The 142,249-nt window shown below is 52.0% G+C and overlaps 1 pseudogene; it reads right to left on the bottom strand.

The window, feature by feature from the left end:
- LOC122910159 overlaps positions 1 to 559 on the bottom strand; it is a 976-nt pseudogene extending 417 nt beyond the window's left edge.
- Between the last annotated feature and the right edge of the window lie 141,690 nt (positions 560 to 142,249).

Raw genomic sequence — 142,249 nt, 5'->3', positions numbered from 1 at the left:
ATGGATGACATTAGGCAGACAGAAGGGCAGCAGGAATGTGTTGCCAGTGTGCACATCCTCATATATGAGACCACTGAGTATGGAAGCCAGAGTCATTTGGATGCAGATTTGAGGGTTCATGATCATAGGGTAGTGAAGTGGTTTGCAGATTGACACATGGCAGTCATGGACCATGATAATCAGAAACAGAAGCTCCACATACACAAAGAAAACCATTAGGAAGTCCTGAGCTACACACCCAGCCTTTGAAATGGTACTGCTGTCAAGCAGGGAATTGAAGCATGAGTTAGGAACTGTTACAGAAATGTAGCAGGCATCCAAGATGGACAGATTCCTGAGGAAGAAATACATGGGTGTGTGAAGACTCCTGTCAAGGTTGGTGACAGTAACAGTGATAATGTCCCCATCAGAGTGACTACATACATCAGAGACAAGGTTATGGCATGCAAAATCTATAATTCCCACACATCAGAAAACCCCATGAGGAGAAATCCCATCATGATGGTGGAATTTAACATTTGTGGGTAATGCACTTTTTACCTGGAAAGTAGGAAGTGAAATCCAGAGCTCATGAAGAATCAAATTATGAAAAAATCGTTCTTAAATAGTTTAGTCTTGACACCTACCTAATTCTAATCTATATTGAAACCCCTAATTAAAAAAATTTTTTTTTAAATTTTTTATAAACATATAATGTATTATTAGCCCCACGAGTGCTGGTCTGTGAATCGCCAAGTTTACACACTTCACAGCACTCACCATTACACATACCCTCCCCAATGTCCATAACCCCAGAAGCCCCTAATATTTTTGAAAGAAAATTAAGTGGTCCTCCTTTAGTCTATGGGGTATTATTATTTTTCCTTTATAGTATTTTATTTCAACAATAGTAATGAAGTGAAAATTATAACTTACAATAAACATATACAAGTTCAATCCATATTTCTATACACTTCCATTGGAGGATGTACTTTTCTCATGATCAGTTATGTATAAATATAGACATAGATTACATAAATAAAGTTGCATTTGAATGAAATTTTGGAGATAATGTTGTTGAACACTGGATAAATAGAATAAAATATTTTTGTTGTTTTTAGTCTTACATTTTTATTTGGGGGTATGGACAATATGGGATAAAATGATTTTTTTCTGGAACTAATGTTCTATGCAAAATAGTGAAAAATTATCTTCTGTTCCTATGACAAAATATTGATATCATTTGTAACCTTACTTACTCTAATATCTCAAATGGAGTATAAACCCATAAGCTGATACATTTACCTACACTGACTTTATTCCTAATTTTTGGTTACATTTTTATACTTCAAAATTTTTTTTCTGGTTCATTTATCTCTACTCTTAAAGAAAGAATGAAAGGGCCAAGCATTATTATTTCCTGAGTGCCTCTTGAACTTACCCCTAATGCTCTTTCTTTATCATCTTCAATTTTCCAACTTTTCAAAACTTCTTTGATTCTACTAGCTGAAAACAAAGCAACAGAATTATAGCACAATATCTTCCAATAGTAATTTAGCCTTTTTTTCTGTTAAATTACAGACTGTTTTTCTCACTTTAATCTTCAGCTTGTTCAACAACTTTTTTTAGAATTTCTTCCTGTGATTCTGCATAACTTAACAAGTTGTTGATCATTGCCACCGCATCTTTATTGTTTATGTCATTACCTCCTCTGGTTTATTCACTAGTGGTTGAATTCACCAACTTTCATGTTAACTTACCTGTGTTACATGTATTTTCCTGGATCTCCTCTATTATTCTTTTACAACTTTTTTTTTCTCATTTCCAATACTAATAATAATAACAACAACAACAACAATAATTAGACCATGAAAAACTACCTTGCTTATGGTTTATTTGAAAATAAATTCTTCTAAATTCTGTTCAAAATCTTCTAGTCCAGATTCTTTCACATTGATCTGTTACCTATAACACCATTTTGTTAGTATTTTGTCATAAACTTATTAAATATCTTGCGTGTGAAGTTTTTAGACAACCTATCCAATCTCATGACTTGTTTTTTACATCAGTTTATCAAGACATGTTTCACAAACTGTTTCACACTGAAAAGAAATCAAGCAGATGTCCTTCCTATTTTGTTGTTATTGTTATTGATAAATTCCTCAAGGATTGAACTGTATACAACTTTGTGTTCTTCAAGGGACAGGTGAAGTGGTTTTTGTTTTGCTTTGTTTTGTTTTACAAATATCTGATATTAAATGTAGGTTTTAAATATTTAATAAGCTCCCACATTATTAATGCATTCTTATCATTCTTTATGTATATGGCTTCTGATGAAAAGGAGAAAACCGTACCATTATTACCAAGATACTGCCTCTACATGTTTAACAACTAAACCAAAACAACTTATATTCGCAGTAGTTTTGAGGTTGTTCAAAGAGAGAAACAATAATTTGTAATGTTTACCAGTATGTCTTTAATTTCCAGTTATCTATATGAAAATATTGGTTTTCATCAATGTATGATATGACCATTTCAAAGTTGAAGCTCAGTCTATATTTTTTTATTATTATTCTTTATTATGTTATGCTAGTCACCATACAGTAGTACATAATTTGTTTTTCATATAGTGTTCTGAGATTCATTGTTTACGTAGAACACCCAATGCCCTATGCAATTCATGCCCTCCTGAATAGCCATCACCAGGTCTCTATATCTTCATCAAACCAGGATGATTGTACTTTATCTGATAGCATCTGGTCAAAACTAGTTATGACAATATGTTTCAAGACAATACATCTAAGAAATGTGCCCAAGAAATCACAAATGCACCTTAAATATCCCTTGATACAGTTTTCAGAAATACTATGATTATTATTTCAGTTCCATTATTTTCAAGGTGTATACTACTATTCAATATTTTCTAAGTAAAATTTATACATTAGTTTTAAATATCACAAAAACAGTATTACATTCCTATTTTAGAGACAGAAAAATCTTGCCCAAGTTTAATAGCTCCTGTTTCATCACAAAAAAAAAAAACCTGTTTCTCGCATGGTTCTCGAACACAAACACATTAAGCAGGTGGGAATTGTCCAGTTCAGTGCCTCTATAGGTTTCCAAAGAATGTCTGTACACTTTTTTGATAATGCAATAATTATAATTTCCCTACTTTAAGTTTACTATATGATTACCTTAGGCATATATAGCCTGTATCCAAAATTCTCTAATGGAAGAGTCACCAGGACCTTGACTCTAGAATCAATAGACAGTGGGATTGGGAAATGTCACCACCACTTACCAGGCTTTTGAAGTTGGAAATACACTTCACCCAAGATGAAATTCCATTATCTGTAAAAAATGGGATAATTATGTGAGCTGTCATAATCAACTTTTTAAATAATATGTGTCTTTATTCCTTGAATTGATGATTCAATAATATGTTTGTTTATTCCTTGAATAATGATTCAACAAACATGTATATGTATGTATGCATATATATAAAAATACATACATATATATATATATGGTCAAGAGTTTGTGAATAATAAGTGTGAATAAATATGTCAAGAGTTTGTGAATAAATAAATAAATAAAGCAAAATAATTCCCTACACCCATAAAATCTGCATTCTTTTAGAAGCTAAGAGAGAACAGGTAAAATTTGACGGAAAATCAAATATTTCAGTCAGTTTAATGAATTTCGGTCAGAATTTATGGGGTAATATGTAAGGAAGTATGTGACTGAGGGAAGTGATCTGGGATTGGTCAGGTAAATTAAATTGTTCGGAAGTCAGAAAATAGCTAGGGAAAGAGAGACACATATTTTTACTTTTCCCCACCAGACTAATGTTTTCCCATTTTTTTGTGCATAGAAAGACCTTGTATATATGTCTTGAAGAGATTTTAAAAGAAGATTAACTCTTGATTTTCCAGACTAGATAATACTTCACACATTTTCTAAATTGATGTTTTTCTACACATTGGTTTGAGTGAGAGACTTTAAATTCTAATCTCACAAAATAGTTAAAAACACTTTTATACATAATACCCTGATCCTGAGTGAAGAACTAAGATCAGGGTGCCTGGGTGGTGCAGTGGGTTAAGCCTCTGCCTTTGGCTCAGGTCATTATCTCAGGGTCCTGGGATCCAGCCCTGCCTTGGGCTCTCTGCTCAGCAGGAATCCTGCTTCTCTCCCCTCCCCCTGCCTGCCTCTCTGACTACTCTTGACCTCTGTATGTCAAATAAATAAATAAATAAAACCTTAAAAAAAAAAGAACTAAGACCATGGCAATAATTTCTTAATGTTTGATTTTTTTGACTAAATTTTATTCTTTTACATATTTTCTCATTGTTAGTAAAATTCTGAATTGGTTTATCTGAAATATTTGTATATAATTGTTTTCAGAAGTTACAAAAGAAATTCCTTTTGTCATAAAATTAGCATACCTTACACTGTTGACATTCTGAGAGCTTTGTGAGTTTTACCTGGAATATTTCCTAAAAAGCCACAATTGTATTGATGAGGGAGCATGAGGCTGGCTGAAGACAAAGCAAAAGCTGGTGCCTTGCACCCCTCCCCCACCCACTTCCCCTCAGTCATATGTGTAGCATTCCTCAGGCAGCCCTGACTGCCATGAACAACAAGCAAATAGTTAACTTGCAGAGCTCACAATCCTGCTAGACAGGAGTTCTCCCTTGGCTTACGAATGTCCTAAATCTCACTATCAAAGACGATTGATAGCAGGATTGTGACATCCCACCAAAAAGTCTCAAAATGTTAAAGGCTGGTCTAAAGACAACATTGATTAAGCCACAAGGAGGTAGGCCTCCGACATCCTGGCACCTTGTAGGCCCTCTTTAGCATATGAAAACTCCGTTGAAACCTCCCTTCCCCTCACCTTCCCCCAACCGCAGGGTACATAACCTGCCACCCCTCACAACCCAAGGCAGCAGCTCTTTCTGCCCACGGGTCCTGTCCCTGTGCTTTAATAAACCACCATTTTGCACCAAAGATGTCTCAAGAATTCTTTCTTGGTCATCGGCTCCGGACCTCAGCCCACAGAACCTCACCTAGGTTCTAAAACTTCATCGGTATCATTAAATAACATAATAATTTTCATTGTCCTGTTAATAGACTTCAAAACTTAGGGAACTTAAGCTTTTGTTTCATTTGCATAGGAGTTAAAAAATTTACTATAACTTTTCCTAATAGAAAGATTAGGTGTGAACTGGCCACATTTGAGTTTATGAAACTTTTCATTAGAAAAGAAAACCTGGACTATAAGGAATTCAACTCATTTTGTTAACATATACTTTGAGAACTTGCAAACATTTCTTTCTATTTTAGTAAATCTTTGATAAATTATAAATTTATTTTTTCCTAAGATTTTATTTATTTATTTATTTATTTATTTATTTATTTATTTATTTTGTTAGAGAGATATATAGGAGAGAAGGAACAAATGCAGGGAGAGTAGAAGAAGGAGAAAAGGCTTCCTGCAGAGCAGGGAGCCCAAGGCAGGGCTTGATCGCAGAACCTGCTCATCTCATGACCTGAGCAGAAGGTAGGCAGGTTTTTTTCTAATTTAAATTTATTTTTTCAGTGTTCCAAGATTCATTATTTATGCAACACACCCAGTGCTCCATGTAATATGTGCCCTTCTTAATACCCACCACCAGATTCACCCATTCCTCCACCCTCTCCCTTCCAAAACCCTCAGTTTGTTTCTAGAATCCAGTCCTTCATGATTTGTCTTCCCCTCTTATTTCCCCAACTCACTTTTCCTTTCCTTTTCCAATGTAGAAAGCAGACACTTAATAACTGAGCCACTATACCAACAATTCCCTTATAATAAATTTAAACAATCTTTGTTTTATTTTTTCTTCCAAGACTATACCTATTTAATTAGTCAAAATCTGGATATTGAAAGCATTTTTATATTCACAAGTAAAACACATAAAAGCTTTTCTCAGTTAAATAGTCATTCACCATTAGTAAAGAACTTCTTTTTTCATAGCTCACTTACAAGAATTATGTGATCAGTTATTTTTAACTTAGATCACTCAACCTATAAAGGTAAATACTGGGCATACTTCTCTTCTTTTATAATTAGATATTTTTAGGACTTCTAAAAATAGACATCAGGTTTCTGATGAGGGAGCAGGAGGCTGGCTGAGGAGGGAGCAAGGGCTGGCGCCTTGCACCCCCTCTCCACCCACTCCCCTTAGAAATATGTATGACATTCCTCAGGCACCCCTGACTGCCCTAAAAGAAGAACAAATGGTTATATTGCAGAGATCACAATCCTGTAAGGCAGGAGTCTCCCTTTGTTTGCAAATGTCCTTGAGATTTACAAACAAAGAAGCTACCTTATCAGTAGCCAATTTCCAAGGACACATAACTCAGTTCCTCAAGCCCTAATGCCACCCTCCCCTCCATAAGAAACCAAAGGAGGCGGAGGTAAAAAGAAATGTAAATAAAGTTAAATTTCTTCTAAACCCAAATCTCACTAACTAGGACACTTGATAGGAGAAATGTGAAGCTTTATCTCTAGATCTCCAAGATAATGTCGAGAATCATTCCCAAGCATATGGCCCATTGATACACATCTAAAAGGTCTCACAAGAAGATTTTTATTACTAGTAATAAATAACCTTTCTCCCAACAATAACTAGCCCCTCAAGGTCCTGCAGACCTTGCTTCCAAAATTCCTAAAAGACTAACATCACCCCCTTTGTCCTCACCTACCCAACTCCTGTGTATATAACCAGACACTCTTCACAGGCTCGGGGCAGCCGCATCTCTGCCTGCCCACGGGTCCTCTCCCCGTGCTCTAATAAACCACCTTTTTGCACCAGAGACGTCTTAAGAATTCTTTCTTTAGCCATCGGCTCTGAACCTCACCCCACCGAACCTCACCTAGGTTCGAGAACTTCATCAGTTTCAAAAGTAAAAACACCTGAAATCTTCATAAATGAATTAAAATTAGCAAAAAGCTCCAGACTGCCTCAAGTTGAAGTCATTAAATACCTGAAAAACCAATCAATTTCTTACTTATAAAATAACTTTTTTAAATTAATTATTTATTTATTTGGAAGAGAGCACAAGTAGGCGGAGTGGCAAGCAGAGAGAGAGAGAGGGAGAAACATGTTCTCTCTGCTGAGCAGGGAGCCTGATGCAACAAGCCTCAATCCCCAGGACCATAGGATCATGACCTGAGCCAAAGGTAGATGCTTAAATGACTGAGCAATCCAGGCACCCCCAACATCTTCTTTTAACTTGGATTTCTATGTGATAAAGTAACATACCTACAAGAGCAGACAATTTTGGATTAAAAAAATGGTTTACTGTATTTTATACATTCAAAGCAATGCTTATCAAAACACTACCAGCATTTTGCACAGAGCTGGAACAAGCAATCTTAAAATTTGTAGGAACCATAAAAACCCCAGAGAGTCAAAATAATGTTGAAAAGAAAACCAAAGCAGGAGGTGTCACAATTCTGGACTTCAAGCTGTATTACAAAGCTATAATCGTTAAGACAGTGTGATACTGACATATGTATGTAAGGACCCATTTTATTTTTTTATATTTTAGCCAGAGGCTTCCATTGAGGTTAAACAATAACCTTGTTGTTTAACCCTTCAACTGAACCTGCTCCCCTTCCCCCAGGGTACTTACTTAAAAACAAGTCCCAGAAACCAGCCTCAGGTAACAAAGCTCAAATACAAGGGTTAGTCAGGCCAGGTGGAGACATCTGATCAGTGGAGGGATGCACACTGTCTCCCCAGTTACCAAGGAGTATGGGCCCCGCCCTTTGGCAGCCTTTTAGGCGCCAATCCTAATCAAGGTAATAGGTTAGTTCAAATGTCTACTAGGGTAAATTGTAATTGCACGACTGTGCAGCTTTCTCTGTAGGCAGGTTTTTTTCTAATTTAAATTTAATTGTTTCATTGGCCACCTGTGCATGGCATGGCCTTTGCCCTTAAAAGCTTGTCTGTAAAACAGAGAAGGGTCGCCCTCTCTGTAAGAGGTATGGCCCTGGCTGGTCACTTTGATTCTTGATGCGTGGCATGAAATAAAGCTTTGCTTGACCTTCACTTTGTATCAGTCTCACTCCTTTCACCACGGATCCATTATTGGGGCATATCCTAGGGGGGCTTGTCCAGGATTAAATGACGAGAACTGGGACAGCATCAGAATTTCCAGGAAAAGCCTCTAGAGGTAGGAGGTAAGATCTGGGGATCCCATCTGTAGGGGGCCAGGAAACCCCCGCCAGCGGCAGGCTCTTGGTGAGGGCTGCTGGGTCTGGTTCTGTTCTGTGGCTCTTCCTGGCGAGCATCTGTAGCTTGTCCCAGCAAGCGTCTGTAGGGGGCCGGGAAACCCCCGCCAGCGGCAGGCTCTGGGTGAGGGCCGCTGGGTCTGGTTCTGTCTGTCTGGTTGCAGAGCTCCAGGTATAGCCCACCAAGGAGAATCTGGATGCAGCCATGCTCCCCAGGGCTGGAGAGGATGTGGGGGCACCCCTTCCCTCCACTGGTAGATTGCCAGGGGTTTTGAGTCCCCCTTGACTGTCGGGGGGTTTGAATCCCCCTAGGCGGTCACGGTCAGGGGGTTTGAGTCCCCCTAGAGAGTTGGGGGGGTTCAAGTCACCCTAGGTGGTCACTTCTGGTTCTGAACCATTGGGCCTGAGGTTGTCGTTGTTTTGTCTTTTTGTTGTCTGTTCTGTTGTTCATTCTGTTTGTAGGGGATGGAGAAAATTCCCACCAACAGCAGGTTCTGAGTAAGAACTGCTGGGCCTGTGGTTGTCTTTGTCTTGTCTTTTTGTTGTCTGCTGTGCTGTTTGTTGTGTGTGAAGGAATGGGGCAAGCAGAGAGTTAGGGGACTCAGACTTTCTTCTCTCCATTCCTCCTAATAGATGTGGGGCTTTTCCCTCACTCATTTCGTGTGTTAAGGGCTATAACTGGAGCCAGCTGGGATTAGTCTAACTCAAGACAAAGACTTTAAGGAATATTCCCAAGCAGCTGCCAAAACAAACTTTGTTTCATTCCTTGCCCTCACTGGCTGGACGTGGACTGCCTAGCCCCTCCCCCTTGCTGGCGGGGAAACCATGATGTATGCTCCTCTCTTGGAGCTGATGAGCCTTAGAACCGGGAACACTTTCTCTGTGTTCTGGTGGCACTTTGTTCTGTTCTTCACTGTTGGAAAACAAAAAGAGCACCCCCTGGACCTAACACCCCCACTCCGGATCTTCCAACCCAGGTCTCAGATAAACCTTCGAAACGGAGTGGGCCCAGGTGGAACATATATCAGTATTTGAACTAAGTTAAATTTGTTGGGTTAATTAGGATAAATATGTCTTTTGAGTTAACAGTAGTAAATGTGAAACTTCAGAATTTTTACTTCAGGTCAAATAAGCTTATGTTATTTGTTAAAACCTGTGTTAAATCTATTAACAAAGAGATGACTAAACTGATGGTTAACTGTCTGTCTCAAAGTTTTAATGGGTAATTGTTAAAGTAGCTTTCAAAGTCTTTGGTAACCTGAAACTTTAACCAAATGGGATAAAATGCTAGACGCTGGTTGCTGGAACTAGGTTTGTGCTTTTGAAATCTGTTGGTAAACATGTTTTGTGCTTAACTAATTGTTAAATTTGCCATCTAAAAAATTCTATTGTAACAGTCCACGATTGGTTTATATTTAGTCTTCAGTAGAGGTTAAGGTATTTCTAAGAGTACAAAATTCTGCTAAATGTAACTAAGACTGATAGAAATGAGGGAAGCAACTCTGTTTGTAAAAAAGTAGGAGATATGTAAAAGGAGAGGAAAAGACCTGATGCGTGAACCTGTTAGAAAAATAAAGAGAGAAAAACAGCCCCGAGCCCACTGTCGTAGCTACATCCATTCATAAAAAATGGAAGGGGAGTCTGATCTCCTCCCATTAGCCAGGGATACCCAGAGGGGGGTGTCCAACCTGTTCTAATGAAGAGTGACTGTGTGAATCTGTCTCTATGGCTCCACCGCTTCAGCTACGGAGTCTGAGTGAGCTGCACCCTGAGTCTCGAGGGGCATCATATGGCATAATGGTCATCTATTCCATGGAGTAGCCTGGTCCAGGACTTATACGGACAGACCTTAACTAAGACACTCCTAAGTTCCCGCGAGGGACGTGAGCAGGACAGCATCTGAAAGGTCCCCCTTCCCTTGTTTGTGATGTCATTCACGATGGGAGGGAAACCCAGAAAACTCTCAAGACTGCATCCTTAAGAAAAAAAAAAAAAAGGAAAGACTGGTATAGAAAAGCTGGTTTTCTCTCTGTTTAAAAGGGAATAAGCTCAAATACAAGGGTTAGTCAGGCCAGGTGGAGACATCCGATCAGTGGGGGGATGCATACTGTCTCCCTAGTTACCAAGGAGTATGGGCCCCGCATTTTGGGAGCCTTTTAGGTGCCAATCCTAACCAAGGTGATAGGCTGGCTCAAATGTCTACTAGGGTAAATTGTAATTCACTTGGTCACCTAGCATGACTGTGCAGCTTTCTCTGTGTGTTACAGTTTCATTGGCCACCTGTGCGTGGCATGGCCTTTGCCCTTAAAAGCTAGTCTGTAAAACAGAGAAGGGTCGCCCTCTCTGTAAGAGGCATGGACCTGGCCAGTCAGTTTGATTCTTGATGCTTGGCATGAAATAAAGCTTTGCTTGACCTTCACTTTGTATCAATCTCACTCCTTTAATCACGGACCCATTATTGGGGCATGTCAATACACACACACACACAGCTGACATATACCTGTGTGTATGTGTGTGTGTGTGTGTATACACACAACCAGTAAAGATTATTCATTGGAAAAAAGAGTCTCTTTAATAAATGATGTTCGGGAAAATGGACAGCAATATGCAGAAGAGTGAAACTGGACCACTTCGTTATACCATACACAAAAATAAATTTACAATGGATGAAAGACCTAAATGTGGGACAGTAATCCATCAAAATTCCAGAGGAGAACATAGGCAGCAACCTCTTTGACCTTGGCTGCAGCAACGTTTTGCTAGATATGTCTCCAGAGGCAAGGGAAACAGAAGTAAAAATGAACTATTAGGACTTCATCAAGGTGAAAACCTTCTGCACAGCAAAAGAAAGAGTGAACAAAACTAAAAATCAACCTACAGAGTGGGAGAATACATTTGCAAATTATATATAAGATAAAGGACTAATATCCAAAATTTATATATAGCTTATCAAACTCACCCCAAAACAAAAGAAAATAAATTAAGTCAAAAAATTGGCTCAATGTGGCACCTGGGTGGCTCAGTGGGTTAAGCCACTGCCTTCAGCTCGGGTCGTGATCTCAGGGTCCTGGGATCGAGTCCTGCATCAGGCTCTCTGTTCAGCGGGGAGCCTGCTTCCTCCTCTCTCTCTCTCTCTGTCTGCCTCTCTGCCTACTTGTGATCTCTCTCTGTCAAATATGTAAATAAAATCTTTTAAAAAAATGGGCTCAAGATAGGAACAGACATTTCTTCAAAGAAGATATACAGATGGCTAATAAACACATAAAAAATGCTGAACATCACATGGAATCAAGGAAATAAAAATCAAAACCACAATGGGATACTACCTCACACTGGTCAGAATCACTCATATTAATAGCAGATGACAGACAAGTGCATTCCTTAATCCCCATCACCTATTTAACCCATTCTCCTCACCCACCTCCCCTCTGGTGAGTATCATTTTGTTCTCTACAGCTAAGAGCATATTTTTTGGTTTGCCTCCCTTCTCTTTTTCTCCCCTCTGCTCATTTGTTTTGTTTCTTAAATTCCACATATAAGTCAAATCATATATTTGTATTTTTCTGACTTATTTGTGTCACTTAGCATAATACCCAGCAGCTCCATTCATGTCATTGCATTGTAAGACTTCATTCATGTTTTAGAATTAAATTGTATAGAAACATTTCCAAATTTAGCAAGACACTAAAAATGGTAGATGTTTTAAAATCAACACTTGTGACTTATTGATCATGCGATATGGGTCGGTGTTCCCTTAGAAATTATAATTGTTACCTCAAATTAACAAAAGAGTAATCTAATTTTCTACTTAAATAATCCAGTCCTGGGACACTTGCATGGCTCACTCAGTTAAGCATCTATCTTCAACACAAGTTATATCCCAGGGCCCTGTGTTCAAGCCCCACATAGGACTCCCTGCTCAGTGGGGAGCCTGCTTCTCCCCCTGGTGCTCCACCTGCTTGTGCTCTCTAGCTCTGTCAAATAAATAAATAAAATCTTTAAAAATAAAAGTTAAAAAACCCACTCCTTAAATTATCTAACTTAAAATATCTAGGTTGTTAAATTTATCCCCTAAAGTAATAATTTAATAAAAATAAACTGAACTAAAAACAAACAAAACCAGAGCTAATAATTTTGACTACTTCTTCCTCTTGTAATAATCTAATGAATGTTCTCCATAGTTTGCAAATATGAGTATCTTATTTATAAGAAGGTAAATAAATAATACAAAACCTTTTATGTAACAATATAAAGGATATATTTTTCTCTCTTGTAGAACTTAGAGATAATTCATTGATTATTGTTTTAATTAAGCTACTTATGAAATTACACACTGATTTATAGCTTTGCTTACTTATTTAGTTGTTCCAGAACTTACTGATTGAAATCCTAAAGTTTCCCAGTTCATGATCAGGAACAAGGAACTCAACAATGAATAAGAGATTATGGCATGGTATTTTAATAATGGAGATACACATGCAATGTAGCATATTTTAAATGTTCCTAGGAAAAACTCTTCTAATTTACATATTTTATTTTTTTAAGACTTTATTTATTCGACACAGAAAGACACAGCGAGAGAGAGAACAAATTTGTGGGAGTGACAGAGGCAGAAACAGGCTTCCCACCAGGTAGGGAGCCCGATGCAGGACTTGATTCCAGGATCCTGGGACCATGACCTGAGCTGAAGGCAGACCCTTAATGACTGAGCCACCCATACGCCCCTAATTTATATACTTTATGTTAGATATGTATTCTTTTATTTTCCTCTCACATAATAACTGCTTTCCAAGACAATCATAGGCATGTTCACTCCCCATGTTGCTTATTGATTTGGAAAGACTCAATAAATAATTGTTTGCTTTTTGCATTTCCAACAGATGGATATTGCAAAGCATACTACTATTTTTTTTGACACTTCAACACATCTGAACCCCTATAGTCTTTGAAATGATAGGAATGGTACTAACATTTAGCTCATTGGTTTCCTGACTTTTTCTTAATTTTTAAAAAGATTTTACTTTTCTTACTTGAAAGAGAGAGAATGAGAGAAAGAGCACGAGAGGGGGGAGGGTGAGAGGGAGAGGACTCTCCACTGAGCAGAAAGCCCAATGCAGGACTGGATCCAGGACTCTAGGATCATGACCTCAGCTGAATGAAGGCAGTTGCCTAACACCTGAGCCACCGAGGCCCCCCTGATTTTCTTCTTCATTGAGGCCACAAGGTAAACTTTTTCTTTACATTGAATAAAGTAGTCAATTTTATACTTTATTTTTTAAATTTCTTTTCAGTATTCTAGAATTAATTGTTTATGCACCACACCCAGTGCTCTATGTGATACATGCCCTCTATAACACCCACCACCAGGCTCACCCAACCTCCCACCCCCTGCCCCCCCAAAACCCTCAGTTTGTTTCTCAGATTCCAGAGTGGCTTATGGTTTCTCTCCCTCTGCAATTTCCCCCAACTCTCTTCTCACCATCTCCCCAGGTCCTCTGTGTTATTATTTCTTATGCTCCATGAATAAGCAAAACCATATGACAATTGAGTATCTCTGCTTGCCTTATTTCACTCAGCATAATCTCTTCCAGTCCCATCCATGTTGATACAAAAGTTGGGTATTCATCCTTTCTGATGGAGGCATAATATTCCATTGTATATATGGACCACATCTTCTTTACCCATTCATCCATTGAAGGGCATCTTGGTTCTTAAATGGTGCTTCCCTATGACCCTGCACTACTGGGTATTTACCCCAAAGATATAGATGTAGAGAAAAGAAGGATACAGATGGCCCTTCTTTTCTCTACATCTGTATGTTTGGGGTAAATACCCAGTAGTGCAGGGTCATAGGGAAGCTCTATTTTTAATTTCTTAAGGAATCTCCACAATGCTTTCAAAGTAGCTACACTAACGTGCATTCCCACCAACAGTGTAAGAGGGTTCCCGTTTCTCCACATCCTCTCCAACACACGTTGTTTCCTGTCTTGCTAATTTTGGCCATTCTAATTGGTGTAAGGTGTTAACTTAGTGTGGTTTTGATTTGAATCTCCCTGATGCCTTGTGATTATGAACATTTTTCACATATTAGCCATTTGTATATTTGTATATTAGCCATTTGTATATTTTCTTTGGAGAAGTGTCTGTTCATGTCTTCTGCCCATTTCTTCACATGATTGTCTGTTTTGTGTATGTTGAGTTTGAGAAGTTCTTTATGGATCTTGGATATCAGCTCTTTGTCTGTACTGTCATTTGTGAAGATCTTCTCCCACTCCGTGGGTTGCCTCTTTGTTTCGTTGACTGTTTCCTTTTCTGTGCAGAAGCTTTTGATCTTGATGAATTCCCCAAAGTTCATTTTCACTTTTCTTTCCTTTGTCTTTGGAGTCATATCTTGAAAGAAGCTGCTGTGGCCTAAGTCAAAGAGGTTACTGCCTATGTTCCCCTCTAGGATTCTGATAGATTCCTGCCTCACATTGAGGTCTTTTATACATTTCAAGTTTATCTTTATGTATGGTGTAAGAGAATGGTTCAGTTTTATTCTTCTACACATGGCTGCCCAATTGACCCTTCATCATTTATTGAGGAGACTGTCTTTTTTTTCCCACTGGATATTTTTTCCTGCTTTGTTGAAGATTATTTGACCATAAAATTGTGGGTCCATAGCTGGTCTCTCTACTCTGTTCCACTGGTCTAGGTGTCTGTTTTTGTGCCAGTACCATGCTGTCTTGGCGACCTCAGCTTTGTAGTAAAGCTTGAAATCAGGCAACATGAGGCCCCAAGTTTTGTTTTTCTTTTTCAACATTTCCTTAGCAATTCAGAGTTTCTTCTGGTTCCACTCAAATTTCAGGATTATTTGTTCCAGCTCTTTAAAAAATGCTGGTGGAATTTTGATCAGAATGGCATTGAAAGTGTACATTACTCTAGGCAATAAAGACATTTTAACTATGTTTTTTCTCCTGACACTTTGGTCCAAAACCTATGGGTTACAGCAAAGTCGGTCCTAAGGGGGAAATATATAACCACCCAAGCCTCCCTCAAAAAAAATTGAAAAATCCAGAATACATCAGCTGTCTCTACACCTTAAAGAACTGGAGAATAAACAGCAAATTAAGCTAACTCCATGCACAAGAAGGGAAATAATCAAGATTAGAGCAGAGATCAATGAGATAGAAACTAGAGATACAGTAGAATGCATCAATGAAACTAGAAGCTGGTTTTTTGAAAGAATCAATAAGGTCAATAAACAATTGGCCAAACTAACCCAAAAGAAAAGAGAGGACCCAAATTAATAGAATTATGAATAAAAAGGGAGAGATCTCAAATAACACCAAGGAAATAGAAACAATCATCAGAAATTATTGTCAACAGTTATATGCCAGTAAATTATGGAGCCTAGATGAAATGCATGAATTCCTGGAAACCTATAAACTTCCAAAACTTAATCAGGAATAAATGGACAACCTGAATAGACCAAGATCTAGTAACGATATTGAAGCAGTGATTAATACCTCCCCAAAAAACTAGAGCCCAGGACCTGATGGATTCCCGGGGGAATTCTACCAAACTTTCAAAGAAGAAATTAACACCTATTATCCTGAAACTGTTAAAAAATTGAAGCAGAAGGAAAACTTCTGAACTCTTTTCATGAGGCCAGTGTTATTCTGATCCCCAAATCAGGCAGAGACCCCACCAAAAAGGAGAATTTTAGACCAATATCACTGATAAATATGGATGCTAAGATTCTCAACAAGATCATAGCTAATAGGATCCAACAGTACATTAAAAATATAATCCACCAGGACCATATGGGATTTATCACAGGGTTTCAAGGGTGGTTCAACATTCAGAAATCAATCAATGTGAGAAAACAAATCAATAAGAGAAGAGAGGAGAACCACATGGTCCTCTCAATTGATGCAGAAAAAGCATTTGACAAGATATGGCATTTGTTCCAGGTTGAAATACCTCAAAGTACAGGAAAGAGGGAACATTCCTCAACTTCATAAAATCTATCTATGAAAAACCCACAGCAAATATCATTCTCAATGGCGAAAAGCTGACTGCCTTCCCTTTAAGATCAGGAAGACGACAAGGAGGCCCACTCTTACCCAAAGTTGAATTCCCCAAAGTTCATTTTCACTTTTCTTTCCTTTGTCTTTGGAGTCAACATAAAGGAGACATGTGCCTTTGTCTCCTTTGTCTTTGTCTTGTTCAACATAGTGTTAGATGTCCTAGCAACAGCAATCAAACAACAAAAAGAAATAAAATGTATTTGAATTGGCAATAAAGAAGTCAAAGAACTACAGAATACTCGTGAAAGAAATTGAAGAAGACACAAGAAGATGGAAGACATTTCCATGCTCATGGATTGGAAGAATAAACATTTTTTTAAAATTAAATATCAAATATATTTTCTTTGTGTTTAGCTTTATATGTATTCAGTTTTATAATCTGGTTGACTTTTCACTGAAAAGATAAACTAGATAGGTTATGTCAGCACCTATAGGCAATATTGTTTTCAGCTCTAATTCATTCAAACAAGAATAATAATAATAATAATAATAATAATATACTCACAATGTCTCTACTTGGAAGAGCAATTCCTTTTATGAAAGTTATTCTCAGAAAACTGATTGCTCATAAATGAAGCAATTTTTCAAAGTCCTGACAAAAACATGAGTGTTGCTTCATTTAAGAACTTCGATAAGAAACTGGGTGTGGTGAAAAAATAATGAATACTGTTTTTCTGAAAATAAATAAATTGGGAAAAAAAAAGAATTGTGTGGTCTAATTATGATTATCTGATTCATGTTTCTATAAGTATGAGGCAATTACTGTGACGTTCTTGGAAGTATTTTGGGATTGTGAACTTAAATATCTACAGATCACCAGAGTCCCAGGAGGAACTCAGGAGAACGTTGTATCTTGAAAGGAAATGAATATGTTCTGGTTAAATTACATTTATAGACACTGACATTGTACACCTGGAAATACTAATACACATTAATCTTAGGCACCCAGATTATTAGCTTTTCACTATTCACTGTAATAAGAAATTATGAAAGTCCTGGTTATCTCATTGTTCAGAAGGTTCGAAAATGAAGAACATAGATATTACTCAGGTTTTGGGGGTAGAAATCGCTCTGGGGCAAAAGTCAGAAAACAGCCTCAGCAGCAAATTGGACAAATAGCCAATGTCTCAACCTTCTCCTCTGGAAGCTCTTCTGTACAGAAATGAGACAGTAATATGTGCATTCAAACTATGAAGCACACATTTTTGTAGTTATGATAAAAGTGTCATATATTTGGCTATTGAAAAAACGACTCAGCCTGGGAAGGGAGTGGATATGACTCTTCTGACTTGACCATGGTTCTCATAGAGTCAGCTTGTGTAGGATAACACAATGTGGGTGGGCTATACATTAGGGGAACAGCGAATCTTTTCACTGTACATGTTTTATATATTACTTATATTGAGTGCCTAATATTTATTGTTTACTATTTTAAAAACTGTAAAGAAATAAAACAAAAAACATCTCTTCTGATATCATGAAACTTTAAATTCTATTGTAGGTGAGGACTTAAATTGAATAAGTAAATAAATAATATAACAGAGGTGATAATTGTGAATAAAAAAAGAAAGGAAGACAGGGGACATGTAAAGTGTATTTTAAGTTCAGTGGTGCTAAGTATATTCAAATTTTTTGTGAAATAGATTTCCAAAAATTTTTCTTATTGCAAAACTAAAACTCTATATCCATTAAACCATAACTATTTTTCCCCTTTCCCCAGAAGATGATAACCACAATTACACTTTTTCCTTTCTCTAAATTTTAACACCTTAGATATATCATGTAAATAGTATCATACAGTATTTGTTTTTTTTTTAAATAAGCATATAATATATATTTTATCCCCAGGGATACAGGTCTGTGAACCTCCAGGTTTACACACTTCACAGCACTCACCATAGCACATATCCTCCCCAATGTCCATAACTCTACCCCCTTTCTCCCAATCCCCTCCCCCCAGCAACCCTCAGTTTATTTTGTGAGATTAAGAGTCACTTATGGTTTGTCTCCCTCCCAATCCCATCTTGTTTCATTTATTCTTCTCCTACCCCATTATTTGTTGTTTGACTGGCTTAATTTAGTTAGCATAATAATGTCTTCAGGGTTCATCCATGTTACAACATATGATAGGATCACCTTCTTATGGTACTTTTGTTTATTAAGTTCAATTATCTAACATCATTAGTTTTTGATGTGGTGTTCAATTATTCATTAGTTGCATATAACCCCCAGATCTCATCACATCACATGCCCTCCTTAACACCTATCACTCGGTTATCCTATTATCCCCCCCCCCTTCTGCAATCTATATTTGTTTCCCAGAGTCAGGAATATCTCATGGTTTGTATCCCTGTCTATTTTCTTTTCATTCAGTTTTCCCTCCCTTCCCCTATGGTCCTCTGCACTTTTCCTTATATTGCACATATGAGTGAAACCATATGATGATTGTCTTCCTCTGCTTGACTTATTTCACTTAGCATAATCCCTTCCGGTTTCGTCCACGTCCATGTAAATTGTATATATTTATTCAGTCTGATGGCCAAGTAATATTCCATTGTATTTATGAACTGTTTCTTCTTTATCCATCTGTTGAAGGACAACTTGGCTCTTTCCACAGTTTGGCTATTGTGGACATTGCTGCTATAATACTGGGGCACATGCCCCTTTTTTTCACTACATCCATACCTTTGGGGGAAAACGCACAGTAGTGCAATTGCTGTGTCATAGGGTAGCTCTATTCTTAACATCCTGAAGAACCTCCATACTATTTTCCAGAATGGATGTACCAGCTTGCATTCTTACCAACAGTGTCAGAAGGTTCCCCTCTCTCCACATTCTCACCAACATTTGTTGTTCCTTGCTTTTTTGATTTTTGCCATTCTAACCGATATAAGGTGGTACCTCCTTGTGGTTTTGATTTCCATTTTCCTGATGGCTAGTGAAGTGGAGTTTTTGTAGGCTATTTGTATGCCTTTTTTGGAGAAAGGTATATTCATGTCTTATGACCATTTCATGACTGGATTATTTCTTTATTAAGTGTTGAGTTTCATATATCTTTGATACCAATCCATTACTGTTAGGTCATTTGCAAATACCTTTCCTATTAAGTGGGTTGCATCTTACTTTTGCTGACTCTTTCCTTTGTCTTGAAGAAGATTTTTCTCTTGATGATGTCCCAAATGTTCATTTTTTGCTTTCATTTCCCTTGCCTTTAGAGATGTCTCATGGAAGAATTTGCTGTAGCTGATGTCAAAGAGGTTTCTACCTATATTCTCCTCTAGAATTTTGAAGGATTCCTGTCTCACAATGAGGTCTTTCATCCATTTTGAAACTATCTTATGTATGGTGTAAGAGAATGGTCTAGTTTCATTCTTCAGTATGTGGCTGTCTAATTTTCCCAGCACCACTTATTGAAGAGACTGTCTTTTTTCCCCCCATTGGGTATCTTTTCCTGATTTGTCAAATATTTTTTTGACCATAGAGGTGAGAGTCCATATCTGGTCTCTTTATTCTGTTCTCTTCATGTATGATGTATGTATGTTCCACTGATGTGTCTGTTTTTGTGCCAACACAATGCTATCTTGATGATCACAGGTTTTTATATACCTTATTATTCTTAGGCAACGTGATGTCCTCAGCTTTGATTTTCTTTTTCAACATGCCTCTGGCTATTGGGGATCTTTTCTGACTCCATACAAATTTTATGATTGTTTGTGCCAACTGTGTGAAAAATGTCAATGGTATTTTCATAGGAATTTCGCTAAATGTGTAGATTGCTGTGGGCTGCATAGATATTTTAACAATGTCTATTCTTCCAATCCATAAGGGTGAATGTTTTTTCCATGTCTTTGCATTTTCCTCAATTTCTATCATAAGTGTTCCATACTTTCTAGAGTACAGATCCTTTATCTCTTTGGTTACATGTCCTCCTAAGAATCTTACCAGTTTGGGTGCAATTGTAAATAGGACGGATTCCTTAATTTCTCTTTCTTCACGTTATCAGTGTATAAAAATGCAACTGATTACTGTGCCTTGATTTTCTATCCTGCCATGATGCTAATTGCTATATGGATTCTAGCAATTTTGGGATAAAGTCTTTCGGGTTTTCCACATAAAGTTTTGTGTCATCTGTGAAGAGAGAGAGTTTGGCTTTTTTGCCAATTTGAATGCTTTTCATTTATTTTTGTTGTCTGATTGCTGAGGCTAGGACTTCTGGTATTATGTTGAACAAGAGTGGTGAGAGTAATGTGCCTGACCTTAAAGGAAAAGCTCTCAGTTTTTCTCCGTTGAGAATGATATTCACTGTGAGCTTTTCATATATGGCTTTTATACTGAGGTATGTTCCCTCTATCCCTACACTTTGAGGAGTTTTAATTAAGAAAGGATGCTGCTTTTGTCAAATGCTTTTTGCGCATCAGTTGAGAGGATGATATGGTTCTTGTCTTTTCTTTTATTAATGAGTCTTATCACATTTATCTGTGAATGTTGAAGCACCCTCGCATTCCAGGAGTAAATTCTATCTGGCCATGGTGAATAATCCTTTTAAGGTGCTGTTGAACCCTTTTGACTAAGATCTTGGTGAGTATTTAGACATCATGTTCATCAGGTATATTGGTCTATAATTCTCCTTTTGCCTCGTCTTTGTATGGTTGGGATCAAGGTAATGCTGATCTCATAGGATGAGATTGGAAGTTTTCCCTCCATTTATTTTTGAAACAACTTTGGTAGAAAATGCATTATTTCTTCTTTGAATGTATTTCAGAATTCCCCTGGATAACCATCTGGCCCTGGATGCCCACTCTTGCCACTATTGGGCCGGTTCCATTCCATTTTCTTTTGGATAAGTCTAGCCAGGGGTTTACTGACCTTATTAATTCTTTCAAAATCCAGCTTCTAATTTTGTTGATCTGTTTTACTGTTCTAATTTCTATTAAATTGATTTCTGCACTAATCTTTACTATCTCTCTTCTCTCCTCTTCTCTTCTTGTCTCTTCTCTTCTCTTCTTTTATTATTTCTTCTGGTTGATTAGGCTTTCTTTGCTTTTTTCTCCAGGTTCTTTAGGTGTAAGATTAGCTTGTGCGCTTGAGATTTTGTACTTTTTTTTTTTTTTTTTGTATACGTTATACCACTGAACTGTCACAATCCTGCAAATTCTTACATGTTTGGGTTTATATGTAGCAAGTTTAGTAAGCCACCCAAATTCACAGTGACAGGCCTGTGAGTCAAATCCAGCATGCTTGACTCCATGATTGTCAAGTCCACTAGACCCATATATCATGAGTCTGAGATTCATGAGTGTGTAGGTGCTATCAGGAAATGCCAAAAATGCCCATTTCAGGGACACATGGATGGCTCAGTGGGTTAATTGTCTACCTCCAGCTCAGGTCATAATCCCAGCATCCTGGGATCGAGTCCCCCATTAGGCTTCTTGCTTACCAGGAGCCTGCTTCCCAATCTACCTGCTGCTTGTGAAATCTCTCTGACAAATGAATAAAAATCTTGTTAAAAAGGCCCATTTTAAAGAATGTTTTAAAACATTGTTTGGACAGCAATAGAAGCGAAAGCAGAATGACATAATGTAACGACAGATAGTTTATATGGGAGCCCTTTGGGTACTCTGGTGGATGAATGTTTTTAAATTAGTTTTTCGTGGACATGGGGAGTTAGAGAGGAGAAGGGAGGTGGGGGAAATTGGAAGGGGAGGTGAACCATGAGAGACTATGGACTCTGAAAAACAATCTGAGGGTTTTGAAGGGGCGGGGGTTTGGGAGGTTGGGGTACCAGGTGGTGGGTATCATAGAGGGCACTGCTTGCATGGAGCACTGGGTGTGGTGCAAAAAGAATGAATACTGTTATGCTGAAAATAAATAAAAAATAAATTAAAAAAATTAGTTTTTTGTAAACTGCAAAAAAAGAAAAGCACTCCCATTTATAGCGTACACTTTATGGTTCACAAAGCACGTGGCAACAATAAAAATAATGATGGGTTACCATTACAATTCATAGAAAAGGAGGTACGAGGAAATTGAATGAAAGGGAATAACAAAGTAGGTTCATAAGTCAATCTTCCTTGTAAAAAAATTAACCTGAAAGTGCGTTTCTGCCACCTCTCTCCTGTTTCATATAATAAAGAATGACCACGATACATGAATTATAGTTCGGGGTTTTGAAAAGCATAATAGCTTTATACCAACACTTGAGCTTTTATTTATTTATTTATTTATTTATTTTGCTAACAAGATAGCTTGATTTGATATGTGGTTCCTGACAACCAACCTCAGAAATAATTCCATCTTCATGAGAAGTCAGAAAGAACCACAAACCAAACCTCAAAATAGATTCGAAGAGAAAATACTCTTAAAAAAATTTCCCTTCCTTGGGCACCCGAGTGGCTCAGTGAGTTAAAGCCTCTGCGTTTGGCTCAGGTCATGATCCTAGGGTCCTGGGATTGAGCCCCATGTTGGGCTCTCTGCTCAGCGGGGAGCCTGCTTCCACCTCTCTCTCTGCCTGCTCTCTGCCTACTTGTGATCTCTGTCTGTCAAATAAATAAATAAAATCTTTTAAAAAAAATTTCCCCTCCTATCAGAAGCAGACCAAAGAGAAGTGTATCCTCCAACTAACAAATTCCCCAGAAAGCTTCATCTAAAAGGTTGTACTTTCTTCAGACACCCAGTAGGACCTTCTTCTCTGGGCCTGGTATTTCTTCAATGGCCTATTCCAGAGAATAAGACACTAAACTACTGAGCGCCATGGGCCTCAGAACCACGAAAGAGATTATGAGGGGCACAAAGCACGCCTCTAGTCACCAAGAGGGTATGTAGATGTTTGCTGCTTTTCTGCATTTTTCAAAGCTGAGTTTTTAGCTGGAGGCCGCTCCTTTATGATAAATTGCTGATACCGTATAGTAAAAGCTATTATATGATCTTTTACAAATCATTTCCTATCTTTGCATTCTCATGTGCCAAGACAGACACGGATCCTTTAAAACCCTGAAGAGAGTGCTATTGCATTTAACTTGCCTGTAACCTTCGTGTAAAAGATTTGTGATTGATGATAAATTTAGTTAAAATATAACTATTTTAAATATTCGTTCTCGGTAAACGATTTCAACCTATGCTCACTTAAGTAACTTGGTGCATAATCCCTTTTTTTTCCAATTTATTTATTTTCAGAAGAACAGTATTCATTATTTTTTCACCACACCCAGTGCTCCATGCAAGCCGTGCCCTCTATAATACCCACCACCTGGTACCCCAACCTCCCACACCCCCGCCATTTCAAGCCCCTCACATTGGTTTTCAGAGTCCATAGTCTCCCATGGTTCACCTCCCCTTCCAATTTACCCAAATTCCCTTCTCCTCTCTAACGCCCCTTGTCCTCCATGCTATTTGTTATGCTCCACAATTAAGTGAAACCATAGGATAATTGACTCTCTCTGCTTGATTTATTTCACTCAGCATCATCTCTTCCAGTCCCATCCATGTTGCTACAAAAGTTGGGTATTCATCCTTTTTGATGGAGGCATAATACTCCATAGTGTATATGGACCACATCTTCCTTATCCATTCATCCGTTGAAGGGCATCTTGGTTCTTTCCATAGTTTGGCGACCGTGGCCATTGCTGCTATAAACATTGGGGTACAGATGGCCCTTCTTTTCACAACATCTGTGTCTTTGGGGTAAATACCCAGGAGTGCAATTGCAGGGTCGTAGGGAAGCTCTATTTTTAATTTCTTGGGGAATCTCCACACTGTTCTCCAAAGAGGCTGCACCAACTTGCATTCCCACCAACAGTGGAAGAGGGTTTCCCTTTCTCCACATCCTCTCCAACACATGTTGTTTCCTGTTTTGTTAATTTTGGCCATTCTCACTGGTGTAAGGTGATATCTCAAGGTGGTTTTAATTTGAATCTCCCTGAGGGCTAATGATGATAAACAGTTTTTCATGTGTCTGATAGCCATTTGTATGTCTTGATTGGAGAAGTGTCTGTTCATATCTTCTGCACATTTTTTGATGTGTTTGCATGTTTCGTGTGGGTTGAGTTTGAGGAGTTCATTATAGATCCTGGATATCAACCTTTTGTCTGTACTGTCATTTGCAAATATCTTCTCCCATTCCGTGGGTTTCCTTTGAGATCAGGAACAAGACAAGGATGCCCACTTTCACCACTCTTGTTCAACATAGTATTAGAAGTCCTAGCAACAGCAATCAGACAACAGAGAGAAATAAAAGGTATCCAAATTCGTAATGAAGAAGTCAAACTCACTCTCTTCGCAGATGACATGATTATTTATATGGAAAACCCAAAAGACTCCACCCCCAAACTACTAGAACTCATACAGCAATTCAGAAACGTGGCAGGATACAAAGTCAATGTGGAGAAATCGTGGCTTTCTTTTTTTTTTCCCCAATTTATTTATTTTCAGAAAAACAGTATTCATTATTTTTTCACCACACCCAGTGCTCCATGCAAGCTGTGCCCTCTATAATACCCACCACCTGGTACCCCAACCTCCCCCTCCCCGCCACTTCTAACCCTCAGACTGTTTTTCAGAGTCCATAGTCTCTCATGCTTCACCTCCCCTTCCAATTTACCCAAATTCCCTACTACTCTCTAACGCCCCTTGTCCTCCATGCTATTGGTTATGTTCCACAAATGAGTGAAACCATATGATAATTGACTCTCTCTGCTTGACTGGTTTCACTCAGCATAATCTCTTCCAGTCCCGTCCATGTTGCTACAAAAGTTGGATATTCGTCCTTTCTGATGGAGGCATAATACTCCATAGTGTATATGGACCACATCTTCCTAATCCATTCATCCGTTGAAGGGCATCTTGGTTCTTTCCATAGTTTGGCGACTGTGGCCATCACTGCTATAAACATTGGGGTACAGATGGCCCTTCTTTTCACGACATCTGTATCTTTGGGGTAAATACGCAGGAGTGCAATTGCAGGGTCATAGGGAAGCTCTATTTTTAATTTCTTGAGGAATCTCCACACTGTTCTCCAAAGAGGCTGCACCAACTTGCATTCCCACCAACAGTGTAAGAGGGTTCCCCTTTCTCCACATCCTCTCCAACACATGTTGTTTCCTGTTTTGTTAATTTTGGCCATTCTAACTGGTGTAAAGTGATATCTCAATGTGGTTTTAATTTGAATCTCCCTGAGGGTTAATGATGATGAGCATTTTTTCATGTGTCTGATAGCCATTTGTACGTCTTGATTGGAGAAGTGTCTGTTCATATCCTCTGCCCATTTTTTGATGTGTTTTTCTGTTTCCTGCGGGTTGAGTTTGAGGAGTTCATTCTAGATCCTGGATATCAACCCTTTGTCTGTACTGTCATTTGCAAATATCTTCTCCCATTCCATGGGTTGCCTATTTGTTTTTTTGACTGTTTCCTTTGCTGTGCAGAAGCTTTTGATTTTAATGAAGTCCCAGAAATTTATTTTCGCTTTTGTTTCCTTTGCCTTTGGAGACGTATCTTGAAAGAAGTTGCTGTGGTTGATATCAAAGAGATTACTGCCTATGTTCTCCTCTAAGATTCTGATAGATTCCTGTCTCACGTTGAGGTCTTTTATCCATTTTGAGTTGATCTTTGTGTACGGTGTAAGAGAATGGTCGAGTTTCATTCTTCTACATATAGCTGTCCAGTTTTCCCAGCACCATTTATTGAAGAGAGGGTCTTTTTTTCCACTGTATATTTTTTCCTGTTTTGTCGAAGATTAATTGACCATAGAGTTGAGGGTCCATATCAGGGCTCTCTACTCTGTTCCACTGGTCTATGTGTCTGTTTTTATGCCAGTAGCATGCTGTCTTGGTGATCACAGCTTTGTAATAAAGCTTGAAATCAGGTAAGGTGATGCCGCCAGCTTTCTTTTTGTTTTTCAACATTTCCTTAGCGATTCGGGGTCTCTTCTGATTCCATACAAATTTTAGGATTATTTGCTCCAGTTCTTTGAAGAATGCCGGTGGAATTTTGATCGGAATGGCATTAAAATATAGATTGCTCTAGGCAGTATAGACATTTTAACAATGTTTATTCTTCCGATCCAAGAGCATGGAATGGTCTTCCATCTTTTTGTGTCTTCTTCAATTTCTTTCACGAGTGTTCTATAGTTCCTCAAGTATAGATCCTTTACCTCTTTAGTTAGGTTTATTCCCAGGTATCTTATGGTTCTTGGTGCTATAGTAAATGGAATCGATTCTCTAATTTCCCTTTCTGTATTTTCATTGTTAGTGTATAAGAAAGCCACTGATTTCTGCACATTGACTTTGTATCCTGCCACGCTGCTGAATTGCTGTATGAGTTCTAGTAGTTTGGGGGTGGAGTCTTTTGGGTTTTCCATATAAAGAATCATGTCATCTGCGTAGAGAGAGAGTTTGACTTCTTCATTACCAATTTGGATACCTTTTATTTCTCTCTGTTGTCTGATTGCTGTTGCTAGGACTTCTAATACTATGTTGAACAAGAGTGGTGAAAGTGGGCATCCTTGTCTTGTTCCTGATCTCAATGGGAAGGCTGCAAGCTTTTTCCCATTGAGGATGATATTTGCTGTGGGTCTTTCATAGATAGATTTGATGAGGTTCAGGAATGTTCCCTCTATCCCTATACTTTGAAGCGTTTTCATCAGGAACGGATGTTGGATTTTGTCAAATGCTTTTTCTGAATCAATTGAGAGGACCATGTGGTTCTTCTCTCTTCTCATATTAATTTGTTGTATCACATTGATTGATTTACGAATGTTGAACCATCCTTGTAGCCCTGGGATGAATCCCACCTGATCATGGTGGATAATCTTTTTAATGTGTTGTTGGATCCTGTTCGCTAGGATCTTGTTGAGAATCTTAGCATCCATATTCATCAGTGATATTGGTCTGAAAATCTCCTTTTTGGTAGGGTCCTTGCCTGGTTTGGGGATCAGGGTAATGCTGGCTTCATAGAAAGAGTCTAGAAGTTTTCCTTCTGCTTCAATTTTTTGAAACAGCTTCAGGAGAATAGGTGTTATTTCTTCTTGGAAGGTTTGGTAGAATTCCCCAGGGAATCCGTCAGATCCTGGGCTCTTGTTTTTTGGGAGGTTTTTGATCACTGATTCAATCTCGTTATTAGATATCGGTCTATTCAGGTTGTCGATTTCTTCCTGGTTCAATTTTGGTAGTTTATATTTTTCCAGGAATGCATCTATTTCATCTAGGTTGCTAAGCTTATTGGCATATAACTGTTCGTAATAACTTCTGATGATTGTTTCTACTTCCTTGGCGTTAGTTGTGATCTCTCCCTTTTCATTCCTAATTTTATGAATTTGGGATTTCTCTCTTTTCTTTCGGATTAGTGTAGCCAGTGGCTTATCGATCTTATTGATTCTTTCAAAAAACCAGCTTCTAGTTTCATTGATACGTTCTACTGTATCTCTGGTTTCTCCCTCATTGATCTCAGCTCTAATCTTGATGATTTCCCTTCTTATGTGTGGAGTTGGTTTGATTTGTTGTTGATCCTCCAGTTCTTTAAGGTGTAGAGACAGCTGGTGTGTTCTGGATTTTTCAATTTTTTTGAGCAAGGCTTGGATGGCTATATATTTTCCCCTTAGGACCGCCTTTGCTGTATCCCATAGGTTTTGGACCGAAGTGTCTTCATTCTCATTGGTTTCCATGAATTGTTTCAGTTCTTCTTTGATCTCCTGGTTGATCCAAGCATTCTTAAGCAAGGTGGTCTTTAGCTTCCCGGTGTTTGAGTTCCTTCGGAACTTTTCCTTGTGATTGAGCTCCAGTTTCAAAGCATTGTGATCTGAGAATATGCAGGGAATCATCTCAGTCTTTTGGTATCGGCTGAGTCCTGATTTGTGACCCAGTATGTGGTCTATTCTGGAGAAGGTTCCGTGTGCACTTGAGAAGATTGAGTATCCTGCTGTTTTAGGGTGGAATGTTCTGTATATATCTATGAGGTCCATCTGGTCCAATGTGTCATTCAATGCTCTTGTTTCTTTATTGATTTTCTGCTTCGATGATCTGTCTAATTCTGAAAGAGGCGTGTTAAGATCTCCTACGATTAGTGTATTCATATCAATATGACTCTTTATCTTGATTAACAGTTTTCTTAAGTAATTGGCTGCTCCCATATTGGGAGCATAGATATTTACAATTGTTAGATCATCTTGGTGGATAGTCCCCTTAAGGATTATGTAGTGTCCTTCTGTATCTCTGACTACAGTCTTTAGTTTGAAGTCTAATTTATCTGATATGAGAATCGCTACCCCAGCCTTCTTTTGAGTCCCATTGGCATGAAAGATGCTTCTCCACCCCTTCACTTTCAGTCTGCGTGTATCTTTAGGTTCAAAATGGGTCTCTTGTAGACAACATATGGATGGGTCCTGTCGTTTTATCCAATCTGCAACCCTGTGCCGTTTTATGGGTGCATTTAGGCCATTCACATTGAGAGTGATTATTGATAGATACATTTTTATTGACATCGAGTTACCTTTGAAGTCTTTCTTTCTGTAGACTGTCTCTATATTTCTGTTCAATGCTATTCTTGGGATTTTTCCTCTTTTATAGAACCCCCCTTAATATTTCCTGCAGTGTTGGCTTGGTGGTTGCATAGTCTTTTAAGCCTTGCCTGTCTTGGAAACTCTTTATCTCTCCATCCATTTTGAATGTCAGTCTTGCTGGATAAAGTATTCTTGGCTGCATGTTCTTCTCATTTAGTGCCCTGAATATATCCTGCCAGCCTCTTCTGGCTTGCCAGGTCTCTGTGGACAGGTCTGACGTTATTCTGATGGGCTTCCCTCTGTAAGTAAGGAGCCTCTTTGCTCTGGCAGCTTTCAAGAGATTATACCTACAATTATAATTTCTCAATTTGACTGTCAGGTGTCGTGATGTTTTTTTGGAGTGTATAATCTTGGGTGGAGACCGTTCAGCCTCTAGTACATGAACGCTGGTTTCATTCGCGAGATTCGGAAAATTTTCATGAAGGTCTTGTTCCACGATATCTTCTAGACTTCTTTCTTTCTCCTCCCCTTCAGGAATTCCAGTAATTCTGACGTTGGAACGCTTCATGGCATCATTTATTTCCCTAATTCTGCTTTCGTGGGATCTAAGCTGTTTATTCCAGGCTTCCTCCTGATCCTTTCTCTCTATCTGTTTGTCTTCCAGATCACTAATTCTATCTTCTGTCTCAGTTACCCTAGGTTTAGAGAGTTTAGATTGGATTGGAACTCATTGAGAGCATTGTGGACCTCCTCCCTGGTAGCTTTAAGCTCCGCCCTAACATTGTGAACATCCTGTCTGGTCGCTTTCAGTTCGGCCCTAATCAATTCTGTTTGGTCATCCATGGCTTTCTCCAACCTAGCTATTGCCTGCATAATTGTTAGCCTGAATTCTCTTTCCGACATACTGTCTATGTTGATAGCCGTTAGCTCTATTGCAGAAGGTCCATCCTCTGTATTTTTCTTCTGTTGGGCATTCCTCCTCCTAGTCATTTTGGTGGGAGAAGACTGAACAGATGTAGCTGGATGTATCAACTCTGGTGCAGTCAAGGTGCACCCTGGAACACTTCCTGATCTCCGTCTCAGAGAGAAGCCTCAGTCTGGGTGCAGAAGCTGAATAAATTCCCCCTTGGACGCTGGCAGTGCAGGTTCCAAGTTAAAGACCCTGGGGGCGCAGGATCTTTTGCTCGTCCCCAAAGCCAAGGCAGTGTTGGCTGTCTGGGAGCTCCTGACCACCAGAGAGGCTCCAAGCAGGGATCGCACACTGAGATTTTGCCGCCGGCCCGGGCTGGGAGTGCCCGGCTTTTGCGCACCTCTTTTCAGAGGCGGCTGTGGGTCGGGCGCACGTCTGGGGCACTGAGAACGGGGCGCTGGTCCGTAAGCCGCAGGCTGGGCTTTTGCGCGCCTCTGTCCGGGGAAGAGTTTCGCGCGCACGCGCGGCTTAGACTTTGAAACAATGGCGCGGGTCAAGAAGCGCCCCCGGGCCTTAGAAACCCAGGAGAGCTGGAGGGACGTGCGCGCGCATCTCAAGCTTTGTGGTAGGGCTAGTGCGCGTTCTGCAGACTGGCGCAGCTCCCATCCCCTCACAGGAGCCGGAACCCCCGCGCTCTGGGGCGCGCTGGCGGCTTAGGGACCAGGAGCCGGTTTCTCCACCGCACTCTCTCTGCCTCCGCGCCGGGGCGGCCGTCTGGGACCGGGGACTTAAGCCCCTGTCCCTAGCCGCCCCGATTCCCACAATTTGCCCCCGCGATCCTTTGCTCTTTTGGAGTGCTTTCAACCAGTCTCCAAGTTAATGCTGGTCCCCAGACGCAGGGCACTCTCGCTCGTATCGGGGTATTACTTTTGCACCGGTCGCCTCTGGTGGCTCCCTCCCCCTTTTGTTTATCTTCCGATATCAGTCCGCTGTTCCCATTCCGCTTTACCTGCTCACTGGCGTCTTCTGCCCCTGTAGAGATCCAGACGTGTATAATTCTGATCTCAGGCTGATTTCATGGGTGATCAGAGTTCTTTGGTAGGTAATCAGCTCACTTTGGGGTACCAGCTGAAAAGATGCCTCTTCCTAGTACCTCGCCATCTTGTCCCCCAATCAGTGGCTTTCTTATACACTAACAATGAAAATACAGAAAGGGAAATTAGAGAATCGATTCCATTCACTATAGCACCAAGAACCATAAGATACCTGGGAATAAACCTAACCAAAGAGGTAAAGGATCTGTACTTGAAGAACTACAGAACACTCATGAAAGAAATTGAAGAAGACACAAGTAGATGGAAGACCATTCCATGCTCTTGGATCGGAAGAATAAACATTGTTAAAATGTCTATACTGCCTAGAGCAATCTATATTTTAATGCCATTCCGATCAAAATTCCACCGGCATTCTTCAAAGAACTGGAGCAAATAATCCTAAAATTTGTATGGAATCAGAAGAGACCCCGAATCGCTAAGGAAATGTCGAAAAACAAAAAGAAAGCTGGCGGCATCACGTTACCTGATTTCAAGCTTTATTACAAAGCTGTGATCACCAAGACAGCATGCTACTGGCATAAAAACAGACACATAGACCAGTGGAACAGAGTAGAGAGCCTAGATATGGACCCTCAACTCTATGGTCAATTAATCTTCTACAAAACAGGAAAAAATATACAGTGGAAAAAAGACAGTCTCTTCAATAAATGGTGCTGGGAAAACTGGACAGCTATATGTAGAAGAATGAAACTCGACCATTCTCTTACACCGTACATAAAGATAAACTCAAAATGGATAAAAGACCTCAACGTGAGACAGGAATCCATCAGAATCCTAGAGGAGAACATAGGCAGTAATCTCTTTGATATCAGCCACAGCAACTTCTTTCAAGATATGTCTCCAAAGGCAAAGGAAACAAAAGCGAAAATAAACTTTTGGGACTTCATCAAAATCAAAAGCTTCTGCACAGCAAAGGAAACAGTCAAAAAAACAAAAAGGCATAATCCCTCTTCAATTAAACTGTAGTGCAAGGACCAATGCCGCATTTCCAAGAGAACCTCAAGCTATTTTTCTAGAACGGCCGGATGCGTATATATCAGGCGTCCTCTTTTCACTCCCTTTGTGGAGCATGTACCCTGGAGGTCATGTAATAACCAATGACCAAAAAAACAAACAAAAAACCCAAACATCCAGGTCGAAGTTGTTCGTGCGTGCCATCATGCAATGGCGGACCCTGCCTGGAGACAAGGAGACTGCTCAAAGAGATCGCGGGCAGGCATCTCAGCCCAGGCCTGTGCTGGGGAAGCTGGTTCCCGGCTTCGGGCGCAATCAGGAAGCCAGCGAAGTGACCCGAGAGTGCAGCCGGGGTTTAGGGCTGATGATCTTTTCACAGCCAGGCCGCTCGCGGACACCCGCTCGGGGAGCCAGGCTAGGAGGCTGCCCAGCGTGGGCGCTGGCCACGCTCGCAGCCCACCGGGGCTTCGCCCAGCGTCCTGGCCCGCCCCGCACCTCAGGAGGGAGGGGGGCGGGGGCGGCGCGGAGAAGGGGCTTTGCTAATTGCCCAAGCGGGAAGTGAGCTCCCGGAGGCCGCTGTGGAGAGTCTGGGAGGAGGTGGGGCGGCTGACGGAGGAGGGGCGCACAGCCCGCGGTGCTGTGCTGCGGCCCAGTCGGGACTACAGGACCCGCCGGACTCGCAGCCCGGGCACTCCCGCGCTCCAGCCCAGCCCCCGAGGCCGCGCCCTCCCGCTCCCGCGGAAGGCTGCCCCTCTCTGCCCCATGGCTTCTCCGGAGGACCTCCGGCGTCCAGCCCTCACCTGGAGCGGGAAGCGCGGGCCGCGAGCTCGCGGGGCTGTCAGGGCCCAGCCTCCCGCGATCCCCGGGGCACCGGGACCACCCCGGACGCCGCGCCGCACCCGGGTCCGAACGGGTCGGGCGGGGGATGGCGCCCGCGAGGTGCCCCCCCGCCAGCGGGCGCGCTAGCCCCCATCGTTTGGCACCCCCACGCACGCGTGCCGAGGACCCCCTTCCCTGGTCCCGCGCCGTGGCCCCGCCGCTTTTGTTCTGGACTTGGGATCCCAGGTGGAAACTTATCCCTCAGACCTCCCTGGCAGCAAGGAGCACAGGGAGGGATTCTAGGTTTTTCAGCCCTGGCTCTTCCTCTCTCCCCACTCACATGCCTTCTCGCGACCCTTTCCTCTCGTCATTTTCACTTTTATTAAATGGTTTTGTTCTGCATGTTGACCCGCAGAGCTATTTCATGAACGAATATACACGAAACCGAGTCGGAGCCCACCTGTGAGAGCCCACCTGTAGAGGCCTTTCATTAGAATGGTCTCTGGTTCTAGCCTCAGTTCAGAATACTGCGTGTACCTGAGGACCGAGTCCAGATGTTTCTTTCATCTCTGACTTGAATTTGAAATCCTCCTCAGACTTCAGCTTCCAGGATTTCTCCCGTCCTTGCTCTCCCACTGTCTTGGTGGGGATCCGCCATGAGTGTTGAACACAGGAATGAATGAATGATATATACCCCAGATCGCTGGGGCTTTTTCTTGTTTTGCTGAGGTTGGAAAGGCTTGGGAGAGACCCCTCTGTATCTGCAGATACAGAGCTGCATGCAGTTGCTTAGATAAACGTGTTCCCCACTTAATTGCTTGGGCATTGAACATTTCACCCTTAACCTGTGGCTTGAGCAGTTAGGAGGAGACAATCTGGAGGTGAATCAGAAGATGGCTGAATCCACATGGTGGTGGGCTGGGTTTGGGAGATTTTCCTGGAGATTCAAAAGAAAGATCTAAATTCTTCCAGTGGGGAGTGGTAAACATTTTATCGATGGGAGATGGAAAATAAATTGTCTGGTTAACCTTTCCCTCCCCCTCAAAACCCATTATTTGAAAAAACAAAAAGGGAAGTGAAGGGAGAAATCCTCCCACTCCCATCCCCACTCACCTCCATAGCCACCTCCTCTTTCAAGAACCTAACAGACAAGGTGCCAAGAAGTGTTAGGTACCAGCAGTGGCCTCAGATCTCATTCAAGGATCATGGTGAAAGGCATTCAAAGAGATTGTGGGGGCACAGGGATCCAATTAAGGGGGACAAGTTTAAGGTTTGCCTGGTCCCCTAAAAATTAATGGCACTAGAGAAGATGAGCTTTGGGAACTATAGCTGAATGGATACAACGTGTAAAAAGCTTCAGTGAGTCATGGTGGGAAGAGGCCATGAGGGCAGCAAATACAGTCTTAGATGATGTTATTAATAGCACTACAGGCTCTAGATTTCCTGTGGTGGTGTTCTTGGCAAGACCAGCCCGGCCAAAGTGGATACTCACAACCTGGAACAGAGGGTCTTGGAGATCCCAGCACGTGAGGTATGATGAGAGGGTAAAATGATAGGAGGTGTCCTTTGGAAGGACTGTCTCCTTGACTTTAAAAGGGAGAACCCAAATCTGTAGGTGAAATCTTTTTGGCTACAAAGAGGGCCGAGGCCTCCTAAGGTCAAGGTCTCCTCGTCACTTGCAAAGATGTCGAAGAACATATTCAGACATTTCAAAGATGTCCTCATGTCCATCCGTTCCCACTCTGGAATTCTATCAATAAGGTGAGAGTTCCTCTAGTTGAAAAAAAGATCAAAAATGACTTCCCTTTCTCATGTAATTTCTGTAACCTCCAGGACACACCCACCTACCCCTTCCATCGCTGTAATGAAGCCACAGCTGGTGCCAATTTGTGGAACTCGTTATAGGCTATTTTCCCTTATACACCCCTGGACCAAGTTCCCATGCTCCCTCACCTGATTTCCTGCACTCACCTCCCACCTGGTGTGTTCACACCTGCCCGTGCCTTTTACCAACCCCTTTGCCAAAAGGCAGCCAGAGTGACCTTTCAAAGACCTATCAGTTCCTGGCATTTGTCTCCATAGAAATCTGCACTGATCTTCTAACAAATTCTCAGTCCTCCAAAGGCATCCATAATCCTCCCATCCATCTCTTCCTACCCCTCCAACTGACTGATGCCTGTTCTGCCCCGTCTCTCTGCCCTTCAACCACGCTGCCTCCCTCTTCCTTTGGAGACCCCTCATGGCGCCTGCCTCCAAGCACAGGTGATTCCCATTGATGGGAAGACCCTCTTCCTCTCCCCCGTCTCCCCACTCCAGTTACTCCCACTTATTCGTGAGCTCACAAGCCCCATGGTACACACTCTCCATGCAGCCTGCTCTCTCTTTTCTAGCACTGGCCTCCGTTTCTAGCTGTGGTTGTGTCAAGGATGTCCCTCCCCAGCCAGGCTCCAAGCTCTCCAGTCTGTTTAGCTCCAACACCTGACACAGTGCCTGGCACGTAGTAAGCCCTGGCTAGCTTCTAAGAGCCTCACTGAGGGACTGAAAGCATTTTTAAAATGTCACCACGTAGGCTTCAAACTGTAGGCAGAAAAAGCTTTGCCTGGATTGACATTTTAGAGACGTATTCGTCAAGTTAGATGTGTTCACTGACTTTACCTTGTAAAATTAAAAAAAAAAAAAAAAAGGACCTCAGTATCGCTTCGCATTTAACGAAGGCACATGTATACTATTAGACCACGTTATGAGCTTAATGGAAGGAGACAAGATTTTTTCGCTAAGAAAATGTATAAGACTGTTGAGGTCACGTGGGAGGAAATAGTCCGTTTGTTGGAGCATTGCTATCTTACTCTATCATAGTCACTAATAAAATTCTGACACGGGGTGAGTCAGAATTGTCTGTCGAAGATGAGTTAGATCTGGCTCATGTTCGTACAGACATGAAAGCCAGGAACGAAGAAAGAGGCTTTGAAAGCCTGGGTGGAGGGGGCGGTGTGGTTCACTGCGATGAGCGAAGTGCCCAGGGCCACCGGCAGACATGTGGCATGACTACCCATCGCAGGGCGTGGGCGGTGTGCTGTGATCCTGTCACGTCTCCTCTCGGCTCGTAAAGGCACTGGCCTAGTGCCCTGTCCACCTGAATGCCAGAGCTAAAAGGCAGGCCTTGCCCACGCCCGGAGATGGCATGGAACAGAGTGCCATGCTAGGCCATGCACGCTGCCGCAGGGTCGAGGCTGTGTCTGCTTCGTTCGTCTTGGCAGGGGGAACCCAGGGCACGAACATGAAGCCCGAGAAAGCAAGGCCCAAGAGGCACCAGCTCTCAGCAGCTATTCTTCCCTGACGCGACAGAGCAAACGCCCACAGCCTTGCTGAGGAAGCAGCAGCGAAGTGCGGTTCGCGCCATGCTGAAAACCTCTGTGAAAGCACAGCAGTCGCTGGGCAATCAGAGTCGGTTCTGTGGGCTGCTGGTGCTGCTTGTCTTTTAGGCTAGCTTTCGGAGCATGGTGGGAGAAATCCGCATAGAATGAAAACCTCGATGCCCAGGTATCCGATCTGGGAAAGCACTGCATTCTTTGGGAACTCAGAGTCGGGTCTGTGGGATGCTGCTGCTGCTTGCCTGAGCTAGTCTCCACAGCTCCTTGTATAGAACCCGCATAGAGTGAAATCATCTTTCCCGGGGCATCCCCACTGTGAAAGCCCAGCTTTCATGGAAACTCAGAGTCTCTTCTCTTGGATGCTGCAAATGCTTGCCTGAGCTAGTCTCCACAGCTCCATGTATAAATCCCGCATAGAGCGAAATCCTCTTTTCCGAGGCAACCCGTCTGGGAAAGCACAGCTTTCCTTGGAAACTCAGAGTCGGGTCTGTGGGATGCTGCTGCTGCTTGCCTGAGCTAGTCTCCACAGCTCCTTGTATAAAACCCCCATAGAGCGAAATCCTCTTTTCAGGGCATCCCCTCTGGGAAAGCACAGCTTTCCTTGGAGTCTCAGAGTCGGGTCTGTGGGATGCTGCTAATGCTTGCCTGTGCTACTCTCCACAGCTCCTTGTATAAAACCCGCATAGTGCGAAATCCCCTTTTCCGGGGCATCTCCTCTGGGAAAGCACAGCTTTCCTTGGAAACTCAGAGTCAGGTCTGTGGGATGCTCCTACAGCTTGGCTGTGCTAGTCTCCACAGTACGTTGTATGAAAACCCGCATAGAGCGAAATCCTCTTTTTCTGGGGCATCCCCTCTGGAAAGCACAGCATTCTTTGGGAACTCAAGCCAGGTCTGTGGGATGCTGCTGCTGCTTGCCTGAGCTATTCTCCACTGCACGTTGTAATATACCCTCATGGAGCGAAATGATCTTTGACCGGGCATCCCCTCTCTCTGAGGGAGAAACGTGCTTGCGCCTGTGGAAAGGGGCTTAAGGAAAGGGACACGTCTGTCACTGCGCTCCCGAGGACATGTCATGGGAAAGTGCAGCACACTGCTCGGGAATGAAGAGAAGGAGCCATTGGCCTTGCTGTCGGGATACGGTCGTGTAGCAGTAGAGCCTGCCCAAGCAGGAACAGCGGGCCTGTGGCAAGACAAGTGTGCCCCTCTCCCTGTGCGGAGAGAATGAATCCTGGCTGCTAAGGAGACAAGAGCGGACGACTAGGGCAGACGCGCCTGCTCCACTCTGAGCAAAGTGTCTGGGCAGAAGGCAGGCCTGTCCTGTGCCTCTGGACCGAAGGGGACAGCAGCTCCTTGGCCACCAGCCCATATGGCAGAAGTGGGCATACCAGCAGGGGCCCGGCCCTGTACTCGCAGAAACAGCTCCTGGAGGAACGGGCAGTCAGATGACATCTTGCTCCAGGATGTGGCAGCATTGGCGGAGGCAGGGTGTGACTCGGTGAAGCAGGACAGTTACCTATTACTCCCCATCACAGGGCGTGTATGGTGTGCTGTGAACATGTCATGTCACCTCTCGCTGGGGAAGGCACTGGCCTAGTGCCCTGTCCAACTGAACGCCAGAGCAAAAGGGCAGGCCTTGACCACGCCCGGAGATGGCATTGGAGCAGAGTGCCATCCTAGGCCACGCACTCTGCTGAAGGGTCGAGGCTATGTCTGCTTAGTTCAGCATGGCAGGGTGAACCCAGGGCGCGCACATGAAGCCCAGGAAACAAGGCCCAGAAGGCACCAGCTCTCCCGCAGCTATTCTCTCCTGACGCGACAGAGCGAACGCCCACAGCCTTGCTGAGGAAGGAGCAGCCATGTGCGGTTCGCGCCATGGTGAAAACCTCTGGGAAAAACACAGCAGTCTCTCGGAATCAGAGTCGGTTCTGTGGGCTGCTGGTGCTGCTTGCCTTATCCTAGTATTTGTAGAACGGTGGGAGAAACCCACATAAAGCAAAAGCCTCTTTGCCCAGGCTTTCCTTCTGGCAAAACACAGCATTCTTTGTGAACTCAGAGTCGGGTCTGTGGGATGCTGCTGCTGCTTGCCTGAGCTAGTCTCCACAGCTCCTTGTATAGAACCCGCATAGAGCGAAATCATCTTTCCCGGGGCATCCCCACTGTGAAAGCCCAGCTTTCATGGAAACTCAGAGTCTCTTCTCTTGGATGCTGCAAATGCTTGCCTGAGCTAGTCTCCACAGCTCCATGTATAAATCCCGCATAGAGCGAAATCCTCTTTTTCCGGGGCAAACCCGTCTGGGAAAGCACAGCTTTCTTTGGAAACTCAGAGTCGGGTCTGTGGGATGCTGCTAATGCTTTACTGAGCTAGTCTCACAGCACGTTGTAATAAACCCTCATGGAGCGAAATGATTATGACCCCTGTAAACCCGCTGTCTGAGGGAGAATCGTGCTTGCACCTGTCCAAAGAGGCTTAAGGAAAGGGACACGTCTGTCACTGGGCTCTCGAGGAGCATATCATGGGAAAGTGCAGCAAACTCTCTGGGATGAAGAGAAGGGGCCATTGGCCTTGTTGTCTGGAAACTGTCTTGAAGCAGGAGAGCCTGCCCTGGCAGGAACAGTGGGCTTGTGGCAAGACAAGTTTCTGCCTCTCCCTGTGCGGAGAGAATGAAGCCTGGCGGCTAAGGAGACACGAGCGGACGACTAGGGCAAACCCGCCTGCTCCACTCTGAGGAAAGAGTCTGGGCAGAAGGCAGGCCTGTCCTGTGTCTCTGGGCCCAAGAGGAGAGCAGCTCCTTGGCCACCTGTCCATAGGGCAGACGTGGGCATACCAGCAGGCTCCCGGCCCTGAACTCGCAGAAACAGCTCCTGGTGGAACGGGCAGTCAGATGTCATCTTGCTCCAGGATGTGGCAGCATTGGCGGAGGCAGGGGGTGTCCCGGAGAAGGAGGACAGTTATCCATGACTACCCATCGCAGGGCGTGGGCGGTGTGCTGTGATCCTGTCACGTCTCCTCTCGGCTCGTAAAGGCACTGGCCTAGTGCCCTGTCCACCTGAATGCCAGAGCTAAAAGGCAGGCCTTGCCCACGCCCGGAGATGGCATGGAACAGAGTGCCATGCTAGGGCCATGCACGCTGCCGCAGGGTCGAGGCTGTGTCTGCTTCGTTCGTCTTGGCAGGGTGAACCCAGGGCACGAACATGAAGCCCGGGAAAGCAAGGCCCAAGAGGCACCAGCTCCTCAGCAGCTATTCTTCCCTGACGCGACAGAGCAAACGCCCACAGCCTTGCTGAGGAAGCAGCAGCGAAGTGCGGTTCGCGCCATGCTGAAAACCTCTGTGAAAGCACAGCAGTCGCTGGGCAATCAGAGTCGGTTCTGTGGGCTGCTGGTGCTGCTTGTCTTTTAGGCTAGCTTTCGGAGCATGGTGGGAGAAATCCGCATAGAATGAAAACCTCGATGCCCAGGTATCCGATCTGGGAAAGCACTGCATTCTTTGGGAACTCAGAGTCGGGTCTGTGGGATGCTGCTGCTGCTTGCCTGAGCTAGTCTCCACAGCTCCTTGTATAGAACCCGCATAGAGTGAAATCATCTTTCCCGGGGCATCCCCACTGTGAAAGCCCAGCTTTCATGGAAACTCAGAGTCTCTTCTCTTGGATGCTGCAAATGCTTGCCTGAGCTAGTCTCCACAGCTCCATGTATAAATCCCGCATAGAGCGAAATCCTCTTTTCCGAGGCAACCCGTCTGGGAAAGCACAGCTTTCCTTGGAAACTCAGAGTCGGGTCTGTGGGATGCTGCTGCTGCTTGCCTGAGCTAGTCTCCACAGCTCCTTGTATAAAACCCCCATAGAGCGAAATCCTCTTTTCAGGGCATCCCCTCTGGGAAAGCACAGCTTTCCTTGGAGTCTCAGAGTCGGGTCTGTGGGATGCTGCTAATGCTTGCCTGTGCTACTCTCCCACAGCTCCTTGTATAAAACCCGCATAGTGCGAAATCCCCTTTTCCGGGGGCATCTCCTCTGGGAAAGCACAGCTTTCCTTGGAAACTCAGAGTCAGGTCTGTGGGATGCTCCTACAGCTTGGCTGTGCTAGTCTCCACAGTACGTTGTATGAAAACCCGCATAGAGCGAAATCCTCTTTTTCTGGGGCATCCCCTCTGGAAAGCACAGCATTCTTTGGGAACTCAAGCCAGGTCTGTGGGATGCTGCTGCTGCTTGCCTGAGCTATTCTCCACTGCACGTTGTAATATACCCTCATGGAGCGAAATGATCTTTGACCGGGCATCCCCTCTCTCTGAGGGAGAAACGTGCTTGCGCCTGTGGAAAGGGGCTTAAGGAAAGGGACACGTCTGTCACTGCGCTCCCGAGGACATTGTCATGGGAAAGTGCAGCACACTGCTCGGGAATGAAGAGAAGGAGCCATTGGCCTTGCTGTCGGGATACGGTCGTGTAGCAGTAGAGCCTGCCCAAGCAGGAACAGCGGGCCTGTGGCAAGACAAGTGTGCCCCTCTCCCTGTGCGGAGAGAATGAATCCTGGCTGCTAAGGAGACAAGAGCGGACGACTAGGGCAGACGCGCCTGCTCCACTCTGAGCAAAGTGTCTGGGCAGAAGGCAGGCCTGTCCTGTGCCTCTGGACCGAAGGGGACAGCAGCTCCTTGGCCACCAGCCCATATGGCAGAAGTGGGCATACCAGCAGGGGCCCGGCCCTGTACTCGCAGAAACAGCTCCTGGAGGAACGGGCAGTCAGATGACATCTTGCTCCAGGATGTGGCAGCATTGGCGGAGGCAGGGTGTGACTCGGTGAAGCAGGACAGTTACCTATTACTCCCCATCACAGGGCGTGTATGGTGTGCTGTGAACATGTCATGTCACCTCTCGCTGGGAAGGCACTGGCCTAGTGCCCTGTCCAACTGAACGCCAGAGCAAAAGGGCAGGCCTTGACCACGCCCGGAGATGGCATTGGAGCAGAGTGCCATCCTAGGCCACGCACTCTGCTGAAGGGTCGAGGGCTATGTCTGCTTAGTTCAGCATGGCAGGGTGAACCCAGGGCGCGCACATGAAGCCCAGGAAACAAGGCCCAGAAGGCACCAGCTCTCCCGCAGCTATTCTCTCCTGACGCGACAGAGCGAACGCCCACAGCCTTGCTGAGGAAGGAGCAGCCATGTGCGGTTCGCGCCATGGTGAAAACCTCTGGGAAAACACAGCAGTCTCTCGGAATCAGAGTCGGTTCTGTGGGCTGCTGGTGCTGCTTGCCTTATCCTAGTATTTGTAGAACGGTGGGAGAAACCCACATAAAGCAAAAGCCTCTTTGCCCAGGCTTTCCTTCTGGCAAAACACAGCATTCTTTGTGAACTCAGAGTCGGGTCTGTGGGATGCTGCTGCTGCTTGCCTGAGCTAGTCTCCACAGCTCCTTGTATAGAACCCGCATAGAGCGAAATCATCTTTCCCGGGGCATCCCCACTGTGAAAGCCCAGCTTTCATGGAAACTCAGAGTCTCTTCTCTTGGATGCTGCTGCTGCTTGCCTGAGCTAGTCTCCACAGCTCCATGTATAAATCCCGCATAGAGCGAAATCCTCTTTTTCCGGGGCAACCCGTCTGGGAAAGCACAGCTTTCTTTGGAAACTCAGAGTCGGGTCTGTGGGATGCTGCTAATGCTTTACTGAGCTAGTCCTCACAGCACGTTGTAATAAACCCTCATGGAGCGAAATGATTATGACCCTGTAAACCCGCTGTCTGAGGGAGAATCGTGCTTGCACCTGTCCAAAGAGGCTTAAGGAAAGGGACACGTCTGTCACTGGGCTCTCGAGGAGCATATCATGGGAAAGTGCAGCAAACTCTCTGGGATGAAGAGAAGGGGCCATTGGCCTTGTTGTCTGGAAACTGTCTTGAAGCAGGAGAGCCTGCCCTGGCAGGAACAGTGGGCTTGTGGCAAGACAAGTTTCTGCCTCTCCCTGTGCGGAGAGAATGAAGCCTGGCGGCTAAGGAGACACGAGCGGACGACTAGGGCAAACCCGCCTGCTCCACTCTGAGGAAAGAGTCTGGGCAGAAGGCAGGCCTGTCCTGTGTCTCTGGGCCCAAGAGGAGAGCAGCTCCTTGGCCACCTGTCCATAGGGCAGACGTGGGCATACCAGCAGGCTCCCGGCCCTGAACTCGCAGAAACAGCTCCTGGTGGAACGGGCAGTCAGATGTCATCTTGCTCCAGGATGTGGCAGCATTGGCGGAGGCAGGGGGTGTCCCGGAGAAGGAGGACAGTTATCCATGACTACCCATCGCAGGGCGTGGGCGGTGTGCTGTGATCCTGTCACGTCTCCTCTCGGCTCGTAAAGGCACTGGCCTAGTGCCCTGTCCACCTGAATGCCAGAGCTAAAAGGCAGGCCTTGCCCACGCCCGGAGATGGCATGGAACAGAGTGCCATGCTAGGCCATGCACGCTGCCGCAGGGTCGAGGCTGTGTCTGCTTCGTTCGTCTTGGCAGGGGGAACCCAGGGCACGAACATGAAGCCCGAGAAAGCAAGGCCCAAGAGGCACCAGCTCTCAGCAGCTATTCTTCCCTGACGCGACAGAGCAAACGCCCACAGCCTTGCTGAGGAAGCAGCAGCGAAGTGCGGTTCGCGCCATGCTGAAAACCTCTGTGAAAGCACAGCAGTCGCTGGGCAATCAGAGTCGGTTCTGTGGGCTGCTGGTGCTGCTTGTCTTTTAGGCTAGCTTTCGGAGCATGGTGGGAGAAATCCGCATAGAATGAAAACCTCGATGCCCAGGTATCCGATCTGGGAAAGCACTGCATTCTTTGGGAACTCAGAGTCGGGTCTGTGGGATGCTGCTGCTGCTTGCCTGAGCTAGTCTCCACAGCTCCTTGTATAGAACCCGCATAGAGTGAAATCATCTTTCCCGGGGCATCCCCACTGTGAAAGCCCAGCTTTCATGGAAACTCAGAGTCTCTTCTCTTGGATGCTGCAAATGCTTGCCTGAGCTAGTCTCCACAGCTCCATGTATAAATCCCGCATAGAGCGAAATCCTCTTTTCCGAGGCAACCCGTCTGGGAAAGCACAGCTTTCCTTGGAAACTCAGAGTCGGGTCTGTGGGATGCTGCTGCTGCTTGCCTGAGCTAGTCTCCACAGCTCCTTGTATAAAACCCCCATAGAGCGAAATCCTCTTTTCAGGGCATCCCCTCTGGGAAAGCACAGCTTTCCTTGGAGTCTCAGAGTCGGGTCTGTGGGATGCTGCTAATGCTTGCCTGTGCTACTCTCCACAGCTCCTTGTATAAAACCCGCATAGTGCGAAATCCCCTTTTCCGGGGCATCTCCTCTGGGAAAGCACAGCTTTCCTTGGAAACTCAGAGTCAGGTCTGTGGGATGCTCCTACAGCTTGGCTGTGCTAGTCTCCACAGTACGTTGTATGAAAACCCGCATAGAGCGAAATCCTCTTTTTCTGGGGCATCCCCTCTGGAAAGCACAGCATTCTTTGGGAACTCAAGCCAGGTCTGTGGGATGCTGCTGCTGCTTGCCTGAGCTATTCTCCACTGCACGTTGTAATATACCCTCATGGAGCGAAATGATCTTTGACCGGGCATCCCCTCTCTCTGAGGGAGAAACGTGCTTGCGCCTGTGGAAAGGGGCTTAAGGAAAGGGACACGTCTGTCACTGCGCTCCCGAGGACATGTCATGGGAAAGTGCAGCACACTGCTCGGGAATGAAGAGAAGGAGCCATTGGCCTTGCTGTCGGGATACGGTCGTGTAGCAGTAGAGCCTGCCCAAGCAGGAACAGCGGGCCTGTGGCAAGACAAGTGTGCCCCTCTCCCTGTGCGGAGAGAATGAATCCTGGCTGCTAAGGAGACAAGAGCGGACGACTAGGGCAGACGCGCCTGCTCCACTCTGAGCAAAGTGTCTGGGCAGAAGGCAGGCCTGTCCTGTGCCTCTGGACCGAAGGGGACAGCAGCTCCTTGGCCACCAGCCCATATGGCAGAAGTGGGCATACCAGCAGGGGCCCGGCCCTGTACTCGCAGAAACAGCTCCTGGAGGAACGGGCAGTCAGATGACATCTTGCTCCAGGATGTGGCAGCATTGGCGGAGGCAGGGTGTGACTCGGTGAAGCAGGACAGTTACCTATTACTCCCCATCACAGGGCGTGTATGGTGTGCTGTGAACATGTCATGTCACCTCTCGCTGGGGAAGGCACTGGCCTAGTGCCCTGTCCAACTGAACGCCAGAGCAAAAGGGCAGGCCTTGACCACGCCCGGAGATGGCATTGGAGCAGAGTGCCATCCTAGGCCACGCACTCTGCTGAAGGGTCGAGGCTATGTCTGCTTAGTTCAGCATGGCAGGGTGAACCCAGGGCGCGCACATGAAGCCCAGGAAACAAGGCCCAGAAGGCACCAGCTCTCCCGCAGCTATTCTCTCCTGACGCGACAGAGCGAACGCCCACAGCCTTGCTGAGGAAGGAGCAGCCATGTGCGGTTCGCGCCATGGTGAAAACCTCTGGGAAAACACAGCAGTCTCTCGGAATCAGAGTCGGTTCTGTGGGCTGCTGGTGCTGCTTGCCTTATCCTAGTATTTGTAGAACGGTGGGAGAAACCCACATAAAGCAAAAGCCTCTTTGCCCAGGCTTTCCTTCTGGCAAAACACAGCATTCTTTGTGAACTCAGAGTCGGGTCTGTGGGATGCTGCTGCTGCTTGCCTGAGCTAGTCTCCACAGCTCCTTGTATAGAACCCGCATAGAGCGAAATCATCTTTCCCGGGGCATCCCCACTGTGAAAGCCCAGCTTTCATGGAAACTCAGAGTCTCTTCTCTTGGATGCTGCAAATGCTTGCCTGAGCTAGTCTCCACAGCTCCATGTATAAATCCCGCATAGAGCGAAATCCTCTTTTTCCGGGGCAACCCGTCTGGGAAAGCACAGCTTTCTTTGGAAACTCAGAGTCGGGTCTGTGGGATGCTGCTAATGCTTTACTGAGCTAGTCCTCACAGCACGTTGTAATAAACCCTCATGGAGCGAAATGATTATGACCCTGTAAACCCGCTGTCTGAGGGAGAATCGTGCTTGCACCTGTCCAAAGAGGCTTAAGGAAAGGGACACGTCTGTCACTGGGCTCTCGAGGAGCATATCATGGGAAAGTGCAGCAAACTCTCTGGGATGAAGAGAAGGGGCCATTGGCCTTGTTGTCTGGAAACTGTCTTGAAGCAGGAGAGCCTGCCCTGGCAGGAACAGTGGGCTTGTGGCAAGACAAGTTTCTGCCTCTCCCTGTGCGGAGAGAATGAAGCCTGGCGGCTAAGGAGACACGAGCGGACGACTAGGGCAAACCCGCCTGCTCCACTCTGAGGAAAGAGTCTGGGCAGAAGGCAGGCCTGTCCTGTGTCTCTGGGCCCAAGAGGAGAGCAGCTCCTTGGCCACCTGTCCATAGGGCAGACGTGGGCATACCAGCAGGCTCCCGGCCCTGAACTCGCAGAAACAGCTCCTGGTGGAACGGGCAGTCAGATGTCATCTTGCTCCAGGATGTGGCAGCATTGGCGGAGGCAGGGGGTGTCCCGGAGAAGGAGGACAGTTATCCATGACTACCCATCGCAGGGCGTGGGCGGTGTGCTGTGATCCTGTCACGTCTCCTCTCGGCTCGTAAAGGCACTGGCCTAGTGCCCTGTCCACCTGAATGCCAGAGCTAAAAGGCAGGCCTTGCCCACGCCCGGAGATGGCATGGAACAGAGTGCCATGCTAGGCCATGCACGCTGCCGCAGGGTCGAGGCTGTGTCTGCTTCGTTCGTCTTGGCAGGGTGAACCCAGGGCACGAACATGAAGCCCGGGAAAGCAAGGCCCAAGAGGCACCAGCTCTCAGCAGCTATTCTTCCCTGACGCGACAGAGCAAACGCCCACAGCCTTGCTGAGGAAGCAGCAGCGAAGTGCGGTTCGCGCCATGCTGAAAACCTCTGTGAAAGCACAGCAGTCGCTGGGCAATCAGAGTCGGTTCTGTGGGCTGCTGGTGCTGCTTGTCTTTTAGGCTAGCTTTCGGAGCATGGTGGGAGAAATCCGCATAGAATGAAAACCTCGATGCCCAGGTATCCGATCTGGGAAAGCACTGCATTCTTTGGGAACTCAGAGTCGGGTCTGTGGGATGCTGCTGCTGCTTGCCTGAGCTAGTCTCCACAGCTCCTTGTATAGAACCCGCATAGAGTGAAATCATCTTTCCCGGGGCATCCCCACTGTGAAAGCCCAGCTTTCATGGAAACTCAGAGTCTCTTCTCTTGGATGCTGCAAATGCTTGCCTGAGCTAGTCTCCACAGCTCCATGTATAAATCCCGCATAGAGCGAAATCCTCTTTTCCGAGGCAACCCGTCTGGGAAAGCACAGCTTTCCTTGGAAACTCAGAGTCGGGTCTGTGGGATGCTGCTGCTGCTTGCCTGAGCTAGTCTCCACAGCTCCTTGTATAAAACCCCCATAGAGCGAAATCCTCTTTTCAGGGCATCCCCTCTGGGAAAGCACAGCTTTCCTTGGAGTCTCAGAGTCGGGTCTGTGGGATGCTGCTAATGCTTGCCTGTGCTACTCTCCACAGCTCCTTGTATAAAACCCGCATAGTGCGAAATCCCCTTTTCCGGGGCATCTCCTCTGGGAAAGCACAGCTTTCCTTGGAAACTCAGAGTCAGGTCTGTGGGATGCTCCTACAGCTTGGCTGTGCTAGTCTCCACAGTACGTTGTATGAAAACCCGCATAGAGCGAAATCCTCTTTTTCTGGGGCATCCCCTCTGGAAAGCACAGCATTCTTTGGGAACTCAAGCCAGGTCTGTGGGATGCTGCTGCTGCTTGCCTGAGCTATTCTCCACTGCACGTTGTAATATACCCTCATGGAGCGAAATGATCTTTGACCGGGCATCCCCTCTCTCTGAGGGAGAAACGTGCTTGCGCCTGTGGAAAGGGGCTTAAGGAAAGGGACACGTCTGTCACTGCGCTCCCGAGGACATGTCATGGGAAAGTGCAGCACACTGCTCGGGAATGAAGAGAAGGAGCCATTGGCCTTGCTGTCGGGATACGGTCGTGTAGCAGTAGAGCCTGCCCAAGCAGGAACAGCGGGCCTGTGGCAAGACAAGTGTGCCCCTCTCCCTGTGCGGAGAGAATGAATCCTGGCTGCTAAGGAGACAAGAGCGGACGACTAGGGCAGACGCGCCTGCTCCACTCTGAGCAAAGTGTCTGGGCAGAAGGCAGGCCTGTCCTGTGCCTCTGGACCGAAGGGGACAGCAGCTCCTTGGCCACCAGCCCATATGGCAGAAGTGGGCATACCAGCAGGGGCCCGGCCCTGTACTCGCAGAAACAGCTCCTGGAGGAACGGGCAGTCAGATGACATCTTGCTCCAGGATGTGGCAGCATTGGCGGAGGCAGGGTGTGACTCGGTGAAGCAGGACAGTTACCTATTACTCCCCATCACAGGGCGTGTATGGTGTGCTGTGAACATGTCATGTCACCTCTCGCTGGGGAAGGCACTGGCCTAGTGCCCTGTCCAACTGAACGCCAGAGCAAAAGGGCAGGCCTTGACCACGCCCGGAGATGGCATTGGAGCAGAGTGCCATCCTAGGCCACGCACTCTGCTGAAGGGTCGAGGCTATGTCTGCTTAGTTCAGCATGGCAGGGTGAACCCAGGGCGCGCACATGAAGCCCAGGAAACAAGGCCCAGAAGGCACCAGCTCTCCCGCAGCTATTCTCTCCTGACGCGACAGAGCGAACGCCCACAGCCTTGCTGAGGAAGGAGCAGCCATGTGCGGTTCGCGCCATGGTGAAAACCTCTGGGAAAACACAGCAGTCTCTCGGAATCAGAGTCGGTTCTGTGGGCTGCTGGTGCTGCTTGCCTTATCCTAGTATTTGTAGAACGGTGGGAGAAACCCACATAAAGCAAAAGCCTCTTTGCCCAGGCTTTCCTTCTGGCAAAACACAGCATTCTTTGTGAACTCAGAGTCGGGTCTGTGGGATGCTGCTGCTGCTTGCCTGAGCTAGTCTCCACAGCTCCTTGTATAGAACCCGCATAGAGCGAAATCATCTTTCCCGGGGCATCCCCACTGTGAAAGCCCAGCTTTCATGGAAACTCAGAGTCTCTTCTCTTGGATGCTGCAAATGCTTGCCTGAGCTAGTCTCCACAGCTCCATGTATAAATCCCGCATAGAGCGAAATCCTCTTTTTCCGGGGCAACCCGTCTGGGAAAGCACAGCTTTCTTTGGAAACTCAGAGTCGGGTCTGTGGGATGCTGCTAATGCTTTACTGAGCTAGTCCTCACAGCACGTTGTAATAAACCCTCATGGAGCGAAATGATTATGACCCTGTAAACCCGCTGTCTGAGGGAGAATCGTGCTTGCACCTGTCCAAAGAGGCTTAAGGAAAGGGACACGTCTGTCACTGGGCTCTCGAGGAGCATATCATGGGAAAGTGCAGCAAACTCTCTGGGATGAAGAGAAGGGGCCATTGGCCTTGTTGTCTGGAAACTGTCTTGAAGCAGGAGAGCCTGCCCTGGCAGGAACAGTGGGCTTGTGGCAAGACAAGTTTCTGCCTCTCCCTGTGCGGAGAGAATGAAGCCTGGCGGCTAAGGAGACACGAGCGGACGACTAGGGCAAACCCGCCTGCTCCACTCTGAGGAAAGAGTCTGGGCAGAAGGCAGGCCTGTCCTGTGTCTCTGGGCCCAAGAGGAGAGCAGCTCCTTGGCCACCTGTCCATAGGGCAGACGTGGGCATACCAGCAGGCTCCCGGCCCTGAACTCGCAGAAACAGCTCCTGGTGGAACGGGCAGTCAGATGTCATCTTGCTCCAGGATGTGGCAGCATTGGCGGAGGCAGGGGGTGTCCCGGAGAAGGAGGACAGTTATCCATGACTACCCATCGCAGGGCGTGGGCGGTGTGCTGTGATCCTGTCACGTCTCCTCTCGGCTCGTAAAGGCACTGGCCTAGTGCCCTGTCCACCTGAATGCCAGAGCTAAAAGGCAGGCCTTGCCCACGCCCGGAGATGGCATGGAACAGAGTGCCATGCTAGGCCATGCACGCTGCCGCAGGGTCGAGGCTGTGTCTGCTTCGTTCGTCTTGGCAGGGGGAACCCAGGGCACGAACATGAAGCCCGAGAAAGCAAGGCCCAAGAGGCACCAGCTCTCAGCAGCTATTCTTCCCTGACGCGACAGAGCAAACGCCCACAGCCTTGCTGAGGAAGCAGCAGCGAAGTGCGGTTCGCGCCATGCTGAAAACCTCTGTGAAAGCACAGCAGTCGCTGGGCAATCAGAGTCGGTTCTGTGGGCTGCTGGTGCTGCTTGTCTTTTAGGCTAGCTTTCGGAGCATGGTGGGAGAAATCCGCATAGAATGAAAACCTCGATGCCCAGGTATCCGATCTGGGAAAGCACTGCATTCTTTGGGAACTCAGAGTCGGGTCTGTGGGATGCTGCTGCTGCTTGCCTGAGCTAGTCTCCACAGCTCCTTGTATAGAACCCGCATAGAGTGAAATCATCTTTCCCGGGGCATCCCCACTGTGAAAGCCCAGCTTTCATGGAAACTCAGAGTCTCTTCTCTTGGATGCTGCAAATGCTTGCCTGAGCTAGTCTCCACAGCTCCATGTATAAATCCCGCATAGAGCGAAATCCTCTTTTCCGAGGCAACCCGTCTGGGAAAGCACAGCTTTCCTTGGAAACTCAGAGTCGGGTCTGTGGGATGCTGCTGCTGCTTGCCTGAGCTAGTCTCCACAGCTCCTTGTATAAAACCCCCATAGAGCGAAATCCTCTTTTCAGGGCATCCCCTCTGGGAAAGCACAGCTTTCCTTGGAGTCTCAGAGTCGGGTCTGTGGGATGCTGCTAATGCTTGCCTGTGCTACTCTCCACAGCTCCTTGTATAAAACCCGCATAGTGCGAAATCCCCTTTTCCGGGGCATCTCCTCTGGGAAAGCACAGCTTTCCTTGGAAACTCAGAGTCAGGTCTGTGGGATGCTCCTACAGCTTGGCTGTGCTAGTCTCCACAGTACGTTGTATGAAAACCCGCATAGAGCGAAATCCTCTTTTTCTGGGGCATCCCCTCTGGAAAGCACAGCATTCTTTGGGAACTCAAGCCAGGTCTGTGGGATGCTGCTGCTGCTTGCCTGAGCTATTCTCCACTGCACGTTGTAATATACCCTCATGGAGCGAAATGATCTTTGACCGGGCATCCCCTCTCTCTGAGGGAGAAACGTGCTTGCGCCTGTGGAAAGGGGCTTAAGGAAAGGGACACGTCTGTCACTGCGCTCCCGAGGACATGTCATGGGAAAGTGCAGCACACTGCTCGGGAATGAAGAGAAGGAGCCATTGGCCTTGCTGTCGGGATACGGTCGTGTAGCAGTAGAGCCTGCCCAAGCAGGAACAGCGGGCCTGTGGCAAGACAAGTGTGCCCCTCTCCCTGTGCGGAGAGAATGAATCCTGGCTGCTAAGGAGACAAGAGCGGACGACTAGGGCAGACGCGCCTGCTCCACTCTGAGCAAAGTGTCTGGGCAGAAGGCAGGCCTGTCCTGTGCCTCTGGACCGAAGGGGACAGCAGCTCCTTGGCCACCAGCCCATATGGCAGAAGTGGGCATACCAGCAGGGGCCCGGCCCTGTACTCGCAGAAACAGCTCCTGGAGGAACGGGCAGTCAGATGACATCTTGCTCCAGGATGTGGCAGCATTGGCGGAGGCAGGGTGTGACTCGGTGAAGCAGGACAGTTACCTATTACTCCCCATCACAGGGCGTGTATGGTGTGCTGTGAACATGTCATGTCACCTCTCGCTGGGGAAGGCACTGGCCTAGTGCCCTGTCCAACTGAACGCCAGAGCAAAAGGGCAGGCCTTGACCACGCCCGGAGATGGCATTGGAGCAGAGTGCCATCCTAGGCCACGCACTCTGCTGAAGGGTCGAGGCTATGTCTGCTTAGTTCAGCATGGCAGGGTGAACCCAGGGCGCGCACATGAAGCCCAGGAAACAAGGCCCAGAAGGCACCAGCTCTCCCGCAGCTATTCTCTCCTGACGCGACAGAGCGAACGCCCACAGCCTTGCTGAGGAAGGAGCAGCCATGTGCGGTTCGCGCCATGGTGAAAACCTCTGGGAAAACACAGCAGTCTCTCGGAATCAGAGTCGGTTCTGTGGGCTGCTGGTGCTGCTTGCCTTATCCTAGTATTTGTAGAACGGTGGGAGAAACCCACATAAAGCAAAAGCCTCTTTGCCCAGGCTTTCCTTCTGGCAAAACACAGCATTCTTTGTGAACTCAGAGTCGGGTCTGTGGGATGCTGCTGCTGCTTGCCTGAGCTAGTCTCCACAGCTCCTTGTATAGAACCCGCATAGAGCGAAATCATCTTTCCCGGGGCATCCCCACTGTGAAAGCCCAGCTTTCATGGAAACTCAGAGTCTCTTCTCTTGGATGCTGCAAATGCTTGCCTGAGCTAGTCTCCACAGCTCCATGTATAAATCCCGCATAGAGCGAAATCCTCTTTTTCCGGGGCAACCCGTCTGGGAAAGCACAGCTTTCTTTGGAAACTCAGAGTCGGGTCTGTGGGATGCTGCTAATGCTTTACTGAGCTAGTCCTCACAGCACGTTGTAATAAACCCTCATGGAGCGAAATGATTATGACCCTGTAAACCCGCTGTCTGAGGGAGAATCGTGCTTGCACCTGTCCAAAGAGGCTTAAGGAAAGGGACACGTCTGTCACTGGGCTCTCGAGGAGCATATCATGGGAAAGTGCAGCAAACTCTCTGGGATGAAGAGAAGGGGCCATTGGCCTTGTTGTCTGGAAACTGTCTTGAAGCAGGAGAGCCTGCCCTGGCAGGAACAGTGGGCTTGTGGCAAGACAAGTTTCTGCCTCTCCCTGTGCGGAGAGAATGAAGCCTGGCGGCTAAGGAGACACGAGCGGACGACTAGGGCAAACCCGCCTGCTCCACTCTGAGGAAAGAGTCTGGGCAGAAGGCAGGCCTGTCCTGTGTCTCTGGGCCCAAGAGGAGAGCAGCTCCTTGGCCACCTGTCCATAGGGCAGACGTGGGCATACCAGCAGGCTCCCGGCCCTGAACTCGCAGAAACAGCTCCTGGTGGAACGGGCAGTCAGATGTCATCTTGCTCCAGGATGTGGCAGCATTGGCGGAGGCAGGGGGTGTCCCGGAGAAGGAGGACAGTTATCCATGACTACCCATCGCAGGGCGTGGGCGGTGTGCTGTGATCCTGTCACGTCTCCTCTCGGCTCGTAAAGGCACTGGCCTAGTGCCCTGTCCACCTGAATGCCAGAGCTAAAAGGCAGGCCTTGCCCACGCCCGGAGATGGCATGGAACAGAGTGCCATGCTAGGCCATGCACGCTGCCGCAGGGTCGAGGCTGTGTCTGCTTCGTTCGTCTTGGCAGGGGGAACCCAGGGCACGAACATGAAGCCCGAGAAAGCAAGGCCCAAGAGGCACCAGCTCTCAGCAGCTATTCTTCCCTGACGCGACAGAGCAAACGCCCACAGCCTTGCTGAGGAAGCAGCAGCGAAGTGCGGTTCGCGCCATGCTGAAAACCTCTGTGAAAGCACAGCAGTCGCTGGGCAATCAGAGTCGGTTCTGTGGGCTGCTGGTGCTGCTTGTCTTTTAGGCTAGCTTTCGGAGCATGGTGGGAGAAATCCGCATAGAATGAAAACCTCGATGCCCAGGTATCCGATCTGGGAAAGCACTGCATTCTTTGGGAACTCAGAGTCGGGTCTGTGGGATGCTGCTGCTGCTTGCCTGAGCTAGTCTCCACAGCTCCTTGTATAGAACCCGCATAGAGTGAAATCATCTTTCCCGGGGCATCCCCACTGTGAAAGCCCAGCTTTCATGGAAACTCAGAGTCTCTTCTCTTGGATGCTGCAAATGCTTGCCTGAGCTAGTCTCCACAGCTCCATGTATAAATCCCGCATAGAGCGAAATCCTCTTTTCCGAGGCAACCCGTCTGGGAAAGCACAGCTTTCCTTGGAAACTCAGAGTTGGGTCTGTGGGATGCTGCTGCTGCTTGCCTGAGCTAGTCTCCACAGCTCCTTGTATAAAACCCCCATAGAGCGAAATCCTCTTTTCAGGGCATCCCCTCTGGGAAAGCACAGCTTTCCTTGGAGTCTCAGAGTCGGGTCTGTGGGATGCTGCTAATGCTTGCCTGTGCTACTCTCCACAGCTCCTTGTATAAAACCCGCATAGTGCGAAATCCCCTTTTCCGGGGCATCTCCTCTGGGAAAGCACAGCTTTCCTTGGAAACTCAGAGTCAGGTCTGTGGGATGCTCCTACAGCTTGGCTGTGCTAGTCTCCACAGTACGTTGTATGAAAACCCGCATAGAGCGAAATCCTCTTTTTCTGGGGCATCCCCTCTGGAAAGCACAGCATTCTTTGGGAACTCAAGCCAGGTCTGTGGGATGCTGCTGCTGCTTGCCTGAGCTATTCTCCACTGCACGTTGTAATATACCCTCATGGAGCGAAATGATCTTTGACCGGGCATCCCCTCTCTCTGAGGGAGAAACGTGCTTGCGCCTGTGGAAAGGGGCTTAAGGAAAGGGACACGTCTGTCACTGCGCTCCCGAGGACATGTCATGGGAAAGTGCAGCACACTGCTCGGGAATGAAGAGAAGGAGCCATTGGCCTTGCTGTCGGGATACGGTCGTGTAGCAGTAGAGCCTGCCCAAGCAGGAACAGCGGGCCTGTGGCAAGACAAGTGTGCCCCTCTCCCTGTGCGGAGAGAATGAATCCTGGCTGCTAAGGAGACAAGAGCGGACGACTAGGGCAGACGCGCCTGCTCCACTCTGAGCAAAGTGTCTGGGCAGAAGGCAGGCCTGTCCTGTGCCTCTGGACCGAAGGGGACAGCAGCTCCTTGGCCACCAGCCCATATGGCAGAAGTGGGCATACCAGCAGGGGCCCGGCCCTGTACTCGCAGAAACAGCTCCTGGAGGAACGGGCAGTCAGATGACATCTTGCTCCAGGATGTGGCAGCATTGGCGGAGGCAGGGTGTGACTCGGTGAAGCAGGACAGTTACCTATTACTCCCCATCACAGGGCGTGTATGGTGTGCTGTGAACATGTCATGTCACCTCTCGCTGGGGAAGGCACTGGCCTAGTGCCCTGTCCAACTGAACGCCAGAGCAAAAGGGCAGGCCTTGACCACGCCCGGAGATGGCATTGGAGCAGAGTGCCATCCTAGGCCACGCACTCTGCTGAAGGGTCGAGGCTATGTCTGCTTAGTTCAGCATGGCAGGGTGAACCCAGGGCGCGCACATGAAGCCCAGGAAACAAGGCCCAGAAGGCACCAGCTCTCCCGCAGCTATTCTCTCCTGACGCGACAGAGCGAACGCCCACAGCCTTGCTGAGGAAGGAGCAGCCATGTGCGGTTCGCGCCATGGTGAAAACCTCTGGGAAAACACAGCAGTCTCTCGGAATCAGAGTCGGTTCTGTGGGCTGCTGGTGCTGCTTGCCTTATCCTAGTATTTGTAGAACGGTGGGAGAAACCCACATAAAGCAAAAGCCTCTTTGCCCAGGCTTTCCTTCTGGCAAAACACAGCATTCTTTGTGAACTCAGAGTCGGGTCTGTGGGATGCTGCTGCTGCTTGCCTGAGCTAGTCTCCACAGCTCCTTGTATAGAACCCGCATAGAGCGAAATCATCTTTCCCGGGGCATCCCCACTGTGAAAGCCCAGCTTTCATGGAAACTCAGAGTCTCTTCTCTTGGATGCTGCAAATGCTTGCCTGAGCTAGTCTCCACAGCTCCATGTATAAATCCCGCATAGAGCGAAATCCTCTTTTTCCGGGGCAACCCGTCTGGGAAAGCACAGCTTTCTTTGGAAACTCAGAGTCGGGTCTGTGGGATGCTGCTAATGCTTTACTGAGCTAGTCCTCACAGCACGTTGTAATAAACCCTCATGGAGCGAAATGATTATGACCCTGTAAACCCGCTGTCTGAGGGAGAATCGTGCTTGCACCTGTCCAAAGAGGCTTAAGGAAAGGGACACGTCTGTCACTGGGCTCTCGAGGAGCATATCATGGGAAAGTGCAGCAAACTCTCTGGGATGAAGAGAAGGGGCCATTGGCCTTGTTGTCTGGAAACTGTCTTGAAGCAGGAGAGCCTGCCCTGGCAGGAACAGTGGGCTTGTGGCAAGACAAGTTTCTGCCTCTCCCTGTGCGGAGAGAATGAAGCCTGGCGGCTAAGGAGACACGAGCGGACGACTAGGGCAAACCCGCCTGCTCCACTCTGAGGAAAGAGTCTGGGCAGAAGGCAGGCCTGTCCTGTGTCTCTGGGCCCAAGAGGAGAGCAGCTCCTTGGCCACCTGTCCATAGGGCAGACGTGGGCATACCAGCAGGCTCCCGGCCCTGAACTCGCAGAAACAGCTCCTGGTGGAACGGGCAGTCAGATGTCATCTTGCTCCAGGATGTGGCAGCATTGGCGGAGGCAGGGGGTGTCCCGGAGAAGGAGGACAGTTATCCATGACTACCCATCGCAGGGCGTGGGCGGTGTGCTGTGATCCTGTCACGTCTCCTCTCGGCTCGTAAAGGCACTGGCCTAGTGCCCTGTCCACCTGAATGCCAGAGCTAAAAGGCAGGCCTTGCCCACGCCCGGAGATGGCATGGAACAGAGTGCCATGCTAGGCCATGCACGCTGCCGCAGGGTCGAGGCTGTGTCTGCTTCGTTCGTCTTGGCAGGGGGAACCCAGGGCACGAACATGAAGCCCGGGAAAGCAAGGCCCAAGAGGCACCAGCTCTCAGCAGCTATTCTTCCCTGACGCGACAGAGCAAACGCCCACAGCCTTGCTGAGGAAGCAGCAGCGAAGTGCGGTTCGCGCCATGCTGAAAACCTCTGTGAAAGCACAGCAGTCGCTGGGCAATCAGAGTCGGTTCTGTGGGCTGCTGGTGCTGCTTGTCTTTTAGGCTAGCTTTCGGAGCATGGTGGGAGAAATCCGCATAGAATGAAAACCTCGATGCCCAGGTATCCGATCTGGGAAAGCACTGCATTCTTTGGGAACTCAGAGTCGGGTCTGTGGGATGCTGCTGCTGCTTGCCTGAGCTAGTCTCCACAGCTCCTTGTATAGAACCCGCATAGAGTGAAATCATCTTTCCCGGGGCATCCCCACTGTGAAAGCCCAGCTTTCATGGAAACTCAGAGTCTCTTCTCTTGGATGCTGCAAATGCTTGCCTGAGCTAGTCTCCACAGCTCCATGTATAAATCCCGCATAGAGCGAAATCCTCTTTTCCGAGGCAACCCGTCTGGGAAAGCACAGCTTTCCTTGGAAACTCAGAGTCGGGTCTGTGGGATGCTGCTGCTGCTTGCCTGAGCTAGTCTCCACAGCTCCTTGTATAAAACCCCCATAGAGCGAAATCCTCTTTTCAGGGCATCCCCTCTGGGAAAGCACAGCTTTCCTTGGAGTCTCAGAGTCGGGTCTGTGGGATGCTGCTAATGCTTGCCTGTGCTACTCTCCACAGCTCCTTGTATAAAACCCGCATAGTGCGAAATCCCCTTTTCCGGGGCATCTCCTCTGGGAAAGCACAGCTTTCCTTGGAAACTCAGAGTCAGGTCTGTGGGATGCTCCTACAGCTTGGCTGTGCTAGTCTCCACAGTACGTTGTATGAAAACCCGCATAGAGCGAAATCCTCTTTTTCTGGGGCATCCCCTCTGGAAAGCACAGCATTCTTTGGGAACTCAAGCCAGGTCTGTGGGATGCTGCTGCTGCTTGCCTGAGCTATTCTCCACTGCACGTTGTAATATACCCTCATGGAGCGAAATGATCTTTGACCGGGCATCCCCTCTCTCTGAGGGAGAAACGTGCTTGCGCCTGTGGAAAGGGGCTTAAGGAAAGGGACACGTCTGTCACTGCGCTCCCGAGGACATGTCATGGGAAAGTGCAGCACACTGCTCGGGAATGAAGAGAAGGAGCCATTGGCCTTGCTGTCGGGATACGGTCGTGTAGCAGTAGAGCCTGCCCAAGCAGGAACAGCGGGCCTGTGGCAAGACAAGTGTGCCCCTCTCCCTGTGCGGAGAGAATGAATCCTGGCTGCTAAGGAGACAAGAGCGGACGACTAGGGCAGACGCGCCTGCTCCACTCTGAGCAAAGTGTCTGGGCAGAAGGCAGGCCTGTCCTGTGCCTCTGGACCGAAGGGGACAGCAGCTCCTTGGCCACCAGCCCATATGGCAGAAGTGGGCATACCAGCAGGGGCCCGGCCCTGTACTCGCAGAAACAGCTCCTGGAGGAACGGGCAGTCAGATGACATCTTGCTCCAGGATGTGGCAGCATTGGCGGAGGCAGGGTGTGACTCGGTGAAGCAGGACAGTTACCTATTACTCCCCATCACAGGGCGTGTATGGTGTGCTGTGAACATGTCATGTCACCTCTCGCTGGGGAAGGCACTGGCCTAGTGCCCTGTCCAACTGAACGCCAGAGCAAAAGGGCAGGCCTTGACCACGCCCGGAGATGGCATTGGAGCAGAGTGCCATCCTAGGCCACGCACTCTGCTGAAGGGTCGAGGCTATGTCTGCTTAGTTCAGCATGGCAGGGTGAACCCAGGGCGCGCACATGAAGCCCAGGAAACAAGGCCCAGAAGGCACCAGCTCTCCCGCAGCTATTCTCTCCTGACGCGACAGAGCGAACGCCCACAGCCTTGCTGAGGAAGGAGCAGCCATGTGCGGTTCGCGCCATGGTGAAAACCTCTGGGAAAACACAGCAGTCTCTCGGAATCAGAGTCGGTTCTGTGGGCTGCTGGTGCTGCTTGCCTTATCCTAGTATTTGTAGAACGGTGGGAGAAACCCACATAAAGCAAAAGCCTCTTTGCCCAGGCTTTCCTTCTGGCAAAACACAGCATTCTTTGTGAACTCAGAGTCGGGTCTGTGGGATGCTGCTGCTGCTTGCCTGAGCTAGTCTCCACAGCTCCTTGTATAGAACCCGCATAGAGCGAAATCATCTTTCCCGGGGCATCCCCACTGTGAAAGCCCAGCTTTCATGGAAACTCAGAGTCTCTTCTCTTGGATGCTGCAAATGCTTGCCTGAGCTAGTCTCCACAGCTCCATGTATAAATCCCGCATAGAGCGAAATCCTCTTTTTCCGGGGCAACCCGTCTGGGAAAGCACAGCTTTCTTTGGAAACTCAGAGTCGGGTCTGTGGGATGCTGCTAATGCTTTACTGAGCTAGTCCTCACAGCACGTTGTAATAAACCCTCATGGAGCGAAATGATTATGACCCTGTAAACCCGCTGTCTGAGGGAGAATCGTGCTTGCACCTGTCCAAAGAGGCTTAAGGAAAGGGACACGTCTGTCACTGGGCTCTCGAGGAGCATATCATGGGAAAGTGCAGCAAACTCTCTGGGATGAAGAGAAGGGGCCATTGGCCTTGTTGTCTGGAAACTGTCTTGAAGCAGGAGAGCCTGCCCTGGCAGGAACAGTGGGCTTGTGGCAAGACAAGTTTCTGCCTCTCCCTGTGCGGAGAGAATGAAGCCTGGCGGCTAAGGAGACACGAGCGGACAACTAGGGCAAACCCGCCTGCTCCACTCTGAGGAAAGAGTCTGGGCAGAAGGCAGGCCTGTCCTGTGTCTCTGGGCCCAAGAGGAGAGCAGCTCCTTGGCCACCTGTCCATAGGGCAGACGTGGGCATACCAGCAGGCTCCCGGCCCTGAACTCGCAGAAACAGCTCCTGGTGGAACGGGCAGTCAGATGTCATCTTGCTCCAGGATGTGGCAGCATTGGCGGAGGCAGGGGGTGTCCCGGAGAAGGAGGACAGTTATCCATGACTACCCATCGCAGGGCGTGGGCGGTGTGCTGTGATCCTGTCACGTCTCCTCTCGGCTCGTAAAGGCACTGGCCTAGTGCCCTGTCCACCTGAATGCCAGAGCTAAAAGGCAGGCCTTGCCCACGCCCGGAGATGGCATGGAACAGAGTGCCATGCTAGGCCATGCACGCTGCCGCAGGGTCGAGGCTGTGTCTGCTTCGTTCGTCTTGGCAGGGGGAACCCAGGGCACGAACATGAAGCCCGGGAAAGCAAGGCCCAAGAGGCACCAGCTCTCAGCAGCTATTCTTCCCTGACGCGACAGAGCAAACGCCCACAGCCTTGCTGAGGAAGCAGCAGCGAAGTGCGGTTCGCGCCATGCTGAAAACCTCTGTGAAAGCACAGCAGTCGCTGGGCAATCAGAGTCGGTTCTGTGGGCTGCTGGTGCTGCTTGTCTTTTAGGCTAGCTTTCGGAGCATGGTGGGAGAAATCCGCATAGAATGAAAACCTCGATGCCCAGGTATCCGATCTGGGAAAGCACTGCATTCTTTGGGAACTCAGAGTCGGGTCTGTGGGATGCTGCTGCTGCTTGCCTGAGCTAGTCTCCACAGCTCCTTGTATAGAACCCGCATAGAGTGAAATCATCTTTCCCGGGGCATCCCCACTGTGAAAGCCCAGCTTTCATGGAAACTCAGAGTCTCTTCTCTTGGATGCTGCAAATGCTTGCCTGAGCTAGTCTCCACAGCTCCATGTATAAATCCCGCATAGAGCGAAATCCTCTTTTCCGAGGCAACCCGTCTGGGAAAGCACAGCTTTCCTTGGAAACTCAGAGTCGGGTCTGTGGGATGCTGCTGCTGCTTGCCTGAGCTAGTCTCCACAGCTCCTTGTATAAAACCCCCATAGAGCGAAATCCTCTTTTCAGGGCATCCCCTCTGGGAAAGCACAGCTTTCCTTGGAGTCTCAGAGTCGGGTCTGTGGGATGCTGCTAATGCTTGCCTGTGCTACTCTCCACAGCTCCTTGTATAAAACCCGCATAGTGCGAAATCCCCTTTTCCGGGGCATCTCCTCTGGGAAAGCACAGCTTTCCTTGGAAACTCAGAGTCAGGTCTGTGGGATGCTCCTACAGCTTGGCTGTGCTAGTCTCCACAGTACGTTGTATGAAAACCCGCATAGAGCGAAATCCTCTTTTTCTGGGGCATCCCCTCTGGAAAGCACAGCATTCTTTGGGAACTCAAGCCAGGTCTGTGGGATGCTGCTGCTGCTTGCCTGAGCTATTCTCCACTGCACGTTGTAATATACCCTCATGGAGCGAAATGATCTTTGACCGGGCATCCCCTCTCTCTGAGGGAGAAACGTGCTTGCGCCTGTGGAAAGGGGCTTAAGGAAAGGGACACGTCTGTCACTGCGCTCCCGAGGACATGTCATGGGAAAGTGCAGCACACTGCTCGGGAATGAAGAGAAGGAGCCATTGGCCTTGCTGTCGGGATACGGTCGTGTAGCAGTAGAGCCTGCCCAAGCAGGAACAGCGGGCCTGTGGCAAGACAAGTGTGCCCCTCTCCCTGTGCGGAGAGAATGAATCCTGGCTGCTAAGGAGACAAGAGCGGACGACTAGGGCAGACGCGCCTGCTCCACTCTGAGCAAAGTGTCTGGGCAGAAGGCAGGCCTGTCCTGTGCCTCTGGACCGAAGGGGACAGCAGCTCCTTGGCCACCAGCCCATATGGCAGAAGTGGGCATACCAGCAGGGGCCCGGCCCTGTACTCGCAGAAACAGCTCCTGGAGGAACGGGCAGTCAGATGACATCTTGCTCCAGGATGTGGCAGCATTGGCGGAGGCAGGGTGTGACTCGGTGAAGCAGGACAGTTACCTATTACTCCCCATCACAGGGCGTGTATGGTGTGCTGTGAACATGTCATGTCACCTCTCGCTGGGGAAGGCACTGGCCTAGTGCCCTGTCCAACTGAACGCCAGAGCAAAAGGGCAGGCCTTGACCACGCCCGGAGATGGCATTGGAGCAGAGTGCCATCCTAGGCCACGCACTCTGCTGAAGGGTCGAGGCTATGTCTGCTTAGTTCAGCATGGCAGGGTGAACCCAGGGCGCGCACATGAAGCCCAGGAAACAAGGCCCAGAAGGCACCAGCTCTCCCGCAGCTATTCTCTCCTGACGCGACAGAGCGAACGCCCACAGCCTTGCTGAGGAAGGAGCAGCCATGTGCGGTTCGCGCCATGGTGAAAACCTCTGGGAAAACACAGCAGTCTCTCGGAATCAGAGTCGGTTCTGTGGGCTGCTGGTGCTGCTTGCCTTATCCTAGTATTTGTAGAACGGTGGGAGAAACCCACATAAAGCAAAAGCCTCTTTGCCCAGGCTTTCCTTCTGGCAAAACACAGCATTCTTTGTGAACTCAGAGTCGGGTCTGTGGGATGCTGCTGCTGCTTGCCTGAGCTAGTCTCCACAGCTCCTTGTATAGAACCCGCATAGAGCGAAATCATCTTTCCCGGGGCATCCCCACTGTGAAAGCCCAGCTTTCATGGAAACTCAGAGTCTCTTCTCTTGGATGCTGCTGCTGCTTGCCTGAGCTAGTCTCCACAGCTCCATGTATAAATCCCGCATAGAGCGAAATCCTCTTTTTCCGGGGCAACCCGTCTGGGAAAGCACAGCTTTCTTTGGAAACTCAGAGTCGGGTCTGTGGGATGCTGCTAATGCTTTACTGAGCTAGTCCTCACAGCACGTTGTAATAAACCCTCATGGAGCGAAATGATTATGACCCTGTAAACCCGCTGTCTGAGGGAGAATCGTGCTTGCACCTGTCCAAAGAGGCTTAAGGAAAGGGACACGTCTGTCACTGGGCTCTCGAGGAGCATATCATGGGAAAGTGCAGCAAACTCTCTGGGATGAAGAGAAGGGGCCATTGGCCTTGTTGTCTGGAAACTGTCTTGAAGCAGGAGAGCCTGCCCTGGCAGGAACAGTGGGCTTGTGGCAAGACAAGTTTCTGCCTCTCCCTGTGCGGAGAGAATGAAGCCTGGCGGCTAAGGAGACACGAGCGGACGACTAGGGCAAACCCGCCTGCTCCACTCTGAGGAAAGAGTCTGGGCAGAAGGCAGGCCTGTCCTGTGTCTCTGGGCCCAAGAGGAGAGCAGCTCCTTGGCCACCTGTCCATAGGGCAGACGTGGGCATACCAGCAGGCTCCCGGCCCTGAACTCGCAGAAACAGCTCCTGGTGGAACGGGCAGTCAGATGTCATCTTGCTCCAGGATGTGGCAGCATTGGCGGAGGCAGGGGGTGTCCCGGAGAAGGAGGACAGTTATCCATGACTACCCATCGCAGGGCGTGGGCGGTGTGCTGTGATCCTGTCACGTCTCCTCTCGGCTCGTAAAGGCACTGGCCTAGTGCCCTGTCCACCTGAATGCCAGAGCTAAAAGGCAGGCCTTGCCCACGCCCGGAGATGGCATGGAACAGAGTGCCATGCTAGGCCATGCACGCTGCCGCAGGGTCGAGGCTGTGTCTGCTTCGTTCGTCTTGGCAGGGTGAACCCAGGGCACGAACATGAAGCCCGGGAAAGCAAGGCCCAAGAGGCACCAGCTCTCAGCAGCTATTCTTCCCTGACGCGACAGAGCAAACGCCCACAGCCTTGCTGAGGAAGCAGCAGCGAAGTGCGGTTCGCGCCATGCTGAAAACCTCTGTGAAAGCACAGCAGTCGCTGGGCAATCAGAGTCGGTTCTGTGGGCTGCTGGTGCTGCTTGTCTTTTAGGCTAGCTTTCGGAGCATGGTGGGAGAAATCCGCATAGAATGAAAACCTCGATGCCCAGGTATCCGATCTGGGAAAGCACTGCATTCTTTGGGAACTCAGAGTCGGGTCTGTGGGATGCTGCTGCTGCTTGCCTGAGCTAGTCTCCACAGCTCCTTGTATAGAACCCGCATAGAGTGAAATCATCTTTCCCGGGGCATCCCCACTGTGAAAGCCCAGCTTTCATGGAAACTCAGAGTCTCTTCTCTTGGATGCTGCAAATGCTTGCCTGAGCTAGTCTCCACAGCTCCATGTATAAATCCCGCATAGAGCGAAATCCTCTTTTCCGAGGCAACCCGTCTGGGAAAGCACAGCTTTCCTTGGAAACTCAGAGTCGGGTCTGTGGGATGCTGCTGCTGCTTGCCTGAGCTAGTCTCCACAGCTCCTTGTATAAAACCCCCATAGAGCGAAATCCTCTTTTCAGGGCATCCCCTCTGGGAAAGCACAGCTTTCCTTGGAGTCTCAGAGTCGGGTCTGTGGGATGCTGCTAATGCTTGCCTGTGCTACTCTCCACAGCTCCTTGTATAAAACCCGCATAGTGCGAAATCCCCTTTTCCGGGGCATCTCCTCTGGGAAAGCACAGCTTTCCTTGGAAACTCAGAGTCAGGTCTGTGGGATGCTCCTACAGCTTGGCTGTGCTAGTCTCCACAGTACGTTGTATGAAAACCCGCATAGAGCGAAATCCTCTTTTTCTGGGGCATCCCCTCTGGAAAGCACAGCATTCTTTGGGAACTCAAGCCAGGTCTGTGGGATGCTGCTGCTGCTTGCCTGAGCTATTCTCCACTGCACGTTGTAATATACCCTCATGGAGCGAAATGATCTTTGACCGGGCATCCCCTCTCTCTGAGGGAGAAACGTGCTTGCGCCTGTGGAAAGGGGCTTAAGGAAAGGGACACGTCTGTCACTGCGCTCCCGAGGACATGTCATGGGAAAGTGCAGCACACTGCTCGGGAATGAAGAGAAGGAGCCATTGGCCTTGCTGTCGGGATACGGTCGTGTAGCAGTAGAGCCTGCCCAAGCAGGAACAGCGGGCCTGTGGCAAGACAAGTGTGCCCCTCTCCCTGTGCGGAGAGAATGAATCCTGGCTGCTAAGGAGACAAGAGCGGACGACTAGGGCAGACGCGCCTGCTCCACTCTGAGCAAAGTGTCTGGGCAGAAGGCAGGCCTGTCCTGTGCCTCTGGACCGAAGGGGACAGCAGCTCCTTGGCCACCAGCCCATATGGCAGAAGTGGGCATACCAGCAGGGGCCCGGCCCTGTACTCGCAGAAACAGCTCCTGGAGGAACGGGCAGTCAGATGACATCTTGCTCCAGGATGTGGCAGCATTGGCGGAGGCAGGGTGTGACTCGGTGAAGCAGGACAGTTACCTATTACTCCCCATCACAGGGCGTGTATGGTGTGCTGTGAACATGTCATGTCACCTCTCGCTGGGGAAGGCACTGGCCTAGTGCCCTGTCCAACTGAACGCCAGAGCAAAAGGGCAGGCCTTGACCACGCCCGGAGATGGCATTGGAGCAGAGTGCCATCCTAGGCCACGCACTCTGCTGAAGGGTCGAGGCTATGTCTGCTTAGTTCAGCATGGCAGGGTGAACCCAGGGCGCGCACATGAAGCCCAGGAAACAAGGCCCAGAAGGCACCAGCTCTCCCGCAGCTATTCTCTCCTGACGCGACAGAGCGAACGCCCACAGCCTTGCTGAGGAAGGAGCAGCCATGTGCGGTTCGCGCCATGGTGAAAACCTCTGGGAAAACACAGCAGTCTCTCGGAATCAGAGTCGGTTCTGTGGGCTGCTGGTGCTGCTTGCCTTATCCTAGTATTTGTAGAACGGTGGGAGAAACCCACATAAAGCAAAAGCCTCTTTGCCCAGGCTTTCCTTCTGGCAAAACACAGCATTCTTTGTGAACTCAGAGTCGGGTCTGTGGGATGCTGCTGCTGCTTGCCTGAGCTAGTCTCCACAGCTCCTTGTATAGAACCCGCATAGAGCGAAATCATCTTTCCCGGGGCATCCCCACTGTGAAAGCCCAGCTTTCATGGAAACTCAGAGTCTCTTCTCTTGGATGCTGCAAATGCTTGCCTGAGCTAGTCTCCACAGCTCCATGTATAAATCCCGCATAGAGCGAAATCCTCTTTTTCCGGGGCAACCCGTCTGGGAAAGCACAGCTTTCTTTGGAAACTCAGAGTCGGGTCTGTGGGATGCTGCTAATGCTTTACTGAGCTAGTCCTCACAGCACGTTGTGATAAACCCTCATGGAGCGAAATGATTATGACCCTGTAAACCCGCTGTCTGAGGGAGAATCGTGCTTGCACCTGTCCAAAGAGGCTTAAGGAAAGGGACACGTCTGTCACTGGGCTCTCGAGGAGCATATCATGGGAAAGTGCAGCAAACTCTCTGGGATGAAGAGAAGGGGCCATTGGCCTTGTTGTCTGGAAACTGTCTTGAAGCAGGAGAGCCTGCCCTGGCAGGAACAGTGGGCTTGTGGCAAGACAAGTTTCTGCCTCTCCCTGTGCGGAGAGAATGAAGCCTGGCGGCTAAGGAGACACGAGCGGACGACTAGGGCAAACCCGCCTGCTCCACTCTGAGGAAAGAGTCTGGGCAGAAGGCAGGCCTGTCCTGTGTCTCTGGGCCCAAGAGGAGAGCAGCTCCTTGGCCACCTGTCCATAGGGCAGACGTGGGCATACCAGCAGGCTCCCGGCCCTGAACTCGCAGAAACAGCTCCTGGTGGAACGGGCAGTCAGATGTCATCTTGCTCCAGGATGTGGCAGCATTGGCGGAGGCAGGGGGTGTCCCGGAGAAGGAGGACAGTTATCCATGACTACCCATCGCAGGGCGTGGGCGGTGTGCTGTGATCCTGTCACGTCTCCTCTCGGCTCGTAAAGGCACTGGCCTAGTGCCCTGTCCACCTGAATGCCAGAGCTAAAAGGCAGGCCTTGCCCACGCCCGGAGATGGCATGGAACAGAGTGCCATGCTAGGCCATGCACGCTGCCGCAGGGTCGAGGCTGTGTCTGCTTCGTTCGTCTTGGCAGGGGGAACCCAGGGCACGAACATGAAGCCCGGGAAAGCAAGGCCCAAGAGGCACCAGCTCTCAGCAGCTATTCTTCCCTGACGCGACAGAGCAAACGCCCACAGCCTTGCTGAGGAAGCAGCAGCGAAGTGCGGTTCGCGCCATGCTGAAAACCTCTGTGAAAGCACAGCAGTCGCTGGGCAATCAGAGTCGGTTCTGTGGGCTGCTGGTGCTGCTTGTCTTTTAGGCTAGCTTTCGGAGCATGGTGGGAGAAATCCGCATAGAATGAAAACCTCGATGCCCAGGTATCCGATCTGGGAAAGCACTGCATTCTTTGGGAACTCAGAGTCGGGTCTGTGGGATGCTGCTGCTGCTTGCCTGAGCTAGTCTCCACAGCTCCTTGTATAGAACCCGCATAGAGTGAAATCATCTTTCCCGGGGCATCCCCACTGTGAAAGCCCAGCTTTCATGGAAACTCAGAGTCTCTTCTCTTGGATGCTGCAAATGCTTGCCTGAGCTAGTCTCCACAGCTCCATGTATAAATCCCGCATAGAGCGAAATCCTCTTTTCCGAGGCAACCCGTCTGGGAAAGCACAGCTTTCCTTGGAAACTCAGAGTCGGGTCTGTGGGATGCTGCTGCTGCTTGCCTGAGCTAGTCTCCACAGCTCCTTGTATAAAACCCCCATAGAGCGAAATCCTCTTTTCAGGGCATCCCCTCTGGGAAAGCACAGCTTTCCTTGGAGTCTCAGAGTCGGGTCTGTGGGATGCTGCTAATGCTTGCCTGTGCTACTCTCCACAGCTCCTTGTATAAAACCCGCATAGTGCGAAATCCCCTTTTCCGGGGCATCTCCTCTGGGAAAGCACAGCTTTCCTTGGAAACTCAGAGTCAGGTCTGTGGGATGCTCCTACAGCTTGGCTGTGCTAGTCTCCACAGTACGTTGTATGAAAACCCGCATAGAGCGAAATCCTCTTTTTCTGGGGCATCCCCTCTGGAAAGCACAGCATTCTTTGGGAACTCAAGCCAGGTCTGTGGGATGCTGCTGCTGCTTGCCTGAGCTATTCTCCACTGCACGTTGTAATATACCCTCATGGAGCGAAATGATCTTTGACCGGGCATCCCCTCTCTCTGAGGGAGAAACGTGCTTGCGCCTGTGGAAAGGGGCTTAAGGAAAGGGACACGTCTGTCACTGCGCTCCCGAGGACATGTCATGGGAAAGTGCAGCACACTGCTCGGGAATGAAGAGAAGGAGCCATTGGCCTTGCTGTCGGGATACGGTCGTGTAGCAGTAGAGCCTGCCCAAGCAGGAACAGCGGGCCTGTGGCAAGACAAGTGTGCCCCTCTCCCTGTGCGGAGAGAATGAATCCTGGCTGCTAAGGAGACAAGAGCGGACGACTAGGGCAGACGCGCCTGCTCCACTCTGAGCAAAGTGTCTGGGCAGAAGGCAGGCCTGTCCTGTGCCTCTGGACCGAAGGGGACAGCAGCTCCTTGGCCACCAGCCCATATGGCAGAAGTGGGCATACCAGCAGGGGCCCGGCCCTGTACTCGCAGAAACAGCTCCTGGAGGAACGGGCAGTCAGATGACATCTTGCTCCAGGATGTGGCAGCATTGGCGGAGGCAGGGTGTGACTCGGTGAAGCAGGACAGTTACCTATTACTCCCCATCACAGGGCGTGTATGGTGTGCTGTGAACATGTCATGTCACCTCTCGCTGGGGAAGGCACTGGCCTAGTGCCCTGTCCAACTGAACGCCAGAGCAAAAGGGCAGGCCTTGACCACGCCCGGAGATGGCATTGGAGCAGAGTGCCATCCTAGGCCACGCACTCTGCTGAAGGGTCGAGGCTATGTCTGCTTAGTTCAGCATGGCAGGGTGAACCCAGGGCGCGCACATGAAGCCCAGGAAACAAGGCCCAGAAGGCACCAGCTCTCCCGCAGCTATTCTCTCCTGACGCGACAGAGCGAACGCCCACAGCCTTGCTGAGGAAGGAGCAGCCATGTGCGGTTCGCGCCATGGTGAAAACCTCTGGGAAAACACAGCAGTCTCTCGGAATCAGAGTCGGTTCTGTGGGCTGCTGGTGCTGCTTGCCTTATCCTAGTATTTGTAGAACGGTGGGAGAAACCCACATAAAGCAAAAGCCTCTTTGCCCAGGCTTTCCTTCTGGCAAAACACAGCATTCTTTGTGAACTCAGAGTCGGGTCTGTGGGATGCTGCTGCTGCTTGCCTGAGCTAGTCTCCACAGCTCCTTGTATAGAACCCGCATAGAGCGAAATCATCTTTCCCGGGGCATCCCCACTGTGAAAGCCCAGCTTTCATGGAAACTCAGAGTCTCTTCTCTTGGATGCTGCAAATGCTTGCCTGAGCTAGTCTCCACAGCTCCATGTATAAATCCCGCATAGAGCGAAATCCTCTTTTTCCGGGGCAACCCGTCTGGGAAAGCACAGCTTTCTTTGGAAACTCAGAGTCGGGTCTGTGGGATGCTGCTAATGCTTTACTGAGCTAGTCCTCACAGCACGTTGTAATAAACCCTCATGGAGCGAAATGATTATGACCCTGTAAACCCGCTGTCTGAGGGAGAATCGTGCTTGCACCTGTCCAAAGAGGCTTAAGGAAAGGGACACGTCTGTCACTGGGCTCTCGAGGAGCATATCATGGGAAAGTGCAGCAAACTCTCTGGGATGAAGAGAAGGGGCCATTGGCCTTGTTGTCTGGAAACTGTCTTGAAGCAGGAGAGCCTGCCCTGGCAGGAACAGTGGGCTTGTGGCAAGACAAGTTTCTGCCTCTCCCTGTGCGGAGAGAATGAAGCCTGGCGGCTAAGGAGACACGAGCGGACGACTAGGGCAAACCCGCCTGCTCCACTCTGAGGAAAGAGTCTGGGCAGAAGGCAGGCCTGTCCTGTGTCTCTGGGCCCAAGAGGAGAGCAGCTCCTTGGCCACCTGTCCATAGGGCAGACGTGGGCATACCAGCAGGCTCCCGGCCCTGAACTCGCAGAAACAGCTCCTGGTGGAACGGGCAGTCAGATGTCATCTTGCTCCAGGATGTGGCAGCATTGGCGGAGGCAGGGGGTGTCCCGGAGAAGGAGGACAGTTATCCATGACTACCCATCGCAGGGCGTGGGCGGTGTGCTGTGATCCTGTCACGTCTCCTCTCGGCTCGTAAAGGCACTGGCCTAGTGCCCTGTCCACCTGAATGCCAGAGCTAAAAGGCAGGCCTTGCCCACGCCCGGAGATGGCATGGAACAGAGTGCCATGCTAGGCCATGCACGCTGCCGCAGGGTCGAGGCTGTGTCTGCTTCGTTCGTCTTGGCAGGGTGAACCCAGGGCACGAACATGAAGCCCGGGAAAGCAAGGCCCAAGAGGCACCAGCTCTCAGCAGCTATTCTTCCCTGACGCGACAGAGCAAACGCCCACAGCCTTGCTGAGGAAGCAGCAGCGAAGTGCGGTTCGCGCCATGCTGAAAACCTCTGTGAAAGCACAGCAGTCGCTGGGCAATCAGAGTCGGTTCTGTGGGCTGCTGGTGCTGCTTGTCTTTTAGGCTAGCTTTCGGAGCATGGTGGGAGAAATCCGCATAGAATGAAAACCTCGATGCCCAGGTATCCGATCTGGGAAAGCACTGCATTCTTTGGGAACTCAGAGTCGGGTCTGTGGGATGCTGCTGCTGCTTGCCTGAGCTAGTCTCCACAGCTCCTTGTATAGAACCCGCATAGAGTGAAATCATCTTTCCCGGGGCATCCCCACTGTGAAAGCCCAGCTTTCATGGAAACTCAGAGTCTCTTCTCTTGGATGCTGCAAATGCTTGCCTGAGCTAGTCTCCACAGCTCCATGTATAAATCCCGCATAGAGCGAAATCCTCTTTTCCGAGGCAACCCGTCTGGGAAAGCACAGCTTTCCTTGGAAACTCAGAGTCGGGTCTGTGGGATGCTGCTGCTGCTTGCCTGAGCTAGTCTCCACAGCTCCTTGTATAAAACCCCCATAGAGCGAAATCCTCTTTTCAGGGCATCCCCTCTGGGAAAGCACAGCTTTCCTTGGAGTCTCAGAGTCGGGTCTGTGGGATGCTGCTAATGCTTGCCTGTGCTACTCTCCACAGCTCCTTGTATAAAACCCGCATAGTGCGAAATCCCCTTTTCCGGGGCATCTCCTCTGGGAAAGCACAGCTTTCCTTGGAAACTCAGAGTCAGGTCTGTGGGATGCTCCTACAGCTTGGCTGTGCTAGTCTCCACAGTACGTTGTATGAAAACCCGCATAGAGCGAAATCCTCTTTTTCTGGGGCATCCCCTCTGGAAAGCACAGCATTCTTTGGGAACTCAAGCCAGGTCTGTGGGATGCTGCTGCTGCTTGCCTGAGCTATTCTCCACTGCACGTTGTAATATACCCTCATGGAGCGAAATGATCTTTGACCGGGCATCCCCTCTCTCTGAGGGAGAAACGTGCTTGCGCCTGTGGAAAGGGGCTTAAGGAAAGGGACACGTCTGTCACTGCGCTCCCGAGGACATGTCATGGGAAAGTGCAGCACACTGCTCGGGAATGAAGAGAAGGAGCCATTGGCCTTGCTGTCGGGATACGGTCGTGTAGCAGTAGAGCCTGCCCAAGCAGGAACAGCGGGCCTGTGGCAAGACAAGTGTGCCCCTCTCCCTGTGCGGAGAGAATGAATCCTGGCTGCTAAGGAGACAAGAGCGGACGACTAGGGCAGACGCGCCTGCTCCACTCTGAGCAAAGTGTCTGGGCAGAAGGCAGGCCTGTCCTGTGCCTCTGGACCGAAGGGGACAGCAGCTCCTTGGCCACCAGCCCATATGGCAGAAGTGGGCATACCAGCAGGGGCCCGGCCCTGTACTCGCAGAAACAGCTCCTGGAGGAACGGGCAGTCAGATGACATCTTGCTCCAGGATGTGGCAGCATTGGCGGAGGCAGGGTGTGACTCGGTGAAGCAGGACAGTTACCTATTACTCCCCATCACAGGGCGTGTATGGTGTGCTGTGAACATGTCATGTCACCTCTCGCTGGGGAAGGCACTGGCCTAGTGCCCTGTCCAACTGAACGCCAGAGCAAAAGGGCAGGCCTTGACCACGCCCGGAGATGGCATTGGAGCAGAGTGCCATCCTAGGCCACGCACTCTGCTGAAGGGTCGAGGCTATGTCTGCTTAGTTCAGCATGGCAGGGTGAACCCAGGGCGCGCACATGAAGCCCAGGAAACAAGGCCCAGAAGGCACCAGCTCTCCCGCAGCTATTCTCTCCTGACGCGACAGAGCGAACGCCCACAGCCTTGCTGAGGAAGGAGCAGCCATGTGCGGTTCGCGCCATGGTGAAAACCTCTGGGAAAACACAGCAGTCTCTCGGAATCAGAGTCGGTTCTGTGGGCTGCTGGTGCTGCTTGCCTTATCCTAGTATTTGTAGAACGGTGGGAGAAACCCACATAAAGCAAAAGCCTCTTTGCCCAGGCTTTCCTTCTGGCAAAACACAGCATTCTTTGTGAACTCAGAGTCGGGTCTGTGGGATGCTGCTGCTGCTTGCCTGAGCTAGTCTCCACAGCTCCTTGTATAGAACCCGCATAGAGCGAAATCATCTTTCCCGGGGCATCCCCACTGTGAAAGCCCAGCTTTCATGGAAACTCAGAGTCTCTTCTCTTGGATGCTGCAAATGCTTGCCTGAGCTAGTCTCCACAGCTCCATGTATAAATCCCGCATAGAGCGAAATCCTCTTTTTCCGGGGCAACCCGTCTGGGAAAGCACAGCTTTCTTTGGAAACTCAGAGTCGGGTCTGTGGGATGCTGCTAATGCTTTACTGAGCTAGTCCTCACAGCACGTTGTAATAAACCCTCATGGAGCGAAATGATTATGACCCTGTAAACCCGCTGTCTGAGGGAGAATCGTGCTTGCACCTGTCCAAAGAGGCTTAAGGAAAGGGACACGTCTGTCACTGGGCTCTCGAGGAGCATATCATGGGAAAGTGCAGCAAACTCTCTGGGATGAAGAGAAGGGGCCATTGGCCTTGTTGTCTGGAAACTGTCTTGAAGCAGGAGAGCCTGCCCTGGCAGGAACAGTGGGCTTGTGGCAAGACAAGTTTCTGCCTCTCCCTGTGCGGAGAGAATGAAGCCTGGCGGCTAAGGAGACACGAGCGGACGACTAGGGCAAACCCGCCTGCTCCACTCTGAGGAAAGAGTCTGGGCAGAAGGCAGGCCTGTCCTGTGTCTCTGGGCCCAAGAGGAGAGCAGCTCCTTGGCCACCTGTCCATAGGGCAGACGTGGGCATACCAGCAGGCTCCCGGCCCTGAACTCGCAGAAACAGCTCCTGGTGGAACGGGCAGTCAGATGTCATCTTGCTCCAGGATGTGGCAGCATTGGCGGAGGCAGGGGGTGTCCCGGAGAAGGAGGACAGTTATCCATGACTACCCATCGCAGGGCGTGGGCGGTGTGCTGTGATCCTGTCACGTCTCCTCTCGGCTCGTAAAGGCACTGGCCTAGTGCCCTGTCCACCTGAATGCCAGAGCTAAAAGGCAGGCCTTGCCCACGCCCGGAGATGGCATGGAACAGAGTGCCATGCTAGGCCATGCACGCTGCCGCAGGGTCGAGGCTGTGTCTGCTTCGTTCGTCTTGGCAGGGTGAACCCAGGGCACGAACATGAAGCCCGGGAAAGCAAGGCCCAAGAGGCACCAGCTCTCAGCAGCTATTCTTCCCTGACGCGACAGAGCAAACGCCCACAGCCTTGCTGAGGAAGCAGCAGCGAAGTGCGGTTCGCGCCATGCTGAAAACCTCTGTGAAAGCACAGCAGTCGCTGGGCAATCAGAGTCGGTTCTGTGGGCTGCTGGTGCTGCTTGTCTTTTAGGCTAGCTTTCGGAGCATGGTGGGAGAAATCCGCATAGAATGAAAACCTCGATGCCCAGGTATCCGATCTGGGAAAGCACTGCATTCTTTGGGAACTCAGAGTCGGGTCTGTGGGATGCTGCTGCTGCTTGCCTGAGCTAGTCTCCACAGCTCCTTGTATAGAACCCGCATAGAGTGAAATCATCTTTCCCGGGGCATCCCCACTGTGAAAGCCCAGCTTTCATGGAAACTCAGAGTCTCTTCTCTTGGATGCTGCAAATGCTTGCCTGAGCTAGTCTCCACAGCTCCATGTATAAATCCCGCATAGAGCGAAATCCTCTTTTCCGAGGCAACCCGTCTGGGAAAGCACAGCTTTCCTTGGAAACTCAGAGTCGGGTCTGTGGGATGCTGCTGCTGCTTGCCTGAGCTAGTCTCCACAGCTCCTTGTATAAAACCCCCATAGAGCGAAATCCTCTTTTCAGGGCATCCCCTCTGGGAAAGCACAGCTTTCCTTGGAGTCTCAGAGTCGGGTCTGTGGGATGCTGCTAATGCTTGCCTGTGCTACTCTCCACAGCTCCTTGTATAAAACCCGCATAGTGCGAAATCCCCTTTTCCGGGGCATCTCCTCTGGGAAAGCACAGCTTTCCTTGGAAACTCAGAGTCAGGTCTGTGGGATGCTCCTACAGCTTGGCTGTGCTAGTCTCCACAGTACGTTGTATGAAAACCCGCATAGAGCGAAATCCTCTTTTTCTGGGGCATCCCCTCTGGAAAGCACAGCATTCTTTGGGAACTCAAGCCAGGTCTGTGGGATGCTGCTGCTGCTTGCCTGAGCTATTCTCCACTGCACGTTGTAATATACCCTCATGGAGCGAAATGATCTTTGACCGGGCATCCCCTCTCTCTGAGGGAGAAACGTGCTTGCGCCTGTGGAAAGGGGCTTAAGGAAAGGGACACGTCTGTCACTGCGCTCCCGAGGACATGTCATGGGAAAGTGCAGCACACTGCTCGGGAATGAAGAGAAGGAGCCATTGGCCTTGCTGTCGGGATACGGTCGTGTAGCAGTAGAGCCTGCCCAAGCAGGAACAGCGGGCCTGTGGCAAGACAAGGGTGCCCCTCTCCCTGTGCGGAGAGAATGAATCCTGGCTGCTAAGGAGACAAGAGCGGACGACTAGGGCAGACGCGCCTGCTCCACTCTGAGCAAAGTGTCTGGGCAGAAGGCAGGCCTGTCCTGTGCCTCTGGACCGAAGGGGACAGCAGCTCCTTGGCCACCAGCCCATATGGCAGAAGTGGGCATACCAGCAGGGGCCCGGCCCTGTACTCGCAGAAACAGCTCCTGGAGGAACGGGCAGTCAGATGACATCTTGCTCCAGGATGTGGCAGCATTGGCGGAGGCAGGGTGTGACTCGGTGAAGCAGGACAGTTACCTATTACTCCCCATCACAGGGCGTGTATGGTGTGCTGTGAACATGTCATGTCACCTCTCGCTGGGGAAGGCACTGGCCTAGTGCCCTGTCCAACTGAACGCCAGAGCAAAAGGGCAGGCCTTGACCACGCCCGGAGATGGCATTGGAGCAGAGTGCCATCCTAGGCCACGCACTCTGCTGAAGGGTCGAGGCTATGTCTGCTTAGTTCAGCATGGCAGGGTGAACCCAGGGCGCGCACATGAAGCCCAGGAAACAAGGCCCAGAAGGCACCAGCTCTCCCGCAGCTATTCTCTCCTGACGCGACAGAGCGAACGCCCACAGCCTTGCTGAGGAAGGAGCAGCCATGTGCGGTTCGCGCCATGGTGAAAACCTCTGGGAAAACACAGCAGTCTCTCGGAATCAGAGTCGGTTCTGTGGGCTGCTGGTGCTGCTTGCCTTATCCTAGTATTTGTAGAACGGTGGGAGAAACCCACATAAAGCAAAAGCCTCTTTGCCCAGGCTTTCCTTCTGGCAAAACACAGCATTCTTTGTGAACTCAGAGTCGGGTCTGTGGGATGCTGCTGCTGCTTGCCTGAGCTAGTCTCCACAGCTCCTTGTATAGAACCCGCATAGAGCGAAATCATCTTTCCCGGGGCATCCCCACTGTGAAAGCCCAGCTTTCATGGAAACTCAGAGTCTCTTCTCTTGGATGCTGCAAATGCTTGCCTGAGCTAGTCTCCACAGCTCCATGTATAAATCCCGCATAGAGCGAAATCCTCTTTTTCCGGGGCAACCCGTCTGGGAAAGCACAGCTTTCTTTGGAAACTCAGAGTCGGGTCTGTGGGATGCTGCTAATGCTTTACTGAGCTAGTCCTCACAGCACGTTGTAATAAACCCTCATGGAGCGAAATGATTATGACCCTGTAAACCCGCTGTCTGAGGGAGAATCGTGCTTGCACCTGTCCAAAGAGGCTTAAGGAAAGGGACACGTCTGTCACTGGGCTCTCGAGGAGCATATCATGGGAAAGTGCAGCAAACTCTCTGGGATGAAGAGAAGGGGCCATTGGCCTTGTTGTCTGGAAACTGTCTTGAAGCAGGAGAGCCTGCCCTGGCAGGAACAGTGGGCTTGTGGCAAGACAAGTTTCTGCCTCTCCCTGTGCGGAGAGAATGAAGCCTGGCGGCTAAGGAGACACGAGCGGACGACTAGGGCAAACCCGCCTGCTCCACTCTGAGGAAAGAGTCTGGGCAGAAGGCAGGCCTGTCCTGTGTCTCTGGGCCCAAGAGGAGAGCAGCTCCTTGGCCACCTGTCCATAGGGCAGACGTGGGCATACCAGCAGGCTCCCGGCCCTGAACTCGCAGAAACAGCTCCTGGTGGAACGGGCAGTCAGATGTCATCTTGCTCCAGGATGTGGCAGCATTGGCGGAGGCAGGGGGTGTCCCGGAGAAGGAGGACAGTTATCCATGACTACCCATCGCAGGGCGTGGGCGGTGTGCTGTGATCCTGTCACGTCTCCTCTCGGCTCGTAAAGGCACTGGCCTAGTGCCCTGTCCACCTGAATGCCAGAGCTAAAAGGCAGGCCTTGCCCACGCCCGGAGATGGCATGGAACAGAGTGCCATGCTAGGCCATGCACGCTGCCGCAGGGTCGAGGCTGTGTCTGCTTCGTTCGTCTTGGCAGGGTGAACCCAGGGCACGAACATGAAGCCCGGGAAAGCAAGGCCCAAGAGGCACCAGCTCTCAGCAGCTATTCTTCCCTGACGCGACAGAGCAAACGCCCACAGCCTTGCTGAGGAAGCAGCAGCGAAGTGCGGTTCGCGCCATGCTGAAAACCTCTGTGAAAGCACAGCAGTCGCTGGGCAATCAGAGTCGGTTCTGTGGGCTGCTGGTGCTGCTTGTCTTTTAGGCTAGCTTTCGGAGCATGGTGGGAGAAATCCGCATAGAATGAAAACCTCGATGCCCAGGTATCCGATCTGGGAAAGCACTGCATTCTTTGGGAACTCAGAGTCGGGTCTGTGGGATGCTGCTGCTGCTTGCCTGAGCTAGTCTCCACAGCTCCTTGTATAGAACCCGCATAGAGTGAAATCATCTTTCCCGGGGCATCCCCACTGTGAAAGCCCAGCTTTCATGGAAACTCAGAGTCTCTTCTCTTGGATGCTGCAAATGCTTGCCTGAGCTAGTCTCCACAGCTCCATGTATAAATCCCGCATAGAGCGAAATCCTCTTTTCCGAGGCAACCCGTCTGGGAAAGCACAGCTTTCCTTGGAAACTCAGAGTCGGGTCTGTGGGATGCTGCTGCTGCTTGCCTGAGCTAGTCTCCACAGCTCCTTGTATAAAACCCCCATAGAGCGAAATCCTCTTTTCAGGGCATCCCCTCTGGGAAAGCACAGCTTTCCTTGGAGTCTCAGAGTCGGGTCTGTGGGATGCTGCTAATGCTTGCCTGTGCTACTCTCCACAGCTCCTTGTATAAAACCCGCATAGTGCGAAATCCCCTTTTCCGGGGCATCTCCTCTGGGAAAGCACAGCTTTCCTTGGAAACTCAGAGTCAGGTCTGTGGGATGCTCCTACAGCTTGGCTGTGCTAGTCTCCACAGTACGTTGTATGAAAACCCGCATAGAGCGAAATCCTCTTTTTCTGGGGCATCCCCTCTGGAAAGCACAGCATTCTTTGGGAACTCAAGCCAGGTCTGTGGGATGCTGCTGCTGCTTGCCTGAGCTATTCTCCACTGCACGTTGTAATATACCCTCATGGAGCGAAATGATCTTTGACCGGGCATCCCCTCTCTCTGAGGGAGAAACGTGCTTGCGCCTGTGGAAAGGGGCTTAAGGAAAGGGACACGTCTGTCACTGCGCTCCCGAGGACATGTCATGGGAAAGTGCAGCACACTGCTCGGGAATGAAGAGAAGGAGCCATTGGCCTTGCTGTCGGGATACGGTCGTGTAGCAGTAGAGCCTGCCCAAGCAGGAACAGCGGGCCTGTGGCAAGACAAGGGTGCCCCTCTCCCTGTGCGGAGAGAATGAATCCTGGCTGCTAAGGAGACAAGAGCGGACGACTAGGGCAGACGCGCCTGCTCCACTCTGAGCAAAGTGTCTGGGCAGAAGGCAGGCCTGTCCTGTGCCTCTGGACCGAAGGGGACAGCAGCTCCTTGGCCACCAGCCCATATGGCAGAAGTGGGCATACCAGCAGGGGCCCGGCCCTGTACTCGCAGAAACAGCTCCTGGAGGAACGGGCAGTCAGATGACATCTTGCTCCAGGATGTGGCAGCATTGGCGGAGGCAGGGTGTGACTCGGTGAAGCAGGACAGTTACCTATTACTCCCCATCACAGGGCGTGTATGGTGTGCTGTGAACATGTCATGTCACCTCTCGCTGGGGAAGGCACTGGCCTAGTGCCCTGTCCAACTGAACGCCAGAGCAAAAGGGCAGGCCTTGACCACGCCCGGAGATGGCATTGGAGCAGAGTGCCATCCTAGGCCACGCACTCTGCTGAAGGGTCGAGGCTATGTCTGCTTAGTTCAGCATGGCAGGGTGAACCCAGGGCGCGCACATGAAGCCCAGGAAACAAGGCCCAGAAGGCACCAGCTCTCCCGCAGCTATTCTCTCCTGACGCGACAGAGCGAACGCCCACAGCCTTGCTGAGGAAGGAGCAGCCATGTGCGGTTCGCGCCATGGTGAAAACCTCTGGGAAAACACAGCAGTCTCTCGGAATCAGAGTCGGTTCTGTGGGCTGCTGGTGCTGCTTGCCTTATCCTAGTATTTGTAGAACGGTGGGAGAAACCCACATAAAGCAAAAGCCTCTTTGCCCAGGCTTTCCTTCTGGCAAAACACAGCATTCTTTGTGAACTCAGAGTCGGGTCTGTGGGATGCTGCTGCTGCTTGCCTGAGCTAGTCTCCACAGCTCCTTGTATAGAACCCGCATAGAGCGAAATCATCTTTCCCGGGGCATCCCCACTGTGAAAGCCCAGCTTTCATGGAAACTCAGAGTCTCTTCTCTTGGATGCTGCAAATGCTTGCCTGAGCTAGTCTCCACAGCTCCATGTATAAATCCCGCATAGAGCGAAATCCTCTTTTTCCGGGGCAACCCGTCTGGGAAAGCACAGCTTTCTTTGGAAACTCAGAGTCGGGTCTGTGGGATGCTGCTAATGCTTTACTGAGCTAGTCCTCACAGCACGTTGTAATAAACCCTCAAGGAGCGAAATGATTATGACCCTGTAAACCCGCTGTCTGAGGGAGAATCGTGCTTGCACCTGTCCAAAGAGGCTTAAGGAAAGGGACACGTCTGTCACTGGGCTCTCGAGGAGCATATCATGGGAAAGTGCAGCAAACTCTCTGGGATGAAGAGAAGGGGCCATTGGCCTTGTTGTCTGGAAACTGTCTTGAAGCAGGAGAGCCTGCCCTGGCAGGAACAGTGGGCTTGTGGCAAGACAAGTTTCTGCCTCTCCCTGTGCGGAGAGAATGAAGCCTGGCGGCTAAGGAGACACGAGCGGACGACTAGGGCAAACCCGCCTGCTCCACTCTGAGGAAAGAGTCTGGGCAGAAGGCAGGCCTGTCCTGTGTCTCTGGGCCCAAGAGGAGAGCAGCTCCTTGGCCACCTGTCCATAGGGCAGACGTGGGCATACCAGCAGGCTCCCGGCCCTGAACTCGCAGAAACAGCTCCTGGTGGAACGGGCAGTCAGATGTCATCTTGCTCCAGGATGTGGCAGCATTGGCGGAGGCAGGGGGTGTCCCGGAGAAGGAGGACAGTTATCCATGACTACCCATCGCAGGGCGTGGGCGGTGTGCTGTGATCCTGTCACGTCTCCTCTCGGCTCGTAAAGGCACTGGCCTAGTGCCCTGTCCACCTGAATGCCAGAGCTAAAAGGCAGGCCTTGCCCACGCCCGGAGATGGCATGGAACAGAGTGCCATGCTAGGCCATGCACGCTGCCGCAGGGTCGAGGCTGTGTCTGCTTCGTTCGTCTTGGCAGGGTGAACCCAGGGCACGAACATGAAGCCCGGGAAAGCAAGGCCCAAGAGGCACCAGCTCTCAGCAGCTATTCTTCCCTGACGCGACAGAGCAAACGCCCACAGCCTTGCTGAGGAAGCAGCAGCGAAGTGCGGTTCGCGCCATGCTGAAAACCTCTGTGAAAGCACAGCAGTCGCTGGGCAATCAGAGTCGGTTCTGTGGGCTGCTGGTGCTGCTTGTCTTTTAGGCTAGCTTTCGGAGCATGGTGGGAGAAATCCGCATAGAATGAAAACCTCGATGCCCAGGTATCCGATCTGGGAAAGCACTGCATTCTTTGGGAACTCAGAGTCGGGTCTGTGGGATGCTGCTGCTGCTTGCCTGAGCTAGTCTCCACAGCTCCTTGTATAGAACCCGCATAGAGTGAAATCATCTTTCCCGGGGCATCCCCACTGTGAAAGCCCAGCTTTCATGGAAACTCAGAGTCTCTTCTCTTGGATGCTGCAAATGCTTGCCTGAGCTAGTCTCCACAGCTCCATGTATAAATCCCGCATAGAGCGAAATCCTCTTTTCCGAGGCAACCCGTCTGGGAAAGCACAGCTTTCCTTGGAAACTCAGAGTCGGGTCTGTGGGATGCTGCTGCTGCTTGCCTGAGCTAGTCTCCACAGCTCCTTGTATAAAACCCCCATAGAGCGAAATCCTCTTTTCAGGGCATCCCCTCTGGGAAAGCACAGCTTTCCTTGGAGTCTCAGAGTCGGGTCTGTGGGATGCTGCTAATGCTTGCCTGTGCTACTCTCCACAGCTCCTTGTATAAAACCCGCATAGTGCGAAATCCCCTTTTCCGGGGCATCTCCTCTGGGAAAGCACAGCTTTCCTTGGAAACTCAGAGTCAGGTCTGTGGGATGCTCCTACAGCTTGGCTGTGCTAGTCTCCACAGTACGTTGTATGAAAACCCGCATAGAGCGAAATCCTCTTTTTCTGGGGCATCCCCTCTGGAAAGCACAGCATTCTTTGGGAACTCAAGCCAGGTCTGTGGGATGCTGCTGCTGCTTGCCTGAGCTATTCTCCACTGCACGTTGTAATATACCCTCATGGAGCGAAATGATCTTTGACCGGGCATCCCCTCTCTCTGAGGGAGAAACGTGCTTGCGCCTGTGGAAAGGGGCTTAAGGAAAGGGACACGTCTGTCACTGCGCTCCCGAGGACATGTCATGGGAAAGTGCAGCACACTGCTCGGGAATGAAGAGAAGGAGCCATTGGCCTTGCTGTCGGGATACGGTCGTGTAGCAGTAGAGCCTGCCCAAGCAGGAACAGCGGGCCTGTGGCAAGACAAGGGTGCCCCTCTCCCTGTGCGGAGAGAATGAATCCTGGCTGCTAAGGAGACAAGAGCGGACGACTAGGGCAGACGCGCCTGCTCCACTCTGAGCAAAGTGTCTGGGCAGAAGGCAGGCCTGTCCTGTGCCTCTGGACCGAAGGGGACAGCAGCTCCTTGGCCACCAGCCCATATGGCAGAAGTGGGCATACCAGCAGGGGCCCGGCCCTGTACTCGCAGAAACAGCTCCTGGAGGAACGGGCAGTCAGATGACATCTTGCTCCAGGATGTGGCAGCATTGGCGGAGGCAGGGTGTGACTCGGTGAAGCAGGACAGTTACCTATTACTCCCCATCACAGGGCGTGTATGGTGTGCTGTGAACATGTCATGTCACCTCTCGCTGGGGAAGGCACTGGCCTAGTGCCCTGTCCAACTGAACGCCAGAGCAAAAGGGCAGGCCTTGACCACGCCCGGAGATGGCATTGGAGCAGAGTGCCATCCTAGGCCACGCACTCTGCTGAAGGGTCGAGGCTATGTCTGCTTAGTTCAGCATGGCAGGGTGAACCCAGGGCGCGCACATGAAGCCCAGGAAACAAGGCCCAGAAGGCACCAGCTCTCCCGCAGCTATTCTCTCCTGACGCGACAGAGCGAACGCCCACAGCCTTGCTGAGGAAGGAGCAGCCATGTGCGGTTCGCGCCATGGTGAAAACCTCTGGGAAAACACAGCAGTCTCTCGGAATCAGAGTCGGTTCTGTGGGCTGCTGGTGCTGCTTGCCTTATCCTAGTATTTGTAGAACGGTGGGAGAAACCCACATAAAGCAAAAGCCTCTTTGCCCAGGCTTTCCTTCTGGCAAAACACAGCATTCTTTGTGAACTCAGAGTCGGGTCTGTGGGATGCTGCTGCTGCTTGCCTGAGCTAGTCTCCACAGCTCCTTGTATAGAACCCGCATAGAGCGAAATCATCTTTCCCGGGGCATCCCCACTGTGAAAGCCCAGCTTTCATGGAAACTCAGAGTCTCTTCTCTTGGATGCTGCAAATGCTTGCCTGAGCTAGTCTCCACAGCTCCATGTATAAATCCCGCATAGAGCGAAATCCTCTTTTTCCGGGGCAACCCGTCTGGGAAAGCACAGCTTTCTTTGGAAACTCAGAGTCGGGTCTGTGGGATGCTGCTAATGCTTTACTGAGCTAGTCCTCACAGCACGTTGTAATAAACCCTCATGGAGCGAAATGATTATGACCCTGTAAACCCGCTGTCTGAGGGAGAATCGTGCTTGCACCTGTCCAAAGAGGCTTAAGGAAAGGGACACGTCTGTCACTGGGCTCTCGAGGAGCATATCATGGGAAAGTGCAGCAAACTCTCTGGGATGAAGAGAAGGGGCCATTGGCCTTGTTGTCTGGAAACTGTCTTGAAGCAGGAGAGCCTGCCCTGGCAGGAACAGTGGGCTTGTGGCAAGACAAGTTTCTGCCTCTCCCTGTGCGGAGAGAATGAAGCCTGGCGGCTAAGGAGACACGAGCGGACGACTAGGGCAAACCCGCCTGCTCCACTCTGAGGAAAGAGTCTGGGCAGAAGGCAGGCCTGTCCTGTGTCTCTGGGCCCAAGAGGAGAGCAGCTCCTTGGCCACCTGTCCATAGGGCAGACGTGGGCATACCAGCAGGCTCCCGGCCCTGAACTCGCAGAAACAGCTCCTGGTGGAACGGGCAGTCAGATGTCATCTTGCTCCAGGATGTGGCAGCATTGGCGGAGGCAGGGGGTGTCCCGGAGAAGGAGGACAGTTATCCATGACTACCCATCGCAGGGCGTGGGCGGTGTGCTGTGATCCTGTCACGTCTCCTCTCGGCTCGTAAAGGCACTGGCCTAGTGCCCTGTCCACCTGAATGCCAGAGCTAAAAGGCAGGCCTTGCCCACGCCCGGAGATGGCATGGAACAGAGTGCCATGCTAGGCCATGCACGCTGCCGCAGGGTCGAGGCTGTGTCTGCTTCGTTCGTCTTGGCAGGGGGAACCCAGGGCACGAACATGAAGCCCGAGAAAGCAAGGCCCAAGAGGCACCAGCTCTCAGCAGCTATTCTTCCCTGACGCGACAGAGCAAACGCCCACAGCCTTGCTGAGGAAGCAGCAGCGAAGTGCGGTTCGCGCCATGCTGAAAACCTCTGTGAAAGCACAGCAGTCGCTGGGCAATCAGAGTCGGTTCTGTGGGCTGCTGGTGCTGCTTGTCTTTTAGGCTAGCTTTCGGAGCATGGTGGGAGAAATCCGCATAGAATGAAAACCTCGATGCCCACGTATCCGATCTGGGAAAGCACTGCATTCTTTGGGAACTCAGAGTCGGGTCTGTGGGATGCTGCTGCTGCTTGCCTGAGCTAGTCTCCACAGCTCCTTGTATAGAACCCGCATAGAGTGAAATCATCTTTCCCGGGGCATCCCCACTGTGAAAGCCCAGCTTTCATGGAAACTCAGAGTCTCTTCTCTTGGATGCTGCAAATGCTTGCCTGAGCTAGTCTCCACAGCTCCATGTATAAATCCCGCATAGAGCGAAATCCTCTTTTCCGAGGCAACCCGTCTGGGAAAGCACAGCTTTCCTTGGAAACTCAGAGTCGGGTCTGTGGGATGCTGCTGCTGCTTGCCTGAGCTAGTCTCCACAGCTCCTTGTATAAAACCCCCATAGAGCGAAATCCTCTTTTCAGGGCATCCCCTCTGGGAAAGCACAGCTTTCCTTGGAGTCTCAGAGTCGGGTCTGTGGGATGCTGCTAATGCTTGCCTGTGCTACTCTCCACAGCTCCTTGTATAAAACCCGCATAGTGCGAAATCCCCTTTTCCGGGGCATCTCCTCTGGGAAAGCACAGCTTTCCTTGGAAACTCAGAGTCAGGTCTGTGGGATGCTCCTACAGCTTGGCTGTGCTAGTCTCCACAGTACGTTGTATGAAAACCCGCATAGAGCGAAATCCTCTTTTTCTGGGGCATCCCCTCTGGAAAGCACAGCATTCTTTGGGAACTCAAGCCAGGTCTGTGGGATGCTGCTGCTGCTTGCCTGAGCTATTCTCCACTGCACGTTGTAATATACCCTCATGGAGCGAAATGATCTTTGACCGGGCATCCCCTCTCTCTGAGGGAGAAACGTGCTTGCGCCTGTGGAAAGGGGCTTAAGGAAAGGGACACGTCTGTCACTGCGCTCCCGAGGACATGTCATGGGAAAGTGCAGCACACTGCTCGGGAATGAAGAGAAGGAGCCATTGGCCTTGCTGTCGGGATACGGTCGTGTAGCAGTAGAGCCTGCCCAAGCAGGAACAGCGGGCCTGTGGCAAGACAAGTGTGCCCCTCTCCCTGTGCGGAGAGAATGAATCCTGGCTGCTAAGGAGACAAGAGCGGACGACTAGGGCAGACGCGCCTGCTCCACTCTGAGCAAAGTGTCTGGGCAGAAGGCAGGCCTGTCCTGTGCCTCTGGACCGAAGGGGACAGCAGCTCCTTGGCCACCAGCCCATATGGCAGAAGTGGGCATACCAGCAGGGGCCCGGCCCTGTACTCGCAGAAACAGCTCCTGGAGGAACGGGCAGTCAGATGACATCTTGCTCCAGGATGTGGCAGCATTGGCGGAGGCAGGGTGTGACTCGGTGAAGCAGGACAGTTACCTATTACTCCCCATCACAGGGCGTGTATGGTGTGCTGTGAACATGTCATGTCACCTCTCGCTGGGGAAGGCACTGGCCTAGTGCCCTGTCCAACTGAACGCCAGAGCAAAAGGGCAGGCCTTGACCACGCCCGGAGATGGCATTGGAGCAGAGTGCCATCCTAGGCCACGCACTCTGCTGAAGGGTCGAGGCTATGTCTGCTTAGTTCAGCATGGCAGGGTGAACCCAGGGCGCGCACATGAAGCCCAGGAAACAAGGCCCAGAAGGCACCAGCTCTCCCGCAGCTATTCTCTCCTGACGCGACAGAGCGAACGCCCACAGCCTTGCTGAGGAAGGAGCAGCCATGTGCGGTTCGCGCCATGGTGAAAACCTCTGGGAAAACACAGCAGTCTCTCGGAATCAGAGTCGGTTCTGTGGGCTGCTGGTGCTGCTTGCCTTATCCTAGTATTTGTAGAACGGTGGGAGAAACCCACATAAAGCAAAAGCCTCTTTGCCCAGGCTTTCCTTCTGGCAAAACACAGCATTCTTTGTGAACTCAGAGTCGGGTCTGTGGGATGCTGCTGCTGCTTGCCTGAGCTAGTCTCCACAGCTCCTTGTATAGAACCCGCATAGAGCGAAATCATCTTTCCCGGGGCATCCCCACTGTGAAAGCCCAGCTTTCATGGAAACTCAGAGTCTCTTCTCTTGGATGCTGCAAATGCTTGCCTGAGCTAGTCTCCACAGCTCCATGTATAAATCCCGCATAGAGCGAAATCCTCTTTTTCCGGGGCAACCCGTCTGGGAAAGCACAGCTTTCTTTGGAAACTCAGAGTCGGGTCTGTGGGATGCTGCTAATGCTTTACTGAGCTAGTCCTCACAGCACGTTGTAATAAACCCTCATGGAGCGAAATGATTATGACCCTGTAAACCCGCTGTCTGAGGGAGAATCGTGCTTGCACCTGTCCAAAGAGGCTTAAGGAAAGGGACACGTCTGTCACTGGGCTCTCGAGGAGCATATCATGGGAAAGTGCAGCAAACTCTCTGGGATGAAGAGAAGGGGCCATTGGCCTTGTTGTCTGGAAACTGTCTTGAAGCAGGAGAGCCTGCCCTGGCAGGAACAGTGGGCTTGTGGCAAGACAAGTTTCTGCCTCTCCCTGTGCGGAGAGAATGAAGCCTGGCGGCTAAGGAGACACGAGCGGACGACTAGGGCAAACCCGCCTGCTCCACTCTGAGGAAAGAGTCTGGGCAGAAGGCAGGCCTGTCCTGTGTCTCTGGGCCCAAGAGGAGAGCAGCTCCTTGGCCACCTGTCCATAGGGCAGACGTGGGCATACCAGCAGGCTCCCGGCCCTGAACTCGCAGAAACAGCTCCTGGTGGAACGGGCAGTCAGATGTCATCTTGCTCCAGGATGTGGCAGCATTGGCGGAGGCAGGGGGTGTCCCGGAGAAGGAGGACAGTTATCCATGACTACCCATCGCAGGGCGTGGGCGGTGTGCTGTGATCCTGTCACGTCTCCTCTCGGCTCGTAAAGGCACTGGCCTAGTGCCCTGTCCACCTGAATGCCAGAGCTAAAAGGCAGGCCTTGCCCACGCCCGGAGATGGCATGGAACAGAGTGCCATGCTAGGCCATGCACGCTGCCGCAGGGTCGAGGCTGTGTCTGCTTCGTTCGTCTTGGCAGGGGGAACCCAGGGCACGAACATGAAGCCCGGGAAAGCAAGGCCCAAGAGGCACCAGCTCTCAGCAGCTATTCTTCCCTGACGCGACAGAGCAAACGCCCACAGCCTTGCTGAGGAAGCAGCAGCGAAGTGCGGTTCGCGCCATGCTGAAAACCTCTGTGAAAGCACAGCAGTCGCTGGGCAATCAGAGTCGGTTCTGTGGGCTGCTGGTGCTGCTTGTCTTTTAGGCTAGCTTTCGGAGCATGGTGGGAGAAATCCGCATAGAATGAAAACCTCGATGCCCAGGTATCCGATCTGGGAAAGCACTGCATTCTTTGGGAACTCAGAGTCGGGTCTGTGGGATGCTGCTGCTGCTTGCCTGAGCTAGTCTCCACAGCTCCTTGTATAGAACCCGCATAGAGTGAAATCATCTTTCCCGGGGCATCCCCACTGTGAAAGCCCAGCTTTCATGGAAACTCAGAGTCTCTTCTCTTGGATGCTGCAAATGCTTGCCTGAGCTAGTCTCCACAGCTCCATGTATAAATCCCGCATAGAGCGAAATCCTCTTTTCCGAGGCAACCCGTCTGGGAAAGCACAGCTTTCCTTGGAAACTCAGAGTCGGGTCTGTGGGATGCTGCTGCTGCTTGCCTGAGCTAGTCTCCACAGCTCCTTGTATAAAACCCCCATAGAGCGAAATCCTCTTTTCAGGGCATCCCCTCTGGGAAAGCACAGCTTTCCTTGGAGTCTCAGAGTCGGGTCTGTGGGATGCTGCTAATGCTTGCCTGTGCTACTCTCCACAGCTCCTTGTATAAAACCCGCATAGTGCGAAATCCCCTTTTCCGGGGCATCTCCTCTGGGAAAGCACAGCTTTCCTTGGAAACTCAGAGTCAGGTCTGTGGGATGCTCCTACAGCTTGGCTGTGCTAGTCTCCACAGTACGTTGTATGAAAACCCGCATAGAGCGAAATCCTCTTTTTCTGGGGCATCCCCTCTGGAAAGCACAGCATTCTTTGGGAACTCAAGCCAGGTCTGTGGGATGCTGCTGCTGCTTGCCTGAGCTATTCTCCACTGCACGTTGTAATATACCCTCATGGAGCGAAATGATCTTTGACCGGGCATCCCCTCTCTCTGAGGGAGAAACGTGCTTGCGCCTGTGGAAAGGGGCTTAAGGAAAGGGACACGTCTGTCACTGCGCTCCCGAGGACATGTCATGGGAAAGTGCAGCACACTGCTCGGGAATGAAGAGAAGGAGCCATTGGCCTTGCTGTCGGGATACGGTCGTGTAGCAGTAGAGCCTGCCCAAGCAGGAACAGCGGGCCTGTGGCAAGACAAGTGTGCCCCTCTCCCTGTGCGGAGAGAATGAATCCTGGCTGCTAAGGAGACAAGAGCGGACGACTAGGGCAGACGCGCCTGCTCCACTCTGAGCAAAGTGTCTGGGCAGAAGGCAGGCCTGTCCTGTGCCTCTGGACCGAAGGGGACAGCAGCTCCTTGGCCACCAGCCCATATGGCAGAAGTGGGCATACCAGCAGGGGCCCGGCCCTGTACTCGCAGAAACAGCTCCTGGAGGAACGGGCAGTCAGATGACATCTTGCTCCAGGATGTGGCAGCATTGGCGGAGGCAGGGTGTGACTCGGTGAAGCAGGACAGTTACCTATTACTCCCCATCACAGGGCGTGTATGGTGTGCTGTGAACATGTCATGTCACCTCTCGCTGGGGAAGGCACTGGCCTAGTGCCCTGTCCAACTGAACGCCAGAGCAAAAGGGCAGGCCTTGACCACGCCCGGAGATGGCATTGGAGCAGAGTGCCATCCTAGGCCACGCACTCTGCTGAAGGGTCGAGGCTATGTCTGCTTAGTTCAGCATGGCAGGGTGAACCCAGGGCGCGCACATGAAGCCCAGGAAACAAGGCCCAGAAGGCACCAGCTCTCCCGCAGCTATTCTCTCCTGACGCGACAGAGCGAACGCCCACAGCCTTGCTGAGGAAGGAGCAGCCATGTGCGGTTCGCGCCATGGTGAAAACCTCTGGGAAAACACAGCAGTCTCTCGGAATCAGAGTCGGTTCTGTGGGCTGCTGGTGCTGCTTGCCTTATCCTAGTATTTGTAGAACGGTGGGAGAAACCCACATAAAGCAAAAGCCTCTTTGCCCAGGCTTTCCTTCTGGCAAAACACAGCATTCTTTGTGAACTCAGAGTCGGGTCTGTGGGATGCTGCTGCTGCTTGCCTGAGCTAGTCTCCACAGCTCCTTGTATAGAACCCGCATAGAGCGAAATCATCTTTCCCGGGGCATCCCCACTGTGAAAGCCCAGCTTTCATGGAAACTCAGAGTCTCTTCTCTTGGATGCTGCAAATGCTTGCCTGAGCTAGTCTCCACAGCTCCATGTATAAATCCCGCATAGAGCGAAATCCTCTTTTTCCGGGGCAACCCGTCTGGGAAAGCACAGCTTTCTTTGGAAACTCAGAGTCGGGTCTGTGGGATGCTGCTAATGCTTTACTGAGCTAGTCCTCACAGCACGTTGTAATAAACCCTCATGGAGCGAAATGATTATGACCCTGTAAACCCGCTGTCTGAGGGAGAATCGTGCTTGCACCTGTCCAAAGAGGCTTAAGGAAAGGGACACGTCTGTCACTGGGCTCTCGAGGAGCATATCATGGGAAAGTGCAGCAAACTCTCTGGGATGAAGAGAAGGGGCCATTGGCCTTGTTGTCTGGAAACTGTCTTGAAGCAGGAGAGCCTGCCCTGGCAGGAACAGTGGGCTTGTGGCAAGACAAGTTTCTGCCTCTCCCTGTGCGGAGAGAATGAAGCCTGGCGGCTAAGGAGACACGAGCGGACGACTAGGGCAAACCCGCCTGCTCCACTCTGAGGAAAGAGTCTGGGCAGAAGGCAGGCCTGTCCTGTGTCTCTGGGCCCAAGAGGAGAGCAGCTCCTTGGCCACCTGTCCATAGGGCAGACGTGGGCATACCAGCAGGCTCCCGGCCCTGAACTCGCAGAAACAGCTCCTGGTGGAACGGGCAGTCAGATGTCATCTTGCTCCAGGATGTGGCAGCATTGGCGGAGGCAGGGGGTGTCCCGGAGAAGGAGGACAGTTATCCATGACTACCCATCGCAGGGCGTGGGCGGTGTGCTGTGATCCTGTCACGTCTCCTCTCGGCTCGTAAAGGCACTGGCCTAGTGCCCTGTCCACCTGAATGCCAGAGCTAAAAGGCAGGCCTTGCCCACGCCCGGAGATGGCATGGAACAGAGTGCCATGCTAGGCCATGCACGCTGCCGCAGGGTCGAGGCTGTGTCTGCTTCGTTCGTCTTGGCAGGGTGAACCCAGGGCACGAACATGAAGCCCGAGAAAGCAAGGCCCAAGAGGCACCAGCTCTCAGCAGCTATTCTTCCCTGACGCGACAGAGCAAACGCCCACAGCCTTGCTGAGGAAGCAGCAGCGAAGTGCGGTTCGCGCCATGCTGAAAACCTCTGTGAAAGCACAGCAGTCGCTGGGCAATCAGAGTCGGTTCTGTGGGCTGCTGGTGCTGCTTGTCTTTTAGGCTAGCTTTCGGAGCATGGTGGGAGAAATCCGCATAGAATGAAAACCTCGATGCCCACGTATCCGATCTGGGAAAGCACTGCATTCTTTGGGAACTCAGAGTCGGGTCTGTGGGATGCTGCTGCTGCTTGCCTGAGCTAGTCTCCACAGCTCCTTGTATAGAACCCGCATAGAGTGAAATCATCTTTCCCGGGGCATCCCCACTGTGAAAGCCCAGCTTTCATGGAAACTCAGAGTCTCTTCTCTTGGATGCTGCAAATGCTTGCCTGAGCTAGTCTCCACAGCTCCATGTATAAATCCCGCATAGAGCGAAATCCTCTTTTCCGAGGCAACCCGTCTGGGAAAGCACAGCTTTCCTTGGAAACTCAGAGTCGGGTCTGTGGGATGCTGCTGCTGCTTGCCTGAGCTAGTCTCCACAGCTCCTTGTATAAAACCCCCATAGAGCGAAATCCTCTTTTCAGGGCATCCCCTCTGGGAAAGCACAGCTTTCCTTGGAGTCTCAGAGTCGGGTCTGTGGGATGCTGCTAATGCTTGCCTGTGCTACTCTCCACAGCTCCTTGTATAAAACCCGCATAGTGCGAAATCCCCTTTTCCGGGGCATCTCCTCTGGGAAAGCACAGCTTTCCTTGGAAACTCAGAGTCAGGTCTGTGGGATGCTCCTACAGCTTGGCTGTGCTAGTCTCCACAGTACGTTGTATGAAAACCCGCATAGAGCGAAATCCTCTTTTTCTGGGGCATCCCCTCTGGAAAGCACAGCATTCTTTGGGAACTCAAGCCAGGTCTGTGGGATGCTGCTGCTGCTTGCCTGAGCTATTCTCCACTGCACGTTGTAATATACCCTCATGGAGCGAAATGATCTTTGACCGGGCATCCCCTCTCTCTGAGGGAGAAGCGTGCTTGCGCCTGTGGAAAGGGGCTTAAGGAAAGGGACACGTCTGTCACTGCGCTCCCGAGGACATGTCATGGGAAAGTGCAGCACACTGCTCGGGAATGAAGAGAAGGAGCCATTGGCCTTGCTGTCGGGATACGGTCGTGTAGCAGTAGAGCCTGCCCAAGCAGGAACAGCGGGCCTGTGGCAAGACAAGTGTGCCCCTCTCCCTGTGCGGAGAGAATGAATCCTGGCTGCTAAGGAGACAAGAGCGGACGACTAGGGCAGACGCGCCTGCTCCACTCTGAGCAAAGTGTCTGGGCAGAAGGCAGGCCTGTCCTGTGCCTCTGGACCGAAGGGGACAGCAGCTCCTTGGCCACCAGCCCATATGGCAGAAGTGGGCATACCAGCAGGGGCCCGGCCCTGTACTCGCAGAAACAGCTCCTGGAGGAACGGGCAGTCAGATGACATCTTGCTCCAGGATGTGGCAGCATTGGCGGAGGCAGGGTGTGACTCGGTGAAGCAGGACAGTTACCTATTACTCCCCATCACAGGGCGTGTATGGTGTGCTGTGAACATGTCATGTCACCTCTCGCTGGGGAAGGCACTGGCCTAGTGCCCTGTCCAACTGAACGCCAGAGCAAAAGGGCAGGCCTTGACCACGCCCGGAGATGGCATTGGAGCAGAGTGCCATCCTAGGCCACGCACTCTGCTGAAGGGTCGAGGCTATGTCTGCTTAGTTCAGCATGGCAGGGTGAACCCAGGGCGCGCACATGAAGCCCAGGAAACAAGGCCCAGAAGGCACCAGCTCTCCCGCAGCTATTCTCTCCTGACGCGACAGAGCGAACGCCCACAGCCTTGCTGAGGAAGGAGCAGCCATGTGCGGTTCGCGCCATGGTGAAAACCTCTGGGAAAACACAGCAGTCTCTCGGAATCAGAGTCGGTTCTGTGGGCTGCTGGTGCTGCTTGCCTTATCCTAGTATTTGTAGAACGGTGGGAGAAACCCACATAAAGCAAAAGCCTCTTTGCCCAGGCTTTCCTTCTGGCAAAACACAGCATTCTTTGTGAACTCAGAGTCGGGTCTGTGGGATGCTGCTGCTGCTTGCCTGAGCTAGTCTCCACAGCTCCTTGTATAGAACCCGCATAGAGCGAAATCATCTTTCCCGGGGCATCCCCACTGTGAAAGCCCAGCTTTCATGGAAACTCAGAGTCTCTTCTCTTGGATGCTGCAAATGCTTGCCTGAGCTAGTCTCCACAGCTCCATGTATAAATCCCGCATAGAGCGAAATCCTCTTTTTCCGGGGCAACCCGTCTGGGAAAGCACAGCTTTCTTTGGAAACTCAGAGTCGGGTCTGTGGGATGCTGCTAATGCTTTACTGAGCTAGTCCTCACAGCACGTTGTAATAAACCCTCATGGAGCGAAATGATTATGACCCTGTAAACCCGCTGTCTGAGGGAGAATCGTGCTTGCACCTGTCCAAAGAGGCTTAAGGAAAGGGACACGTCTGTCACTGGGCTCTCGAGGAGCATATCATGGGAAAGTGCAGCAAACTCTCTGGGATGAAGAGAAGGGGCCATTGGCCTTGTTGTCTGGAAACTGTCTTGAAGCAGGAGAGCCTGCCCTGGCAGGAACAGTGGGCTTGTGGCAAGACAAGTTTCTGCCTCTCCCTGTGCGGAGAGAATGAAGCCTGGCGGCTAAGGAGACACGAGCGGACGACTAGGGCAAACCCGCCTGCTCCACTCTGAGGAAAGAGTCTGGGCAGAAGGCAGGCCTGTCCTGTGTCTCTGGGCCCAAGAGGAGAGCAGCTCCTTGGCCACCTGTCCATAGGGCAGACGTGGGCATACCAGCAGGCTCCCGGCCCTGAACTCGCAGAAACAGCTCCTGGTGGAACGGGCAGTCAGATGTCATCTTGCTCCAGGATGTGGCAGCATTGGCGGAGGCAGGGGGTGTCCCGGAGAAGGAGGACAGTTATCCATGACTACCCATCGCAGGGCGTGGGCGGTGTGCTGTGATCCTGTCACGTCTCCTCTCGGCTCGTAAAGGCACTGGCCTAGTGCCCTGTCCACCTGAATGCCAGAGCTAAAAGGCAGGCCTTGCCCACGCCCGGAGATGGCATGGAACAGAGTGCCATGCTAGGCCATGCACGCTGCCGCAGGGTCGAGGCTGTGTCTGCTTCGTTCGTCTTGGCAGGGGGAACCCAGGGCACGAACATGAAGCCCGGGAAAGCAAGGCCCAAGAGGCACCAGCTCTCAGCAGCTATTCTTCCCTGACGCGACAGAGCAAACGCCCACAGCCTTGCTGAGGAAGCAGCAGCGAAGTGCGGTTCGCGCCATGCTGAAAACCTCTGTGAAAGCACAGCAGTCGCTGGGCAATCAGAGTCGGTTCTGTGGGCTGCTGGTGCTGCTTGTCTTTTAGGCTAGCTTTCGGAGCATGGTGGGAGAAATCCGCATAGAATGAAAACCTCGATGCCCAGGTATCCGATCTGGGAAAGCACTGCATTCTTTGGGAACTCAGAGTCGGGTCTGTGGGATGCTGCTGCTGCTTGCCTGAGCTAGTCTCCACAGCTCCTTGTATAGAACCCGCATAGAGTGAAATCATCTTTCCCGGGGCATCCCCACTGTGAAAGCCCAGCTTTCATGGAAACTCAGAGTCTCTTCTCTTGGATGCTGCAAATGCTTGCCTGAGCTAGTCTCCACAGCTCCATGTATAAATCCCGCATAGAGCGAAATCCTCTTTTCCGAGGCAACCCGTCTGGGAAAGCACAGCTTTCCTTGGAAACTCAGAGTCGGGTCTGTGGGATGCTGCTGCTGCTTGCCTGAGCTAGTCTCCACAGCTCCTTGTATAAAACCCCCATAGAGCGAAATCCTCTTTTCAGGGCATCCCCTCTGGGAAAGCACAGCTTTCCTTGGAGTCTCAGAGTCGGGTCTGTGGGATGCTGCTAATGCTTGCCTGTGCTACTCTCCACAGCTCCTTGTATAAAACCCGCATAGTGCGAAATCCCCTTTTCCGGGGCATCTCCTCTGGGAAAGCACAGCTTTCCTTGGAAACTCAGAGTCAGGTCTGTGGGATGCTCCTACAGCTTGGCTGTGCTAGTCTCCACAGTACGTTGTATGAAAACCCGCATAGAGCGAAATCCTCTTTTTCTGGGGCATCCCCTCTGGAAAGCACAGCATTCTTTGGGAACTCAAGCCAGGTCTGTGGGATGCTGCTGCTGCTTGCCTGAGCTATTCTCCACTGCACGTTGTAATATACCCTCATGGAGCGAAATGATCTTTGACCGGGCATCCCCTCTCTCTGAGGGAGAAACGTGCTTGCGCCTGTGGAAAGGGGCTTAAGGAAAGGGACACGTCTGTCACTGCGCTCCCGAGGACATGTCATGGGAAAGTGCAGCACACTGCTCGGGAATGAAGAGAAGGAGCCATTGGCCTTGCTGTCGGGATACGGTCGTGTAGCAGTAGAGCCTGCCCAAGCAGGAACAGCGGGCCTGTGGCAAGACAAGTGTGCCCCTCTCCCTGTGCGGAGAGAATGAATCCTGGCTGCTAAGGAGACAAGAGCGGACGACTAGGGCAGACGCGCCTGCTCCACTCTGAGCAAAGTGTCTGGGCAGAAGGCAGGCCTGTCCTGTGCCTCTGGACCGAAGGGGACAGCAGCTCCTTGGCCACCAGCCCATATGGCAGAAGTGGGCATACCAGCAGGGGCCCGGCCCTGTACTCGCAGAAACAGCTCCTGGAGGAACGGGCAGTCAGATGACATCTTGCTCCAGGATGTGGCAGCATTGGCGGAGGCAGGGTGTGACTCGGTGAAGCAGGACAGTTACCTATTACTCCCCATCACAGGGCGTGTATGGTGTGCTGTGAACATGTCATGTCACCTCTCGCTGGGGAAGGCACTGGCCTAGTGCCCTGTCCAACTGAACGCCAGAGCAAAAGGGCAGGCCTTGACCACGCCCGGAGATGGCATTGGAGCAGAGTGCCATCCTAGGCCACGCACTCTGCTGAAGGGTCGAGGCTATGTCTGCTTAGTTCAGCATGGCAGGGTGAACCCAGGGCGCGCACATGAAGCCCAGGAAACAAGGCCCAGAAGGCACCAGCTCTCCCGCAGCTATTCTCTCCTGACGCGACAGAGCGAACGCCCACAGCCTTGCTGAGGAAGGAGCAGCCATGTGCGGTTCGCGCCATGGTGAAAACCTCTGGGAAAACACAGCAGTCTCTCGGAATCAGAGTCGGTTCTGTGGGCTGCTGGTGCTGCTTGCCTTATCCTAGTATTTGTAGAACGGTGGGAGAAACCCACATAAAGCAAAAGCCTCTTTGCCCAGGCTTTCCTTCTGGCAAAACACAGCATTCTTTGTGAACTCAGAGTCGGGTCTGTGGGATGCTGCTGCTGCTTGCCTGAGCTAGTCTCCACAGCTCCTTGTATAGAACCCGCATAGAGCGAAATCATCTTTCCCGGGGCATCCCCACTGTGAAAGCCCAGCTTTCATGGAAACTCAGAGTCTCTTCTCTTGGATGCTGCAAATGCTTGCCTGAGCTAGTCTCCACAGCTCCATGTATAAATCCCGCATAGAGCGAAATCCTCTTTTTCCGGGGCAACCCGTCTGGGAAAGCACAGCTTTCTTTGGAAACTCAGAGTCGGGTCTGTGGGATGCTGCTAATGCTTTACTGAGCTAGTCCTCACAGCACGTTGTAATAAACCCTCATGGAGCGAAATGATTATGACCCTGTAAACCCGCTGTCTGAGGGAGAATCGTGCTTGCACCTGTCCAAAGAGGCTTAAGGAAAGGGACACGTCTGTCACTGGGCTCTCGAGGAGCATATCATGGGAAAGTGCAGCAAACTCTCTGGGATGAAGAGAAGGGGCCATTGGCCTTGTTGTCTGGAAACTGTCTTGAAGCAGGAGAGCCTGCCCTGGCAGGAACAGTGGGCTTGTGGCAAGACAAGTTTCTGCCTCTCCCTGTGCGGAGAGAATGAAGCCTGGCGGCTAAGGAGACACGAGCGGACGACTAGGGCAAACCCGCCTGCTCCACTCTGAGGAAAGAGTCTGGGCAGAAGGCAGGCCTGTCCTGTGTCTCTGGGCCCAAGAGGAGAGCAGCTCCTTGGCCACCTGTCCATAGGGCAGACGTGGGCATACCAGCAGGCTCCCGGCCCTGAACTCGCAGAAACAGCTCCTGGTGGAACGGGCAGTCAGATGTCATCTTGCTCCAGGATGTGGCAGCATTGGCGGAGGCAGGGGGTGTCCCGGAGAAGGAGGACAGTTATCCATGACTACCCATCGCAGGGCGTGGGCGGTGTGCTGTGATCCTGTCACGTCTCCTCTCGGCTCGTAAAGGCACTGGCCTAGTGCCCTGTCCACCTGAATGCCAGAGCTAAAAGGCAGGCCTTGCCCACGCCCGGAGATGGCATGGAACAGAGTGCCATGCTAGGCCATGCACGCTGCCGCAGGGTCGAGGCTGTGTCTGCTTCGTTCGTCTTGGCAGGGTGAACCCAGGGCACGAACATGAAGCCCGGGAAAGCAAGGCCCAAGAGGCACCAGCTCTCAGCAGCTATTCTTCCCTGACGCGACAGAGCAAACGCCCACAGCCTTGCTGAGGAAGCAGCAGCGAAGTGCGGTTCGCGCCATGCTGAAAACCTCTGTGAAAGCACAGCAGTCGCTGGGCAATCAGAGTCGGTTCTGTGGGCTGCTGGTGCTGCTTGTCTTTTAGGCTAGCTTTCGGAGCATGGTGGGAGAAATCCGCATAGAATGAAAACCTCGATGCCCACGTATCCGATCTGGGAAAGCACTGCATTCTTTGGGAACTCAGAGTCGGGTCTGTGGGATGCTGCTGCTGCTTGCCTGAGCTAGTCTCCACAGCTCCTTGTATAGAACCCGCATAGAGTGAAATCATCTTTCCCGGGGCATCCCCACTGTGAAAGCCCAGCTTTCATGGAAACTCAGAGTCTCTTCTCTTGGATGCTGCAAATGCTTGCCTGAGCTAGTCTCCACAGCTCCATGTATAAATCCCGCATAGAGCGAAATCCTCTTTTCCGAGGCAACCCGTCTGGGAAAGCACAGCTTTCCTTGGAAACTCAGAGTCGGGTCTGTGGGATGCTGCTGCTGCTTGCCTGAGCTAGTCTCCACAGCTCCTTGTATAAAACCCCCATAGAGCGAAATCCTCTTTTCAGGGCATCCCCTCTGGGAAAGCACAGCTTTCCTTGGAGTCTCAGAGTCGGGTCTGTGGGATGCTGCTAATGCTTGCCTGTGCTACTCTCCACAGCTCCTTGTATAAAACCCGCATAGTGCGAAATCCCCTTTTCCGGGGCATCTCCTCTGGGAAAGCACAGCTTTCCTTGGAAACTCAGAGTCAGGTCTGTGGGATGCTCCTACAGCTTGGCTGTGCTAGTCTCCACAGTACGTTGTATGAAAACCCGCATAGAGCGAAATCCTCTTTTTCTGGGGCATCCCCTCTGGAAAGCACAGCATTCTTTGGGAACTCAAGCCAGGTCTGTGGGATGCTGCTGCTGCTTGCCTGAGCTATTCTCCACTGCACGTTGTAATATACCCTCATGGAGCGAAATGATCTTTGACCGGGCATCCCCTCTCTCTGAGGGAGAAGCGTGCTTGCGCCTGTGGAAAGGGGCTTAAGGAAAGGGACACGTCTGTCACTGCGCTCCCGAGGACATGTCATGGGAAAGTGCAGCACACTGCTCGGGAATGAAGAGAAGGAGCCATTGGCCTTGCTGTCGGGATACGGTCGTGTAGCAGTAGAGCCTGCCCAAGCAGGAACAGCGGGCCTGTGGCAAGACAAGTGTGCCCCTCTCCCTGTGCGGAGAGAATGAATCCTGGCTGCTAAGGAGACAAGAGCGGACGACTAGGGCAGACGCGCCTGCTCCACTCTGAGCAAAGTGTCTGGGCAGAAGGCAGGCCTGTCCTGTGCCTCTGGACCGAAGGGGACAGCAGCTCCTTGGCCACCAGCCCATATGGCAGAAGTGGGCATACCAGCAGGGGCCCGGCCCTGTACTCGCAGAAACAGCTCCTGGAGGAACGGGCAGTCAGATGACATCTTGCTCCAGGATGTGGCAGCATTGGCGGAGGCAGGGTGTGACTCGGTGAAGCAGGACAGTTACCTATTACTCCCCATCACAGGGCGTGTATGGTGTGCTGTGAACATGTCATGTCACCTCTCGCTGGGGAAGGCACTGGCCTAGTGCCCTGTCCAACTGAACGCCAGAGCAAAAGGGCAGGCCTTGACCACGCCCGGAGATGGCATTGGAGCAGAGTGCCATCCTAGGCCACGCACTCTGCTGAAGGGTCGAGGCTATGTCTGCTTAGTTCAGCATGGCAGGGTGAACCCAGGGCGCGCACATGAAGCCCAGGAAACAAGGCCCAGAAGGCACCAGCTCTCCCGCAGCTATTCTCTCCTGACGCGACAGAGCGAACGCCCACAGCCTTGCTGAGGAAGGAGCAGCCATGTGCGGTTCGCGCCATGGTGAAAACCTCTGGGAAAACACAGCAGTCTCTCGGAATCAGAGTCGGTTCTGTGGGCTGCTGGTGCTGCTTGCCTTATCCTAGTATTTGTAGAACGGTGGGAGAAACCCACATAAAGCAAAAGCCTCTTTGCCCAGGCTTTCCTTCTGGCAAAACACAGCATTCTTTGTGAACTCAGAGTCGGGTCTGTGGGATGCTGCTGCTGCTTGCCTGAGCTAGTCTCCACAGCTCCTTGTATAGAACCCGCATAGAGCGAAATCATCTTTCCCGGGGCATCCCCACTGTGAAAGCCCAGCTTTCATGGAAACTCAGAGTCTCTTCTCTTGGATGCTGCAAATGCTTGCCTGAGCTAGTCTCCACAGCTCCATGTATAAATCCCGCATAGAGCGAAATCCTCTTTTTCCGGGGCAACCCGTCTGGGAAAGCACAGCTTTCTTTGGAAACTCAGAGTCGGGTCTGTGGGATGCTGCTAATGCTTTACTGAGCTAGTCCTCACAGCACGTTGTAATAAACCCTCATGGAGCGAAATGATTATGACCCTGTAAACCCGCTGTCTGAGGGAGAATCGTGCTTGCACCTGTCCAAAGAGGCTTAAGGAAAGGGACACGTCTGTCACTGGGCTCTCGAGGAGCATATCATGGGAAAGTGCAGCAAACTCTCTGGGATGAAGAGAAGGGGCCATTGGCCTTGTTGTCTGGAAACTGTCTTGAAGCAGGAGAGCCTGCCCTGGCAGGAACAGTGGGCTTGTGGCAAGACAAGTTTCTGCCTCTCCCTGTGCGGAGAGAATGAAGCCTGGCGGCTAAGGAGACACGAGCGGACGACTAGGGCAAACCCGCCTGCTCCACTCTGAGGAAAGAGTCTGGGCAGAAGGCAGGCCTGTCCTGTGTCTCTGGGCCCAAGAGGAGAGCAGCTCCTTGGCCACCTGTCCATAGGGCAGACGTGGGCATACCAGCAGGCTCCCGGCCCTGAACTCGCAGAAACAGCTCCTGGTGGAACGGGCAGTCAGATGTCATCTTGCTCCAGGATGTGGCAGCATTGGCGGAGGCAGGGGGTGTCCCGGAGAAGGAGGACAGTTATCCATGACTACCCATCGCAGGGCGTGGGCGGTGTGCTGTGATCCTGTCACGTCTCCTCTCGGCTCGTAAAGGCACTGGCCTAGTGCCCTGTCCACCTGAATGCCAGAGCTAAAAGGCAGGCCTTGCCCACGCCCGGAGATGGCATGGAACAGAGTGCCATGCTAGGCCATGCACGCTGCCGCAGGGTCGAGGCTGTGTCTGCTTCGTTCGTCTTGGCAGGGTGAACCCAGGGCACGAACATGAAGCCCGGGAAAGCAAGGCCCAAGAGGCACCAGCTCTCAGCAGCTATTCTTCCCTGACGCGACAGAGCAAACGCCCACAGCCTTGCTGAGGAAGCAGCAGCGAAGTGCGGTTCGCGCCATGCTGAAAACCTCTGTGAAAGCACAGCAGTCGCTGGGCAATCAGAGTCGGTTCTGTGGGCTGCTGGTGCTGCTTGTCTTTTAGGCTAGCTTTCGGAGCATGGTGGGAGAAATCCGCATAGAATGAAAACCTCGATGCCCAGGTATCCGATCTGGGAAAGCACTGCATTCTTTGGGAACTCAGAGTCGGGTCTGTGGGATGCTGCTGCTGCTTGCCTGAGCTAGTCTCCACAGCTCCTTGTATAGAACCCGCATAGAGTGAAATCATCTTTCCCGGGGCATCCCCACTGTGAAAGCCCAGCTTTCATGGAAACTCAGAGTCTCTTCTCTTGGATGCTGCAAATGCTTGCCTGAGCTAGTCTCCACAGCTCCATGTATAAATCCCGCATAGAGCGAAATCCTCTTTTCCGAGGCAACCCGTCTGGGAAAGCACAGCTTTCCTTGGAAACTCAGAGTCGGGTCTGTGGGATGCTGCTGCTGCTTGCCTGAGCTAGTCTCCACAGCTCCTTGTATAAAACCCCCATAGAGCGAAATCCTCTTTTCAGGGCATCCCCTCTGGGAAAGCACAGCTTTCCTTGGAGTCTCAGAGTCGGGTCTGTGGGATGCTGCTAATGCTTGCCTGTGCTACTCTCCACAGCTCCTTGTATAAAACCCGCATAGTGCGAAATCCCCTTTTCCGGGGCATCTCCTCTGGGAAAGCACAGCTTTCCTTGGAAACTCAGAGTCAGGTCTGTGGGATGCTCCTACAGCTTGGCTGTGCTAGTCTCCACAGTACGTTGTATGAAAACCCGCATAGAGCGAAATCCTCTTTTTCTGGGGCATCCCCTCTGGAAAGCACAGCATTCTTTGGGAACTCAAGCCAGGTCTGTGGGATGCTGCTGCTGCTTGCCTGAGCTATTCTCCACTGCACGTTGTAATATACCCTCATGGAGCGAAATGATCTTTGACCGGGCATCCCCTCTCTCTGAGGGAGAAGCGTGCTTGCGCCTGTGGAAAGGGGCTTAAGGAAAGGGACACGTCTGTCACTGCGCTCCCGAGGACATGTCATGGGAAAGTGCAGCACACTGCTCGGGAATGAAGAGAAGGAGCCATTGGCCTTGCTGTCGGGATACGGTCGTGTAGCAGTAGAGCCTGCCCAAGCAGGAACAGCGGGCCTGTGGCAAGACAAGTGTGCCCCTCTCCCTGTGCGGAGAGAATGAATCCTGGCTGCTAAGGAGACAAGAGCGGACGACTAGGGCAGACGCGCCTGCTCCACTCTGAGCAAAGTGTCTGGGCAGAAGGCAGGCCTGTCCTGTGCCTCTGGACCGAAGGGGACAGCAGCTCCTTGGCCACCAGCCCATATGGCAGAAGTGGGCATACCAGCAGGGGCCCGGCCCTGTACTCGCAGAAACAGCTCCTGGAGGAACGGGCAGTCAGATGACATCTTGCTCCAGGATGTGGCAGCATTGGCGGAGGCAGGGTGTGACTCGGTGAAGCAGGACAGTTACCTATTACTCCCCATCACAGGGCGTGTATGGTGTGCTGTGAACATGTCATGTCACCTCTCGCTGGGGAAGGCACTGGCCTAGTGCCCTGTCCAACTGAACGCCAGAGCAAAAGGGCAGGCCTTGACCACGCCCGGAGATGGCATTGGAGCAGAGTGCCATCCTAGGCCACGCACTCTGCTGAAGGGTCGAGGCTATGTCTGCTTAGTTCAGCATGGCAGGGTGAACCCAGGGCGCGCACATGAAGCCCAGGAAACAAGGCCCAGAAGGCACCAGCTCTCCCGCAGCTATTCTCTCCTGACGCGACAGAGCGAACGCCCACAGCCTTGCTGAGGAAGGAGCAGCCATGTGCGGTTCGCGCCATGGTGAAAACCTCTGGGAAAACACAGCAGTCTCTCGGAATCAGAGTCGGTTCTGTGGGCTGCTGGTGCTGCTTGCCTTATCCTAGTATTTGTAGAACGGTGGGAGAAACCCACATAAAGCAAAAGCCTCTTTGCCCAGGCTTTCCTTCTGGCAAAACACAGCATTCTTTGTGAACTCAGAGTCGGGTCTGTGGGATGCTGCTGCTGCTTGCCTGAGCTAGTCTCCACAGCTCCTTGTATAGAACCCGCATAGAGCGAAATCATCTTTCCCGGGGCATCCCCACTGTGAAAGCCCAGCTTTCATGGAAACTCAGAGTCTCTTCTCTTGGATGCTGCAAATGCTTGCCTGAGCTAGTCTCCACAGCTCCATGTATAAATCCCGCATAGAGCGAAATCCTCTTTTTCCGGGGCAACCCGTCTGGGAAAGCACAGCTTTCTTTGGAAACTCAGAGTCGGGTCTGTGGGATGCTGCTAATGCTTTACTGAGCTAGTCCTCACAGCACGTTGTAATAAACCCTCATGGAGCGAAATGATTATGACCCTGTAAACCCGCTGTCTGAGGGAGAATCGTGCTTGCACCTGTCCAAAGAGGCTTAAGGAAAGGGACACGTCTGTCACTGGGCTCTCGAGGAGCATATCATGGGAAAGTGCAGCAAACTCTCTGGGATGAAGAGAAGGGGCCATTGGCCTTGTTGTCTGGAAACTGTCTTGAAGCAGGAGAGCCTGCCCTGGCAGGAACAGTGGGCTTGTGGCAAGACAAGTTTCTGCCTCTCCCTGTGCGGAGAGAATGAAGCCTGGCGGCTAAGGAGACACGAGCGGACGACTAGGGCAAACCCGCCTGCTCCACTCTGAGGAAAGAGTCTGGGCAGAAGGCAGGCCTGTCCTGTGTCTCTGGGCCCAAGAGGAGAGCAGCTCCTTGGCCACCTGTCCATAGGGCAGACGTGGGCATACCAGCAGGCTCCCGGCCCTGAACTCGCAGAAACAGCTCCTGGTGGAACGGGCAGTCAGATGTCATCTTGCTCCAGGATGTGGCAGCATTGGCGGAGGCAGGGGGTGTCCCGGAGAAGGAGGACAGTTATCCATGACTACCCATCGCAGGGCGTGGGCGGTGTGCTGTGATCCTGTCACGTCTCCTCTCGGCTCGTAAAGGCACTGGCCTAGTGCCCTGTCCACCTGAATGCCAGAGCTAAAAGGCAGGCCTTGCCCACGCCCGGAGATGGCATGGAACAGAGTGCCATGCTAGGCCATGCACGCTGCCGCAGGGTCGAGGCTGTGTCTGCTTCGTTCGTCTTGGCAGGGTGAACCCAGGGCACGAACATGAAGCCCGGGAAAGCAAGGCCCAAGAGGCACCAGCTCTCAGCAGCTATTCTTCCCTGACGCGACAGAGCAAACGCCCACAGCCTTGCTGAGGAAGCAGCAGCGAAGTGCGGTTCGCGCCATGCTGAAAACCTCTGTGAAAGCACAGCAGTCGCTGGGCAATCAGAGTCGGTTCTGTGGGCTGCTGGTGCTGCTTGTCTTTTAGGCTAGCTTTCGGAGCATGGTGGGAGAAATCCGCATAGAATGAAAACCTCGATGCCCAGGTATCCGATCTGGGAAAGCACTGCATTCTTTGGGAACTCAGAGTCGGGTCTGTGGGATGCTGCTGCTGCTTGCCTGAGCTAGTCTCCACAGCTCCTTGTATAGAACCCGCATAGAGTGAAATCATCTTTCCCGGGGCATCCCCACTGTGAAAGCCCAGCTTTCATGGAAACTCAGAGTCTCTTCTCTTGGATGCTGCAAATGCTTGCCTGAGCTAGTCTCCACAGCTCCATGTATAAATCCCGCATAGAGCGAAATCCTCTTTTCCGAGGCAACCCGTCTGGGAAAGCACAGCTTTCCTTGGAAACTCAGAGTCGGGTCTGTGGGATGCTGCTGCTGCTTGCCTGAGCTAGTCTCCACAGCTCCTTGTATAAAACCCCCATAGAGCGAAATCCTCTTTTCAGGGCATCCCCTCTGGGAAAGCACAGCTTTCCTTGGAGTCTCAGAGTCGGGTCTGTGGGATGCTGCTAATGCTTGCCTGTGCTACTCTCCACAGCTCCTTGTATAAAACCCGCATAGTGCGAAATCCCCTTTTCCGGGGCATCTCCTCTGGGAAAGCACAGCTTTCCTTGGAAACTCAGAGTCAGGTCTGTGGGATGCTCCTACAGCTTGGCTGTGCTAGTCTCCACAGTACGTTGTATGAAAACCCGCATAGAGCGAAATCCTCTTTTTCTGGGGCATCCCCTCTGGAAAGCACAGCATTCTTTGGGAACTCAAGCCAGGTCTGTGGGATGCTGCTGCTGCTTGCCTGAGCTATTCTCCACTGCACGTTGTAATATACCCTCATGGAGCGAAATGATCTTTGACCGGGCATCCCCTCTCTCTGAGGGAGAAGCGTGCTTGCGCCTGTGGAAAGGGGCTTAAGGAAAGGGACACGTCTGTCACTGCGCTCCCGAGGACATGTCATGGGAAAGTGCAGCACACTGCTCGGGAATGAAGAGAAGGAGCCATTGGCCTTGCTGTCGGGATACGGTCGTGTAGCAGTAGAGCCTGCCCAAGCAGGAACAGCGGGCCTGTGGCAAGACAAGTGTGCCCCTCTCCCTGTGCGGAGAGAATGAATCCTGGCTGCTAAGGAGACAAGAGCGGACGACTAGGGCAGACGTGCCTGCTCCACTCTGAGCAAAGTGTCTGGGCAGAAGGCAGGCCTGTCCTGTGCCTCTGGACCGAAGGGGACAGCAGCTCCTTGGCCACCAGCCCATATGGCAGAAGTGGGCATACCAGCAGGGGCCCGGCCCTGTACTCGCAGAAACAGCTCCTGGAGGAACGGGCAGTCAGATGACATCTTGCTCCAGGATGTGGCAGCATTGGCGGAGGCAGGGTGTGACTCGGTGAAGCAGGACAGTTACCTATTACTCCCCATCACAGGGCGTGTATGGTGTGCTGTGAACATGTCATGTCACCTCTCGCTGGGGAAGGCACTGGCCTAGTGCCCTGTCCAACTGAACGCCAGAGCAAAAGGGCAGGCCTTGACCACGCCCGGAGATGGCATTGGAGCAGAGTGCCATCCTAGGCCACGCACTCTGCTGAAGGGTCGAGGCTATGTCTGCTTAGTTCAGCATGGCAGGGTGAACCCAGGGCGCGCACATGAAGCCCAGGAAACAAGGCCCAGAAGGCACCAGCTCTCCCGCAGCTATTCTCTCCTGACGCGACAGAGCGAACGCCCACAGCCTTGCTGAGGAAGGAGCAGCCATGTGCGGTTCGCGCCATGGTGAAAACCTCTGGGAAAACACAGCAGTCTCTCGGAATCAGAGTCGGTTCTGTGGGCTGCTGGTGCTGCTTGCCTTATCCTAGTATTTGTAGAACGGTGGGAGAAACCCACATAAAGCAAAAGCCTCTTTGCCCAGGCTTTCCTTCTGGCAAAACACAGCATTCTTTGTGAACTCAGAGTCGGGTCTGTGGGATGCTGCTGCTGCTTGCCTGAGCTAGTCTCCACAGCTCCTTGTATAGAACCCGCATAGAGCGAAATCATCTTTCCCGGGGCATCCCCACTGTGAAAGCCCAGCTTTCATGGAAACTCAGAGTCTCTTCTCTTGGATGCTGCAAATGCTTGCCTGAGCTAGTCTCCACAGCTCCATGTATAAATCCCGCATAGAGCGAAATCCTCTTTTTCCGGGGCAACCCGTCTGGGAAAGCACAGCTTTCTTTGGAAACTCAGAGTCGGGTCTGTGGGATGCTGCTAATGCTTTACTGAGCTAGTCCTCACAGCACGTTGTAATAAACCCTCATGGAGCGAAATGATTATGACCCTGTAAACCCGCTGTCTGAGGGAGAATCGTGCTTGCACCTGTCCAAAGAGGCTTAAGGAAAGGGACACGTCTGTCACTGGGCTCTCGAGGAGCATATCATGGGAAAGTGCAGCAAACTCTCTGGGATGAAGAGAAGGGGCCATTGGCCTTGTTGTCTGGAAACTGTCTTGAAGCAGGAGAGCCTGCCCTGGCAGGAACAGTGGGCTTGTGGCAAGACAAGTTTCTGCCTCTCCCTGTGCGGAGAGAATGAAGCCTGGCGGCTAAGGAGACACGAGCGGACGACTAGGGCAAACCCGCCTGCTCCACTCTGAGGAAAGAGTCTGGGCAGAAGGCAGGCCTGTCCTGTGTCTCTGGGCCCAAGAGGAGAGCAGCTCCTTGGCCACCTGTCCATAGGGCAGACGTGGGCATACCAGCAGGCTCCCGGCCCTGAACTCGCAGAAACAGCTCCTGGTGGAACGGGCAGTCAGATGTCATCTTGCTCCAGGATGTGGCAGCATTGGCGGAGGCAGGGGGTGTCCCGGAGAAGGAGGACAGTTATCCATGACTACCCATCGCAGGGCGTGGGCGGTGTGCTGTGATCCTGTCACGTCTCCTCTCGGCTCGTAAAGGCACTGGCCTAGTGCCCTGTCCACCTGAATGCCAGAGCTAAAAGGCAGGCCTTGCCCACGCCCGGAGATGGCATGGAACAGAGTGCCATGCTAGGCCATGCACGCTGCCGCAGGGTCGAGGCTGTGTCTGCTTCGTTCGTCTTGGCAGGGTGAACCCAGGGCACGAACATGAAGCCCGGGAAAGCAAGGCCCAAGAGGCACCAGCTCTCAGCAGCTATTCTTCCCTGACGCGACAGAGCAAACGCCCACAGCCTTGCTGAGGAAGCAGCAGCGAAGTGCGGTTCGCGCCATGCTGAAAACCTCTGTGAAAGCACAGCAGTCGCTGGGCAATCAGAGTCGGTTCTGTGGGCTGCTGGTGCTGCTTGTCTTTTAGGCTAGCTTTCGGAGCATGGTGGGAGAAATCCGCATAGAATGAAAACCTCGATGCCCAGGTATCCGATCTGGGAAAGCACTGCATTCTTTGGGAACTCAGAGTCGGGTCTGTGGGATGCTGCTGCTGCTTGCCTGAGCTAGTCTCCACAGCTCCTTGTATAGAACCCGCATAGAGTGAAATCATCTTTCCCGGGGCATCCCCACTGTGAAAGCCCAGCTTTCATGGAAACTCAGAGTCTCTTCTCTTGGATGCTGCAAATGCTTGCCTGAGCTAGTCTCCACAGCTCCATGTATAAATCCCGCATAGAGCGAAATCCTCTTTTCCGAGGCAACCCGTCTGGGAAAGCACAGCTTTCCTTGGAAACTCAGAGTCGGGTCTGTGGGATGCTGCTGCTGCTTGCCTGAGCTAGTCTCCACAGCTCCTTGTATAAAACCCCCATAGAGCGAAATCCTCTTTTCAGGGCATCCCCTCTGGGAAAGCACAGCTTTCCTTGGAGTCTCAGAGTCGGGTCTGTGGGATGCTGCTAATGCTTGCCTGTGCTACTCTCCACAGCTCCTTGTATAAAACCCGCATAGTGCGAAATCCCCTTTTCCGGGGCATCTCCTCTGGGAAAGCACAGCTTTCCTTGGAAACTCAGAGTCAGGTCTGTGGGATGCTCCTACAGCTTGGCTGTGCTAGTCTCCACAGTACGTTGTATGAAAACCCGCATAGAGCGAAATCCTCTTTTTCTGGGGCATCCCCTCTGGAAAGCACAGCATTCTTTGGGAACTCAAGCCAGGTCTGTGGGATGCTGCTGCTGCTTGCCTGAGCTATTCTCCACTGCACGTTGTAATATACCCTCATGGAGCGAAATGATCTTTGACCGGGCATCCCCTCTCTCTGAGGGAGAAGCGTGCTTGCGCCTGTGGAAAGGGGCTTAAGGAAAGGGACACGTCTGTCACTGCGCTCCCGAGGACATGTCATGGGAAAGTGCAGCACACTGCTCGGGAATGAAGAGAAGGAGCCATTGGCCTTGCTGTCGGGATACGGTCGTGTAGCAGTAGAGCCTGCCCAAGCAGGAACAGCGGGCCTGTGGCAAGACAAGTGTGCCCCTCTCCCTGTGCGGAGAGAATGAATCCTGGCTGCTAAGGAGACAAGAGCGGACGACTAGGGCAGACGCGCCTGCTCCACTCTGAGCAAAGTGTCTGGGCAGAAGGCAGGCCTGTCCTGTGCCTCTGGACCGAAGGGGACAGCAGCTCCTTGGCCACCAGCCCATATGGCAGAAGTGGGCATACCAGCAGGGGCCCGGCCCTGTACTCGCAGAAACAGCTCCTGGAGGAACGGGCAGTCAGATGACATCTTGCTCCAGGATGTGGCAGCATTGGCGGAGGCAGGGTGTGACTCGGTGAAGCAGGACAGTTACCTATTACTCCCCATCACAGGGCGTGTATGGTGTGCTGTGAACATGTCATGTCACCTCTCGCTGGGGAAGGCACTGGCCTAGTGCCCTGTCCAACTGAACGCCAGAGCAAAAGGGCAGGCCTTGACCACGCCCGGAGATGGCATTGGAGCAGAGTGCCATCCTAGGCCACGCACTCTGCTGAAGGGTCGAGGCTATGTCTGCTTAGTTCAGCATGGCAGGGTGAACCCAGGGCGCGCACATGAAGCCCAGGAAACAAGGCCCAGAAGGCACCAGCTCTCCCGCAGCTATTCTCTCCTGACGCGACAGAGCGAACGCCCACAGCCTTGCTGAGGAAGGAGCAGCCATGTGCGGTTCGCGCCATGGTGAAAACCTCTGGGAAAACACAGCAGTCTCTCGGAATCAGAGTCGGTTCTGTGGGCTGCTGGTGCTGCTTGCCTTATCCTAGTATTTGTAGAACGGTGGGAGAAACCCACATAAAGCAAAAGCCTCTTTGCCCAGGCTTTCCTTCTGGCAAAACACAGCATTCTTTGTGAACTCAGAGTCGGGTCTGTGGGATGCTGCTGCTGCTTGCCTGAGCTAGTCTCCACAGCTCCTTGTATAGAACCCGCATAGAGCGAAATCATCTTTCCCGGGGCATCCCCACTGTGAAAGCCCAGCTTTCATGGAAACTCAGAGTCTCTTCTCTTGGATGCTGCTGCTGCTTGCCTGAGCTAGTCTCCACAGCTCCATGTATAAATCCCGCATAGAGCGAAATCCTCTTTTTCCGGGGCAACCCGTCTGGGAAAGCACAGCTTTCTTTGGAAACTCAGAGTCGGGTCTGTGGGATGCTGCTAATGCTTTACTGAGCTAGTCCTCACAGCACGTTGTAATAAACCCTCATGGAGCGAAATGATTATGACCCTGTAAACCCGCTGTCTGAGGGAGAATCGTGCTTGCACCTGTCCAAAGAGGCTTAAGGAAAGGGACACGTCTGTCACTGGGCTCTCGAGGAGCATATCATGGGAAAGTGCAGCAAACTCTCTGGGATGAAGAGAAGGGGCCATTGGCCTTGTTGTCTGGAAACTGTCTTGAAGCAGGAGAGCCTGCCCTGGCAGGAACAGTGGGCTTGTGGCAAGACAAGTTTCTGCCTCTCCCTGTGCGGAGAGAATGAAGCCTGGCGGCTAAGGAGACACGAGCGGACGACTAGGGCAAACCCGCCTGCTCCACTCTGAGGAAAGAGTCTGGGCAGAAGGCAGGCCTGTCCTGTGTCTCTGGGCCCAAGAGGAGAGCAGCTCCTTGGCCACCTGTCCATAGGGCAGACGTGGGCATACCAGCAGGCTCCCGGCCCTGAACTCGCAGAAACAGCTCCTGGTGGAACGGGCAGTCAGATGTCATCTTGCTCCAGGATGTGGCAGCATTGGCGGAGGCAGGGGGTGTCCCGGAGAAGGAGGACAGTTATCCATGACTACCCATCGCAGGGCGTGGGCGGTGTGCTGTGATCCTGTCACGTCTCCTCTCGGCTCGTAAAGGCACTGGCCTAGTGCCCTGTCCACCTGAATGCCAGAGCTAAAAGGCAGGCCTTGCCCACGCCCGGAGATGGCATGGAACAGAGTGCCATGCTAGGCCATGCACGCTGCCGCAGGGTCGAGGCTGTGTCTGCTTCGTTCGTCTTGGCAGGGTGAACCCAGGGCACGAACATGAAGCCCGGGAAAGCAAGGCCCAAGAGGCACCAGCTCTCAGCAGCTATTCTTCCCTGACGCGACAGAGCAAACGCCCACAGCCTTGCTGAGGAAGCAGCAGCGAAGTGCGGTTCGCGCCATGCTGAAAACCTCTGTGAAAGCACAGCAGTCGCTGGGCAATCAGAGTCGGTTCTGTGGGCTGCTGGTGCTGCTTGTCTTTTAGGCTAGCTTTCGGAGCATGGTGGGAGAAATCCGCATAGAATGAAAACCTCGATGCCCAGGTATCCGATCTGGGAAAGCACTGCATTCTTTGGGAACTCAGAGTCGGGTCTGTGGGATGCTGCTGCTGCTTGCCTGAGCTAGTCTCCACAGCTCCTTGTATAGAACCCGCATAGAGTGAAATCATCTTTCCCGGGGCATCCCCACTGTGAAAGCCCAGCTTTCATGGAAACTCAGAGTCTCTTCTCTTGGATGCTGCAAATGCTTGCCTGAGCTAGTCTCCACAGCTCCATGTATAAATCCCGCATAGAGCGAAATCCTCTTTTCCGAGGCAACCCGTCTGGGAAAGCACAGCTTTCCTTGGAAACTCAGAGTCGGGTCTGTGGGATGCTGCTGCTGCTTGCCTGAGCTAGTCTCCACAGCTCCTTGTATAAAACCCCCATAGAGCGAAATCCTCTTTTCAGGGCATCCCCTCTGGGAAAGCACAGCTTTCCTTGGAGTCTCAGAGTCGGGTCTGTGGGATGCTGCTAATGCTTGCCTGTGCTACTCTCCACAGCTCCTTGTATAAAACCCGCATAGTGCGAAATCCCCTTTTCCGGGGCATCTCCTCTGGGAAAGCACAGCTTTCCTTGGAAACTCAGAGTCAGGTCTGTGGGATGCTCCTACAGCTTGGCTGTGCTAGTCTCCACAGTACGTTGTATGAAAACCCGCATAGAGCGAAATCCTCTTTTTCTGGGGCATCCCCTCTGGAAAGCACAGCATTCTTTGGGAACTCAAGCCAGGTCTGTGGGATGCTGCTGCTGCTTGCCTGAGCTATTCTCCACTGCACGTTGTAATATACCCTCATGGAGCGAAATGATCTTTGACCGGGCATCCCCTCTCTCTGAGGGAGAAGCGTGCTTGCGCCTGTGGAAAGGGGCTTAAGGAAAGGGACACGTCTGTCACTGCGCTCCCGAGGACATGTCATGGGAAAGTGCAGCACACTGCTCGGGAATGAAGAGAAGGAGCCATTGGCCTTGCTGTCGGGATACGGTCGTGTAGCAGTAGAGCCTGCCCAAGCAGGAACAGCGGGCCTGTGGCAAGACAAGTGTGCCCCTCTCCCTGTGCGGAGAGAATGAATCCTGGCTGCTAAGGAGACAAGAGCGGACGACTAGGGCAGACGTGCCTGCTCCACTCTGAGCAAAGTGTCTGGGCAGAAGGCAGGCCTGTCCTGTGCCTCTGGACCGAAGGGGACAGCAGCTCCTTGGCCACCAGCCCATATGGCAGAAGTGGGCATACCAGCAGGGGCCCGGCCCTGTACTCGCAGAAACAGCTCCTGGAGGAACGGGCAGTCAGATGACATCTTGCTCCAGGATGTGGCAGCATTGGCGGAGGCAGGGTGTGACTCGGTGAAGCAGGACAGTTACCTATTACTCCCCATCACAGGGCGTGTATGGTGTGCTGTGAACATGTCATGTCACCTCTCGCTGGGGAAGGCACTGGCCTAGTGCCCTGTCCAACTGAACGCCAGAGCAAAAGGGCAGGCCTTGACCACGCCCGGAGATGGCATTGGAGCAGAGTGCCATCCTAGGCCACGCACTCTGCTGAAGGGTCGAGGCTATGTCTGCTTAGTTCAGCATGGCAGGGTGAACCCAGGGCGCGCACATGAAGCCCAGGAAACAAGGCCCAGAAGGCACCAGCTCTCCCGCAGCTATTCTCTCCTGACGCGACAGAGCGAACGCCCACAGCCTTGCTGAGGAAGGAGCAGCCATGTGCGGTTCGCGCCATGGTGAAAACCTCTGGGAAAACACAGCAGTCTCTCGGAATCAGAGTCGGTTCTGTGGGCTGCTGGTGCTGCTTGCCTTATCCTAGTATTTGTAGAACGGTGGGAGAAACCCACATAAAGCAAAAGCCTCTTTGCCCAGGCTTTCCTTCTGGCAAAACACAGCATTCTTTGTGAACTCAGAGTCGGGTCTGTGGGATGCTGCTGCTGCTTGCCTGAGCTAGTCTCCACAGCTCCTTGTATAGAACCCGCATAGAGCGAAATCATCTTTCCCGGGGCATCCCCACTGTGAAAGCCCAGCTTTCATGGAAACTCAGAGTCTCTTCTCTTGGATGCTGCAAATGCTTGCCTGAGCTAGTCTCCACAGCTCCATGTATAAATCCCGCATAGAGCGAAATCCTCTTTTTCCGGGGCAACCCGTCTGGGAAAGCACAGCTTTCTTTGGAAACTCAGAGTCGGGTCTGTGGGATGCTGCTAATGCTTTACTGAGCTAGTCCTCACAGCACGTTGTAATAAACCCTCATGGAGCGAAATGATTATGACCCTGTAAACCCGCTGTCTGAGGGAGAATCGTGCTTGCACCTGTCCAAAGAGGCTTAAGGAAAGGGACACGTCTGTCACTGGGCTCTCGAGGAGCATATCATGGGAAAGTGCAGCAAACTCTCTGGGATGAAGAGAAGGGGCCATTGGCCTTGTTGTCTGGAAACTGTCTTGAAGCAGGAGAGCCTGCCCTGGCAGGAACAGTGGGCTTGTGGCAAGACAAGTTTCTGCCTCTCCCTGTGCGGAGAGAATGAAGCCTGGCGGCTAAGGAGACACGAGCGGACGACTAGGGCAAACCCGCCTGCTCCACTCTGAGGAAAGAGTCTGGGCAGAAGGCAGGCCTGTCCTGTGTCTCTGGGCCCAAGAGGAGAGCAGCTCCTTGGCCACCTGTCCATAGGGCAGACGTGGGCATACCAGCAGGCTCCCGGCCCTGAACTCGCAGAAACAGCTCCTGGTGGAACGGGCAGTCAGATGTCATCTTGCTCCAGGATGTGGCAGCATTGGCGGAGGCAGGGGGTGTCCCGGAGAAGGAGGACAGTTATCCATGACTACCCATCGCAGGGCGTGGGCGGTGTGCTGTGATCCTGTCACGTCTCCTCTCGGCTCGTAAAGGCACTGGCCTAGTGCCCTGTCCACCTGAATGCCAGAGCTAAAAGGCAGGCCTTGCCCACGCCCGGAGATGGCATGGAACAGAGTGCCATGCTAGGCCATGCACGCTGCCGCAGGGTCGAGGCTGTGTCTGCTTCGTTCGTCTTGGCAGGGTGAACCCAGGGCACGAACATGAAGCCCGGGAAAGCAAGGCCCAAGAGGCACCAGCTCTCAGCAGCTATTCTTCCCTGACGCGACAGAGCAAACGCCCACAGCCTTGCTGAGGAAGCAGCAGCGAAGTGCGGTTCGCGCCATGCTGAAAACCTCTGTGAAAGCACAGCAGTCGCTGGGCAATCAGAGTCGGTTCTGTGGGCTGCTGGTGCTGCTTGTCTTTTAGGCTAGCTTTCGGAGCATGGTGGGAGAAATCCGCATAGAATGAAAACCTCGATGCCCAGGTATCCGATCTGGGAAAGCACTGCATTCTTTGGGAACTCAGAGTCGGGTCTGTGGGATGCTGCTGCTGCTTGCCTGAGCTAGTCTCCACAGCTCCTTGTATAGAACCCGCATAGAGTGAAATCATCTTTCCCGGGGCATCCCCACTGTGAAAGCCCAGCTTTCATGGAAACTCAGAGTCTCTTCTCTTGGATGCTGCTGCTGCTTGCCTGAGCTAGTCTCCACAGCTCCATGTATAAATCCCGCATAGAGCGAAATCCTCTTTTCCGAGGCAACCCGTCTGGGAAAGCACAGCTTTCCTTGGAAACTCAGAGTCGGGTCTGTGGGATGCTGCTGCTGCTTGCCTGAGCTAGTCTCCACAGCTCCTTGTATAAAACCCCCATAGAGCGAAATCCTCTTTTCAGGGCATCCCCTCTGGGAAAGCACAGCTTTCCTTGGAGTCTCAGAGTCGGGTCTGTGGGATGCTGCTAATGCTTGCCTGTGCTACTCTCCACAGCTCCTTGTATAAAACCCGCATAGTGCGAAATCCCCTTTTCCGGGGCATCTCCTCTGGGAAAGCACAGCTTTCCTTGGAAACTCAGAGTCAGGTCTGTGGGATGCTCCTACAGCTTGGCTGTGCTAGTCTCCACAGTACGTTGTATGAAAACCCGCATAGAGCGAAATCCTCTTTTTCTGGGGCATCCCCTCTGGAAAGCACAGCATTCTTTGGGAACTCAAGCCAGGTCTGTGGGATGCTGCTGCTGCTTGCCTGAGCTATTCTCCACTGCACGTTGTAATATACCCTCATGGAGCGAAATGATCTTTGACCGGGCATCCCCTCTCTCTGAGGGAGAAACGTGCTTGCGCCTGTGGAAAGGGGCTTAAGGAAAGGGACACGTCTGTCACTGCGCTCCCGAGGACATGTCATGGGAAAGTGCAGCACACTGCTCGGGAATGAAGAGAAGGAGCCATTGGCCTTGCTGTCGGGATACGGTCGTGTAGCAGTAGAGCCTGCCCAAGCAGGAACAGCGGGCCTGTGGCAAGACAAGTGTGCCCCTCTCCCTGTGCGGAGAGAATGAATCCTGGCTGCTAAGGAGACAAGAGCGGACGACTAGGGCAGACGCGCCTGCTCCACTCTGAGCAAAGTGTCTGGGCAGAAGGCAGGCCTGTCCTGTGCCTCTGGACCGAAGGGGACAGCAGCTCCTTGGCCACCAGCCCATATGGCAGAAGTGGGCATACCAGCAGGGGCCCGGCCCTGTACTCGCAGAAACAGCTCCTGGAGGAACGGGCAGTCAGATGACATCTTGCTCCAGGATGTGGCAGCATTGGCGGAGGCAGGGTGTGACTCGGTGAAGCAGGACAGTTACCTATTACTCCCCATCACAGGGCGTGTATGGTGTGCTGTGAACATGTCATGTCACCTCTCGCTGGGGAAGGCACTGGCCTAGTGCCCTGTCCAACTGAACGCCAGAGCAAAAGGGCAGGCCTTGACCACGCCCGGAGATGGCATTGGAGCAGAGTGCCATCCTAGGCCACGCACTCTGCTGAAGGGTCGAGGCTATGTCTGCTTAGTTCAGCATGGCAGGGTGAACCCAGGGCGCGCACATGAAGCCCAGGAAACAAGGCCCAGAAGGCACCAGCTCTCCCGCAGCTATTCTCTCCTGACGCGACAGAGCGAACGCCCACAGCCTTGCTGAGGAAGGAGCAGCCATGTGCGGTTCGCGCCATGGTGAAAACCTCTGGGAAAACACAGCAGTCTCTCGGAATCAGAGTCGGTTCTGTGGGCTGCTGGTGCTGCTTGCCTTATCCTAGTATTTGTAGAACGGTGGGAGAAACCCACATAAAGCAAAAGCCTCTTTGCCCAGGCTTTCCTTCTGGCAAAACACAGCATTCTTTGTGAACTCAGAGTCGGGTCTGTGGGATGCTGCTGCTGCTTGCCTGAGCTAGTCTCCACAGCTCCTTGTATAGAACCCGCATAGAGCGAAATCATCTTTCCCGGGGCATCCCCACTGTGAAAGCCCAGCTTTCATGGAAACTCAGAGTCTCTTCTCTTGGATGCTGCAAATGCTTGCCTGAGCTAGTCTCCACAGCTCCATGTATAAATCCCGCATAGAGCGAAATCCTCTTTTTCCGGGGCAACCCGTCTGGGAAAGCACAGCTTTCTTTGGAAACTCAGAGTCGGGTCTGTGGGATGCTGCTAATGCTTTACTGAGCTAGTCCTCACAGCACGTTGTAATAAACCCTCATGGAGCGAAATGATTATGACCCTGTAAACCCGCTGTCTGAGGGAGAATCGTGCTTGCACCTGTCCAAAGAGGCTTAAGGAAAGGGACACGTCTGTCACTGGGCTCTCGAGGAGCATATCATGGGAAAGTGCAGCAAACTCTCTGGGATGAAGAGAAGGGGCCATTGGCCTTGTTGTCTGGAAACTGTCTTGAAGCAGGAGAGCCTGCCCTGGCAGGAACAGTGGGCTTGTGGCAAGACAAGTTTCTGCCTCTCCCTGTGCGGAGAGAATGAAGCCTGGCTGCTAAGGAGACACGAGCGGACGACTAGGGCAAACCCGCCTGCTCCACTCTGAGGAAAGAGTCTGGGCAGAAGGCAGGCCTGTCCTGTGTCTCTGGGCCCAAGAGGAGAGCAGCTCCTTGGCCACCTGTCCATAGGGCAGACGTGGGCGTACCAGCAGGCTCCCAGCCCTGAACTCGCAGAAACAGCTCCTGGTGGAACGGGCAGTCAGATGTCATCTTGCTCCAGGATGTGGCAGCATTGGCGGAGGCAGGGGGTGTCCCGGAGAAGGAGGACAGTTATCCATGACTACCCATCGCAGGGCGTGGGCGGTGTGCTGTGATCCTGTCACGTCTCCTCTCGGCTCGTAAAGGCACTGGCCTAGTGCCCTGTCCACCTGAATGCCAGAGCTAAAAGGCAGGCCTTGCCCACGCCCGGAGATGGCATGGAACAGAGTGCCATGCTAGGCCATGCACGCTGCCGCAGGGTCGAGGCTGTGTCTGCTTCGTTCGTCTTGGCAGGGTGAACCCAGGGCACGAACATGAAGCCCGGGAAAGCAAGGCCCAAGAGGCACCAGCTCTCAGCAGCTATTCTTCCCTGACGCGACAGAGCAAACGCCCACAGCCTTGCTGAGGAAGCAGCAGCGAAGTGCGGTTCGCGCCATGCTGAAAACCTCTGTGAAAGCACAGCAGTCGCTGGGCAATCAGAGTCGGTTCTGTGGGCTGCTGGTGCTGCTTGTCTTTTAGGCTAGCTTTCGGAGCATGGTGGGAGAAATCCGCATAGAATGAAAACCTCGATGCCCAGGTATCCGATCTGGGAAAGCACTGCATTCTTTGGGAACTCAGAGTCGGGTCTGTGGGATGCTGCTGCTGCTTGCCTGAGCTAGTCTCCACAGCTCCTTGTATAGAACCCGCATAGAGTGAAATCATCTTTCCCGGGGCATCCCCACTGTGAAAGCCCAGCTTTCATGGAAACTCAGAGTCTCTTCTCTTGGATGCTGCAAATGCTTGCCTGAGCTAGTCTCCACAGCTCCATGTATAAATCCCGCATAGAGCGAAATCCTCTTTTCCGAGGCAACCCGTCTGGGAAAGCACAGCTTTCCTTGGAAACTCAGAGTCGGGTCTGTGGGATGCTGCTGCTGCTTGCCTGAGCTAGTCTCCACAGCTCCTTGTATAAAACCCCCATAGAGCGAAATCCTCTTTTCAGGGCATCCCCTCTGGGAAAGCACAGCTTTCCTTGGAGTCTCAGAGTCGGGTCTGTGGGATGCTGCTAATGCTTGCCTGTGCTACTCTCCACAGCTCCTTGTATAAAACCCGCATAGTGCGAAATCCCCTTTTCCGGGGCATCTCCTCTGGGAAAGCACAGCTTTCCTTGGAAACTCAGAGTCAGGTCTGTGGGATGCTCCTACAGCTTGGCTGTGCTAGTCTCCACAGTACGTTGTATGAAAACCCGCATAGAGCGAAATCCTCTTTTTCTGGGGCATCCCCTCTGGAAAGCACAGCATTCTTTGGGAACTCAAGCCAGGTCTGTGGGATGCTGCTGCTGCTTGCCTGAGCTATTCTCCACTGCACGTTGTAATATACCCTCATGGAGCGAAATGATCTTTGACCGGGCATCCCCTCTCTCTGAGGGAGAAACGTGCTTGCGCCTGTGGAAAGGGGCTTAAGGAAAGGGACACGTCTGTCACTGCGCTCCCGAGGACATGTCATGGGAAAGTGCAGCACACTGCTCGGGAATGAAGAGAAGGAGCCATTGGCCTTGCTGTCGGGATACGGTCGTGTAGCAGTAGAGCCTGCCCAAGCAGGAACAGCGGGCCTGTGGCAAGACAAGTGTGCCCCTCTCCCTGTGCGGAGAGAATGAATCCTGGCTGCTAAGGAGACAAGAGCGGACGACTAGGGCAGACGCGCCTGCTCCACTCTGAGCAAAGTGTCTGGGCAGAAGGCAGGCCTGTCCTGTGCCTCTGGACCGAAGGGGACAGCAGCTCCTTGGCCACCAGCCCATATGGCAGAAGTGGGCATACCAGCAGGGGCCCGGCCCTGTACTCGCAGAAACAGCTCCTGGAGGAACGGGCAGTCAGATGACATCTTGCTCCAGGATGTGGCAGCATTGGCGGAGGCAGGGTGTGACTCGGTGAAGCAGGACAGTTACCTATTACTCCCCATCACAGGGCGTGTATGGTGTGCTGTGAACATGTCATGTCACCTCTCGCTGGGGAAGGCACTGGCCTAGTGCCCTGTCCAACTGAACGCCAGAGCAAAAGGGCAGGCCTTGACCACGCCCGGAGATGGCATTGGAGCAGAGTGCCATCCTAGGCCACGCACTCTGCTGAAGGGTCGAGGCTATGTCTGCTTAGTTCAGCATGGCAGGGTGAACCCAGGGCGCGCACATGAAGCCCAGGAAACAAGGCCCAGAAGGCACCAGCTCTCCCGCAGCTATTCTCTCCTGACGCGACAGAGCGAACGCCCACAGCCTTGCTGAGGAAGGAGCAGCCATGTGCGGTTCGCGCCATGGTGAAAACCTCTGGGAAAACACAGCAGTCTCTCGGAATCAGAGTCGGTTCTGTGGGCTGCTGGTGCTGCTTGCCTTATCCTAGTATTTGTAGAACGGTGGGAGAAACCCACATAAAGCAAAAGCCTCTTTGCCCAGGCTTTCCTTCTGGCAAAACACAGCATTCTTTGTGAACTCAGAGTCGGGTCTGTGGGATGCTGCTGCTGCTTGCCTGAGCTAGTCTCCACAGCTCCTTGTATAGAACCCGCATAGAGCGAAATCATCTTTCCCGGGGCATCCCCACTGTGAAAGCCCAGCTTTCATGGAAACTCAGAGTCTCTTCTCTTGGATGCTGCAAATGCTTGCCTGAGCTAGTCTCCACAGCTCCATGTATAAATCCCGCATAGAGCGAAATCCTCTTTTTCCGGGGCAACCCGTCTGGGAAAGCACAGCTTTCTTTGGAAACTCAGAGTCGGGTCTGTGGGATGCTGCTAATGCTTTACTGAGCTAGTCCTCACAGCACGTTGTAATAAACCCTCATGGAGCGAAATGATTATGACCCTGTAAACCCGCTGTCTGAGGGAGAATCGTGCTTGCACCTGTCCAAAGAGGCTTAAGGAAAGGGACACGTCTGTCACTGGGCTCTCGAGGAGCATATCATGGGAAAGTGCAGCAAACTCTCTGGGATGAAGAGAAGGGGCCATTGGCCTTGTTGTCTGGAAACTGTCTTGAAGCAGGAGAGCCTGCCCTGGCAGGAACAGTGGGCTTGTGGCAAGACAAGTTTCTGCCTCTCCCTGTGCGGAGAGAATGAAGCCTGGCGGCTAAGGAGACACGAGCGGACGACTAGGGCAAACCCGCCTGCTCCACTCTGAGGAAAGAGTCTGGGCAGAAGGCAGGCCTGTCCTGTGTCTCTGGGCCCAAGAGGAGAGCAGCTCCTTGGCCACCTGTCCATAGGGCAGACGTGGGCATACCAGCAGGCTCCCGGCCCTGAACTCGCAGAAACAGCTCCTGGTGGAACGGGCAGTCAGATGTCATCTTGCTCCAGGATGTGGCAGCATTGGCGGAGGCAGGGGGTGTCCCGGAGAAGGAGGACAGTTATCCATGACTACCCATCGCAGGGCGTGGGCGGTGTGCTGTGATCCTGTCACGTCTCCTCTCGGCTCGTAAAGGCACTGGCCTAGTGCCCTGTCCACCTGAATGCCAGAGCTAAAAGGCAGGCCTTGCCCACGCCCGGAGATGGCATGGAACAGAGTGCCATGCTAGGCCATGCACGCTGCCGCAGGGTCGAGGCTGTGTCTGCTTCGTTCGTCTTGGCAGGGTGAACCCAGGGCACGAACATGAAGCCCGGGAAAGCAAGGCCCAAGAGGCACCAGCTCTCAGCAGCTATTCTTCCCTGACGCGACAGAGCAAACGCCCACAGCCTTGCTGAGGAAGCAGCAGCGAAGTGCGGTTCGCGCCATGCTGAAAACCTCTGTGAAAGCACAGCAGTCGCTGGGCAATCAGAGTCGGTTCTGTGGGCTGCTGGTGCTGCTTGTCTTTTAGGCTAGCTTTCGGAGCATGGTGGGAGAAATCCGCATAGAATGAAAACCTCGATGCCCAGGTATCCGATCTGGGAAAGCACTGCATTCTTTGGGAACTCAGAGTCGGGTCTGTGGGATGCTGCTGCTGCTTGCCTGAGCTAGTCTCCACAGCTCCTTGTATAGAACCCGCATAGAGTGAAATCATCTTTCCCGGGGCATCCCCACTGTGAAAGCCCAGCTTTCATGGAAACTCAGAGTCTCTTCTCTTGGATGCTGCAAATGCTTGCCTGAGCTAGTCTCCACAGCTCCATGTATAAATCCCGCATAGAGCGAAATCCTCTTTTCCGAGGCAACCCGTCTGGGAAAGCACAGCTTTCCTTGGAAACTCAGAGTCGGGTCTGTGGGATGCTGCTGCTGCTTGCCTGAGCTAGTCTCCACAGCTCCTTGTATAAAACCCCCATAGAGCGAAATCCTCTTTTCAGGGCATCCCCTCTGGGAAAGCACAGCTTTCCTTGGAGTCTCAGAGTCGGGTCTGTGGGATGCTGCTAATGCTTGCCTGTGCTACTCTCCACAGCTCCTTGTATAAAACCCGCATAGTGCGAAATCCCCTTTTCCGGGGCATCTCCTCTGGGAAAGCACAGCTTTCCTTGGAAACTCAGAGTCAGGTCTGTGGGATGCTCCTACAGCTTGGCTGTGCTAGTCTCCACAGTACGTTGTATGAAAACCCGCATAGAGCGAAATCCTCTTTTTCTGGGGCATCCCCTCTGGAAAGCACAGCATTCTTTGGGAACTCAAGCCAGGTCTGTGGGATGCTGCTGCTGCTTGCCTGAGCTATTCTCCACTGCACGTTGTAATATACCCTCATGGAGCGAAATGATCTTTGACCGGGCATCCCCTCTCTCTGAGGGAGAAACGTGCTTGCGCCTGTGGAAAGGGGCTTAAGGAAAGGGACACGTCTGTCACTGCGCTCCCGAGGACATGTCATGGGAAAGTGCAGCACACTGCTCGGGAATGAAGAGAAGGAGCCATTGGCCTTGCTGTCGGGATACGGTCGTGTAGCAGTAGAGCCTGCCCAAGCAGGAACAGCGGGCCTGTGGCAAGACAAGTGTGCCCCTCTCCCTGTGCGGAGAGAATGAATCCTGGCTGCTAAGGAGACAAGAGCGGACGACTAGGGCAGACGCGCCTGCTCCACTCTGAGCAAAGTGTCTGGGCAGAAGGCAGGCCTGTCCTGTGCCTCTGGACCGAAGGGGACAGCAGCTCCTTGGCCACCAGCCCATATGGCAGAAGTGGGCATACCAGCAGGGGCCCGGCCCTGTACTCGCAGAAACAGCTCCTGGAGGAACGGGCAGTCAGATGACATCTTGCTCCAGGATGTGGCAGCATTGGCGGAGGCAGGGTGTGACTCGGTGAAGCAGGACAGTTACCTATTACTCCCCATCACAGGGCGTGTATGGTGTGCTGTGAACATGTCATGTCACCTCTCGCTGGGGAAGGCACTGGCCTAGTGCCCTGTCCAACTGAACGCCAGAGCAAAAGGGCAGGCCTTGACCACGCCCGGAGATGGCATTGGAGCAGAGTGCCATCCTAGGCCACGCACTCTGCTGAAGGGTCGAGGCTATGTCTGCTTAGTTCAGCATGGCAGGGTGAACCCAGGGCGCGCACATGAAGCCCAGGAAACAAGGCCCAGAAGGCACCAGCTCTCCCGCAGCTATTCTCTCCTGACGCGACAGAGCGAACGCCCACAGCCTTGCTGAGGAAGGAGCAGCCATGTGCGGTTCGCGCCATGGTGAAAACCTCTGGGAAAACACAGCAGTCTCTCGGAATCAGAGTCGGTTCTGTGGGCTGCTGGTGCTGCTTGCCTTATCCTAGTATTTGTAGAACGGTGGGAGAAACCCACATAAAGCAAAAGCCTCTTTGCCCAGGCTTTCCTTCTGGCAAAACACAGCATTCTTTGTGAACTCAGAGTCGGGTCTGTGGGATGCTGCTGCTGCTTGCCTGAGCTAGTCTCCACAGCTCCTTGTATAGAACCCGCATAGAGCGAAATCATCTTTCCCGGGGCATCCCCACTGTGAAAGCCCAGCTTTCATGGAAACTCAGAGTCTCTTCTCTTGGATGCTGCTGCTGCTTGCCTGAGCTAGTCTCCACAGCTCCATGTATAAATCCCGCATAGAGCGAAATCCTCTTTTTCCGGGGCAACCCGTCTGGGAAAGCACAGCTTTCCTTGGAAACTCAGAGTCGGGTCTGTGGGATGCTGCTGCTGCTTGCCTGAGCTAGTCTCCACAGCTCCTTGTATAAAACCCCCATAGAGCGAAATCCTCTTTTCAGGGCATCCCCTCTGGGAAAGCACAGCTTTCCTTGGAGTCTCAGAGTCGGGTCTGTGTGATGCTGCTAATGCTTGCCTGTGCTACTCTCCACAGCTCCTTGTATAAAACCCGCATAGTGCGAAATCCCCTTTTCCGGGGCATCTCCTCTGGGAAAGCACAGCTTTCCTTGGAAACTCAGAGTCAGGTCTGTGGGATGCTCCTACAGCTTGGCTGTGCTAGTCTCCACAGTACGTTGTATGAAAACCCGCATAGAGCGAAATCCTCTTTTTCTGGGGCATCCCCTCTGGAAAGCACAGCATTCTTTGGGAACTCAAGCCAGGTCTGTGGGATGCTGCTGCTGCTTGCCTGAGCTATTCTCCACTGCACGTTGTAATATACCCTCATGGAGCGAAATGATCTTTGACCGGGCATCCCCTCTCTCTGAGGGAGAAACGTGCTTGCGCCTGTGGAAAGGGGCTTAAGGAAAGGGACACGTCTGTCACTGCGCTCCCGAGGACATGTCATGGGAAAGTGCAGCACACTGCTCGGGAATGAAGAGAAGGAGCCATTGGCCTTGCTGTCGGGATACGGTCGTGTAGCAGTAGAGCCTGCCCAAGCAGGAACAGCGGGCCTGTGGCAAGACAAGTGTGCCCCTCTCCCTGTGCGGAGAGAATGAATCCTGGCTGCTAAGGAGACAAGAGCGGACGACTAGGGCAGACGCGCCTGCTCCACTCTGAGCAAAGTGTCTGGGCAGAAGGCAGGCCTGTCCTGTGCCTCTGGACCGAAGGGGACAGCAGCTCCTTGGCCACCAGCCCATATGGCAGAAGTGGGCATACCAGCAGGGGCCCGGCCCTGTACTCGCAGAAACAGCTCCTGGAGGAACGGGCAGTCAGATGACATCTTGCTCCAGGATGTGGCAGCATTGGCGGAGGCAGGGTGTGACTCGGTGAAGCAGGACAGTTACCTATTACTCCCCATCACAGGGCGTGTATGGTGTGCTGTGAACATGTCATGTCACCTCTCGCTGGGGAAGGCACTGGCCTAGTGCCCTGTCCAACTGAACGCCAGAGCAAAAGGGCAGGCCTTGACCACGCCCGGAGATGGCATTGGAGCAGAGTGCCATCCTAGGCCACGCACTCTGCTGAAGGGTCGAGGCTATGTCTGCTTAGTTCAGCATGGCAGGGTGAACCCAGGGCGCGCACATGAAGCCCAGGAAACAAGGCCCAGAAGGCACCAGCTCTCCCGCAGCTATTCTCTCCTGACGCGACAGAGCGAACGCCCACAGCCTTGCTGAGGAAGGAGCAGCCATGTGCGGTTCGCGCCATGGTGAAAACCTCTGGGAAAACACAGCAGTCTCTCGGAATCAGAGTCGGTTCTGTGGGCTGCTGGTGCTGCTTGCCTTATCCTAGTATTTGTAGAACGGTGGGAGAAACCCACATAAAGCAAAAGCCTCTTTGCCCAGGCTTTCCTTCTGGCAAAACACAGCATTCTTTGTGAACTCAGAGTCGGGTCTGTGGGATGCTGCTGCTGCTTGCCTGAGCTAGTCTCCACAGCTCCTTGTATAGAACCCGCATAGAGCGAAATCATCTTTCCCGGGGCATCCCCACTGTGAAAGCCCAGCTTTCATGGAAACTCAGAGTCTCTTCTCTTGGATGCTGCAAATGCTTGCCTGAGCTAGTCTCCACAGCTCCATGTATAAATCCCGCATAGAGCGAAATCCTCTTTTTCCGGGGCAACCCGTCTGGGAAAGCACAGCTTTCTTTGGAAACTCAGAGTCGGGTCTGTGGGATGCTGCTAATGCTTTACTGAGCTAGTCCTCACAGCACGTTGTAATAAACCCTCATGGAGCGAAATGATTATGACCCTGTAAACCCGCTGTCTGAGGGAGAATCGTGCTTGCACCTGTCCAAAGAGGCTTAAGGAAAGGGACACGTCTGTCACTGGGCTCTCGAGGAGCATATCATGGGAAAGTGCAGCAAACTCTCTGGGATGAAGAGAAGGGGCCATTGGCCTTGTTGTCTGGAAACTGTCTTGAAGCAGGAGAGCCTGCCCTGGCAGGAACAGTGGGCTTGTGGCAAGACAAGTTTCTGCCTCTCCCTGTGCGGAGAGAATGAAGCCTGGCGGCTAAGGAGACACGAGCGGACGACTAGGGCAAACCCGCCTGCTCCACTCTGAGGAAAGAGTCTGGGCAGAAGGCAGGCCTGTCCTGTGTCTCTGGGCCCAAGAGGAGAGCAGCTCCTTGGCCACCTGTCCATAGGGCAGACGTGGGCATACCAGCAGGCTCCCGGCCCTGAACTCGCAGAAACAGCTCCTGGTGGAACGGGCAGTCAGATGTCATCTTGCTCCAGGATGTGGCAGCATTGGCGGAGGCAGGGGGTGTCCCGGAGAAGGAGGACAGTTATCCATGACTACCCATCGCAGGGCGTGGGCGGTGTGCTGTGATCCTGTCACGTCTCCTCTCGGCTCGTAAAGGCACTGGCCTAGTGCCCTGTCCACCTGAATGCCAGAGCTAAAAGGCAGGCCTTGCCCACGCCCGGAGATGGCATGGAACAGAGTGCCATGCTAGGCCATGCACGCTGCCGCAGGGTCGAGGCTGTGTCTGCTTCGTTCGTCTTGGCAGGGTGAACCCAGGGCACGAACATGAAGCCCGGGAAAGCAAGGCCCAAGAGGCACCAGCTCTCAGCAGCTATTCTTCCCTGACGCGACAGAGCAAACGCCCACAGCCTTGCTGAGGAAGCAGCAGCGAAGTGCGGTTCGCGCCATGCTGAAAACCTCTGTGAAAGCACAGCAGTCGCTGGGCAATCAGAGTCGGTTCTGTGGGCTGCTGGTGCTGCTTGTCTTTTAGGCTAGCTTTCGGAGCATGGTGGGAGAAATCCGCATAGAATGAAAACCTCGATGCCCAGGTATCCGATCTGGGAAAGCACTGCATTCTTTGGGAACTCAGAGTCGGGTCTGTGGGATGCTGCTGCTGCTTGCCTGAGCTAGTCTCCACAGCTCCTTGTATAGAACCCGCATAGAGTGAAATCATCTTTCCCGGGGCATCCCCACTGTGAAAGCCCAGCTTTCATGGAAACTCAGAGTCTCTTCTCTTGGATGCTGCAAATGCTTGCCTGAGCTAGTCTCCACAGCTCCATGTATAAATCCCGCATAGAGCGAAATCCTCTTTTCCGAGGCAACCCGTCTGGGAAAGCACAGCTTTCCTTGGAAACTCAGAGTCGGGTCTGTGGGATGCTGCTGCTGCTTGCCTGAGCTAGTCTCCACAGCTCCTTGTATAAAACCCCCATAGAGCGAAATCCTCTTTTCAGGGCATCCCCTCTGGGAAAGCACAGCTTTCCTTGGAGTCTCAGAGTCGGGTCTGTGGGATGCTGCTAATGCTTGCCTGTGCTACTCTCCACAGCTCCTTGTATAAAACCCGCATAGTGCGAAATCCCCTTTTCCGGGGCATCTCCTCTGGGAAAGCACAGCTTTCCTTGGAAACTCAGAGTCAGGTCTGTGGGATGCTCCTACAGCTTGGCTGTGCTAGTCTCCACAGTACGTTGTATGAAAACCCGCATAGAGCGAAATCCTCTTTTTCTGGGGCATCCCCTCTGGAAAGCACAGCATTCTTTGGGAACTCAAGCCAGGTCTGTGGGATGCTGCTGCTGCTTGCCTGAGCTATTCTCCACTGCACGTTGTAATATACCCTCATGGAGCGAAATGATCTTTGACCGGGCATCCCCTCTCTCTGAGGGAGAAACGTGCTTGCGCCTGTGGAAAGGGGCTTAAGGAAAGGGACACGTCTGTCACTGCGCTCCCGAGGACATGTCATGGGAAAGTGCAGCACACTGCTCGGGAATGAAGAGAAGGAGCCATTGGCCTTGCTGTCGGGATACGGTCGTGTAGCAGTAGAGCCTGCCCAAGCAGGAACAGCGGGCCTGTGGCAAGACAAGTGTGCCCCTCTCCCTGTGCGGAGAGAATGAATCCTGGCTGCTAAGGAGACAAGAGCGGACGACTAGGGCAGACGCGCCTGCTCCACTCTGAGCAAAGTGTCTGGGCAGAAGGCAGGCCTGTCCTGTGCCTCTGGACCGAAGGGGACAGCAGCTCCTTGGCCACCAGCCCATATGGCAGAAGTGGGCATACCAGCAGGGGCCCGGCCCTGTACTCGCAGAAACAGCTCCTGGAGGAACGGGCAGTCAGATGACATCTTGCTCCAGGATGTGGCAGCATTGGCGGAGGCAGGGTGTGACTCGGTGAAGCAGGACAGTTACCTATTACTCCCCATCACAGGGCGTGTATGGTGTGCTGTGAACATGTCATGTCACCTCTCGCTGGGGAAGGCACTGGCCTAGTGCCCTGTCCAACTGAACGCCAGAGCAAAAGGGCAGGCCTTGACCACGCCCGGAGATGGCATTGGAGCAGAGTGCCATCCTAGGCCACGCACTCTGCTGAAGGGTCGAGGCTATGTCTGCTTAGTTCAGCATGGCAGGGTGAACCCAGGGCGCGCACATGAAGCCCAGGAAACAAGGCCCAGAAGGCACCAGCTCTCCCGCAGCTATTCTCTCCTGACGCGACAGAGCGAACGCCCACAGCCTTGCTGAGGAAGGAGCAGCCATGTGCGGTTCGCGCCATGGTGAAAACCTCTGGGAAAACACAGCAGTCTCTCGGAATCAGAGTCGGTTCTGTGGGCTGCTGGTGCTGCTTGCCTTATCCTAGTATTTGTAGAACGGTGGGAGAAACCCACATAAAGCAAAAGCCTCTTTGCCCAGGCTTTCCTTCTGGCAAAACACAGCATTCTTTGTGAACTCAGAGTCGGGTCTGTGGGATGCTGCTGCTGCTTGCCTGAGCTAGTCTCCACAGCTCCTTGTATAGAACCCGCATAGAGCGAAATCATCTTTCCCGGGGCATCCCCACTGTGAAAGCCCAGCTTTCATGGAAACTCAGAGTCTCTTCTCTTGGATGCTGCAAATGCTTGCCTGAGCTAGTCTCCACAGCTCCATGTATAAATCCCGCATAGAGCGAAATCCTCTTTTTCCGGGGCAACCCGTCTGGGAAAGCACAGCTTTCTTTGGAAACTCAGAGTCGGGTCTGTGGGATGCTGCTAATGCTTTACTGAGCTAGTCCTCACAGCACGTTGTAATAAACCCTCATGGAGCGAAATGATTATGACCCTGTAAACCCGCTGTCTGAGGGAGAATCGTGCTTGCACCTGTCCAAAGAGGCTTAAGGAAAGGGACACGTCTGTCACTGGGCTCTCGAGGAGCATATCATGGGAAAGTGCAGCAAACTCTCTGGGATGAAGAGAAGGGGCCATTGGCCTTGTTGTCTGGAAACTGTCTTGAAGCAGGAGAGCCTGCCCTGGCAGGAACAGTGGGCTTGTGGCAAGACAAGTTTCTGCCTCTCCCTGTGCGGAGAGAATGAAGCCTGGCGGCTAAGGAGACACGAGCGGACGACTAGGGCAAACCCGCCTGCTCCACTCTGAGGAAAGAGTCTGGGCAGAAGGCAGGCCTGTCCTGTGTCTCTGGGCCCAAGAGGAGAGCAGCTCCTTGGCCACCTGTCCATAGGGCAGACGTGGGCATACCAGCAGGCTCCCGGCCCTGAACTCGCAGAAACAGCTCCTGGTGGAACGGGCAGTCAGATGTCATCTTGCTCCAGGATGTGGCAGCATTGGCGGAGGCAGGGGGTGTCCCGGAGAAGGAGGACAGTTATCCATGACTACCCATCGCAGGGCGTGGGCGGTGTGCTGTGATCCTGTCACGTCTCCTCTCGGCTCGTAAAGGCACTGGCCTAGTGCCCTGTCCACCTGAATGCCAGAGCTAAAAGGCAGGCCTTGCCCACGCCCGGAGATGGCATGGAACAGAGTGCCATGCTAGGCCATGCACGCTGCCGCAGGGTCGAGGCTGTGTCTGCTTCGTTCGTCTTGGCAGGGTGAACCCAGGGCACGAACATGAAGCCCGAGAAAGCAAGGCCCAAGAGGCACCAGCTCTCAGCAGCTATTCTTCCCTGACGCGACAGAGCAAACGCCCACAGCCTTGCTGAGGAAGCAGCAGCGAAGTGCGGTTCGCGCCATGCTGAAAACCTCTGTGAAAGCACAGCAGTCGCTGGGCAATCAGAGTCGGTTCTGTGGGCTGCTGGTGCTGCTTGTCTTTTAGGCTAGCTTTCGGAGCATGGTGGGAGAAATCCGCATAGAATGAAAACCTCGATGCCCAGGTATCCGATCTGGGAAAGCACTGCATTCTTTGGGAACTCAGAGTCGGGTCTGTGGGATGCTGCTGCTGCTTGCCTGAGCTAGTCTCCACAGCTCCTTGTATAGAACCCGCATAGAGTGAAATCATCTTTCCCGGGGCATCCCCACTGTGAAAGCCCAGCTTTCATGGAAACTCAGAGTCTCTTCTCTTGGATGCTGCAAATGCTTGCCTGAGCTAGTCTCCACAGCTCCATGTATAAATCCCGCATAGAGCGAAATCCTCTTTTCCGAGGCAACCCGTCTGGGAAAGCACAGCTTTCCTTGGAAACTCAGAGTCGGGTCTGTGGGATGCTGCTGCTGCTTGCCTGAGCTAGTCTCCACAGCTCCTTGTATAAAACCCCCATAGAGCGAAATCCTCTTTTCAGGGCATCCCCTCTGGGAAAGCACAGCTTTCCTTGGAGTCTCAGAGTCGGGTCTGTGGGATGCTGCTAATGCTTGCCTGTGCTACTCTCCACAGCTCCTTGTATAAAACCCGCATAGTGCGAAATCCCCTTTTCCGGGGCATCTCCTCTGGGAAAGCACAGCTTTCCTTGGAAACTCAGAGTCAGGTCTGTGGGATGCTCCTACAGCTTGGCTGTGCTAGTCTCCACAGTACGTTGTATGAAAACCCGCATAGAGCGAAATCCTCTTTTTCTGGGGCATCCCCTCTGGAAAGCACAGCATTCTTTGGGAACTCAAGCCAGGTCTGTGGGATGCTGCTGCTGCTTGCCTGAGCTATTCTCCACTGCACGTTGTAATATACCCTCATGGAGCGAAATGATCTTTGACCGGGCATCCCCTCTCTCTGAGGGAGAAGCGTGCTTGCGCCTGTGGAAAGGGGCTTAAGGAAAGGGACACGTCTGTCACTGCGCTCCCGAGGACATGTCATGGGAAAGTGCAGCACACTGCTCGGGAATGAAGAGAAGGAGCCATTGGCCTTGCTGTCGGGATACGGTCGTGTAGCAGTAGAGCCTGCCCAAGCAGGAACAGCGGGCCTGTGGCAAGACAAGTGTGCCCCTCTCCCTGTGCGGAGAGAATGAATCCTGGCTGCTAAGGAGACAAGAGCGGACGACTAGGGCAGACGTGCCTGCTCCACTCTGAGCAAAGTGTCTGGGCAGAAGGCAGGCCTGTCCTGTGCCTCTGGACCGAAGGGGACAGCAGCTCCTTGGCCACCAGCCCATATGGCAGAAGTGGGCATACCAGCAGGGGCCCGGCCCTGTACTCGCAGAAACAGCTCCTGGAGGAACGGGCAGTCAGATGACATCTTGCTCCAGGATGTGGCAGCATTGGCGGAGGCAGGGTGTGACTCGGTGAAGCAGGACAGTTACCTATTACTCCCCATCACAGGGCGTGTATGGTGTGCTGTGAACATGTCATGTCACCTCTCGCTGGGGAAGGCACTGGCCTAGTGCCCTGTCCAACTGAACGCCAGAGCAAAAGGGCAGGCCTTGACCACGCCCGGAGATGGCATTGGAGCAGAGTGCCATCCTAGGCCACGCACTCTGCTGAAGGGTCGAGGCTATGTCTGCTTAGTTCAGCATGGCAGGGTGAACCCAGGGCGCGCACATGAAGCCCAGGAAACAAGGCCCAGAAGGCACCAGCTCTCCCGCAGCTATTCTCTCCTGACGCGACAGAGCGAACGCCCACAGCCTTGCTGAGGAAGGAGCAGCCATGTGCGGTTCGCGCCATGGTGAAAACCTCTGGGAAAACACAGCAGTCTCTCGGAATCAGAGTCGGTTCTGTGGGCTGCTGGTGCTGCTTGCCTTATCCTAGTATTTGTAGAACGGTGGGAGAAACCCACATAAAGCAAAAGCCTCTTTGCCCAGGCTTTCCTTCTGGCAAAACACAGCATTCTTTGTGAACTCAGAGTCGGGTCTGTGGGATGCTGCTGCTGCTTGCCTGAGCTAGTCTCCACAGCTCCTTGTATAGAACCCGCATAGAGCGAAATCATCTTTCCCGGGGCATCCCCACTGTGAAAGCCCAGCTTTCATGGAAACTCAGAGTCTCTTCTCTTGGATGCTGCAAATGCTTGCCTGAGCTAGTCTCCACAGCTCCATGTATAAATCCCGCATAGAGCGAAATCCTCTTTTTCCGGGGCAACCCGTCTGGGAAAGCACAGCTTTCTTTGGAAACTCAGAGTCGGGTCTGTGGGATGCTGCTAATGCTTTACTGAGCTAGTCCTCACAGCACGTTGTAATAAACCCTCATGGAGCGAAATGATTATGACCCTGTAAACCCGCTGTCTGAGGGAGAATCGTGCTTGCACCTGTCCAAAGAGGCTTAAGGAAAGGGACACGTCTGTCACTGGGCTCTCGAGGAGCATATCATGGGAAAGTGCAGCAAACTCTCTGGGATGAAGAGAAGGGGCCATTGGCCTTGTTGTCTGGAAACTGTCTTGAAGCAGGAGAGCCTGCCCTGGCAGGAACAGTGGGCTTGTGGCAAGACAAGTTTCTGCCTCTCCCTGTGCGGAGAGAATGAAGCCTGGCGGCTAAGGAGACACGAGCGGACGACTAGGGCAAACCCGCCTGCTCCACTCTGAGGAAAGAGTCTGGGCAGAAGGCAGGCCTGTCCTGTGTCTCTGGGCCCAAGAGGAGAGCAGCTCCTTGGCCACCTGTCCATAGGGCAGACGTGGGCATACCAGCAGGCTCCCGGCCCTGAACTCGCAGAAACAGCTCCTGGTGGAACGGGCAGTCAGATGTCATCTTGCTCCAGGATGTGGCAGCATTGGCGGAGGCAGGGGGTGTCCCGGAGAAGGAGGACAGTTATCCATGACTACCCATCGCAGGGCGTGGGCGGTGTGCTGTGATCCTGTCACGTCTCCTCTCGGCTCGTAAAGGCACTGGCCTAGTGCCCTGTCCACCTGAATGCCAGAGCTAAAAGGCAGGCCTTGCCCACGCCCGGAGATGGCATGGAACAGAGTGCCATGCTAGGCCATGCACGCTGCCGCAGGGTCGAGGCTGTGTCTGCTTCGTTCGTCTTGGCAGGGGGAACCCAGGGCACGAACATGAAGCCCGGGAAAGCAAGGCCCAAGAGGCACCAGCTCTCAGCAGCTATTCTTCCCTGACGCGACAGAGCAAACGCCCACAGCCTTGCTGAGGAAGCAGCAGCGAAGTGCGGTTCGCGCCATGCTGAAAACCTCTGTGAAAGCACAGCAGTCGCTGGGCAATCAGAGTCGGTTCTGTGGGCTGCTGGTGCTGCTTGTCTTTTAGGCTAGCTTTCGGAGCATGGTGGGAGAAATCCGCATAGAATGAAAACCTCGATGCCCAGGTATCCGATCTGGGAAAGCACTGCATTCTTTGGGAACTCAGAGTCGGGTCTGTGGGATGCTGCTGCTGCTTGCCTGAGCTAGTCTCCACAGCTCCTTGTATAGAACCCGCATAGAGTGAAATCATCTTTCCCGGGGCATCCCCACTGTGAAAGCCCAGCTTTCATGGAAACTCAGAGTCTCTTCTCTTGGATGCTGCAAATGCTTGCCTGAGCTAGTCTCCACAGCTCCATGTATAAATCCCGCATAGAGCGAAATCCTCTTTTCCGAGGCAACCCGTCTGGGAAAGCACAGCTTTCCTTGGAAACTCAGAGTCGGGTCTGTGGGATGCTGCTGCTGCTTGCCTGAGCTAGTCTCCACAGCTCCTTGTATAAAACCCCCATAGAGCGAAATCCTCTTTTCAGGGCATCCCCTCTGGGAAAGCACAGCTTTCCTTGGAGTCTCAGAGTCGGGTCTGTGGGATGCTGCTAATGCTTGCCTGTGCTACTCTCCACAGCTCCTTGTATAAAACCCGCATAGTGCGAAATCCCCTTTTCCGGGGCATCTCCTCTGGGAAAGCACAGCTTTCCTTGGAAACTCAGAGTCAGGTCTGTGGGATGCTCCTACAGCTTGGCTGTGCTAGTCTCCACAGTACGTTGTATGAAAACCCGCATAGAGCGAAATCCTCTTTTTCTGGGGCATCCCCTCTGGAAAGCACAGCATTCTTTGGGAACTCAAGCCAGGTCTGTGGGATGCTGCTGCTGCTTGCCTGAGCTATTCTCCACTGCACGTTGTAATATACCCTCATGGAGCGAAATGATCTTTGACCGGGCATCCCCTCTCTCTGAGGGAGAAACGTGCTTGCGCCTGTGGAAAGGGGCTTAAGGAAAGGGACACGTCTGTCACTGCGCTCCCGAGGACATGTCATGGGAAAGTGCAGCACACTGCTCGGGAATGAAGAGAAGGAGCCATTGGCCTTGCTGTCGGGATACGGTCGTGTAGCAGTAGAGCCTGCCCAAGCAGGAACAGCGGGCCTGTGGCAAGACAAGTGTGCCCCTCTCCCTGTGCGGAGAGAATGAATCCTGGCTGCTAAGGAGACAAGAGCGGACGACTAGGGCAGACGCGCCTGCTCCACTCTGAGCAAAGTGTCTGGGCAGAAGGCAGGCCTGTCCTGTGCCTCTGGACCGAAGGGGACAGCAGCTCCTTGGCCACCAGCCCATATGGCAGAAGTGGGCATACCAGCAGGGGCCCGGCCCTGTACTCGCAGAAACAGCTCCTGGAGGAACGGGCAGTCAGATGACATCTTGCTCCAGGATGTGGCAGCATTGGCGGAGGCAGGGTGTGACTCGGTGAAGCAGGACAGTTACCTATTACTCCCCATCACAGGGCGTGTATGGTGTGCTGTGAACATGTCATGTCACCTCTCGCTGGGGAAGGCACTGGCCTAGTGCCCTGTCCAACTGAACGCCAGAGCAAAAGGGCAGGCCTTGACCACGCCCGGAGATGGCATTGGAGCAGAGTGCCATCCTAGGCCACGCACTCTGCTGAAGGGTCGAGGCTATGTCTGCTTAGTTCAGCATGGCAGGGTGAACCCAGGGCGCGCACATGAAGCCCAGGAAACAAGGCCCAGAAGGCACCAGCTCTCCCGCAGCTATTCTCTCCTGACGCGACAGAGCGAACGCCCACAGCCTTGCTGAGGAAGGAGCAGCCATGTGCGGTTCGCGCCATGGTGAAAACCTCTGGGAAAACACAGCAGTCTCTCGGAATCAGAGTCGGTTCTGTGGGCTGCTGGTGCTGCTTGCCTTATCCTAGTATTTGTAGAACGGTGGGAGAAACCCACATAAAGCAAAAGCCTCTTTGCCCAGGCTTTCCTTCTGGCAAAACACAGCATTCTTTGTGAACTCAGAGTCGGGTCTGTGGGATGCTGCTGCTGCTTGCCTGAGCTAGTCTCCACAGCTCCTTGTATAGAACCCGCATAGAGCGAAATCATCTTTCCCGGGGCATCCCCACTGTGAAAGCCCAGCTTTCATGGAAACTCAGAGTCTCTTCTCTTGGATGCTGCAAATGCTTGCCTGAGCTAGTCTCCACAGCTCCATGTATAAATCCCGCATAGAGCGAAATCCTCTTTTTCCGGGGCAACCCGTCTGGGAAAGCACAGCTTTCTTTGGAAACTCAGAGTCGGGTCTGTGGGATGCTGCTAATGCTTTACTGAGCTAGTCCTCACAGCACGTTGTAATAAACCCTCATGGAGCGAAATGATTATGACCCTGTAAACCCGCTGTCTGAGGGAGAATCGTGCTTGCACCTGTCCAAAGAGGCTTAAGGAAAGGGACACGTCTGTCACTGGGCTCTCGAGGAGCATATCATGGGAAAGTGCAGCAAACTCTCTGGGATGAAGAGAAGGGGCCATTGGCCTTGTTGTCTGGAAACTGTCTTGAAGCAGGAGAGCCTGCCCTGGCAGGAACAGTGGGCTTGTGGCAAGACAAGTTTCTGCCTCTCCCTGTGCGGAGAGAATGAAGCCTGGCTGCTAAGGAGACACGAGCGGACGACTAGGGCAAACCCGCCTGCTCCACTCTGAGGAAAGAGTCTGGGCAGAAGGCAGGCCTGTCCTGTGTCTCTGGGCCCAAGAGGAGAGCAGCTCCTTGGCCACCTGTCCATAGGGCAGACGTGGGCGTACCAGCAGGCTCCCAGCCCTGAACTCGCAGAAACAGCTCCTGGTGGAACGGGCAGTCAGATGTCATCTTGCTCCAGGATGTGGCAGCATTGGCGGAGGCAGGGGGTGTCCCGGAGAAGGAGGACAGTTATCCATGACTACCCATCGCAGGGCGTGGGCGGTGTGCTGTGATCCTGTCACGTCTCCTCTCGGCTCGTAAAGGCACTGGCCTAGTGCCCTGTCCACCTGAATGCCAGAGCTAAAAGGCAGGCCTTGCCCACGCCCGGAGATGGCATGGAACAGAGTGCCATCCTAGGCCATGCACGCTGCCGCAGGGTCGAGGCTGTGTCTGCTTCGTTCGTCTTGGCAGGGTGAACCCAGGGCACGAACATGAAGCCCGGGAAAGCAAGGCCCAAGAGGCACCAGCTCTCAGCAGCTATTCTTCCCTGACGCGACAGAGCAAACGCCCACAGCCTTGCTGAGGAAGCAGCAGCGAAGTGCGGTTCGCGCCATGCTGAAAACCTCTGTGAAAGCACAGCAGTCGCTGGGCAATCAGAGTCGGTTCTGTGGGCTGCTGGTGCTGCTTGTCTTTTAGGCTAGCTTTCGGAGCATGGTGGGAGAAATCCGCATAGAATGAAAACCTCGATGCCCAGGTATCCGATCTGGGAAAGCACTGCATTCTTTGGGAACTCAGAGTCGGGTCTGTGGGATGCTGCTGCTGCTTGCCTGAGCTAGTCTCCACAGCTCCTTGTATAGAACCCGCATAGAGTGAAATCATCTTTCCCGGGGCATCCCCACTGTGAAAGCCCAGCTTTCATGGAAACTCAGAGTCTCTTCTCTTGGATGCTGCAAATGCTTGCCTGAGCTAGTCTCCACAGCTCCATGTATAAATCCCGCATAGAGCGAAATCCTCTTTTCCGAGGCAACCCGTCTGGGAAAGCACAGCTTTCCTTGGAAACTCAGAGTCGGGTCTGTGGGATGCTGCTGCTGCTTGCCTGAGCTAGTCTCCACAGCTCCTTGTATAAAACCCCCATAGAGCGAAATCCTCTTTTCAGGGCATCCCCTCTGGGAAAGCACAGCTTTCCTTGGAGTCTCAGAGTCGGGTCTGTGGGATGCTGCTAATGCTTGCCTGTGCTACTCTCCACAGCTCCTTGTATAAAACCCGCATAGTGCGAAATCCCCTTTTCCGGGGCATCTCCTCTGGGAAAGCACAGCTTTCCTTGGAAACTCAGAGTCAGGTCTGTGGGATGCTCCTACAGCTTGGCTGTGCTAGTCTCCACAGTACGTTGTATGAAAACCCGCATAGAGCGAAATCCTCTTTTTCTGGGGCATCCCCTCTGGAAAGCACAGCATTCTTTGGGAACTCAAGCCAGGTCTGTGGGATGCTGCTGCTGCTTGCCTGAGCTATTCTCCACTGCACGTTGTAATATACCCTCATGGAGCGAAATGATCTTTGACCGGGCATCCCCTCTCTCTGAGGGAGAAACGTGCTTGCGCCTGTGGAAAGGGGCTTAAGGAAAGGGACACGTCTGTCACTGCGCTCCCGAGGACATGTCATGGGAAAGTGCAGCACACTGCTCGGGAATGAAGAGAAGGAGCCATTGGCCTTGCTGTCGGGATACGGTCGTGTAGCAGTAGAGCCTGCCCAAGCAGGAACAGCGGGCCTGTGGCAAGACAAGTGTGCCCCTCTCCCTGTGCGGAGAGAATGAATCCTGGCTGCTAAGGAGACAAGAGCGGACGACTAGGGCAGACGCGCCTGCTCCACTCTGAGCAAAGTGTCTGGGCAGAAGGCAGGCCTGTCCTGTGCCTCTGGACCGAAGGGGACAGCAGCTCCTTGGCCACCAGCCCATATGGCAGAAGTGGGCATACCAGCAGGGGCCCGGCCCTGTACTCGCAGAAACAGCTCCTGGAGGAACGGGCAGTCAGATGACATCTTGCTCCAGGATGTGGCAGCATTGGCGGAGGCAGGGTGTGACTCGGTGAAGCAGGACAGTTACCTATTACTCCCCATCACAGGGCGTGTATGGTGTGCTGTGAACATGTCATGTCACCTCTCGCTGGGGAAGGCACTGGCCTAGTGCCCTGTCCAACTGAACGCCAGAGCAAAAGGGCAGGCCTTGACCACGCCCGGAGATGGCATTGGAGCAGAGTGCCATCCTAGGCCACGCACTCTGCTGAAGGGTCGAGGCTATGTCTGCTTAGTTCAGCATGGCAGGGTGAACCCAGGGCGCGCACATGAAGCCCAGGAAACAAGGCCCAGAAGGCACCAGCTCTCCCGCAGCTATTCTCTCCTGACGCGACAGAGCGAACGCCCACAGCCTTGCTGAGGAAGGAGCAGCCATGTGCGGTTCGCGCCATGGTGAAAACCTCTGGGAAAACACAGCAGTCTCTCGGAATCAGAGTCGGTTCTGTGGGCTGCTGGTGCTGCTTGCCTTATCCTAGTATTTGTAGAACGGTGGGAGAAACCCACATAAAGCAAAAGCCTCTTTGCCCAGGCTTTCCTTCTGGCAAAACACAGCATTCTTTGTGAACTCAGAGTCGGGTCTGTGGGATGCTGCTGCTGCTTGCCTGAGCTAGTCTCCACAGCTCCTTGTATAGAACCCGCATAGAGCGAAATCATCTTTCCCGGGGCATCCCCACTGTGAAAGCCCAGCTTTCATGGAAACTCAGAGTCTCTTCTCTTGGATGCTGCAAATGCTTGCCTGAGCTAGTCTCCACAGCTCCATGTATAAATCCCGCATAGAGCGAAATCCTCTTTTTCCGGGGCAACCCGTCTGGGAAAGCACAGCTTTCTTTGGAAACTCAGAGTCGGGTCTGTGGGATGCTGCTAATGCTTTACTGAGCTAGTCCTCACAGCACGTTGTAATAAACCCTCATGGAGCGAAATGATTATGACCCTGTAAACCCGCTGTCTGAGGGAGAATCGTGCTTGCACCTGTCCAAAGAGGCTTAAGGAAAGGGACACGTCTGTCACTGGGCTCTCGAGGAGCATATCATGGGAAAGTGCAGCAAACTCTCTGGGATGAAGAGAAGGGGCCATTGGCCTTGTTGTCTGGAAACTGTCTTGAAGCAGGAGAGCCTGCCCTGGCAGGAACAGTGGGCTTGTGGCAAGACAAGTTTCTGCCTCTCCCTGTGCGGAGAGAATGAAGCCTGGCGGCTAAGGAGACACGAGCGGACGACTAGGGCAAACCCGCCTGCTCCACTCTGAGGAAAGAGTCTGGGCAGAAGGCAGGCCTGTCCTGTGTCTCTGGGCCCAAGAGGAGAGCAGCTCCTTGGCCACCTGTCCATAGGGCAGACGTGGGCATACCAGCAGGCTCCCGGCCCTGAACTCGCAGAAACAGCTCCTGGTGGAACGGGCAGTCAGATGTCATCTTGCTCCAGGATGTGGCAGCATTGGCGGAGGCAGGGGGTGTCCCGGAGAAGGAGGACAGTTATCCATGACTACCCATCGCAGGGCGTGGGCGGTGTGCTGTGATCCTGTCACGTCTCCTCTCGGCTCGTAAAGGCACTGGCCTAGTGCCCTGTCCACCTGAATGCCAGAGCTAAAAGGCAGGCCTTGCCCACGCCCGGAGATGGCATGGAACAGAGTGCCATGCTAGGCCATGCACGCTGCCGCAGGGTCGAGGCTGTGTCTGCTTCGTTCGTCTTGGCAGGGTGAACCCAGGGCACGAACATGAAGCCCGGGAAAGCAAGGCCCAAGAGGCACCAGCTCTCAGCAGCTATTCTTCCCTGACGCGACAGAGCAAACGCCCACAGCCTTGCTGAGGAAGCAGCAGCGAAGTGCGGTTCGCGCCATGCTGAAAACCTCTGTGAAAGCACAGCAGTCGCTGGGCAATCAGAGTCGGTTCTGTGGGCTGCTGGTGCTGCTTGTCTTTTAGGCTAGCTTTCGGAGCATGGTGGGAGAAATCCGCATAGAATGAAAACCTCGATGCCCAGGTATCCGATCTGGGAAAGCACTGCATTCTTTGGGAACTCAGAGTCGGGTCTGTGGGATGCTGCTGCTGCTTGCCTGAGCTAGTCTCCACAGCTCCTTGTATAGAACCCGCATAGAGTGAAATCATCTTTCCCGGGGCATCCCCACTGTGAAAGCCCAGCTTTCATGGAAACTCAGAGTCTCTTCTCTTGGATGCTGCAAATGCTTGCCTGAGCTAGTCTCCACAGCTCCATGTATAAATCCCGCATAGAGCGAAATCCTCTTTTCCGAGGCAACCCGTCTGGGAAAGCACAGCTTTCCTTGGAAACTCAGAGTCGGGTCTGTGGGATGCTGCTGCTGCTTGCCTGAGCTAGTCTCCACAGCTCCTTGTATAAAACCCCCATAGAGCGAAATCCTCTTTTCAGGGCATCCCCTCTGGGAAAGCACAGCTTTCCTTGGAGTCTCAGAGTCGGGTCTGTGGGATGCTGCTAATGCTTGCCTGTGCTACTCTCCACAGCTCCTTGTATAAAACCCGCATAGTGCGAAATCCCCTTTTCCGGGGCATCTCCTCTGGGAAAGCACAGCTTTCCTTGGAAACTCAGAGTCAGGTCTGTGGGATGCTCCTACAGCTTGGCTGTGCTAGTCTCCACAGTACGTTGTATGAAAACCCGCATAGAGCGAAATCCTCTTTTTCTGGGGCATCCCCTCTGGAAAGCACAGCATTCTTTGGGAACTCAAGCCAGGTCTGTGGGATGCTGCTGCTGCTTGCCTGAGCTATTCTCCACTGCACGTTGTAATATACCCTCATGGAGCGAAATGATCTTTGACCGGGCATCCCCTCTCTCTGAGGGAGAAACGTGCTTGCGCCTGTGGAAAGGGGCTTAAGGAAAGGGACACGTCTGTCACTGCGCTCCCGAGGACATGTCATGGGAAAGTGCAGCACACTGCTCGGGAATGAAGAGAAGGAGCCATTGGCCTTGCTGTCGGGATACGGTCGTGTAGCAGTAGAGCCTGCCCAAGCAGGAACAGCGGGCCTGTGGCAAGACAAGTGTGCCCCTCTCCCTGTGCGGAGAGAATGAATCCTGGCTGCTAAGGAGACAAGAGCGGACGACTAGGGCAGACGCGCCTGCTCCACTCTGAGCAAAGTGTCTGGGCAGAAGGCAGGCCTGTCCTGTGCCTCTGGACCGAAGGGGACAGCAGCTCCTTGGCCACCAGCCCATATGGCAGAAGTGGGCATACCAGCAGGGGCCCGGCCCTGTACTCGCAGAAACAGCTCCTGGAGGAACGGGCAGTCAGATGACATCTTGCTCCAGGATGTGGCAGCATTGGCGGAGGCAGGGTGTGACTCGGTGAAGCAGGACAGTTACCTATTACTCCCCATCACAGGGCGTGTATGGTGTGCTGTGAACATGTCATGTCACCTCTCGCTGGGGAAGGCACTGGCCTAGTGCCCTGTCCAACTGAACGCCAGAGCAAAAGGGCAGGCCTTGACCACGCCCGGAGATGGCATTGGAGCAGAGTGCCATCCTAGGCCACGCACTCTGCTGAAGGGTCGAGGCTATGTCTGCTTAGTTCAGCATGGCAGGGTGAACCCAGGGCGCGCACATGAAGCCCAGGAAACAAGGCCCAGAAGGCACCAGCTCTCCCGCAGCTATTCTCTCCTGACGCGACAGAGCGAACGCCCACAGCCTTGCTGAGGAAGGAGCAGCCATGTGCGGTTCGCGCCATGGTGAAAACCTCTGGGAAAACACAGCAGTCTCTCGGAATCAGAGTCGGTTCTGTGGGCTGCTGGTGCTGCTTGCCTTATCCTAGTATTTGTAGAACGGTGGGAGAAACCCACATAAAGCAAAAGCCTCTTTGCCCAGGCTTTCCTTCTGGCAAAACACAGCATTCTTTGTGAACTCAGAGTCGGGTCTGTGGGATGCTGCTGCTGCTTGCCTGAGCTAGTCTCCACAGCTCCTTGTATAGAACCCGCATAGAGCGAAATCATCTTTCCCGGGGCATCCCCACTGTGAAAGCCCAGCTTTCATGGAAACTCAGAGTCTCTTCTCTTGGATGCTGCAAATGCTTGCCTGAGCTAGTCTCCACAGCTCCATGTATAAATCCCGCATAGAGCGAAATCCTCTTTTTCCGGGGCAACCCGTCTGGGAAAGCACAGCTTTCTTTGGAAACTCAGAGTCGGGTCTGTGGGATGCTGCTAATGCTTTACTGAGCTAGTCCTCACAGCACGTTGTAATAAACCCTCATGGAGCGAAATGATTATGACCCTGTAAACCCGCTGTCTGAGGGAGAATCGTGCTTGCACCTGTCCAAAGAGGCTTAAGGAAAGGGACACGTCTGTCACTGGGCTCTCGAGGAGCATATCATGGGAAAGTGCAGCAAACTCTCTGGGATGAAGAGAAGGGGCCATTGGCCTTGTTGTCTGGAAACTGTCTTGAAGCAGGAGAGCCTGCCCTGGCAGGAACAGTGGGCTTGTGGCAAGACAAGTTTCTGCCTCTCCCTGTGCGGAGAGAATGAAGCCTGGCGGCTAAGGAGACACGAGCGGACGACTAGGGCAAACCCGCCTGCTCCACTCTGAGGAAAGAGTCTGGGCAGAAGGCAGGCCTGTCCTGTGTCTCTGGGCCCAAGAGGAGAGCAGCTCCTTGGCCACCTGTCCATAGGGCAGACGTGGGCATACCAGCAGGCTCCCGGCCCTGAACTCGCAGAAACAGCTCCTGGTGGAACGGGCAGTCAGATGTCATCTTGCTCCAGGATGTGGCAGCATTGGCGGAGGCAGGGGGTGTCCCGGAGAAGGAGGACAGTTATCCATGACTACCCATCGCAGGGCGTGGGCGGTGTGCTGTGATCCTGTCACGTCTCCTCTCGGCTCGTAAAGGCACTGGCCTAGTGCCCTGTCCACCTGAATGCCAGAGCTAAAAGGCAGGCCTTGCCCACGCCCGGAGATGGCATGGAACAGAGTGCCATGCTAGGCCATGCACGCTGCCGCAGGGTCGAGGCTGTGTCTGCTTCGTTCGTCTTGGCAGGGTGAACCCAGGGCACGAACATGAAGCCCGGGAAAGCAAGGCCCAAGAGGCACCAGCTCTCAGCAGCTATTCTTCCCTGACGCGACAGAGCAAACGCCCACAGCCTTGCTGAGGAAGCAGCAGCGAAGTGCGGTTCGCGCCATGCTGAAAACCTCTGTGAAAGCACAGCAGTCGCTGGGCAATCAGAGTCGGTTCTGTGGGCTGCTGGTGCTGCTTGTCTTTTAGGCTAGCTTTCGGAGCATGGTGGGAGAAATCCGCATAGAATGAAAACCTCGATGCCCAGGTATCCGATCTGGGAAAGCACTGCATTCTTTGGGAACTCAGAGTCGGGTCTGTGGGATGCTGCTGCTGCTTGCCTGAGCTAGTCTCCACAGCTCCTTGTATAGAACCCGCATAGAGTGAAATCATCTTTCCCGGGGCATCCCCACTGTGAAAGCCCAGCTTTCATGGAAACTCAGAGTCTCTTCTCTTGGATGCTGCAAATGCTTGCCTGAGCTAGTCTCCACAGCTCCATGTATAAATCCCGCATAGAGCGAAATCCTCTTTTCCGAGGCAACCCGTCTGGGAAAGCACAGCTTTCCTTGGAAACTCAGAGTCGGGTCTGTGGGATGCTGCTGCTGCTTGCCTGAGCTAGTCTCCACAGCTCCTTGTATAAAACCCCCATAGAGCGAAATCCTCTTTTCAGGGCATCCCCTCTGGGAAAGCACAGCTTTCCTTGGAGTCTCAGAGTCGGGTCTGTGGGATGCTGCTAATGCTTGCCTGTGCTACTCTCCACAGCTCCTTGTATAAAACCCGCATAGTGCGAAATCCCCTTTTCCGGGGCATCTCCTCTGGGAAAGCACAGCTTTCCTTGGAAACTCAGAGTCAGGTCTGTGGGATGCTCCTACAGCTTGGCTGTGCTAGTCTCCACAGTACGTTGTATGAAAACCCGCATAGAGCGAAATCCTCTTTTTCTGGGGCATCCCCTCTGGAAAGCACAGCATTCTTTGGGAACTCAAGCCAGGTCTGTGGGATGCTGCTGCTGCTTGCCTGAGCTATTCTCCACTGCACGTTGTAATATACCCTCATGGAGCGAAATGATCTTTGACCGGGCATCCCCTCTCTCTGAGGGAGAAACGTGCTTGCGCCTGTGGAAAGGGGCTTAAGGAAAGGGACACGTCTGTCACTGCGCTCCCGAGGACATGTCATGGGAAAGTGCAGCACACTGCTCGGGAATGAAGAGAAGGAGCCATTGGCCTTGCTGTCGGGATACGGTCGTGTAGCAGTAGAGCCTGCCCAAGCAGGAACAGCGGGCCTGTGGCAAGACAAGTGTGCCCCTCTCCCTGTGCGGAGAGAATGAATCCTGGCTGCTAAGGAGACAAGAGCGGACGACTAGGGCAGACGCGCCTGCTCCACTCTGAGCAAAGTGTCTGGGCAGAAGGCAGGCCTGTCCTGTGCCTCTGGACCGAAGGGGACAGCAGCTCCTTGGCCACCAGCCCATATGGCAGAAGTGGGCATACCAGCAGGGGCCCGGCCCTGTACTCGCAGAAACAGCTCCTGGAGGAACGGGCAGTCAGATGACATCTTGCTCCAGGATGTGGCAGCATTGGCGGAGGCAGGGTGTGACTCGGTGAAGCAGGACAGTTACCTATTACTCCCCATCACAGGGCGTGTATGGTGTGCTGTGAACATGTCATGTCACCTCTCGCTGGGGAAGGCACTGGCCTAGTGCCCTGTCCAACTGAACGCCAGAGCAAAAGGGCAGGCCTTGACCACGCCCGGAGATGGCATTGGAGCAGAGTGCCATCCTAGGCCACGCACTCTGCTGAAGGGTCGAGGCTATGTCTGCTTAGTTCAGCATGGCAGGGTGAACCCAGGGCGCGCACATGAAGCCCAGGAAACAAGGCCCAGAAGGCACCAGCTCTCCCGCAGCTATTCTCTCCTGACGCGACAGAGCGAACGCCCACAGCCTTGCTGAGGAAGGAGCAGCCATGTGCGGTTCGCGCCATGGTGAAAACCTCTGGGAAAACACAGCAGTCTCTCGGAATCAGAGTCGGTTCTGTGGGCTGCTGGTGCTGCTTGCCTTATCCTAGTATTTGTAGAACGGTGGGAGAAACCCACATAAAGCAAAAGCCTCTTTGCCCAGGCTTTCCTTCTGGCAAAACACAGCATTCTTTGTGAACTCAGAGTCGGGTCTGTGGGATGCTGCTGCTGCTTGCCTGAGCTAGTCTCCACAGCTCCTTGTATAGAACCCGCATAGAGCGAAATCATCTTTCCCGGGGCATCCCCACTGTGAAAGCCCAGCTTTCAGGAAACTCAGAGTCTCTTCTCTTGGATGCTGCAAATGCTTGCCTGAGCTAGTCTCCACAGCTCCATGTATAAATCCCGCATAGAGCGAAATCCTCTTTTTCCGGGGCAACCCGTCTGGGAAAGCACAGCTTTCTTTGGAAACTCAGAGTCGGGTCTGTGGGATGCTGCTAATGCTTTACTGAGCTAGTCCTCACAGCACGTTGTAATAAACCCTCATGGAGCGAAATGATTATGACCCTGTAAACCCGCTGTCTGAGGGAGAATCGTGCTTGCACCTGTCCAAAGAGGCTTAAGGAAAGGGACACGTCTGTCACTGGGCTCTCGAGGAGCATATCATGGGAAAGTGCAGCAAACTCTCTGGGATGAAGAGAAGGGGCCATTGGCCTTGTTGTCTGGAAACTGTCTTGAAGCAGGAGAGCCTGCCCTGGCAGGAACAGTGGGCTTGTGGCAAGACAAGTTT

This window comes from Neovison vison, chromosome 6, assembly GCF_020171115.1.
Source record: "Neovison vison isolate M4711 chromosome 6, ASM_NN_V1, whole genome shotgun sequence".
NCBI classification, from domain to species: Eukaryota; Metazoa; Chordata; class Mammalia; order Carnivora; family Mustelidae; genus Neogale; species Neogale vison.
This window is presented reverse-complemented; position numbering and strand designations above follow the sequence as displayed.